General features: G+C 37.7%; 12 protein-coding genes, 2 long non-coding RNA genes and 1 pseudogene across 18 annotated transcripts in view; 6 read left to right on the forward strand and 9 right to left on the reverse strand.

The window, feature by feature from the left end:
* The window catches only part of stx1b (syntaxin 1B), a 46710-nt gene extending 44289 nt beyond the window's left edge, over window positions 1–2421 (reverse strand). The window contains exon 1 of the mRNA XM_048203064.1: window positions 2104–2421. Within this exon, the coding sequence (XP_048059021.1) occupies window positions 2104–2133 (30 nt within the window). The 5' untranslated portion in view covers window positions 2134–2421. The remainder of the gene's footprint in view (window positions 1–2103) is intronic.
* si:dkeyp-113d7.10 (myoneurin) overlaps window positions 1–34414 on the forward strand; it is an 83863-nt gene extending 49449 nt beyond the window's left edge. Inside the window, exons 1-4 of one of the 2 annotated variants that reach the window (XM_048203033.1) lie at window positions 22561–23068; window positions 31850–32161; window positions 33242–33559; window positions 33644–34414. In XM_048203033.1, coding sequence (XP_048058990.1) covers window positions 22735–23068; window positions 31850–32161; window positions 33242–33559; window positions 33644–34083 — 1404 coding nt within the window. In that variant the 5' untranslated portion in view covers window positions 22561–22734 and the 3' untranslated portion in view covers window positions 34084–34414. Of the gene's footprint in view, window positions 1–22560; window positions 23069–31849; window positions 32162–33241; window positions 33560–33643 lie in introns of those variants that run through there. The other variant, XM_048203034.1, reaches the window with a different exon arrangement.
* prf1.3 (perforin 1.3) lies at window positions 5555–8965 on the reverse strand. The gene is made up of 4 exons (XM_048203027.1): window positions 8900–8965; window positions 7757–8271; window positions 6399–7268; window positions 5555–6218 (listed from the first exon to the last, which is right to left on the reverse strand). The coding sequence occupies exons 2-4, from the start codon at window positions 8257–8259 to the stop codon at window positions 5924–5926; spliced, it is 1668 nt and encodes a 555-aa protein (XP_048058984.1). The 5' UTR covers window positions 8260–8271; window positions 8900–8965; the 3' UTR covers window positions 5555–5923.
* An 8233-nt stretch (window positions 34415–42647) lies between the features above and the next one.
* On the forward strand, window positions 42648–48245 carry si:dkeyp-113d7.1 (uncharacterized protein LOC407709 homolog). The gene is made up of 2 exons (XM_048203031.1): window positions 42648–43092; window positions 46214–48245. The coding sequence occupies exon 2, from the start codon at window positions 46371–46373 to the stop codon at window positions 47859–47861; it is 1491 nt and encodes a 496-aa protein (XP_048058988.1). The 5' UTR covers window positions 42648–43092; window positions 46214–46370; the 3' UTR covers window positions 47862–48245.
* A 3927-nt stretch (window positions 48246–52172) lies between these two features.
* LOC125275794 lies at window positions 52173–53286 on the forward strand. Its single transcript, XR_007186507.1, has 2 exons — window positions 52173–52233; window positions 53201–53286. It is a non-coding gene; the product is annotated as an uncharacterized LOC125275794 (long non-coding RNA).
* A 1304-nt stretch (window positions 53287–54590) lies between these two features.
* On the reverse strand, window positions 54591–58392 carry krt1-19d (keratin, type 1, gene 19d). The gene is made up of 8 exons (XM_048203045.1): window positions 57924–58392; window positions 57753–57835; window positions 57031–57187; window positions 56233–56394; window positions 56013–56138; window positions 55840–55914; window positions 55522–55664; window positions 54591–54783 (listed from the first exon to the last, which is right to left on the reverse strand). Exons 1-8 carry the CDS (start codon window positions 58338–58340, stop codon window positions 54660–54662), a joined length of 1287 nt encoding a protein of 428 aa, XP_048059002.1. The 5' UTR covers window positions 58341–58392; the 3' UTR covers window positions 54591–54659.
* Window positions 58258–60694, forward strand: LOC125275793. Its single transcript, XR_007186506.1, has 3 exons — window positions 58258–58376; window positions 59417–59511; window positions 60291–60694. It is a non-coding gene; the product is annotated as an uncharacterized LOC125275793 (long non-coding RNA).
* A 3793-nt stretch (window positions 60695–64487) lies between these two features.
* On the reverse strand, window positions 64488–73108 carry krtt1c19e (keratin type 1 c19e). Its single transcript, XM_048203032.1, has 8 exons — window positions 72473–73108; window positions 72270–72352; window positions 72017–72173; window positions 70767–70928; window positions 70381–70506; window positions 65350–65424; window positions 65069–65217; window positions 64488–64733 (listed from the first exon to the last, which is right to left on the reverse strand). The coding sequence occupies exons 1-8, from the start codon at window positions 72983–72985 to the stop codon at window positions 64592–64594; spliced, it is 1407 nt and encodes a 468-aa protein (XP_048058989.1). The 5' UTR covers window positions 72986–73108; the 3' UTR covers window positions 64488–64591.
* Window positions 73109–76602: 3494 nt separating this feature from the next.
* Window positions 76603–78718, reverse strand: LOC125275774 (keratin, type I cytoskeletal 13-like). Its single transcript, XM_048203037.1, has 7 exons — window positions 78220–78718; window positions 77977–78059; window positions 77733–77889; window positions 77489–77650; window positions 77269–77394; window positions 76975–77195; window positions 76603–76805 (listed from the first exon to the last, which is right to left on the reverse strand). The coding sequence occupies exons 1-7, from the start codon at window positions 78646–78648 to the stop codon at window positions 76661–76663; spliced, it is 1323 nt and encodes a 440-aa protein (XP_048058994.1). The 5' UTR covers window positions 78649–78718; the 3' UTR covers window positions 76603–76660.
* Window positions 78719–80394: 1676 nt separating this feature from the next.
* On the reverse strand, window positions 80395–82458 carry LOC125275775 (annotated as a pseudogene).
* Window positions 82459–87626: 5168 nt separating this feature from the next.
* LOC125275777 (keratin, type I cytoskeletal 13-like) lies at window positions 87627–91368 on the reverse strand. 2 transcript variants are annotated; one of them, XM_048203041.1, is made up of 8 exons: window positions 91149–91368; window positions 89255–89640; window positions 88988–89070; window positions 88745–88901; window positions 88501–88662; window positions 88282–88407; window positions 87988–88208; window positions 87627–87818 (listed from the first exon to the last, which is right to left on the reverse strand). In XM_048203041.1, exons 1-8 carry the CDS (start codon window positions 91330–91332, stop codon window positions 87686–87688), a joined length of 1452 nt encoding a protein of 483 aa, XP_048058998.1. In that variant the 5' UTR covers window positions 91333–91368; the 3' UTR covers window positions 87627–87685. The 2 variants fall into 2 exon arrangements, with proteins under 2 accessions (XP_048058998.1, XP_048058997.1); XM_048203040.1 differs by lacking the exon at window positions 91149–91368 and having other exon boundaries at window positions 89255–89699.
* A 5951-nt stretch (window positions 91369–97319) lies between these two features.
* LOC125275779 (keratin, type I cytoskeletal 13-like) lies at window positions 97320–99441 on the reverse strand. Its single transcript, XM_048203044.1, has 7 exons — window positions 98950–99441; window positions 98663–98745; window positions 98416–98572; window positions 98168–98329; window positions 97944–98069; window positions 97641–97861; window positions 97320–97510 (listed from the first exon to the last, which is right to left on the reverse strand). The coding sequence occupies exons 1-7, from the start codon at window positions 99373–99375 to the stop codon at window positions 97387–97389; spliced, it is 1299 nt and encodes a 432-aa protein (XP_048059001.1). The 5' UTR covers window positions 99376–99441; the 3' UTR covers window positions 97320–97386.
* A 6104-nt stretch (window positions 99442–105545) lies between these two features.
* On the reverse strand, window positions 105546–107764 carry krt91 (keratin 91). 2 transcript variants are annotated; one of them, XM_048203036.1, is made up of 7 exons: window positions 107199–107764; window positions 106878–106960; window positions 106638–106794; window positions 106387–106548; window positions 106174–106299; window positions 105869–106089; window positions 105546–105763 (listed from the first exon to the last, which is right to left on the reverse strand). In XM_048203036.1, exons 1-7 carry the CDS (start codon window positions 107700–107702, stop codon window positions 105637–105639), a joined length of 1380 nt encoding a protein of 459 aa, XP_048058993.1. In that variant the 5' UTR covers window positions 107703–107764; the 3' UTR covers window positions 105546–105636. The 2 variants fall into 2 exon arrangements, with proteins under 2 accessions (XP_048058993.1, XP_048058992.1); XM_048203035.1 differs by having other exon boundaries at window positions 105546–105766.
* Window positions 107765–128201: 20437 nt separating this feature from the next.
* On the forward strand, window positions 128202–130505 carry eif1 (eukaryotic translation initiation factor 1). The gene is made up of 4 exons (XM_048203071.1): window positions 128202–128450; window positions 129367–129530; window positions 129623–129724; window positions 129812–130505. Exons 1-4 carry the CDS (start codon window positions 128420–128422, stop codon window positions 129854–129856), a joined length of 342 nt encoding a protein of 113 aa, XP_048059028.1. The 5' UTR covers window positions 128202–128419; the 3' UTR covers window positions 129857–130505.
* Window positions 130506–135093: 4588 nt separating this feature from the next.
* jupb (junction plakoglobin b) overlaps window positions 135094–142645 on the forward strand; it is a 122645-nt gene continuing 115093 nt past the window's right edge. Inside the window, exons 1-2 of one of the 2 annotated variants that reach the window (XM_048203026.1) lie at window positions 135143–135221; window positions 140541–140681. The gene's annotated coding sequence lies outside the window, so the exon portion shown is untranslated. Of the gene's footprint in view, window positions 135222–140540; window positions 140682–142645 lie in introns of both variants that reach the window. The other variant, XM_048203023.1, reaches the window with a different exon arrangement.

Here is a 142645-nt window from a genome sequence, read left to right on the forward strand (position 1 = left end):
GTAAGACAGTTATGAAACACAAAACAATTAATGAAACATCAAAAGTGTAGAAGGTTAGTGTATAAAAATATCTTTTGGTCAAATATTGTGAATAATAAATTCTATTTTGAACGAGGTGTTTGAAACCACAACCACATTTGTCTAATTGAACTTTTGACTCAAAACCTTATAGTTACGGAGATATAGCCCTTGTGTCACCTTCCCCTGTGCGACAACCAGCCCAGATCCACAGACCTGTTATCTGAAACAAATGATCTGCCATTGATATTCCGTTCAATTTTCTGTATAGGTTCAGTGCAATCTCAATAAAATAAGTGTGCTATTTATCTGAACAAGGCGGTCATTGGAGTACCACTGAAAGTCATAAATCTATCGTTCTCATAATGTGTAATGCAATTTTTATTTTTTTTTTGAGCCAAAGGTTTGCTTTGGTCACTGTGGAACATAATGCTTTCCCAGCCTAATTTCATGAGAAATACTTCAGGCTGCAATTATCCCATTCAATCTTACTCATTCATTTAATGTCAGATCTCTCCCCTATACAAATGAAACCTAATATTGAAAGGGGCAAGGTCAATGAATTCTGTCTGATTTATCCTTGCTCGTCTCCACTATGCATAGACACGCTCGCCCTGCGCACGCCCACAGTCCAAGTAACCCGTACACTTCCCTCACCGCGCGACCAATACGTCACAGTGAGGTTGACGATTACATAAAATTCGATTATTGCCCAATCATGTCGCATCAGATTCGCGTTGAACCATTAACACCTTTAGAAGGTATACTAAGGATATATATGTTTAAAAGCACTGTGGCAGCGCAAAAGCGCAGCGAGTCTGCTCGGCTTTGGGGAGTCTGCACGCGCATCACGTATAATTGCGAATTCTGTAAATCCAATTATCTGTAGATTACATTTCTACGTTGCGTCTGATAAGCAAAGGCTGATATCAGATGCGCCGGGTCTCCGGGGGAATAAGGGAAGTCTTGGACTGATTCCGGTCGGGGTTTTGTACAAATGACTTTTTCATGATGAAGCAAGTGGCTCACTGAGAAAGATGCACGGCTGGGTTGTGAAGTTGCCGATATTTTTACAAACATGTTAATGTACATATCTCTCTTCCACCCCCCACCCCTTTCGCTCCCTCGCAAGCGCACTACACGCGCACACACTGATGAGTGCGGTGCACTGGGTTCAGGCGTTTCCTTTACGATATTCCATTGATCTCTAGCGACGGAAAATTCGTGGAGGTTGGGCGACGCATTAAAGCCTCAAGGCCCACCTTCGATATTACTGAAAATAAATAAATAAACGATTAAATCTCTATACCGTCGCGACTACAAATAGAAATACTTTGGCGGCCATGTTGTATTCGTTTAGCTCAATTGGGCGATACGTGAAACAATATTACACTCTTTCATATTTAATATGGGGCTAAGAACGGAACAATGCGCGCTGCAATAATCGCACATCCCATCCAATGATCCAAATGCATGTAGCCTACTACATGTAACCAGAATGGAGCTTTAGTACTCAAAATTCCCAGGTGCAGAAGGGAAAATCTAATGGAGTTAATAGGGTACGGAACAGGGGGAACCTGTTCGCATGCATGTTATTTTCGTTTGACAAAAAAAATAGCTATTAATAATTAATCATGGTGGTGATCATAGAATTAGATATTGGGATGGTGCGTATCAGTGTAAGGATACTGCCTAACTATCCGCAGCAGTCTATACCCTAGATCACACTCCTGGGCGACATGTATCAAAGTAGCATGTATGCATGCTAATGTGGGGGGACTCAATTCGCGAATTACGCCATATAACCCGATTTGATCGATAAATCGATCCATCGCACATGGAACAGTGCTCGCGTGAGAGCTGCTATTAAAAGCATAATATACGGGCGATGTGGTTGACTGTTACATTTGTAATTGCGTAAAGGAGAAAAAAATAGCGGAGATTTTATGAAAACCGTACCATGCCCATAAATGTTCAGCCGTGAGCGAGCAGCAGTGAGATGTCAGCTGCTGACGCCCGGTTGCGGTGAGGAGACGGAGAATATGGGAGGAGATGAACGATAAAGCATCAGAAATACAGACTTACACTTCGTAGTTCCTGCGTGCGATCCTTCATTTTTCCCCGCCGTGCTGGCCAAAAATATCGCTTGAGATGTCCGCTGCGTTCGTGTATTTATTATTGGCAAATGTCTGGCTCCTGTTTAATTTCCCACAGATTTCGGTGATTTCAAAAAAAGAGCGCCCTGTTCTTCCCCTCTGCACTATCTCACGCCTTTTTTCCTTTTCCCTGTTCCTGGTTCTGTGATGGTGTGTCCTCCGTGGCGGTGCAGTGATGCCCCGCAGCGCGCTCTGACTCCAGCACACGAATGCGATTCCGAACGCGGTACTGATGCTGCAAAAAAAGAGGTGGGGGGAGGGGAGCGATGCAGAGGGCTGGAGCGCTTCTGCGCATGCGCCGCCGCCGTCTCACTTTACCTGCCGCCCCTCCCCCATTCCGCTCGCTTGCTGTACTGCGCGTCTCCGCAGCGCGTAACTGCCCTACGTTACCCATTATAAGTAGGGAACTGTAGTTTGTTTTAGACGGAATACAAAACCAGGAGCCTCTTGTAGGCCTGACGAAATAATCGATGCGGGTCTGTTTCATTGTACTGGAGGGAAAATTGGGTAGGTCGCATTGAAACATCATACTACGTCAATGCATAGTAAACCTTTAAAATATATAGAATTGGTTTCATTCGCCATTATACGTGTGAGGTAACAGTTTAGCCTACATCAGATCTCAAATTTCACAGTTATGATGAGTACAAAGAGAAATGCACTCTAATAAAACACCTTAATATACAATGTAGGGAATATAACATATAAAGTGATCCAGGTGTTTTTAAAGTCAGAATTGCAACCTTATTTTCTTTTTGATCAAGTACCAAGGCAAATATTGTTGATGTTGATACCAGTACCAATAGATTTATTAAGACTTTTTATGTGATATCTGAAGATAAAAATAAGAAATTATAGCCAATTAATGTTTGAATGCCATTCTTTTTAACATTTAATATATAGCCCAAGCTGTAAATGATCAGATCTCTGATAAAATTGCATAACATTATCAAATTTTCAACAACTGTCTGGGACTGCTTGCGCCTTTCAGCATTGTCACACAAGCAGAAGAAAATAAAATTCTTTCAAGATTGTGATATGCACTTCTCATGTTATAGAAATGTCTTTTGTGATTTCTTATGTAATTTTCTATTTTAATTCTCTTGATAGAGCATCAGTATTAATAAAAATATTTTAGAAAAATAATTCAAGTCTTATAGGATTAGTTCACTTTAAAATGAAAATTACCCCAAGCTTTACTCACCCTCAAACCATGTATATGACTTTCTTCTTTCTGATGAACACAATCTGAGATATATTAATAAATATCCTGACGCAACCAAGCTTTATATTGTCAGAGAGCGATACCAATATGTATGAGCTGAAGAAAGTGTCTCCATCCACATCCATCCATCATAAACGTACTCCACACGGCTCCGGGGGCTTAATAAAGGCCTTCTGAAGTGAAGCAATGCATTTGTGTAAGAAAAATATCCATATTTAACAAGTTATAAAGTCAAATATCTAGCCTCCGCCAGGCCGCCTTCTGTATTCAACTTACGAAGAAAGGTCAGAACATTTACACTACGTCCTACACCTTCCGTATTCAACTTACGAAAAAAGCTTAACTGACGCAATGTCAGTTAAGCTTTTTTCGTAAGTTTAATACAGAAAGCGGTTTAGCAGAAGCTTGATATTTGACTTTATAACTTGTTAAATATGGATATTTTTCTTATACAAATGCATCGCTTCACTTCAGACGGCTTTTATTAACCCCCCGGAGCCGTGTGGAGTGCGTTTATGATGGATGGATGTGGATGGATGCACTTTCTTGAACTTCATACTTGTTGATCCCATTCACTGCCATTATAAAGCTTGGATGCGTCAGGATATTTATTAATATAACTCTGATTGTGTTCATCAGAAAGAAGAAAGTCATTTACATCTAGGATGGCTTGGGCTAATTTTCATTTTAAAGTGAACTAATCCTTTATGGCCATTATTGGTAACCATTAACCAATAATGGCAACTGTGAAAGGAAAGTAGTTTCATAGGAAGAACAAAGTATTACATTTTGATGAAAGATTACGAAGACCACAGGATCAGGGCAAGGAACATGCATTATAAAAGTAAATACGGTCAATTTGTATTTCTTTTCACTTTAAAGTCCTTTGAATATATGTATATGAATGTATACAGCTTTGGCAGTACAGTTGTCTGTTGGTCTTGGTTTGGATTGCTTGAAACATCTGCCAGAGGGAAACTTCTGGAACAAATGATCAGGGTGGGAGGGATCTTCAGTGCATCTTTGCGCTCCAGCCCAGTTCACTGTAATGGGCCTGCAGAGCTCAGATATGTGAACTGTGGGAACTGATTTAAAAGTATAAGTGTCAAGACTATAACACATTTATATAATATAACATTTTTGCTAATCCCAGTGCCATAAGTTTCAAATGGCTCCATTTTAGACAAAGATGTCCCAATCTAAGGGGAAGAGATATACAAAGCAGTTTTGTCCAAGTACAATTAAATTACTTTTTTTTTTTTTTTTTTTTTGCAAATATGTTCAAATGTTTCTGTAAGAAGAGATTTGTGCAGTATACACAAAATATTATTTTAATGTCATTGCAGTTTTAACCGCATTGAAGATGTTCGTCAGTCATCTGTGCGCCACCAGCGCTTTCAGTTCAATTGGTGGTTCAGAAATAGCATACTTACTTTTGACCACATGGCTTTTAATATAAAACCCTCTGAACACCAATATGCATATAAGTGAATTTTGTTAAATTTAGACTGATGTTTATAAGGCCTTTAACAATAGAAATGATCACAAACCAGCTTTAGGGAGGTTTGGGCCTAAATTATTGAGCTGAACACAGCAGAAGGCCTTTATGAGATACTTCTTGTGTAAAGCAGTAGCTTTTCTACAGGGGGCGCTGTTTGGTTCAGAAAGACTGCAGTCACAGGTCATTTTTCTTTTGTTTTGCTAAAAACATTTGTCATTTTAATTTGTATCAAAGGATGTATTTAAAATTTCTAGCAGTTTAATGTTTTCATTTTATAGATATCAAGGATTTTTACATCTAGTTTACTTATGATTTTCCATCCTCATCCACATTTAGAAAGGTGACAGATGCCACTACCTTCATGCTATATGCATCTTCCAAAATGCTTAGAATGTTATTCATTTTAATTAAAAACATCAAGGCATAATTGCTCTTTATTTGGTCATGTGTTTTTAATTTTTACATCAAACGTTTCTGATTAATCAGAACCGTTGTTTTATCTCTTCCCTGCCTTTCTGTGCAATTGTTATAATAGTTCACAAATCTAATTTCACCCACTATGGGTGAAATTAGCAGCCTAAAGTTTGACTGCAATGAACACTAGAGACAAAAATATAAATACATTTTTTTTCAAGAAAGTTTATTGCATCTGTCTGAAAGCATTCTTTTTTATTTAATATGCCAGTCATTGTAAAAGATACATATACAATTTTAAAACTAATTCATATATTGAGAATATATTTTTTTTAAGAATCAGACAAAATTATAACAAAAATAAAAATATTTCCGATGAAAGTTGATGAAAGATGAAAGAACTTAAGGTTCTTATTAGTTCTTAAAAGTGCTTATTAAAGATTTTGTAAATGTGTGTAAAAATAAGTCAATGGTATTTGATTTATAATAACTATTTCCAATGTGTATCAAATATCTCAAATAGCTTATGGCCATTTTTATACATGCATTAACTCAGAAGGACATTCTTCAATATTTACAGTAGAATCTTTACATTCTACTGTTGTATTATTACAGGAAAGACATATTTCCTGCAAAGGATTTTTTAAAAGCAATGGGTTGCTCTCTGCCAAATGACTGGTAATAGTTTAGAGCACCATCACCACCCGGTGTAGGAGCGTATTTCTCACAAACAAGCCCTGTAAGACTTGGGCCACATGTTGCAGTGTAGTAAATCAAAAGAGAGCCGTGCTTGAATCCAAACTGTTTCTGTATATTCTTGCCTTGTGTTGGGACAAGAGAACCCTTTCCCAATAGATCATCATCAAACACGTTATCACGGTCCCACACCTCAAATCTCAAGGTCCTGTAAGAAGAGGATGGACATGACATAAAGTACAAAAGTATTAATTTAATTTAAAATTTCGCAAAATTTTAATTCGGAAGTTTACAGACTTGTTTAGAGCATTATCACACGTTTTAAAGGCATCTACAGTATTGCTGACAGAAATTGAAACTATGATTTCGGAAACTGTGTTTTACTCACTTGCGTTCAGTCAGAACCACAGTTCCAATATTCCACTGGTAGTTCCACTGAGGAAAGTTGTTGTTCATAATCACATTGGTTGAAATCGATGAAGTGCCGTAAAACACTTTAACGTAACCATCAGTTTTAGAGAACACGTCTCCCCACAATCCCGCAGCACTCTTCACGATCACGCTCAACGTGGCCACTCCTGGCTGACTCGGACAGCAGTTACTATCAACTCTTTGATGACCGCTGCATTTGCATGCACAACTACTGTCACGCCGGCCCACTTTGCAACTGGAGGGGCAAGCGGTCGATACGGCGTTTTTTGTGATGTATTTGCTGATGGCAGCTTGGAGACTGCTTCGTCTAGCTGAGTCGTTTCGCACGAGCATATGCAATGAGCTCAAGGTGTAGGACACCACTCCAGGAATTTTCTTCAGTGAGGTGAGCCAAGCACCATAACCATTTTTGCTGCTTGGATCAAAGAGGATGTCTTGCTGCTCACCGTTGCCGCCCAATATTTCAGTGATGCGGTCAGAAAAGGAGGCACTGAAGGTGTTGCCCTTCTCCAGTTTCTGTTGCTTGGCTTTGCAGTAGCTTGCTTGCCCGCTCACCTTCACGCCCTTAATGACGCCGGACGCCTCCGCCGATAAGCAATTGCTCACGTCGTGTACCGTCAGACCCGTCATGGAAACCTGGCATGTCTTCACAGCGGTGGTTGACTGTACACGGCCGCCCAGGTCGACTCTCCTCAAGAAGTGTGTTCCATAGATAGAGATAAAATGGTTGTATGCAGCTTCTGAACTGCTGTCGTATTTAGCAGGAAGTGAATGGATGGAACCGGCAAATTCTTTGGTCAGTGGAGGACGAGCATGAAGACGAAATCTGACGAAAGGAGAGCAAAAAAGACTTCATTGCTTTATGTTATGTTTATGCTAGTAGTGTAATCTAATGTTAAATAGCTGTTGTTTGTTGTATTGATGTCTCGATTTGACTGTCACTCAACTGTACGGTGTCCTTGAGTGTTTTGAGTGTTATTATTAAATATTATTCGAAATTAGAATTAGTATGTCCCAAATCGACAAACATGGCGGATGTGCGAGTGCAACGGTTAAGTAGAGAGGTTCAGATAAAGGGGTTTGAGTGATTAATTATCAGTATCTAATCTGAAGAACATCATATATCATATTTAATCTGCAACAGCATTGTGAACTTTTGTAATGATATGTTTGGCTATTAACTTTTTTCTGTAAAGAACATTTAAAGAAACTTAAGTAACTTTTTTTTACTGTAAAGAATGGAACCAATTATGCCAATAAAGACCCTTTATTTTAAAGAGTGCACACACACACACACACACATATATGACTTACGAGTAATAGCGACAGGAGAAGGTGTGGCTGGTGTAGGAGAACTTGTCTTGACCGCTGTGGCTCTTGGCAAACCTGGCTGACTTTGAATGAGTGCCACCGACAGCCACACCAGCCACCATAGGCACACTCAGCCCAACCTTCCAGCTGGCACTGGCTGAAGTGGTGGTGTCCTTAAGAACCGAGCTGGACGTTTCATACACCTTGGCACTGAGGCTGCGACGACACTGCACCTTGATGCGCCAGTCGACCACAGAAGCTGGCAACTTCTGTTTCCCGTTGAGTAGTTTGTTATCGCACACAGTGCAGTTGCCATGCTCTCCTCCAACCATGTAGGTCCGCACATCCACCACAAAAGCTCCGGTGGTCTGCATCCGCACAATGTCAAAGCCCTCTCCCACCAAATTATGCCCCGGCACGAAAGGAATCTTCTCGCACTCGGTGCTGGGGACTGTTTCACAACAGAGGGCAAAAGGAAGAAAGAGGAGCAACAGAAGAGGAGCCATTTGTACTGCAGGCTGAAAGAGAAGAAAATGAGAAGAGAACTATTTCACATTATTCTAATTTAATAACTGATCAAGAAATATTTGGACATTTAACATGTAGAAATGTCTGAGTATCTTTACATTATATAACAAAATATCAAACCAAGTATATATATATATATATATATATTATGAAAAGGTTGCTGATGTTTGTCAGTTGATTGATAATTGCATTGATATTTGGACTGTAACAAATATATTACTCCTACATCATTGCAGTTTTACTAACCAACACTGAAAACAGTCTGTAATTGACCAATAAATATGTCTAATACCAGTTCTAGTGTTCTACTAACATAGATTGTTACTAAATTTTAAAGGGCTCTTTTTTTTTTTTTTTTTTTTTTTTACATGATTTTTGAAGTAAAGTAAAAGTATATAAGTAGAAAGCAATGTATGCTACTTTCAAGCTTTTTTGAGTTAGAGAAGCATTTAACATTAAAAATACCCACTAAATACATCCACTCTTTAGAAACCTTTCTACCTTTATTCTACACTGTACCAAAGACAAACATTTATGCACTGAAAGAAAGATAAATTGTAAGCTATTCATAATTCCTATACAAAATATGAAAATACCAAGCAAACAATTGACATTTACCTAGTTGAGATGTTTTCTTAACAGCCTTGGTAGGGCAGGGCGGACGATTCAGTTAAATAACCCTAATGTTAGAAAAAAAAAGGGGGGAACAAAAAAGAGCAGACTCAGAAACACCAGTTATGTTACCTTCACACTTTTTTCCACAACACCAACACAAAGACACGAGCACATATACACATACTTTTTTCATACTTTTTAGCCTTTTGTAACATCAATAAACAATTCTTCGCTCTCTTAAAGTTAAAAGAAATGAATTCTGAACAAATTTTAACACTTTTTTTTTGTAACCAACACGGCCTGTGAGGAATAGACTTATTTACACCCTTCTCAGGCCATCTATTAACATGCAATCAATGAAATCAATAACACTTCTGTAACTTCATTTCAGAAATACCACTGTATATAAATACCACTGGTTTTTCTTGATGGATGCTAAAACATCAAAATTATTTAAAAAAAAAAATGTTTTAATTTGAAATGCAATAAAACATAACAGCATCCTAGCTGTAACAGTAAGCAGGAGAACACTTTTAAAGCTAGGTTTTTATTGTAGCCTGTATTTCTCAGTGGCAATGTGGTGCACTTACTGCAAATGAATCATGACATATAGTCTTCTGCTAGTGCAGCTCACACTGCAGGGTCATACTAATCAAGATTTGATATCAGACTTGATTCAGGCTTCTCTCTGTCTGCTCTATTTAATGCATTAAATTGCAGACCGTTGACCTTCGCACTGGCTGCGATTGGCATCTCTGGATCTGTGCTCGATTGGCTCTTATCTTACTGAGATGAAAATTCCTACCACGACAATTTGAAAGGGTCAGTCTCGGCACTCTCAGAGATTTTAGAGGAATGACCCAACCACTTATATGATTTCACACATTTTTGGACCTCACGGTAAATGTGCAGGTTTACTAGTACACAACATTGAATCTATGTGAATAGGATCGATACGATCATTCTTGTGGAAACTTGGGCTTTGCTCTGCATTTATCTCACATGTAATGACTTTTATCACACCAAGATCTTTGTGAATTCTTGACCAACTTCATTTGGTGCAAGTATTCAACGTATCAGCGTTCATAAACGATGGGTGAATATCTGACTAAACATTTTTAGAGAGAAACAGTTCTTCACACCTCTCATCTGCAATGTCTGCAGAAATGGTGTGTAAACCGCTGTTGCTCTGTACCAATAATGTTAAAGCATTCAAAAACTATAGGCTTTGACTCTTTAGTTTCGACCGTTTCACATTTATCGAAACACATTTATTCAATTATACTGTTCATATATCTTATCATAGCAACCATTATAGTACTAACAAATTTATTAAGTTTTACCAAATTCTGATGGGTGCAATCAGAATTTGGTAAAACTGCTTTCAATTTTTATGCTTCATAGGCATGGAAGGAGCTGCAAAACACTATTTATTAATTAAAAAAAAAACTTTTGTGATGCTTTATGCATTTGCATGAGCCAAAACATAATGACCAGTCACAGGTGAAGCGAAAATCATTGATCATCTCCTAACAAGGCCATATTTTATATATATTGCTTTGGCATGCCAATAAAGCACAATTTGAATATTGAGATCTGGGTAGATTAGATGGTAAGCAAACAATCAGTTCTCGTAATCAACATGTTGGATGCAGGAGAAATGGGCAGGAATAAAGATCTGAGCCACTTTTGACAAGGGCCAAATTGTTATGGCATGGGTTGCTCTCAGTCAGCAGTGGTGAGAATTTACCAACAGTGGTCCATGAAGGGACAAACCAAGAACCGGCGACAGGGTGTTGGGTCCCCAAGGCTCATCGATGCATTAGGGCAACGAAGGCTATCCCGTCTGGTCGGAGACAACAGAAGGTCTACTGTGGCACAAATCACGCAAAATTTGAATTATGTTTTATTAACAAGGTTCGGGAGGAACACGTTCAAATGATCTATCCAATTGACACGTCATTCCAATCAGCATGAGTCGAGGCCTATATATATACGACTCACCTATGTTCCTCGACAGTTTTCAGCATCCCTCCACCACCCCGTCTCCTCACACTCGCCTGGTTACCATCTTAAACAGAGATATGGGGGGGTACTCTAGGTTCGGGACAAAATACCAAGATCGGAGCCTCTTCTCGGACAGCACTCCAAATACACATACTACTTTCTATCTGATTATTTGTAAGGGTGAACTCGTGAAATGATGGTTATGGGAAGAACACACACTGCATCACACTCTGCTGTGTATGACGCTGTGTATCCACAGACCAACCAGAGTGATAACCCCTGTCCACCGACGAAAGCGGCGACAATGGGAAGCCGATGGAGGGAGTGTGATGCTCTGGGCAATGTTCTGCTGGGAAACCCTCGGTCCGGCCATTCGTGTGGACGTAAATTTGACATGTGCCACATTGTTGCAGACCAGGTACACCAGGATAATGCAGCAGGATAATGCACACTGCCACACTGCACACATTGTTCAGGAATGGTTTTAGGAACATGATGAAGAGTTCTGAGCTCCAGATTCCCCAGATCTCAATCCAATTGAGCATCTGTGGGATGTGCTGGGCCAACAAGTTGCTCCACCTCGTAACCTACAGGACTTGAATGATCTGCTAACGTCAAGGTGCCAGATACCACAGGACACCTTCAGGGCTCTAGTGGAGTCCATGCCTCAGCGGGTCAGCTCTGGTTTTGCAGCACACGAAGGACCAACAGCATGTTAGAAAGGTGGTCATAATGTTTTGACTCATCTGTGTGTGTCAAACTGCAATCAGGCCATACGTTTTTGTGCATTGTATATGTTTTAATGAGTGAAATTGTTGTTGACTCTCTGGAAGATCTTGTATCTCAATGCAACACATTTATGTCAAAGCGCAGTCCGATACAAAGTGCAATCAGGTCGCCTGCCAAAGTGGCTAGCAAATATCTGCCAGGTGTTTGATTCCAGCATGACTGAGATTTTTCACCTGGTAGATTTAAAAAGGTCACTTAAGGTGACAATAATAATACATTGACTCTGCAGATTGATTATGTAGCTGATGTTTTTTTTATGGGATGAAGAACATGCTGACTCCTCCTGAGAGACTTATCTTACTGCTCTGGTGGATTATTACTTTATCTCCTCAGAACATCTACCTGAAGATCAATGTAGGTCAGAAGAGACCAAACCACTCTGAGGGGAATTTCAATGTTTATTCTTTCAGATATCATGACATTATGATGTATTCAGCCCTTTTCTCCTATACGACAGAATTTCATGTAAGCTAGAAACTTGAGCTAGCAACTATGGCCAATATTTTTTAACTAAGACCTGAGAAGCCAAACAATAGCTTGATTTATTCAAAATGAAACTAATTAGGATTAAATAAGATTAAGATTTTAAATAATTAAATTTTAATTTTAATTTAATTAATATAATTAAACAATGAGTTATGTTAAATGCAAATTAATTTGAATAGTAAGAAAGAAAGCTCTGACAAACTAAAAAAAAAAAAGTTACCAGACAAGACATTTTTTCATCCTATCCTCAAGAACAATAAGTTCTCTTTTCTTTCTGCCATTGATCATAGCAATGAAAACTCTTTATGTGTTTAGATTCATTTATTCTGAAGCTTGCTTTCGGTTTGCCAAGGGCCACTTTCTGTTTAGCACTAAATGTTTTTCGTTATTTTTTGTTTTGTTCATCCAAGCAGCTATCAGAACGGTACCCCTGGCGCACCAGAAATCGACTTTGCATTAGTACCCAGTCGTAGTTGACCAATTTAAAATCAACAAACTTTGTTAAAGGCTCAAATAGCAATTTGAGTTCAAATTATAACTTGTAACCTCAGTTACCAGTGCCACGCAGCATCAGATCATGGTTTAGTCCTGATTGTGATCTAGGCCATGAAGGCTTGCTGTGGAATGTGGGTTAACCCATTTACACCAACAGCGTAGCCGAGTCCGACCCAGATGTTACATCAGTTGTAAAGTCCTTCGGTCTGACAGGCCTGTGATCTGAAAACAAGCTTTACTGTGCAATGCAAGATGTGGTAATAGATAAAATCTGTCATGTACATTTTATCATTCCAAACTTGTATCATCTGCTCATCACACAAAGGAAGAAAAAATGAGTGAATGGAACATTGGTATGTTGGTATGTGTTCCACAGATCATATAGGATAACATGAGGGTGAGCAAATGATGACAGATGTTTCATTTTTGGCTGAACTATTTCTTTAACACACCATTGAATTGATTGCTAGGCTGTGTTGAGCGCACTGCTGCAGAAGGGTTTGTTGTTTTGCATTCTGTGCTGCAATTTATGACCCACGTACAGGTCACTGAGTGCAGCGGCAGCGAAGGGAGAAACTTGCAGTGTATCTTAAATGCCTGCCAAGCTGCATCTCAGTGCTACAGCAGTCCCTGTGCCGAAGTTGTGCCGAATTTTAACTCCCTGCCAAATTATTACCCTCGTTGAGGCCGCTACCTGGTTGCCTAATCCTAACACACACACCTAATTCTAAGGCTACCTATACTAGGGTAATAATCTGGCGGGGTCAGAATTTGGCACAACAAAAGGAAGAGGTGACAGAGGAACCCATGGGTTTAAAGTGAAAAGCACACACATAGACTAAAAAAATATGGACGACTCACCTTCACTCTCTTCTATTGTAGAGAACTGAAGCCGCCAATGTCCAAATATGGCACTGACATCTTGGAGTCAGTAGTGAGCATGAAGTGGAGCCGCGGTATCAAGGCCCCACATACACTTGTGCAGAATCGGTTAGTACAGATTACGTCAGAACAACACATTATGTCAGTGTGAAATAAACAGTTATGGAAATGTAGAAACTAAAGTTGAAGCTCCAATCTCTTCCTGAAAATCCTGAAAAAAGTCAGTTGGTGCCTCAGTGAGTACTTTGCTGAGAAAAGCTGTCAATTATGACAACACACTGCTGTTTTTATAGCATTAAATAATTAACTAAAACCAAACTTATTTAAAAAATGAACATTTAAAGGTGCCATCGAACGTTTATTTTACAAGATGTAATATAAGTCTAAGGTATCCCCTGAATGTGTCTGTGAAGTTTCAGCTCAAAATACCCCATAGATTTTTTTTTAATTAATTTTTTTAACTGCCTATTTTGGGGCATCATTAAATATGAGCCGATTTATGCTGTGCGGCCCCTTTAAATCTCGTGCTCTCCGCCCACGGAGCTCGTGCTTGCCTTAAACAGTGCATAAACAAAGTTCACACAGCTAATATAACCCTCAAATGGATCTTTACAAAGTGTTCGTCATGCATGCGTCGGATTATGTGAGTATTGTATACTGTTATATTGTTTACATTTGATTCTGAATGAATTTGAGGCTGTGATTCGTGGCTAACGGCTAATGCTACACTGTTGGAGAGATTTATAAAGAATTAAGTTGTGTTTATGAATTATACAGACTGCAAGTGTTTAAAAATGAAAATAGCGACGGCTCTTGTCTCCGTGAATTCAGTAAGAAACAATGGTAACTGTAACCACATTTAACAGTACATTAGCAACATGCTAACGAAACATTTAGAAAGACAGTTTACAAATATCACTAAAAATATCATGATATCAGAATCAGAATCAGAATCAGAATCAGAAAGAGCTTTATTGCCAGGTATGTTGTTTACACATACTAGGAATTTGTTTTAGTGACAGAAGCTCCACAGTGCAACAGAGTAACAGCGACAAGACAAGACACATAATAAAAAGAATAAAATAATAATATACAAATTTACAAGATAGACAAAGTGCAAAAAAAGCAAAAGACAATATATATTATAGACAATTGTATGTACAATTATGTGTGCAAATTGAGATATAAATAAGTGTTTTAAGTAAATAATATGTAATAGTGTTGTGTGTTCCGTGTTTGTCAAGTGTTCATGAGATGGATTGCTTGAGGGAAGAAACTGTTCCTGTGTCTGGTCGTTCTGGTGCTCAGGGCTCTGTAGCGTCGACCGGATGGCAACAGTTCAAAGAGGGCGTGTGCTGGATGTGAGGGGTCCAGAGTGATCTTCTTTGCCCTTTTTCTCACTCTGGATAAGTACAGTTCTTGGAGAGTGGGGAGGGTTGTGCCAATGATTCGCTCAGCAGACCGGACTACCCTCTGTAGTCTTCTGAGGTCAGATTTGGTAGCTGAGCTGAACCAGACGGTAATTGAAGTGCAGAGGATGGATTCGATAATGGCAGAGTAGAACTGTTTCAGCAGCTCCTGTGGTAGGTTGAACTTCCTCAGCTGGCGAAGGAAGTACAACCTCTGCTGGGCCTTTTTCACAATGGACTCGATGTGGTTGTCCCACTTCAGGTCCTGGGAGATGGTGGTGCCCAGGAACCTGAATGACTCCACTGCAGTCACAGTGCTGTTCATGATGGTGAGTGGGGGAGAGCAGGTGGGTTTTTCCTGAAGTCCACGATCATCTCCACTGTCTTGAGCGTGTTGAGCTCCAGGTTGTTAAGACTGCACCAGACAGCCAGCTGTTCAACCTCCAGTCTGTAAGCAGACTCGTCACCGTCCTGGATGAGGCCGATCAGTGTGGTGTCATCCGCAAACTTCAGGAGCTTGACAGAGGGGTCTTTAGAGGTGCAGTCGTTGGTGTAGAGGGAGAAGAGCAGTGGGGAGAGCACACAGCCCTGAGGGGCGCCGGTGCTGATGGTGAGGGTGCTGGATGAGAATTTTCCCAGCCTCACTAGCTGCTGCCTGTCTGTCAGGAAGCTGGTGATCCACTGACAGACAGAGGTGGGCACGGAGAGCTGAGTTAGTTTAGGCTGGAGGAGTGATGGGACAATGGTGTTAAAAGCAGAGCTGAAGTCCACAAACAGGATCCTCACATAAGACCCTGGTCTGTCCAGATGCTGGAGAACATAATGCAGTCCCATATTGACTGCATCATCCACAGACCTGTTTGCTCGATAAGCAAACTGCAGGGGGTCCAGTAAGGGTCCAGTGATGTCCTTCAGAAAAGCCAGAACCAGTCTTTCAAATGACTTCATGGCCACAGACGTTAGAGCCACAGGTCTGTAGTCATTTAGTCCAGTAATTTTGGGTTTCTTTGGGACAGGGATGATGGTGGAGCGTTTGAAGCATGAGGGGACTTCGCACAGCTCCAGTGATCTGTTGAAGATCTGTGTGAAGATGGGGGCCAGCTGGTCAGCGCAGGTTTTCAGACAGGCTGGTGAAACGCTGTCTGGGCCTGGTGCCTTTCTTCTCTTGTTCTTTCTGAAGACCTGGCGCACGTCATCTTCACTGAACTGAATTGCAGGTGTGGGGGAGAGTGGGGTTGATGGAGGTGTGAATGGTGATTTTTCAAACCTGCAATAAAACCCATTCAGATCGTCTGCCAGTCGTTGATTCTCCACAGAGCTGGGGGATGGTGTCTTGTAGTTGGTAATGTCTTTCAGACCTTTCCACACTGAAGCTGTGTCATTAGAAGAGAACTGATTCCGAAGTTTATCAGAATAATTCCTCTTTGCCACTCTGATCTCCTTTTCCAGTGTGTATTTGGCCTGTTTGTACAAGACTCTGTCCCCTTTTCTGCGAGCATCTTCTTTGGCCTGACGGAGCTGGCTGAGTTTTGCAGTGAACCAGGGTTTGTCATTGTTGTAAGATAAATGAGTCTTTGTAGGAATGCACAGATCCTCACAGAAACTGATATATGATGTAACAGTCTCTGTGAGCTCGTCCAGATCGGTGGCAGCAACTTCAAAAACACTCCAATCAGTCCATTCGAAACAGGCTTGTAAAGCCCGCTCTGTTTCGGTGGTCCATCTCTTTACAGTCTTTGCTACAGGTTTAGCTGATTTCAGTTTCTGCCTGTAGGTTGGTATGAGATGAACTAAACAGTGATCAGAGAGCCCCAAAGCTGCCCGTGGGACAGAGTGATATGCATCCTTTATTGCTGTGTAACAATGGTCGAGTATATTACTGTCTCTGGTGGGACAAGTAACATGCTGTCTGTATTTGGGCAGTTCACGTGAGAGAATCGCTTTATTAAAGTCCCCGAGAATGATAAGAACAGAGTCCGGGTGTTGTTGCTCGCTCTCTGTGATCATATCAGCGAGTAACTGTAAAGCCGAGCTCACGTGCGCTTGCGGAGGAATGTAGACGCTCACCAGAATGAACGAGCAAAACTCCCGCGGCGAATAGAACGGTTTGCAGTTAATGAAGAGTGTTTCAAGATCTGGACAGCACATCTTCTTTAACACCATTACATCTGAACACCACCTTTCGTTGATGTAAAAGCACGTCCCGCCGCCGCGCGATTTCCCCGTTGATTCTGCGTCGCGATCTGATCTAAACAGCTGAAAGCCCGGCAGACATAACACGCTGTCCGGAATGGCGTCGTTCAGCCAGGTTTCCGTGAAGCACAGAGCAGCCGAGTTCGAGAAATCCTTATTTGTCCGGGAGAGCAGAAGGAGTTCGTCCGTTTTGTTGGGCAGAGAGCGGAGATTCGCCAGATGGATGCTAGGCAGCGGCGTTCTTAATCCGCGCTGTCTGAGCTTCACGAGGGCGCCGGCGCGCTTTCCCCGTCTGCGCGTCCTGAAGCGTCTAAACAGCGCTGCCGCTCCGCCGACTACAACATTCAACAAAACGTCTGAATAATCGAAATCCGGTAAAAGATTTTGTGGTGTGAACTGCCGAATGTTCAGCAGTTCATCCCTGGTAAAACTGATGGTGTTTGAAAAACAGAAAACAGGAAAAACTAACAAAAACAGAACAAACACTGAAGAGCTAAGCACTGTGGCTGCCATGCGCGGCGCCATCTTGATCTTGAAGTCATGGATCATGTCAGTTATTATTGCTCCATCTGCCATTTTTTGCTATTGTCCTTGCTTGCTTACCTAGTCTGATGATTCAGCTGTGCACATCCAGACGTTCTGCCCTTGTCTAATACCTTTCATAATGTTGGGAACATGGGCTGGCATATGCAAATATTGGGGGCGTACACCCCGACTGTTACGTAACAGTTGGTGTTATGTTGAGATTCGCCTGTTCTTCTGAGGTCTTTTAAACAAATGAGATTTATATAAGAGGGAGGAAACAATGGAGTTTTAGACTCACTGTATGTCATTTCCATATACTGAACTCTTGTTATTTAACTATGCCAAGATAAATTCAATTTTTAATTCGAGGGCACCTTTAAACTTGTGAAAATGACCTAAAATGATAGAAACCATCTCTGGAATTTTTTTTTAAATCAAGCGTTAATCAAGCACCTGACTCCCAGGTGACTCACGTCTACCTATAGGAATACAACGCCTATCACAAAATCCATATACAAGTTCCTCTGTATTATCAGCAGCTATTGCATTTCTCAGGAGCTAATTACCCTCCTCCATCCCCAGCTCCTCCTTTCTTCAGTCAGGATTGGCCTTATGATTCTCCTGAATCAGACTAATTCTTGAAATATATGTACATGTTAAAATTATTGACATTAATGATATCTGCATATGTTGGTTCTGTTCTGTTTACCCTAAGGGCGGTTATTGCTGCTCTCCCTGCTCCTATTCATGCTAGGTTGCATGGACGCACAGGGAGTTCTTGCCCAGAACAGAACCATACTGCCAATACAAACTCTATGCCATTATCAATCATATTTGATGATAGTGTTCCTGGCAGAAGTGTAATTTGATTGTTTAGTTTGTCTCACGTCCCATTAGATTACATGGAGAGGGTGGGGTTTATGAGCTATACTGCATCCAGCCACCTGGGGGTGATCTAAACGTTTTGGCTTCACCCGAGGAGAGATTGGGGGTTAGGTGCCTTGCTCAAGGGCACCTCAGTTGTGGGTAATAAGAGTGGAAGAATGTGCTGTTCTTTCACTCCCCCACCTACATTTCCTGCCTTCATTCCGCCTTGTTACCTGCCATTAATTCACCACTGCAATGGGATTCCCAAGTGCATAAATGAGGTGTGCTCAATGTTTTGCTGCCTCTCAGAAAACAACCACATAAAACCTCTGCTATATGACGAATAAACATTAATAAAATAAACAGAAGGTACAGGTACAGGTCCGGAACAGTGGACCATGGCCCATTTTTATTTGGGGGTCCTTCGATTTTTTTGTATTAGATTAAAACATTTTTTTGGTTGTGTCACCCACCATAACTAATATTAACAAAGTTTTAATGCCAGGCTACTATATATACAGTATAATGTACATTTTTCAAAAAGTATAGCTGTCTTGAGGCTGTTTTGCAGTTCTGACAGGTACAAAATGAAATCATCTAAACATCTGCACATTAAGTTACAAAGCTTAAAACTTAGAAAGCAAGGTATCAGCACTACTGAAAAAGTTTTTTTTTTTTTTTTTTTTTTTGACATTCTGCATACTTAATTTGTTTTTTTGGGTTCTTGTCATTTCAGTGAACGGCTGTAAGAACTATTCAAGGTAAAATTAATATATATCAACTTGATCCATCCTCAAGCTGGTGCCTGCTAGTGTGGTAGAATAGCAGACCAAACCAACCAACTGGCATAAAACTTTACTGCTTTGCATTGAAATAGTAAAATAAATTATTTGTATTTGTTTTAAATGATTTTAAGGTCCTGGCAGACCATGAGGACCTGACTGACCTATCAATTGTCACCTTGTGCTTATTGGAGGTCTTGACCTAAAACACCTAAAACAGTCTTTTTACTTAAATATAAACATTATTGTTTATAAAATCCTTAATCCCGTTACTTTTTAATTAAACAAGGCATTTTGTTCTGTTGTTCTCCACTGAAAAATTTGAATGCAATTAGTTCAGCCATCATGCCAAAAAGGATGACCTCAAGAGTTAAAATAGCGTTTTATTTGATACAGTTATCATACTGCACCCCCTGGTGTTTGAAAACTGTGCTGTTTGTGGAGCATATTATACAGCTATTATATTAGCTGTATAGGCCTATATGCGTTGCAAGAAACATATGTGGCAGACTTTGAGACAGAGTGTTATTTAAATAGAGTGAAATACATATATATTATCATGGTGAAATGTGGCCCCCACATGCTATCATATAGTAGATGTCTGCTTATCTGCCATGCTTATCATTGAACATATGTTATTCACAGTACATTGTAACAAGCCCTGGTCTTTTACATGGTTTTTCTTCAGTATTGCTTGAGCTACATCACAAAACATGCACAACAAGAATACCCTTATTTTATAAATTACTAGGTCTATCCTTCATTTGTCAATTTTAAATGATTTTTAGAAATATTCTCAAATCAATCGATTGTTTTATTCATTTTAAAGTTGTTAAGTGTTTCGAATGCTTCAAAAACTTTCCTAATAGAAATTGACAAAAAAAAAAATATTGGTTGAAATGTATTTTCAAACATAGTCTTGGCTTTCAAACTGCATTATTTCGAATGTAATACAGCTGGCAATTCTTGTTCAAATGAATAACTTTTTTGTGCTGTCATTTGCACTACTAAACACGCTTTAAAGTTTTCAAGAACACAAAGTTGTCAGTGAATTCCGTGAATTAAAGTTTAATGGTTGAATACTGCATGAATGTGACTTCACCTGCTAACCAAATAAAATAAAAAAAATAAAAATGTGAAAAATTAACTCTTCAAAAGTAAAAGGTAAACTCTCTCAAATTGCAACACAGTGAAGCAGCAGAATTAAAAAAAAGAATACTGAATTATAGAAAATTGTGTCCTCCATGGAGGGGCGGTTTTCTCAAAAGCTCACTCGAGATAATAGCATCTGGAAAAAAAGAGACACATGAACAAGATGTACAAAAGGAATGAATCATTGAGTAATGATTATGACCTTGAACTTTATAACAATCAGCTAAGATCTTACAGGAGCTGCACATTATCTACGGAAAATACCTCAAATTAATTGTATGTCTCTCTTTGACCCATTAAACTACCAGACATAGTTTAGTAACACTGTGTTGGTGTGAGTCCCGCAGTCTTCTTCCTCTGTTGCTATAGGAAGAGGAACCAGGGCTGTGGCATATTTGTGACCACAGATCGCATACACGACAAGGGAGTTCTTTTCCTGCCATTTTATGTCTTCAAAAACTCATTTGAAATGAACCAAACTTCTAAAAATTACATTCACAGGAGATGAAGGCTGCAGTCATATTAGTAGTGTAATAAAAGTTTTTTTGTGTTTGTTTGTTTGTTTGTTTGTTGTTGTTATTTAACATGAAGCGGGTTGCCTCAATGGGGCAGACATTTGTTTGCTGAAGAAATGAGCAACTGAAAACTTAGCAGATTCAGTCATATGCTTTTGTTCACTGTAGTTTAAAGGGTTAGTTCACCCAAAAATAATGTCATTAATTACTCACCCTCATGCCGTTCCACACCCGTAAGGCCTTCGTTCATCTTCGGAACACAAATTAAGATATTTTTGTTGAAATCCAATTACTCAGTGAGGCCTGCATAGCCAGCAATGACACTTCCTCTCTCAAGATCCATAAAAACATATTTAAATCAGTTCATGTGAGTACAGTGGTTCAATATTAACATTATAAAGCGACAAGAATATTTTTAGTGATGGCCGATTTCAAAACACTGCTTCAGGAAGCTTCTGAGTGTTATGAATCTTTTGTGTCGAATCAGTGGTTCGGAGCGCCAAAGTCACGTGATTTCAGCAGTTTGGCGGTTTGACGCGATCCGAATCATGATTCGACACAAAAGATTCATAACGCTCCGAAGCTTCATGAAGCAGTGTTTTGAAATCGGCCATCACTAAATAAGTCTTTATTTTGTTTTTTTGGCGCACCAAAAATATTCTTGTCGCTTTATAATATTAATATTGAACCACTGTACTCGCATGAACTGATTTAAATATGTTTTTAGTACATTAATGGATCTTGAGAGAGGCCTCACTGAGTCATCGGATTTCAACAAAAATATCTTAATTTGTGTTCCGAAGGTCTTACGGGTGTGGAACGACATGAGGGTGAGTAATTAATGACATTATTTTCATTTTTGGGTGAACTAACCCTTTAAGTCCAGCATCCTACTGCACCTTAAAGACATCCTGAGCTTTTCTATTATCACAAATATTTGTGGGCGTGGTCAATAAAATGAATAATTACATTTAAAATAGATTTCTTTTATCAAATCATTTTACATGTTTCTTACGCAATAAACACTATAATTATCTTGGGAAAATATATGCTGGCTTGGCACTGGCAGCTCAATTTCAAAGCACCGTACATGCGTTTGAATCTGTAATCTAGCATGATACTCGCCCCACCTTCCTTCTAAATCATGCAGCGGCTGTTTTACCGTATTCAAAGTAGAGGAGCGCACTCAAAACGTTTGTAAGCAGTGGGAGTCAATGAAGGAAAATCACAATAGCATGCGCGACAAAAGTAGTGGATATAATAGGCAATAACTGAGTATCTATAATCTATTAAACGTTAAAGAGTTTTAAATTAATCATTAAATGAATCACCCCCCTCCCTCAGTCCAAAACTACAAAACGTCGGATGCACAAACCTGCTAACAAATTAAAATTAAAATTAGGCTAAACTACTTTTATTGAAAACGGCGTTTTGCCCTGGCTTGTTTCTGGGTTATGTGCGCAATACGTTTTAAATTTGGGGCAAAATGGCGTAGTGGTCGTCTGAGGGAAGATCCTCAAATGTGCTTATGGACTACTTTGAATCCCTGTGCGACTTCACGGTACAGTACGGTACAGCATACTAAGGGGTGTATACATCCACGATGTGTTTCGCGAGAAAGGGGTAACTGTTCGTTTCTAGGCAGTTGTTCTGGGGCACTTCTGTATATTTAACACTATTTTGGGGGGTATGAAGAAGAAGAATGACAGAGGTCTTCCAACAGAGCGGTTGTAAACATGAACGGTGCCCTGTACATTTCGTTTTTCCAAGGTCAGCTGGAGTCCGCACTGGAGCAGGTAGTGCAGCTCGCCGTTCAGGAAATCACCAAGACTGTTGGGGCCACTTTGAATTCAATGCTATTGGAAACAGCCACCAAAGAGCAGGAAAATCAGCGTTTAAGGGCAACTCTTCAGTCTCGACAGCAAGAATACGGAGGGAACGGGAAAAGCAATGCGTCTAAAAGAAAAACAGACGCGAACGATGAAACAAAGCAACACACCCCCAGTCAGAGCCCTGACTGTGGCGTTCAGTCTGAAACGCTCAGACGTGAACAGAAAGGGCGAGCAGTCGGTAAGCCTATTTGTGTGCAAACTGTGTTTTTACTGAATGGAAATGAGCTAAATGTCTCTAATATCGTGTACAATAATCCGTGTTGTTAAAGCGCTCGTGTATACAATGCAAATCTGACTCGATGGCTTGGTGCGCAGTGACGAGGTTTTTAAAAACAAGGGTAAACACCATTTTGAACGGAAGGAGGAAGTCATTGTAAACTTAGGCTCTGTTTTTGCACCCATGCATTTCAATTCCCTAATTGTGGTTAAACGCCCCTACATTTCAGAAACGTGGCACGAATGACCCTGTTGGTAAATCCAAACCATGCCCTGGTGGAAAATCCAGCTTTAGATGTTAGATGTGTTTTGGAACATGGTAGTTGGTTTCTTGGCTGGCCATTAGCTGTTTTAACAGACATTATGTTACAAAAATCAGTTTTCTTTCTGGTCCAAGATTGTCTACTAGCTTGCAACATGACCAGCCAGACACCAGCTACCCTGATCTAAAAACAACTACTAGCAAAAGCTAAATTTCAGTCTTATTTGTTTATTTTCTTGGTAAAGTTCAGATAGCAATCAAGATAAAATCCATAAGTTAAGGGACTATTGTTGGTAAAACCAATTGTTTACTCTATTAGAGGAAGTGTCCAAGTCTGCATAATTGTTCTAAGTAGACTGTAGAGAAACAACGCATTGTTTTAGACTGAATGTTTTGTCTTTGTTGAGTGGAATCGTATCATTGAAGGAAGTTTCTGATGTCTGGTCTTTGAAATGAATCCTGGTTAGCAGTCCTCAGGCCTGTGTGGGCATGTATACATGGACAGTTTGATGTTTGGAGTGTGGCTGACTTGTTATGACTGCTGCCAATGGCTGGATTGGGTGATGACGCTTCTGTCGTTGAGCTGCTCCTTAGCGCTGCTTTTCATACTGCGGTGACGGTAGCCATGGGGAGGGTGTCTTTGCCTTGCATTTTAGCCAATGGAGGTGGTTAGAAGGAGCCACACCTACCGGACCCTGCGGAGGGTATCCATGGTTGGGGTTTGGGGGGGGGAGTATCATGAGAGTCTTCATTCTGCATAAGCAGGGACTGCAGCCAAATTACAAAGGAGCCCAATGATCTTCTTTGCATGTCAACATGCTCTTGTAATACGTTTTTTTCAACAGTGCTCCAATTTAATTTCTTTGATATAGATCAAATGAATAGTCAAATGAATCAAGATCAGACATTCCCATTTACCTTGCATACTGTTCAAAATTTGCATTTGAATAGGTAAATCTTTATTTTCCATTGCAGCTTTCTTAAAGTCAACATCAGGCCTACTAACCCAGGGCTAGTGTGAGATAGTTCCGGGCCATTTGAAACCACTGCTGTGTTGCCACTGAAAAACTTTTAATTCCTTGCAGACTTAAAGGGTTATTTCACCCAAAAATTAAAATTCTGTCATTAATTACTCACCCACTTCATGTCGTTCTACACCCGTAAGACCTTTGTTCATTTTCGGAACACAAATTAAGATATTTTTGATAAAATCCGATGGCTCAGTGAGGCCTGCATTGTCAGCAAGACAATTAACACTTTCAATGCCCAGAAAGCTACTAAAGATGTATTTAAAACAGTTAATGTAAATACAGTGGTTCAACCTTAATGTTATGAAGCAACGAGAATACTTTTTGTGTGCCAAAAAAACAAAATAACGGCATTATTCAATAGGGCTGGGTAAAAAATATCGATTTCTCGATTTTAATCGATTCTCATTTTTACGAACCGATATCGATTCTTGGGATTTAAGAATTGATATCGGTTCATAAAAATGAGAATCGATTAAAAATGAGAAACCGATTTCAGTTGATGAACGAGTAGAATATGTAGCGCCTCCCATCCAATAAATCACAATAATCTTTGTGTTTTGTTAATTTTGATATGAAGCAAAGTCTCAGATTTCAAATGACGTCCATCTTATTATGAGATTCAAAAAATAAATACCGTTTTGGCGCTGTTTAATGTGACGTGACGTCTCAGATCGCTTTAACTGAGGCACTAAAGCGGCAGCACGGAGCGCACGTGAACATCCTCTCCTCCGCTTTAATACCAGTTACAGCGCAAAATAAACACGAATAAACATCTGAAGGTATGTTACAATATACAGTACAACTTACCGAAAGTATCATGTCTCGTGTAATCGCTCAATCAGTGTTTCAACCGCGGAAAGACGTCAATAAAACAGCTTGTAAACAATGTCACGTAACGTCACATTTACCTCAGAAAAATATATTCAGTGACCATAAACTCAGTAGTCAGCTAGAAAAGTGTACTCTAGAAAGCAACATTCTGATATAGCTATGCACCGTTACATATTCATTATAATATATAATGTTCTCCAATATTTAATGTATGTTTGAATAAATCAGTTATGACAGCCATTTAAATGTTTATATTTAAAAAAAACGAATTGGAGTAGAAATACGATTATGTAATTCTAAACTTTATTTATAATAAAAAACAAATTGAGTGTAATTTAAGTGTGTGTGTATATAAATAAGTTAATTTAACCTTCTATATTATTATAGTAGTACCAACTGACTTACATGTGTAGTTTACAGCATTAGTTGATTTTTTTTTTTTTTTCCTCTAGAAAATTTGCCATGTACTATAACTGAAATACTACATCCAAAATAATTGAAATCGAATCGAATTGAAAGCATGTGAATAGTAATCGAATCGAATCGTGAAAATTGTGTCAATACCCAGCCCTATTATTCAGCAATATCTAGTGATGGGCGATTTCAAAACACTGTTTCATGAAACTTCGAAGTTTTACGAATCTTTTGTTTCGAATCAGTGTTTGGGAGCGTGTAACAAACTGCCAAGATGAACGAAGGTCTTACGGGTGTGGAACGACATGAGGGTGAGTAATTAATGACTGAATTTTCATTTTTGGGTGAACTAACCCTTTAATCTGGTGCTTTTTGTGATTGTTGCAAATTCAAAATATTGCTGGCTAATGTAGCTGAGCAGACAACGCAAGAATGACTGGTGAATGTTTCGAGAGCGTCAGAAAAGAAATGTGTTGAAAACTACAAACCAATTAGTAATGGTTTGCAGTGTATGCTATCATTTTCCTTCAAAATTAATTTATGGAGTTACATTATAGCTTTGTACTTTGCAGCCGGTTTTATAATCTTATTGTAAAGAAACAAATATATTTGTGAAGAGAAAAACTGAAAACTGTTAAGAAAATGTGTAACATTTAATGAAAAAAAAAAAAAGTATTTCTAGCAAATATAAAATACTTTGCTAAAATGAAAATGTATCTTTTTTCTTCTTTTTTTAGAAATATATTTTTAGATTCGCTAGTAATAATATTGTTTTAAATATCTTAAATTGTAAATACTTTTTTTTTGGTCATATTTTTGTGATTGGGCCCAAAAAAATCCATAATTGTTGAGCCCTGAAAATGAAATCAAAATGGATTTTTAATGCATTATTAATGGTTGTGAAAGATACATTAGTTTGCCTTATTCCAAAGAAATAAAAGCCTCTGAAACTACTTTTTCTTTTTGATTGACATCACAGAGCCCTCTTACTTTTCAGCCTCGCTCCTGTCATATAGGCCATTTACACCTGGTATTAAGAAGCATTTTCATCAGTCCGATCACTAGTGGACGACACTAAATAAAGGTGTAAACGGGGTCTAAAATATCCTGAGTTTGTCCACTTTAGACCATTTCCAGAGGTAGTCGAAAATGCATTCTACCTGATTGCTTTCGTAGTGTAGATGGTCATGTGGTCGAATGTGTTCGAACAGCCACAAAAGACGTCTACTCTCTGTCTACTAATCTAATGGGTAAACATTATGAGAAGCATGCTAGCCAGACAGGATTTAAACTTTGTTGGCTGAAGACCAAAGTTTAAGATCACTTACAGAAGTAGTCAGAGACGCTCATGAGGTCAAATGCGTCCAACCACAAAATGTTGAATGCCAAACAACCACAAAAGGCTGCCTGCTCTCTGTCCACTGACCTAACACGTAAACATTATGGAAAGCGCGCTAGCCAGATGGGTTTTAAACTTTGTCTGCTGAAGACCTAAGTTTGGTTTGAAGACTTAAACGTATAATGCATAATGTTCTCTCCCTATTCCTGACACACACAGCGTTCTGCCGGTCTTGCGGCTGTCAGAGCAGAAACAAAAGCTGCTTCTCTGTATGTTTTTCCATTGTCTCTTTTCACGTTCATATGTAAATTGCGTGAGTTTATTTCATCCATTAGATTGAAAGATCTGAAAAAGCTTGTACATTTACTCGCCCCTCGAAGAAATCAGGACAGAAGTGGTCGAAAGTGGATAAAAGAAACGTATTAAAACACCAGGTGTAAACGGGTATATGTGTGTCCCTCATCTACTTGTGATCTGATCGACCAAAACACATCTTAATACCATATATAAACAGGGCCTATAAACCATTTTGCATGCATCCATTCAGTTGCCAGTGGATCAAGTCAAGTCATGCACTACATTTCATTTTCTTGAATATCCTGTTTCATTCTGCAGTGCATCACATTTCAGAAGTATACTGGGTTTTGAATGGCCTTTCATGTTGTCTAGAATGTGTTGCACATTTTCATCATTAGTATGAGCTGGGGTGTCAAATTACATGGAGTTTAAGAATTAAATAAATCGTCTTAGCCAACATAGTTTGATATTGACAGCTAATGATTTAGAATTTACAGCTTTCCCTATCCGATCTTTTTTTTAATCCTCATCTCAAGAAATATCTGCATACACACGAAACCACTGAAACCGACTCAAAACAATGTAGTATACATGCCAGATCAGTATGTGGCGCTGTAATTCTGCCACAGAAATACACTAAAAAGGAAAATAAGACTTGGAGCATGCGCAAAAACCTTGGACGAAACGCCGATTCGATACAAAAAATTTTTATGTGTACTACACGTGTCTGTATAGTTTAATGACCAAACATGTATGTATTCTATGTTGTCAGTCACTAGTTTTGTTATTTTATTTTCGTGGTTTTTGTGATTGTCTGTGTTTCTATGTTGCTGAAGTTTCAATTGGACTACCTGATAATTATCACATACAATTAAAGGCAGGGTAGGTAAAAAATTCATTAAAAATTTTTTTTTCAAAATTTGTTTAAACTTTAATTATATATCAATACATATTTAAAATGTAAGTACTCTGAAAAAGAAAGTATAAAAATCGAGTGTCTGTAGACCTCTCACGACTGTTTTAAAGACAGCTCATTATTTCCATTCACTCCACCCCCTCCCTTCTGGGCTCCTTCCAAAGCCATGCCCCCAAAACGCATGAACGTGCGACTCCGACCACTGAGCTGGAAGACGCATTATTTACCTGAGACGAGCGGAGAGGAAGGAGCACAGTGCATGCAGTGACATCATGTCAGAATCACATGTAATAAAAATAACTTTATAATTATGAAGATAAACATAATTTAATTCGCTAACGAGTTAGTTATCTATAAGGCAAAGCTAAAAACAGGTTGCATGATACACGTTTTTCCATTACCATCATTTACACTGTGATGAAGATGAATTTCGTGTAAGATTCATAACATATACGTTGTTCTACAGATAAACAGAGTAACATACACTCAAATATCAACTCACAACTGCATTGCAGACACAAAATAATAACACACACATACAACAAAGTGTGTACGACACACACAGATAAAGACATCAGTAAACATAGGTAGAGAATATAAAAACAAAACAAAGGCGAAAAAAACGTGCAGGTAAACTTACAGGTGAACATGGTAAAAGAGTTAGACAGAGGGTAAATATAGTTCTAAGAAAAGTTCCTAGATGCGGAGTAACGTTAGGCCTACTATCTGTTAAACATGTATTTAGTTATCTAAAGCAAAATTATGCACAATTCAACATTATAGCTATCATCTTGAGCTAGGCCTATAGATTATTTATCGTCTCTACTACGGCTCGCTAAGTAATGTTATGTTAGCTATATTACGCAGCTACGTGTGCTAATGACACATGCTTCATGAAAAAATAAACAAAAAAATATGTATGATCAAAATACAAAAAGAAAGATTTACCTGTCCAGCAGAAATAAAGCCATCAAGGAGTCACTTTTCAGCCCCTTGAGTTCCCTCAGTTCTCGCCATCGCTGGAGAGCCACGCCGATATTAACTCGCGTTTTATTTCTTTGTTTATCCAAAGATTTTTTGTTCATTGCCTTTTCTTGTACTGTTACTGTCTTCCTTTTTTGCCTGGTTTGCCTTCACTAACTGCATAGGCCGGTACTGTGAATTTTGCTTGCTGTTTCTCTGCCATTGTTTTGGTATTCCTAGGATCCATGCCTCTTGAATTCCCCAAATCAAACGTGCGCGCGCAAGTGGGCAGGTCATGTGTGGCAAAAGGGTGGTTGCCATGGTTGCGAGAGAGTGACAGCCGCCTAAGCCAATCCTATGTTTCGTCCCGGATGGAAATAATGAGCTGTGTTTAATACAGATTAAACGGTCTAGAGTCACTCGATTTTTATACTCTTTTTATCAGAGTTCTTACATTTTAATTATGCATTGATATATATAGAAAGTTTAAACAAATTTGGAACAAAATTTCTTACCTACCCTGCCTTTAACCTGCACTGCACTGCAGCGCTGAAGAATGAAAAATTAAAAAAAAAAAATTATGGTACGTTTACACGTTTTCCTTTGTGTTTTTTGCATACAGACGACAAAGTTGTCAAAAGGACCCCCGTTCACACTGATCCGTGAAACGATTGTATTATACATGCCAGACCAGTAGTTGGCGACGTCACTTTGTAAAGAAACACTACATGCCTATAAACTGAACACGTAATACGCATGCACATGACGTCACCGTTTTCATAAATTCACGTTTTTGTAGTTTACACAGGGACAATACCGTTATTTTCAACAGTTTGCTTTTCAGGCCCCAAAAACTGTTGTCGTGTAAATGAATGGCCAAAACGCATAAAAAGTTTGCCGTTTTTAGTTGAAAATGGTGTAGTGCAAAAGCAACCCAAAACACTGCCTCAAGCATTTGTATTGTTTGATAACAGAAGAAAAGATATTAATTTCCACTGAAATCGATACATTTCTGTATGTATTTATTGTAATATAACTTTAATGTGACCACTTTGACATGTTAGTATATTTTTATATATATTTGGCAATATGTTAATAATATTATGTTCATATTTTAATTATGCTCACACAGTAAAATATGAAGTGGTATTTGGGGACTTTTTGATGTGGCTTTTCAGTGATCTGATCAAAATGGACACCATACAGTCAGTGAGGAATGCATGCTGTGCATTGCTGCAGGGAGGTTAATTTCATACAAGTTACAAGATAGCGCCCAACTCAAAAATCAGACCTGCAGCATTTCCTTCCCATTTCATTTCAAGCCACCAACGTCACATGAGTATAAGAAGTGCTAAGGTAATTACATAGAGGTTACATATGATTCCTCTTCTGTCCTGAAATACAGAGTTTTGGAGACACCTAAATCTTTTAATATCTGAACCTGAAATGTTCAGTATTATTACTCCAGTCTTCAGTTCAGTGTCACATGATCCTTCAGAAATCTTTCTAATATGCTGATTTGCTGCTAAAGAAACGATCCCAAATATATTATAACTGTTGAAACCTGTTTATTCAGGATTCTTTGATGAATAGAAAGTTAAAAAACAGCATTTATCTGAAATAGAAAGCTTTTTTTAAGATTATACACTACCGTTCAAAAATGAATACTTTAGAAATAATCAAAGAATCCTGAAAAAAAAATTGTACACAAATGTTATCAACATTGATAATATTAAGAAATGTTTCTTGAGCAGCAGCTCAGCATATTAGAATTATTTCTGAAGGGTCATGTGACACTGAACACTGGAGTAATGATGCTGAAAATTCAGCTTTGATCACTGGAATAAATTATATTTTAAAATATATTAAAATAGAGAACGGTTATTTTTAAATTGTAATAATATTTCACATTAAAAATTTTATTTTTAATCAAATAAATGCAGATTTGGTAAGCCTAAGAGATTTTGCATTGTACGTATATTTAAAAAAAAAAAAACCTCTGTTAATAGTTTCTGTAATTAAATCTATAGTTACACTCCTGACCCATCCCATTCCCCTTAACCTTAAACCTACTCGTACCACCGAACCTGTCCTAACTTTACACATATTCCACCTCAATAGCAGCAAAAGTGTTTTGCAAGACAACATGAACACAATAAGTAAATTGTTTGCATCTAACAATTTGATTTTCGTAGAACGTAGTAGTTGAAGTCTTCTAATATAATTTGGGACCATATGTATATTTAATTGGTTTTGCAGTGTTAGCTTTCTAATGTAACCATCATACTTTATTATGGTACTATACAAATGTTATTATACACCAGATTTAAAAATACCACTCAGTTTTATACACTATGTAACAGAGATCCCTGCTCCATCTCTGCATCTCCATCATGAGAAACGCTTTCGTAGTGACATTCTTCTTAGATTGCTTTGAATCTTGACAGCGTAATTGAGGCTTTAAATCTGAACTTTTGCTTGCTGAAAGTAAGGAGTGAAGCAAATTGGTGTGATTCTCGTAAATGTCAGCCAGCGGTCTTATTTGGTGCAGTGTGTGGATGGTGCAGAGAGAGATTGGATGATTTATATGCAGTGATTTAATACCTGTTTGTGTCATAAGATTCTCACCATATAGATTTTTTCCTATGTAAATATATCATAATGTCCCCCATTTTTGTCTCCATTTCAAGGTCAGTTAAAATCTGTTATGGAACACGTGCTGGAATTCGCCGTTTGCGAGCTGACCAAAATTGTGGAAGACAGCTTTGATGACCTGCTCTTGGAGTTCACCAAGAAGGAGGGGGAAAACCAGATACTGAAAGAGCAGCTACAGGAAAAGAAGATTGTGGAAACCAATGACGTGGTTGCTGTGGTACCAGAAGACTGCGAAAACGACTCTGCCTCTCCTAGCAGTTCCAAAGTAGAAAAGCAAGAGTCGAAAGGCCTGCAGGACCAATCACCCAAAAAAGGGTGGGAAAAGGAACAAACTGAATCCACCAATGGTACAAAGTTCAAAAGGACATCATTTATTTGAAATAGACATGATAAATGTCTAATTGAATGCTTTCTTGCTAATTAAAAGTATTTATTTTTACATACAGAAGTGTAAAGTTGGATAGAACTGCTTCCTATTTGTGGGCAGAATTTAATCCAAATGAATTGTGCCTGCTGGTAACATTATTTGCATAAGCTGTCTGCGTTGTTTTAGCACTATGCTCACTAAAAGAATTATGAAAACCAGGTTACTGTACAAATGCAACTGGTTTGTTGCAGTTCACTATCTTTCAGATCAGTTCTGAGTGCTAAATTGCGGAGGATTTAGCAGAATATCCTGACAGTAATACTTCACTGTAACTAAACGTCAATCCAGATATCAGGCTGGATATGCAGCTGTTTGCCGTCATTTTCTTGTGATTTGATGAAGTATAGCTCCCACAATCAATAGAAAAATGTACTTAAACACCTCTTTTAAATATAATATGCCCATTGTTCAAAAACAGCATTACAACAAAACTGAATTTCCCCTGTTATTAACACATGATTTTGGCACGCCTCAGTTTATTGTTCAACAGTTGACAGACCAGAGACAAAAATACTTTCTTGTTTTGCCATCTGTTCTTTGGGTTTCATTCAGAAGTCTATTTTTAAGCTCTTATGTAAAAACAAAGCAAACCTGGCCAACAATTCGTCCCAAGATTGCCTACTTTAAACATCTTCAGACAGATGTCGCCTGGATTGCGGATAATTAATGAATAAGACCCAAGTGCCTGTGCTGAAACGTGATTTTGTTTGTCCGTTTTTCTAACAATTTAATTTCATTCTAACTTGTATGTTGTTGCTTTCAAATGAATAATCACTTAGCCAAATGTCCCAGGTATTCAAAAGCAAATTCTACATTATTTACAAATAAAATGTAACCAAACTCCTCTGAATCCTCGATTGCTAAATCAGCAAGCAATGTTCATTTGGATTTCCAGTTTAGTTCAGTGTATAACCCTAATTATGAACTTATGAAGTCAATGAAGCCTTAAAAAAAGTAATTGTTCTTAATTTCCTCCTTAATTATGTTTTTTCCTCAACAGAACCAGACAAGCAGACTGTCATTGCAGTGTCTCAAGACTGGGTGCCCATCCTGGACAAAGTATTTGGGCAGAAGTGGTGCAATGACTTCTGGCAAATCAAAGAGGTCACCACCAGTAAGGAGGAGCGCAACGAGCTGAACTCTGCCTCAGTGACTGACATGGACAGCCTAATTCGAGAGACGCTCATGCCGTCTTGCCTGGCCAGTCAAAGGAAACTGGAGCTTGAGGTGGGGCAGCCGCCCTGGTTGCAGGTAGACGATATGGAGGTTGTTTCTCTATCCTCGGACACACAAGGCGTTCCAGTCGTCAGCTCCACAGGTAGGCTGCGCTGTGCTGATGAATTAGTATGGTTATGATTTAAAAGCATACTATCGTTTCAAGTCGCTTTGTTTTTATATACAGGCGACAACTCTCAAATCAGATCCCCGTCTATGTTGCAAAGACTCCTGACCCTTCCATCCCAGCTGCTCGAGGATGACGATGAGTCCATGGATGCCGTTCCCACTCTGGAAGTGTTCATGGACAAAGCTGATTCACAAGTCTGCAATGATTCAAAGAGTAACCAGGCAAATAAGAAAAAGGAAGAGGAGGTTGAAGTCGAGGAGGATGACGAAGGTGACGACGAGATGATGAGCAGGTGTGAGTCCTCGAAACCCAAAGGTAGGAGGAAATCCCATGCTTGCAAAGAGTGCGGCAGAAAGTTCAGCCGAGCTCATCTACTCAGAGCTCACCGGCAAACGCACGAGGAGACGCCCAACCGATGCCCGCAATGTGGAAAGAGTTTCTCCCAGTCTTCAAGGCTCCAGGCTCACTTACGGACGCACACGGACAAAACAATATGAGAGCGTGTAGATGAAGCAAATTCAGGAGAAATTTAGCAAATGAAAAGGGATGTTTTTCTAATATTTGTTGCTTTTCAGAGTGAGTCAGACTTTCAAATTCATTTCAAATAGGGATGCTCCGATCAGGATTTTCGCATTGGCCGATATCGATCCCGATCATTTAAGCTTTAAAGAAGTGATATGTAGTTGACTGTCATTGTTAACTTTTTTTTCTGATGAAATAATACCACAGATGCTGCCTTGGTTATATTATTCACAGTAATGTTGTACAACCCCAATTCCAGAAAAGTTGGGACATTTTGTAAAATGTAATAAAATCAAGAATTTGTGATTTTGTCTATTCTGTTCAACATTTATTTAACTGACAAAAGTACAAAGAGAAACTTTCCAATGTTTTCACTGGCCAAATTAATTGTATTTTGTAAATATAAACACATTTTGATTTTGATGGTTGCAACACCATCCAAAAAAGTTGAGACAGAGGCAAAATAGAAGTGAAAAATGTATGGAATATCCTAGTTAAACTGTTTTGAAACAGTCCACAGTTAGAAGGTGAATTGGTAATAGGTGAGGGTATCGTGATTGGGTATTAAAGGAGCATCCAAGCAAACATGGGTCATGGCTCACCACTGTGTACTGAATTTCATGAGAGAATTGTCAAACAATTCAAAAATCACATTTCTCAATGCAATATTTGAAACTATTTAGGACTTTCAGCATCTAGCATTCATAATATTGTGAAAAGATTCAGGGAATCCAGAGAAATCTCAGTCTGTATAGGGCAAGGCAGGAGACCTCCGTTTAATGTGTGTGACCTTCAAGCCTTCAGACAACATTACATGAGAAACCATCATGCTGCTGTGTTAAATATAGCCACATGGGCTCCGGAGAAACCCGTTGTCACTCAACACAGTCTGCCACTGCATCAAGAAACGCAACTTGAATCGCTGTTACGCAAGGAGAAAAATATACATCTGTTCTCTGGGACCGTGCTTATCTCAGATGGTCCAGAAGACAGTGCAAATGTGAGCTGTGGTAAGATGAGTGCACGTTTCAGCATGTTTTTGGGAAAAACTTGCATCGAGTTTTCAGTCCCAAAGACGAAAGGGAAGGGAAGTCCAGACTTTCATCAGCGACAGGTGCAAAAGCAAACATCTGTCATGGTATGGAGGTGTATCAGTGCAAACGGCATGGGCGACTTGCATATGTGTGACAGTACCATTGATGTGGAGCTGTATACTGGGATTGTACAAAGACACATGAAGTTGCCAACAAGATGATCTTTCCTGGGAAGCAAGACAATTCCTCATTCTGCATGTGTTACACCAGAGTGGTTTCTTAGACACTCTATACCATAGAGTGGATGTACTTGACATGGCCTGTCTGCAGTCCAGATCTGTCTTTTATTCAAAATGTATGGCCAATCATGAAAAGGAGAATCAGACAACGACGGCCACAGACTGTTGAGCAGCTGTCTTGTATCGGGCGAGAATGGGCAAAAATTCCATTTGCAAAAATGCAACAATATTGTCAATTAAAAAGTGTAATTAATAGGAAAGGTGATGTGACACAGTGGTAAACATGCCTCTGTCCCAACTTTATTGGAGTGTGTTGCAGCCATCAAAATCAAAATTTGTTTATATATACAAAATTATATTTAAGTTGGTCAGTGAAAACTGAAAATCTTTTCTTTGTACTTTTATCAGTTAAATAAAGGTTAAAGAGAATCAACAAATCATAGATTATTTATTAAATTTTTTAAAAACATCCCAACTTTTCTGGATTTGGGGTTGTATTTGTTTTAATTGAGAAATAACTAGCACAACAAATATTTTTTAATAGGCCTTTTTTTTTAAAAACGGAGCTTACGCAAAACACTGTCCATATTAGGATACTTTGGCTTAAAGAGCCAACAAGAATTTATAACTGAACGTAATTGCAAGCTGTCAGTCAGTGCAGTTACATTGTTACACCAGTAGTTGGCAGCAAGCTACTGTCTCTTGAGTGATGCGTCACCGTCACTGAAGCTGATGTTTCTCTTCAATAGCATTAATTCAGTGTATTGAACAGAGCTGACTCCAGTCATGGTAAATCCCCTTAAATGTTGTAAGAATACTATGACAAAGATATGGCCTTCATCTTCTGACAGCTGATGGCAAACAAAAAAATGTTATGAATATATGACTTGACCTGAAGAAGGACAGACGCAGGTAATCACACATGCTCAGTTTCCCTGTCGCTGAGGCAGCGAATCAGGTTCATTGTATAGACCTTATTCACAACATCTTTAATTTTTAATAGGAATGAAAGCGAGGCTGTGAGGGATAGACAAATCTCAACAGTGGGTTGTACTACTGTGTTTTTGGATTGTTCTGCTGGTGAAACTGCAAAAATATCTTTCCAAGAAATTTCATTAGACAAAAAACTCCCGACAATATGAGCTGTGGAAAATTAAAAGTGATCTAGGAGCTTTATACAGCTTTTTACAGCGGATGCTATTGAAAACAAGTCTATCCCTTACAGTCTTACTTTTGTACCTGTCAGGGCACTGCTCTGAATAAGGTCTATTAAATCCCTTTAGCCAGTGTTCCTCCACATTATGTTTCTTTAGAACATGACAGGTGACTATGACGTTTTTTTGCGTCATCAAATTGGGATCAGTTCGTGAGATCAGCCAAATTTAGCGACGACCAATCGAGTCATAGAATGTGATTATTGGCCGATACCGAACTATGGCCAATCAGTCGGAGCATCCCTAATTTCAAGTACTGAAGGAAGTACAAAAAACTCAGTCTTTTTTGCTAGTTTGAAGGTACTTTGACGTAAAAGGATTTGTCATCCAATATGATTTAAAATGTTTTTTACCTTAATTTTGGTTCCCTAATTTTAGGGAAAATTTGAAGAAACAAAAATCAGTAACAACAAGCTGTACACGCAGTGTAAATATCAGAGTAGGGCTATATAGACACAATATCACAATAAGGACTGATGAATTTCCTTTTTCCATTGGGTGTGATTTTTTTTTTTTTTTTTTTTCATAAGTTTTGAAAGATCTTAAACTTTGTAAATATTTCACACATTACATGAACCTATTGTGGAAAAGGAAAGGAGAGCAGTTGCTATGGCCCTTGCAGCGTGATGGTCTTGATTTTTTTTTTTTTTTTTTTTTACAAACCTTTTGAATGTGATCAGATGAGCAAGATATATTGTAACGCGTCTCCTGCGATCAAATCAACCATCTTTTCCTTGCTGACTTAGTACTCAACATGAAATACCTCTTATGTTCAGATGTCATACTGGATTTTTTTTATATAACTAATGTTTTGACTTGTATGTCCAATTCTAAACGTTTTCATCAACCTTTCCCCGTGGATAGAGGATGGCTTACAGTTTTCGACTTGAACTTGCACAATTGTCATTGCATGACGTGCACAACCAAGGAGCTGTCTTCAAGAGGCAAGGAGTCAAGGACGGAGTTGGCGTTGGGTCAAGAAAATTGCATTGAAATGGTTATTGGAAAGAAACTTGAAGTTCCTAACTCTTCATATTCTCGCTTCATTGACTTTATAAGTGGATCTGACTTATCCTCAACTAGAGTAGTGTCTTCCTGTACTGATTGCGTTGTAGTGTTTGCATTGCTCTTGAACTTGGAGAAATGCTCAGTTGTTGGTTGTGAGATTTGGTTTTCCCAGCATCGGTGGCATTTATCTGAATATGGAGTCTTCCTTATGGAAGCTGTTTTCTACAGTTTTCAGAGAGGCAGACAAACCCTGCACTTACGATTTATGCCCTATATCGAAGGGAATGCTAACAGCGAAGTCCTACTTGTTACGCACATTCCCTGAATTTTTACAATATCATCTTTGTCAGTAATAAGCATGATGGGAAATAAGTACAAGGTGTTACTGTTACTTCTTGGATCAATACCTCATCGATGGGACCATATCTTTTAGGACTTCTGCAATGTCAGGAGTTAAGGTCCTGTTCAAAAGAAACGTTTACAAATGGAACGGGACTGGCTGTTGGCCTACTTATTTGATTGTGCATTTAAAAATGTGGCTTATTTTGTTTAACGCTACCTAATATCGCCCTGTAGGAAGGTACCTAGAACTTGTGACCCAAAGATTACAATGAAGGGAATTCATTCGACCATACATACACTTATGAGATTGTAATTTTTTTTTGTGTGTTTTTCATTATGGCCCATTACATGTTAGATTATGAACCCTTAGGCCCTGTCCTAAATGGCACACCTCTCATGCACTTGTGGACTTACAATGGCCACCGCATATGCATGTCCATGAAGTCCATTAAGACCGTAGGGCACCCCATTTGTCATGTATGGTTTCGAAAGGGTGCTCGTGAGTGCCCCCCCTTTGCGGCCAATATACGCCCTTAATGTGCACTTTTGGTGAACCACTCTGAAGCAAGCTTCGCAGCAAAGAGGCATTATGTCATGAAAGTGTGGATTTGGAGTAAGATTTCCATTTGGGACAGGGCCTAAGTTAATTTTCAAATGTGTTGAGTATCTTAACTTCATTTGTAGACTATAATGAAGTACATCATCTGTTGCTAGTGCCTAGATTTAACCGTTCAATAAGCTGATTAATTCATTGTTTAGCACCCTGCTTAAAAAAAACAAAACTTAGCAGAACTACTACTTTCTTGTGTTTAGTACTTTCAGCTGAACAGTCAACTATAGATATTGTACCAGTTCTCTTTATCCATGTTACTGCTAGTCAGATCTTACTCCTGTGTAATTAGAAATGTTAAAATAACTCAGTATGTTCCATTGATGCAGACTACTGGGAAGGATACTGGAAAGGGACATTTCAACCAAAAATAAAAACACTCAAGACATTTCTCAAAATAGTGATATTCCACAGTAGAAAGTAAGTCATACAGGTTTGGAACCACATGAGTGTAAGTAAATGATGACAAAATTTTCATTTTTTTGACAAAAAATCATTTTTGAAAATTGAAAAATGAAAATTCTGTCATTAATTACTTACCCTTATGTCGTTCCACACCCGTAAGACCTTTGAGATATTTTTGATAAAATCTGATGGCTCAGTGAGGCCTCTATTGCCAGCAAGACAATTAACATTTTCAATACCCAGAAAGCTACTAAAGACATATTTAAAACAGTTCATGTGACTACAGTGGTTTGTAAAGCTTTGAAGCTTTAGCTTCATAACATTAAGGTTGAATCACTGTAGTCACATGAACTGTTTTAAATATATCTTTAGTAACTTTCTGGGCATCTGAAAGTGTTAATTATCATGCTGGCAATAGAGGCCTCACTGAGCCATCGGATTTTATCAAAAATGTCTTAATTTGAGTTCCGAAGATGAACGAAGGTCTTACGGGTGTGGGACGACACGAGGGTGAGTAATTAATGACAGAATTTTCATTTTTGGGTGAACTAACCCTTTAAGCTAATTACAGTTGATTGATTCAAATGACTGAACGGGATTATTGGTAAGATTAAAGATATAATGGTATATTTCCATTTTGTTCTGGGTTATAATAAGCAATTTAATTAATATTGAAGGACTTGAATTTTGCATTTGATTGAATCCAGTGCAGCAACCCCATGTATGAAATAAAGAAACTCCGCATGTAAAATGTCTTTAGGGCGCAGCTGTTTATTCAGTTAGTAATGGCGAATGTGTGATGCAGTCTCTTGTATTTAGTGCCTGAAATAGTTTGTGTGCGTGTCTGCAGTCACTGACTTTCCGTGAAGTTGATCACTGATAACGGACTGGCATTGATATTCTGTAAGAATGGTTTTACCTATTAATTTTTTGAAACTTTTTTATGAAGCAAAATCAATAACCTTCTGCCAAACAGTCTAAAAAATGACTTCAGAGAGCTTTGCCGTCATTCATTCTCCCAGAGAACTGCATTATTCTTACAAACTACTTGAGCATTTTGGTGTTTTGTTTGTTTTACCTTTTGCATGATGACTCCTTTTATCGGTTTTGCTACTTTTTAAGAATCCGTATTGCATTTTATTGAAAAGAACACTTCTTGTTGTAACAGACCAATTGGATCAACTCTTTTCCATGGATTAAGGTTTGTAGTTTTTTATGTTAGAGCATCTGAATAGTTTATAGAGGATCAGCATTTGACCAATAAATGCCAAGTATTACTTTTGTACCATTTTCTTTTCCTTTTTTTTTTTTCCTTTGTTTACTCCAGTATATATTTTGCACTGTTACTCCACACATCCATACCTCAGTTTTGTTGGTAGCCTGAAAGCTTTGCATAGAAATCAGATCATTGTTTGTTTGCTCAGTTCATTACCTCAGGACTCATTCACATAGTTGCATGGTGAAAACAGACAATTACCAGTGCTCCGTTAAATTTTCAGCAACGCCTTTGGGTTTAATTTCAGTAATAATTTTGTTGAAATAAACCTCTCTAAATTGGGAAAAACGTTAGGGTGATTAATGAAAACCCTCTACTTAATTCATATTTGTTAATTTACAGAAAATCATTGTTATGATCCAGGTAATTATGAACCACATACGCAGAAAATCAATACTAAATCTTCTTTTCAATGTTGCACAAAATTTGGTCATTGATCAGAAATTGTTACTATAGGGAAGTTGGGTGTATTTTTGATTTTTTTTTTCTTATCTTAAGAATGCCTGTTGTAACCAGCATTTCATTTCTAAATTTTTCCAAAAAAGAGAGATTTTTTTCTATCACTGAAATGTCTTTTAATGTGACTTGAAGTAATTGTACATTTGAATTATGGCAATACATTAAAAGGTGTAAAATTGCATCCATTACATCCTGTGTCATTTTTCATTCTGAGTCTTGAATTGTATCTTGTCATCCATAAAATCTGTTTCCTTCATTTGTACCAGTGCAACTTTAGAGTTGTGAGTTTCTGAACTCTATGGACAACAGCTGGGATCATGAGAGATGTTTTTCTGAAGCCTGGATGCACAGACGGATGAAAGGCAACCAATTAAATATCCCTAAGGGTGTTTTTAGCTTTCTAATAAATTCTACAGTAAAGTCCTCCAGCTAGATGCAACTTGAAAAGGGCTTCCTGTTTGATGCTATTGTGATGTTCTAAGCAGTAACAGCTGTGTGACGCTTGCAATTTGATTCATATCAGTTGTGGAAATTGCTGCATGCTGCAGCGTATAAGGTGAAACTTATTTCTAAAAGCAAGTGACACAGATATCCAATTGTACTTTTCAAGTAAGCACATACAGGATGACTATACAGTGTCTATAAAGTTCTCAACATATTTTTGAATGATAAAGCTTGAATTGAATGAGGAACACATCAGTTTTCTACAGAAATCATTTAGTGGTAAAGCGAGATGCTGAAACTCATACTTAAATTTATATTTAAACATTTTTACAGGTTGACAGGTTTACAGGTTTAACCTAGTTTAACAATGCAATCTTTTTAATTATTCATTATGTATTTTATTTGATTCATTTTTACTGCTTACTCTTAAAGGGTTAGTTCACCCAAAAATGAAAATTATGTAATTTATTACTCACCCTCATGTTGTTCCACACCTGTAAGACCTGGAACACAAATTAAGATATTTTTGATCAAATCTGATAGAAACTTTTTTGATAAACTCAGTAAGGCCTGCATCGCCAGCAATAACATCCCTTTTTCAGCGCCCAGAAATGTACTAAAAACATATTTAAAACAGTTCATATGACTACGGTGGTTCAACCTTAATATTATAAAGCGATGAGAATACTTTTTGTGCGTCAAAAAATAACAAAATGATGACTTTATTCCACAATATCTAGTGATGGCCGATTTCAAAACAGTGCTTCATGAAGCTTCGAAGCTTTACAAATCATTTGTTTCGAATCAGTGGTTCAGAGCGCCGAAATCACATGATTTCAGTAAACGAGGCTTTGTTACGTCATAAGTGTTTTGAAATTCACGCTCCGAACCACTGATTCGAAACAAAAGAATCATAAAGCTTCATGAAGCAGTGTTTTGAAATCACCCATCACTAGATATTGTTGAATAAAGTCGCTATTTTGTTATTTTTGGCACACAAAAAGTATTCTCATTGCTTTATAATATTAAGGTTGAACCACGGTAGTCACATGAACTGTCTTTTGGCATCTGAAAAAGGAATGTTATTGCTGGAGATGCAGGCCTCACTGAGCCATCAGATTTTATCAAAAATATCTTAATTTGTGTTCCGAAGATGAATGAAGGTCTTACGGTTGTGAAACAACACAAAGGGTGAGTAATTAATGACAGAATCTTCATTTTTGGGTGAACTAACCCTTTAATATTTTGTAGGCTACAGCAATTTATATTTTGTGCATAAAATAAACATATATTTCAGGCATTTCATGCACAAAGACAATCAAATACTATTTTAACTTATTATTAACAGCCTACTTGCCCTTCGCAATGGAATGCAGGTGTCATAATTTACATATCATTGTTTGATGATAATAATGCAATATCTATCCACTTCATAACAACTCTGGAGCGTCCAAGCATGTGATGTCTCTCTAGCACTGAGCTTTTGTCATGAGGAGTAACTGCTGATGTGTATCTTCCTTCAGATGATGCATGATGTTGATAGCATTAAACGAGCCAGACAATGAAAAACACATCTGGTTGCACAAAACACTATTTGCTTAGTACGTACAGATGTTTATTTCATTTCCCTCGGCCGTGCGTCCTTTTATAATACACCCGAAAACGAGCATTTGTCGGAAGTAAACAAATTAGCTGCTCAGTAAACGGTACTGCTGCGCGCGCATTTACATTTTTACGACGGAAGTACAACGGCTGAAACCCGGAGGAAAGCGACAACGGGAGTGAAAACGAAGCGGAATTAGTCAATGAGAGGGAGGAGAGAGAGGGAAAGAAGGAGTGTGTGCGACAGGGAGGCTGCTGGACGCTGGGGCCGAGGTGGACGTGGCGGGTCCGGCAGGGGTTTGATGTGGGTTCCGCTTCGGCGCGTTGACGGCCGAAAAAAAGCATGAACAGGTAAAAAAAAAAGCGCCGAGGCGTCCTCGCAAGCGTTTTTATTAGCGTTCTGCTGTTTTCATCCTTTTTTTCCTCCTCCTGTCTCTCCTGATAGGTTGTGATGAGAGTGTGCATGAACCGCGCAAGTCATGCAACTCCCCACATACGCTCTTCTATAGCAGCGAGCGTTTTGCATTGTTATGCAAAGGTGAACGAATCGATGTTTGCGTTCAAAAGTTGCAGCTGGCTCAACTTTCCCTCAGCGGATCGTTCAGTTGGCAGATGCAGCGACGTTCAGCTACAAACAAGATGGCCACTGGCTCGCGCATGCTGAAGCTGTGGCATTTTCACCCTCTTGCCTTTGTATGTTCTTCATCACCACCGCTGGAAACACCGAATCGCGCCCTGCATGCCGATATACCCACTATTCGCTAGCCGTTCAGTGCTTGTATCGCACGTTCGACGTTCCCAGGCGTCGTGGATTAAACGGTTCTCTTCTTGGAGAAAATGCAAAAGATTTATTGTGTGCAAAAACGCCGCCAGATTCAAGAAAGGCAGCAGAAAAGTGCATGATGCGTGGCGAACTAGCGAAGCTGTCTTGACTAGTTGCTTAGTGATTCTCGGTAAAATGGACGAGCCTTTTTGCGCGTTTTTACACGGCACATCTACGTCAAGTTTTTAATCTTTTTATTTTTGTTCGTTCTTCCTATTTTTCGCCGGCCTAAAAAGCGTACTACTTTGAGACAGTCGGCACACACAATTACACAAATGACGCGACGTTGTAATTATACATTTATCATCTTGAATCTCCCCTTTTGTTTTATTTCCGCACAAATTTGCTTAGTTTTTATATTTTATGTGACTATTTCATAATCAATCTAGATGTAAACACCTGATTGTAATGCTTCTCCAATGTGTCAGATTGACTTTGACATCTGTAGATGCTTGTCATATTTATTAGGTCAATGTTTGTCATAATTAAATGGTTAATCATTAATCATTTCATTCATATATGATGCTATAATCATTTATTAGTGTATTGCAGAGCAAAAATACACCAGAGGTGTCAACTAATTTTGTTTTGCATGAACAGGTTTGTCACATGCATTCAAGAAACAGCCATTTTGAAATGACTTGAAGTGCATGCAAAATATCAAATGATGTGAATTGGTGTTTGATCGAGGATTATTTGAGTGCCTTTTCTGTAACTTTTGCCCTTAGTTTTGATTGAATTTTGACAGCTAAAGTCCTGCACATGGTGCTTTCAAGTCATGTCTGAATAATTGTATTGTGTTCAGTCCAAATGAATGCCATCAAATAAAAAAAACTTCATGATGGAGTCAAATTCAATAATGGCAGAAGCAAATAGCTTGAAGTCATAAGATGTAATTGTGAATGTTCATGGTACAATGTAGTTTGTATAAAGTAATTGAGTTTTTGAAAAATAGCAATAGAGCTAGTCAGTTACCTGCTCTATGATGGAACTTGTGTGACTAAACTATATTTCCCATCATTCTGCATATAATAAAATACACTAATAAAGCATCAAGTACACACCTAATGTACATCCTTTTCATGTGTTTGTTTGGAAATGAAAAAGACTGTAATATGAAATTCTCCACCGAGTCTCAACTCAACCTTTATTTATAAAAAACTTTCAAAACTACTAAGGTTAGACCAAAGTGCTCTACAGAAAAAAATACATAAAACATTACATAGAAAGGCCATACTAAAAACAACCTTTCTAAATCATAATGCCTAAAATTACAAACGTATTTAAACGGCAATGAAAATAAGACTTATTTGAGCGTCTTATGTTTGCTTTTAAAGACATCAATAGAGTCGTGGATTTAATCTTTAATGTCAAATCGTTCCACAAAGCACCAACAACTGTTGCTAGATGCGTGTTGGTTCTCCTCCATCTTTTGTAATGCGTTTTCCTGTGGAATGCAGCACCAAAAAATAAATTGATGTTGACATGGGTTCAATTGCTTTTTTTACAGGATATGAAATTTTGGTTCCATTGTGCGTATACTAAGTCTGTACTAGGGATGGCACAGTTGAGATTTTTCACGGTTCGGTTTGTATCACGGTTTTAGGGTCACGGTTTCGGTACAGTTCGGTATGTGCGGTGTTCAGTAAAAAATAGGACAGTTGTCAAATAAAGATAAAGAAAATAAAAACAAATAACAAAAAACGGCAAAAATGAATACATGAGAGCTAAGATACAAATAAAATAAACAATGCTTTACTGGTTTTTCAGGTATCTAACAACTTTCAGGAACAGAAATTGAATAAAGTAATCAAATATAAAATAACACTGCATATAAACTTCTTTGAATTGTTAAATAAACATTATTGAAGCTATTCAATCAAGAGTAATTTCTTCATGCTTTGTCGTTCGATTAACATTAAAACACAGAGAGCAGGAATATTAGACTGCTGTCCCTTTAAGACATTATTCAAAGATCCAATTCACTGACACTGATTCACATGTTTGTTAGGATACTCGCTAAGATGGGCATGTTGACATAATTTTTGTGTGAATTTGTCCATTAAGGTGCAAGACTTGAAATAGAATTTGCACAAGAGTATTTGCACGCTGTGACGCGGCTCTCCATGAGTACACACAAATCCTCACAGCGTGCGTGAGTTCTCTTTCCCGTCTTGGTTTAAATGAGTTTAGTTTAAACACAGATAGCAATGTGAGATGTTCAGGTCTCACCCGTATACTCGGCGTAAATGGCTGGTCTTAGAGTTTTCGGCACATAATTGAACATTTGTTTACAACAAGTGACTGTTTTGTCGACGTTCTTTTGGTCATCGCTGTTGTAACGTATTGGGAAACTAGAATGCGTGTCCATCGACTGAAACATACATTAGCCAAATCCGTCTGTCTGTTTTGCACGTTGTTTTCAACAAATCATATTATAGATGCGTCGTCAGGTTTGGAATGAACCACGGTGCAAGCGCGTGCCGGTGGAGAACCGAACGGTTTGATTTTTTTTTTTTTTTTTTTTTTTTTTTTTTTTTTTTCTTACAGCGAACCGTCCCACCCCTAGTCTATACTAATAAAGGGACTTTCATTTGCTGTTTAAATGCTGTACATTTCATTTTTTTTGTTTGTTTCCTCCCCATCCAGGAGCCAGGGGAATCACGGTTGTTCCTAACCCCGGTCAGAGGTTGCCGCGGCAGCAGTGACAATCCCCGCTCAGGAATCCCACTTTTATCTCTTTGAAAGTAAGGTATATTACTCATAACGGAAGCTTCGGTCAGGCGGTGGACTAGCTTCCACCAGGATGGCAGAGTTGGAGACAGAATGCATCACTTTAGGACTAAATAATTTGGTGTCGGAATGCGACACTCCGCCACTTGACTCTTTGCGAGCGGAGTGCACCACTCCGACCCTGACCATGCTCTCGTCGGAATGTAGCACGCCCACGCTCAGCTCGCTGGCGTCCGAGATCGTGGAGCCCATGGCCATGCTGCCCTGCATCAAAAGCGAGCCCGACCTCGACCCCATCCGCACGGTGGACCTCTCCGTGATTCAGCCCCTGAGCACGGCAGAGCTGGGCTCCGAGCAGATCAAGATGGAGATCAGCGGCCTGGACTACATCAAATCGGAGCACCACAGCGACCTCCATTCCTTCCACAGCACGGAGCTGGACTCCTACAAGTCACACTATGAACCCAGCCTGGTGTTCGACTACATCACCCACGTCTCGGACAGCCTGGAGTACATCAAGTCGGAGCAGCATTCTGACCTGCACAGCTACTACGCCAGCGAGCTTGGCGCCATCAAGACCGAGTACGAACCCATCCTCATGTCCAGCCACATCAAGACCGAGATGAACGGTCTGGAGTCCATTCACATGGCGGAGCTGCGCACCGAGCTCAACAAGCTCCGGCCCGATACCGTCATCGACGGCATGGGGAAAATAGACTCGGATTTCCCCTCTGGAAACCTTTACGAACTGACGTCCGTCCAGGCCAGCAAAGCGCCTGCCGCGCACAATCAAACCAGCACAAAAGGCCACGGGCCACGCAAACCTCGCAACCTCACAGGTGAGAAGCCGTTCTCTTGCACTCAGTGCGGGAAGAACTTCAGCACCCTGGGTAACCTGAAGACTCACCAACGCATCCACACCGGCGAGAGGCCTTACACTTGCTCCCAGTGCGGGAAGAGCTTCGGGCAGGCCGGTAACTTGAAAAGGCACCAGCTCATCCACACGGGGCAAAAACCTTACACCTGCGCTCACTGCCCGAAGGGTTTCACCAAAGCGGACGACCTCCGCTCGCACCAGCGGCTGCACACGGGCGAGAAGCCGTTCAGTTGCGCGGAGTGCGGGAAGTGCTTCAGTCAAACGAAGGAACTCAAAGCCCACCAGTTGAGCCACACGGGAGAGCGGCCCTTCTGCTGTTCGCTGTGCGGCAAGAGCTTCACTAAAGAGACGAGCTACCGCAATCACCAGCAAATCCACACGGGCGAGAAGCCGTACAGCTGCTCCCAGTGTGGCAAATCTTTCAGCAATTCAGGGGTCCTCAGAACGCACGAGAAGATTCACTCCGGGGAAAGACCGTTCGGCTGCACCCAGTGCGGCAAAAGTTTCGGTCGCTTGGGACATCTTAAAGCACACCAGCAAATTCACACGGGCGAACGGCCGTACACCTGCCAGCAGTGCGGGAAGAATTTCAGCCAATCAGGTCATCTCAAAGCACACGAGCAGATTCACAAAAGAGAACGGCCCGATCTTAGCAGTGGCAGCAGTCTCAGTAACGATAGTAGCTGAAATAAAACCTCATTACATCTCAAAAAGTATTACTCTTGCTTTTCGTTTTTTTTTTTTTTCTTTCATTTTTAAAAAAAAGCTACAATATATATAAATATATTATAAAATATATATGTTTCATTATGTTTTCATACCTTACGTCTCTTCTTTTCTTATTATCTTCATTTGGTTACAGACGTGACTGATTTTCTCTTATGAAACTGTCTATGTTTGGGATCGGTGAGCTTACAGAGAGTCTTTGTATCTTGTCTGATCTGTGTCGTAGTGAGTGCCATTCTAGTTTCTTTCCTCCAGTAAAATACTCAGTGTACACGTTTATTGATAATATGTAATTCTTAAACCATGTACTGGAATGAATTATTAAAGAAACTAATGTTAAAACAAGTAAAACATCTGCTGTTATTTTTGAAACTGAGTTGTGTGCTTGAAAAGGTTTCTCACCTATCCCTTTATTTACAGCAGTGGTTGATAAATGCAAATGCTAAGCGGTTGATACAATTTTGTTTTACTTGTGCATCTAATAATGAAATTTAAGGAAGACGGGAAGTTAAAGGGTCAGTTCACCCAAAAATGAAAATTCTGTCATTAATTACTCACCCTCATGTCCTTCCAAACCCACAAGACCTTCGTTCATCTTCAGGACACAAATTAAGAAATTTTTTGATGAAATTTGAAATTATCTCCCATAGGAAGCAATGAAATTACCATATTCAAGGCCCAGAAAAGCAGTAAAGACATTGTTAAATTAGTCAACGTGACTACAGTGGTTCAACCTTAATGTTATGAAGCGACGAGAATACTTTTTGTGCGCAAAAACCAAACAAAAGTAATGACTTTCAACAATTTCCTCTCTACCCTGTCATTCTCCTAAGCAGTTTACGTTGAAGACACATTGCAGAGCTTCCAGGGTCTTCGTCAGAACGCCGGCTCAGAATTGACCGGCTCCTGCGTTAGAATCGCACGCATGCATCGTGGTGCTCACGTAAACGGTGTCAGCCAATACTGAGTCGGCGTTCTGACGTAAACACGGAAGTGCTGACCTGCATTCACTGCGTCAACTGTGTAGGAGACTGACAGGGTAGAGAAGAAATCCTTGAATAAAGTCGTTACTTTTGTTTTTGCGCACAAAATGTATTCTCGTCACTTCATAATTTTAACAATGTCTTTACTACTTCTCTGGACCTTGAATGTATTAATTTCATTCTATGGGAGATAAAAAACCTTGAATTTCATCAAAATTATCTTATTTTGTATTCTGAAAAGGAACGAGGGTTTGGAACGACATGATGGTGAGTAATTAATGAGAGATTTTTCATTTTTGGGTGAACTATCCCTTTAAGGCTGGTGTGAGTAGTTTTATGAATAACTTTATGATTGTTTGAATGTGGCTATTTTGGGATATTTTGAAAATATCATCTGTAACACTTGCATTAATTGTATCAATGAAACCATAAGTTAAACAATTTCTGCACCTGTAGGTTTTGGTCTACTTCAAATCCAGGGTTTAATGTCAATCGCTGTAGATGAATGTAAGTGGTAGAAGAACAAGTTCTTATAAGAATCTGAAACTAGACTTAGCTGCTTTTTCATTTCATATTTGTTCTCAGTTGCTGTTTAAAATGTTCTGTGATTTGTTATATTTACATGTCATTCTTATGAGTCATAAAGTGTTTAGGACTATTTGTTGACTGTAGCTCAATCTCTGTGGAATTTCTCACACAGAGGTGTTTGTTAGAGAGAAAGAGGGAGTGCACATATGTTTTCAATCAAATCTGGTTTTAAAAATAGTTAATCAGCAAAGTAAAGTTTAGCCATAAAAAAAGTCCATTTCTAAACTGTGGAGTTATTCACAGCTGGATGTATTTCAGACCAAAAAAATGGTGATTTGGATTTTGGGGTAAATAAAAGCAAACGTTATGCATGTGCATTCATCCCGGAAGTTAAAAATGTAATCTTTCTCTCCCCATACATATTAATTTGTGGAGTTGATATGTGTGTGTGTTAATTTTAATGCAATTCTATGGGCCAGTCTGTTCATGTTTTATCTATGGCGCTAATGATATGTGCAAGTCCTGTGAGAATCACTGAACTTGTTTTGTTTGACTCCAAATAGATATTATGGATGTTTATCACCTAATTGGTGTCCCAAAAGTCTCATCATTCACAAGGGAGCCGGTCTAAAGTAGGCTAAAGTAAACTTGCATGAACTGAAAAGATCTGGATTTTTTTCTTTTTTTTTTTCAGCTGCACGTGGGTTAAAATGACACATTACGGCAACAACCATCTTTAAGTCAACATATGGTTATTTTTTATTTTACACAATGTTTTTATTGTCTGTGTATGGCTTATATAACTACTAGAGCTGCATTAAGTAATGTGAAATTAACAAGTGTAGGGAACAGTGAAAGTAGTTGACAGTAGTTTTATGTTTAAGGATGTTGACTGATAATACAACGCTTAATTCCCAGCTGCTCCAGACTAATTATTCATGCAGTTAGTGAACTAAATGCATCTTTGAGGAGTTGTTGTGTACTAACCACAATGACTTGAGGCTGTGCTTTGCCTAGCGTGGTCTTCTGAGTCAGATCTGTATTCTCGCTGCTGGCTGTTGTTCTACTGGCGTTTTGCAACATTGGAAAATACAAAGATGACTGGGTAGTAACTGAATACATGTAATCAGATTCCAAAAATTAAGTATGTGTAATTAGATACCCGACTACAGTTGCTTTTTTATTGATTACATGTTATCCTCACAATGGCAGTAAATTATTCATAATCCATTGATTCTCCCTACTAGTACTATCTTTTAAATTTTCCTCTCTAAAAAAGCCTACTACATTCAGAAGGTCATCCAGGTTTGTGGAATTGCACACAGACCAACTGCTAGACTTGTGACGATCACTGAAAAACAGACCCACACAATGTTTGATCACTGCATTTACAGAAATCATTAGAAATCATTGGTTAATGGTCACATGACATACAGGTAAAAAAATAATTAACCATTTTTTTAGTTTCATTCAGATTATTTTTATTTAAAAATTTTATGATGTAATTACTTAATAGCTTTTCATTAAACTCACGAACCGCCGTCTATGAAATCCTAACGTAACGTAATATTTAAAGGGTTGGTTCACCCAAAAATGACATTTCTGTCTTTAATTACTCACCCACGTCGCTGAGAATATTTTTTGTGTGCAAAAAAAACTTTATTCAACAATTTCATCTATCCCCTGTCATACTCCTACACTGTTTACGGACAGAACCCCGGCTCAGTATTGGCTGATGCTGTTCACGTGAGCACCACAACGCATGCATGTGATGCTGCCGCAGGGGCCATAGATGTATCCTTTGCTACCTTTGATATCCCACAATCCTGTGTGTTCCATTCTGTGACAGTTGAGCAAGAAAAATAAAGATGGCATCAGAAAGTTGCATTTACTGGTCAGTTTGTGTGTAAATGTAGGTTTTGGACCAACATTTTCCATTTTTGATGTCATTTCTAGCGAGAAATTACTACTGTAGTAATTAAATTAGTTTAGTTCTCACCAAAGCTCTGTTTGAAATCAGTTCTGTGAGGTGCCTTCATGCACAAACGCTGACTTACAAGTCACTGCCTAATAAGGCAGTGAGGCAAAAAGTCAGCTTCCTAGGTTTTCGGATGCAGCCAGTGAGTCTCATTCTGACGCAGAACCTGAAAGCACTGAACGTAAACAAAGTAGCAGAATGACAGGTGAGAGACGAAATTGTTGAATAAAGTCGTTATTTTTGTTAAAAAGTATTCTCATTGCTTCATAACATTAAAGGGTTAGTTCACCCACATTTATCACTTACCCTCATGCCGTTCCACACCCTTCCGTTTATTATAAAGCGACGAGAATATTTTTGTGCACCAAAAACAAAAACAAAATAGCCACTTATTTAGTGATGGCCGATTTCAAAACACTGCTTCATGAAGCATCGGAGCACAAATGAATCAGTGTGTCGAATTATGATTCAGATCGCGTGTCAAACGGTCAACGGCTGAAATCACGTGACTTTGGCGCTCCGAACAGAAGATTCGACACACTGATTCATAACGCTCTGAAGCTTCATGAAGCAATGTTTTGAAATCGCCCATCACTATACAAGTAGTTATTTTGGATTTTTTGGCGCACCAAAAATATTCTCGTCGCTTTATAATATTAATATTGAGCCACTGTACTCACATGAACTGATTTAAATATGTTTTTAGAACCTTTATGGATCTTGAGAGAGGAAGTGTCATTGCTCCCTATGGAGGCCTCACGGAGCCATCGGATTTCAACTAAAGTATCTTAATTTGTGTTCCGAAGATTTTCGAAGGTCTTAACGGGTGTGGAACGACATGAGGGTGAGTAATAAATGACAGAATTTTCATTTTTGTGTGAACTAAGCCTTTAAGGTTGAACCACTGTAGTCACATTGACTATTTTTACTACTTTTCTGGGACCTTGAATGCGGTAATTATGTTGCTTTATATAGGGCATAATAAAAATCAGATTTCATCAAAAATATTGGTAACACTTTACAAAAAATTTCATTAGTTAAACATTAGTTAATGTTTTAACTAACATGAACTAACCACGAGCAATACATCTGTTACTGTATTTACTAATCTTCATTAATGTTAGTTAATGAAATTATACAGTTCATTTTTCATTGTTTGTTCATGTTAGTTCACCGTGCATTAACTGTTAAGATTTTAATAATGTATTAGTAAATGTTGAAATTAACATTAACAAAGATTAATAAATGCTTTTTAAGTGCCGTTCATTATTAGTTCATGTTAACTAATGTAGTTAACTAATGACCCTTATAGTAAAGTGTTACCAAAAGATCTTAATTTGTGTTCTGAAGATGAATGAAGGTCTTACGGATGTTTAAAGACATAAGGTTAAGTAATTATAATGACATAAATTTCATTTTTGGGTGAACTAACCCTTTAATGCACTTCTTGTTAAAAACAAAGAATGGAATATATTTTCTTTCTTTCTTTGTATTGTTATATCAATATGGTGTAAAATTACCCTATTCAAATTAATGTGATAAACGAGTTAGGTCAAAAGTAGGCCTAATCTAAAAATGCTCAAAAAGTAGTCAGATTATATTACGTTAAAGTAATGGATTATGTTACTTCAATTTTTTGTCATCTAATTTTAAAATCGGTAACCGACTACAATTTGTAATACTTAGCACTGAAGATTAGCTACATAGTGTGAGGTTTTTAATCCAGAAGCTGCCGTTAAAATGATTAATATGGAATTAAAGTGATGTTTGATTTCCAAAATAGGATAATTCTGACTTAATTTCTTTTGTAGGATGCTGAACTCTTGATTTCATCTTCAGGATTCCCAGGTCAGCCACCAGAGGTCACCTCATCATCAAGTAAAAAGTAGCCTGAAAACTGAAAGAGCCAAATCTTATTGGACATTCAGGAGCGCCACCTGCTGTTTGTGGACTTTAGGTCTTTTTTCTTTCATTAAAAATATTCAAACTGAAAATGAGCTTGTCTAGTGGATTAGGAGCTGATGGCACAGAAAGAAACCCAACATGAAATGAAATCATGACAAGAATCATGTAGAACCAATAAATTCCATTGCTGTTTGCAGATATAGACCTATTAAGGTACATATAAAAGTCAGTGTTTTTTTTTAAAACTAAAGGTTCCTAAAGTTTTTTTTCCCCCAACAGTGTGCTATATAAGAACCATTGTTGGTTCCTTGAACCTTGAACAGTTCTCAAAAAAAAAAAAAAAAAAAAAAAAGTTTTCTTAGTAGGATGAATATTTTAAAGGGTTAGTTCACCCAAAAATGAAAATTCTGTCATTTATTACTCACCCTCATGCCGTTCCACACCCGTAAGACCTTTGTTAATCTTCGGAACACAAATTAAGATATTTTAGTTGAAATCTAATGGCTCCGTGAGGCCTCCATAGGGAGCGATGACATTTCCTCTCTCAAGATCCATAAAGGTACTAAAACATATTTAAATCAGTTCATGTGAGTACAGTGGTTCAATATTAATATTATAAAGCGACGAGAATATTTTTGGTGTGCCAAAAAAAATAAATAAATAACGACTTATTTAGTGATGGCCGATTTCAAAACAATGCTTCATGAAGCATCGGGGTACAGATGAATCAGTGTATCGAATCATGATTCAGATCGCGTGTCAAACGGCTGAAATCACGTGACTGGCGCTCCGAACAGCCGATTCGACACACTGATTCATTTGTGCTCCCGTTATTTTGTTTTTTTTGGCGCTCCAAAAATAATCTCGACGCTTTATAATATTAATAACCACTGCACTCACATGAACTGATTTAAATATGTTTTTAGTACCTTTATGAATCTTGAGAGAGGAAATGTTATTGCTCCCTATGGAGGCCTCACGGAGCCATCAGATTTCAACTAAAATATCTTAATTTGTGTTCCGAAGATTAACGAAGGATTTACGGGTGTGGAATGGCATGAGGGTGAGTAATAAATGACAGAATTTTCATTTTTGGGTGAACTAACCCTTTAATAATCTAACAAACCCTTTTCCACTATAAAGAACCTTTTGTGCAATGGAAAGTTGTAGGTTAAAAGTCCTTCATAGAACCATTGATTCCAATATTCCAATTCATTTGTTTAATTTTATTATTATTATTATTCAAATTGTAATCTCACTTTTAAGAGTAGGCTAAGTAATTCTACTGACAATGTATCATCACCAAAATTCTGTTTTATTTGGTTTCCAGTTTTGTGCGTACAGCAACACAAACAGGCATTTCAATCAAATTATGCGACTGTCAGACATGGTTGAAGACGTGGAGGAGGAAACCACTTTTCCATCTACAACCTCTTCCACAACTGTGATGACTTTAGTCCTCGAGGTGGAACTGGAAGTAGTTTTGACACTGTGGAAGAAAAACAACAGTTATTGGGACTTTCATTTTATACTCAATATGATGCACGATTAATCGGTTAAAGATCGCAATCTCTATTCAAGCACCCATATGATCTTCCTAAATTACAGCGAATCGGCCATGATGACTATTAAACCTTTGGCAAGTAAGATCACAGTGAAACACTGTGTGGGCACTGTGTTCTGTGTCACAATAATTCAAATGATCACAGAAGTACTGGGATAAAAGTTTATACTTCAGATATAAACACTAGTGTGGTAGCGATCAAAATAAAGTAAAACACCTTCAACACTTCAAATAAAGACTGTATTAGTTACATTGTTACACCAGATGGCGACAAGTGACCTAAAAATGTATTTGTCATTGAATCATTCATTCAAGAGATTTGTTCAAAAATGCTGATTCATCCAGTAATGAAACAAGTGAAGTCTTTATGAGTGAGTCATTGAATCATTCATTCAATCTTTTTTTTAGTGTGCAGCAATTAACATTTTGTTAGAACATCTACTAAATTACATAATTTTGTTTAGTTGTCTCTTCAAAATTGTGGGAGAACTGTGATCTTTATTTTAAACAAAATAATTGTCATTCTTAATTAATTCACAATAGTGCAGCTCTACAATATAATAATAATAACAATAATAATAGTATGTTCCTGAGAGTGCTTTTTCAATGATTTGGGGCTGAATGACTGAGAATTATGTGAAAGAAATCAACAGCTAAACTCACGTGGCTTCTCCATCCAGAAGTCTCCTGTACTCTGCGATCTCCATCTCCAGTCTGGTCTTGATGTCCAGGAGTATCTGGTACTCATGACGCTGCCTCTCCAGATCAGCCCGGAGCTGCACGATCTGCTCTTCCAGGACGGTGACCTAGAAGCACAAAAAATGAGTGGTTTTGTTCATCTTCAGATCTTACACTCTTTAGATGTACTGAATAATGTATTTTGTGTTCAACAGCGCACAGCAAGTCAGGTTTGGAGTGACATGAGGGTGAGTAAATGATGATTTTTGTATGAACTATACCTTTCAGTGCAAATCTACTCACCTGATGTTGGTAGCCTGACAACTTCATGGAGTAACGATTCTTTGTTTCAGACAGTGTGGCCTCCATAGATGCTTTCTAAATTGACGAGAACATGCACATTCAGAATAAAGTAATACTAAAATACTAATATAATGAATTAGTGCCACAAAAACTGCCAGTTGCATATCACTGACCATGGCTAGCAGGGACTGGAGTTCGATTTCCAACGATTGCAGTCTGGATTTGACCGTATTGACTTCAGAGCGAGTCGTTTTCAAGTCTGTTGTACTGATGACAACTTCTTGTTTCAGAGTTTCTGTCTAAAATAAGAAGTAGAGGGATGTTATATGTGTTGAAATGAGCAGAAAAGCACATTAAAAGACTTTTGTCCTTGTATGTTTTGATAAATCTCACCTTTGTCTTGAACCAGTGCTCAAGATCTCTTTGGTTCTTCGCTGTGACTGCTTCATAGTGCTCACGGATTTCTGCAAGGATCTTGGTGAGATCTTGCTGTGGAGCCGCATCGACCTCGACGTGAACCTGTCCGCTCATTTGTGTGCGTGCAGCCAAGAGATCCTGAGAACATGTATGAATCCATATTCAATTCTCAAGTAACCTCATTGATAAACAACACTTTATTTAACAACACTTAAGCACACATATTTATTACAAATCATAAAAAATGATTTGAGATTTACATTTTACATTCAAAATCTATCTATCTATCTATCTATCTATCTATCTATCTATCTATCTATCTATCTATCTATCTAATCACTTTCACACATGAATTGGCACCTCTGAGTCCAGACATTAAATTCATTGAAAGTCTTTGGGATGTGCTGGAGCAGACTTTACAGAGTGCTTGACTCTTGCATTGTCAATACAAGATCTTGACCAAAAATGATGCACCTCTTGATGAAAATAAATGTTGTGATGGTATTTCCATCAAGAGAAGTATCAATTTTGGGTCAAGATCTTGTATTGATGATGCAAGAGTCGAGCACTCTGTAAAGTCTGCTCCAGCACATCCCAAAGACTTTTTGAGCCTGATGAATCTTGGCTTTGTCATCCTGCAATATGGCCATGATGTGTCTTCCTACATTGTTGTTTAAGAAATGAAAAGCTACACACTCCATCAATTAGGGTTAAAAGAACTGCCTGGAATCAATCTATCTATCTATCTGTCTGTAACACAGAAGCATTATATACCTCCGCATGATTCTTCTTCAAAAAGACCAGCTCCTCCTTCAGGCCTTCGATCTGCACGGTGAGGTCTTTTCTGCTGATGTTGAGGTCATCAAGCACCCTCTTCAGCCCATTAATGTCTGCTTCCACAGACTGACGCATGGCATGCTCGGTTTCATATCTGTCATGCAGAAACATTTTTTTTTTTTAGAAACACTCAACCAGACATTAGACAATTTACTGCAAGAAGTCAACCTCTAAACTGAGGTATACTCTTGAAAATAAAGGTTCCTAAAGGGAGTTTTCACAATGATGCCATAGAAGAACCATTTTGGTTCCTCAAACAAACCTTTCAGTGAACAGTTCTTAAAAGAACCATGTTTTTCTTTGTGTGAAGAACAATTTAATAATCTAAAGAACCCTTTTCCACTTTAAAGAACCTTTTGTCCAATAGAAAGTTTCCATGGATGTTAAAGATTCTTCATGGAACCCTCAATGTCAATAAAGAACCTTTATTTTTAAGAGTGTAAAACTAATTTAATGTGTTTTATACTTTCTTAAACAATATTAATAATTGATATGGTCACAGAGATAACATTATTTGTGCAAGTTTGGGTCCAAAATATGTGTGAAAATGCTACTATTTTGCATTTTTCAAAAAATTTTTTTGAACAATATGAAATATTTAATTTTGTTTTAATTCAAACTTTTAAGTTTATTTCCTGGTAAATGATAAAAAGACTCACTTCATTCTGAAATCATTCATGGCCAGGCTGGTGTTGTCAATGCTGAGATGGACTCCACCCTTCAAATGAATGGCTGCCATGATCTGGACATAAAAATGAATATACATGATTTACTTTTTCCCCAATATTTAGGATATTTCATAGCATGTAAGCCTGAAAACTGTAACATACCTTAGCCTGAAGATCCTGAATGGTGACATGGTATGCACTGTAGTCACGAGCAGCAGGAGAGGTTTTGCCATCTAGAAACTGGCGGATCTTCAGCTCCAGATCAGCGTTGGCCTTCTCCAGTGAGCGGACCTTGATCAGGTAAGCAGCCAGACGGTCATTGAGGCTCTGCATGGTGAATTTCTCATTGCCAATGATGCTGCTGTCTGCCAACCCTGACATGCCAAATCCTCCTACAGAAAGAGAGGACTTGGAGATCCGGACCCCTGAACCTCCTGCGCCGCCGTACACGCTGCCAGACCTCACGCTGCCAGACCTCACGCTGCTTATACGGGCACTTTTTTCACTTGCCATGGATACACGCATGGATGAGCCGCTGGAGGACATGTAGCTGCTGCGGGAGGAGTAGGATGAAGCCATGTTAACCGAGACTTTCTGTCTGTGTCTGTCTGACAGGTCAGTAAATGAAGGAAGGGGAACTCCAGCTTCTTTTATAGAGTGAATCTGAACACATACACAATAACTGGAATTCCATACATGTCATCACCACATTTTCTGGAACATATCCAACAACCTTAAAGGTCACACCTAAGGTGAATTGTAGGATAAAGGACACTGCTTAACAAATCTCTTTGCTTCTATTTGAAGAATTGTGGGTGCATTAGTGGCATGAAAAACATGCACAAAAAAAAAAAAAAAAAAAAATTCCAGTAAAAATATATAAACTTCCTTAAAACAAGATAAATGTATTTTTTGAGTAGAACATATTAACACTTGTTTCAGACTTTATTCTTTATATGTTTATTTCTTGCTGTAAGCATGCATAATCTCCACAAAATGTTTATGCTTATATTATCATTTATAAGGATACAAAACATTTCTATGCTGTTCTTTTGAACTGTATATTCATCAAAGAATCCTTTAAAAAAACTATCATGGTTTGCACAAAAGTATTAAGCAGCAAAACTGTTTTCAACAATGATAATAATAAGAAATATTTCTTCAGCAAATCAGCATATTAGAATGATTTCTGAAGGATCATGTGACTCTTAAGACTGGTGTAATGATGCTGAAATTTCAGCTTTTGCATCAAAGGAATAAATTACATTTTTAAATATATTCACATAAAAAACAGGTATTTTATATTGTAATAATATTTTTGGATAAATAATTGCAGCCTTGGTGAGCAGACTTCAGACTTCTTTCAAAAACATTATAAAATCTTACTAACCTCAAGCTTTTGAACGAGAGTGTGTATGTAGTGTATATAATATATATATATATATATATATATATATATATATATATATTAAACAGCCTGTGTAATATCTTACACAAGTAAATGTATCTTGTTTTAAAGATGTTAGATACATTTACTTGAAAACAAGACAAAAATACTGTAAAAAAACGATGGTTTTGCTATCCACTTCTAGTGTAATTTTGCTGTTTTGTTTTCTGTAAATGTTTTTCTTGATTATTTTGTCGTTTTTTCAAAGGCTGCCAAAATTCTAAGTAAACAATTTTAGAAAAACATCCTGTGAAGAGAATCCGGTAGCACAGCAATCATCATGAAGAGAGATGCTATAAACATGTGAGTTTAAAGACTGGTTCCGCCAGTAACAATTATTAAAAAAAAAAAAAACAACAACAAAAAAACCTTTAATTGACAGGCGTGTTACCATAAAAATGAATTCTGCTTACTGACCAAACCACGTTTCTTTTATGGGCTGGGCTGGGCTTGGCTGGGCTAGGCTGCAGATGATGTGCTTGACATTTGTGGTTTTTGTGTGTAAAGCAGCATTATGATGGAAAGGTGAGGTTTATGCAAAACATGTTCATCAGAACAATAACCAGATTTGTTTGTTTGACGCTTGGCATTTTATCAGCAAAAGAAACATCTTTCATTTCAGTTTGACCTTTTAAGTGCTTTACAAAATTGAGATTTGTCAAGATTGTGCAATGCTAACTGCTTTATTGCACTCAATGACCCAATACTAACCCTTTACTGTAACTTATCTTATCTTATGCATGTTTACTTTCACCATTGTTTTTTTTTTTTTCACATTCATATGTATTCATTCAGCAGATGCAGTCATCCGAAGACTGTTGACCTAGAGTATAATGTTTGTCTAGTATGTCTGATTTTAAAACTATTTGACAGAGTGAAGACAGTCAGCTTTATTTGAGAAGCAGTGATTTTAAAACATTATACTGTTTTTAATAGGATGCAAATTATTTCTTAACTGGATTTAATTGCACGATCTGCTGTTCCAGGACAGTGACCTAGAAGCACAAAAAATGAGTGGTTTTGTTCAACTTCAGATCTTACACTCTTAAGATGTGCTGAATAATGTATTTTGTGTTCAACAGCACACAGCAAGTCAGGTTTGGAGTGACATGAGGGTGAGTAAATAATGATTTTTGTATGAACTATACCTTTCAGTGCAAATCTACTCATTTGACGTTGGTAGCCTGACAACTTCATGGAGTAACGATTCTTTGTTTCAGACAGTGTGGCCTCCATAGATGTTGTTGACCTAGAGTATAATGTTTGTCTAGTATGTGTGATTTTAAAACTATTTGACAGAGTGAAGACAGTCAGCTTTATTTGAGAAGCAGTGATTTGAAAACATTATACTGTTTTTAATAGGATGCAAATTATTTCCTACCTGGATTTAATTGAGGATGTTGTTGGATTAGGATTGGATATGTTTAATTATATGCATGAAAATGAAAATTATCCCATGATTTACTCACCCTCAAGCCATCCTAGGTGTTTATGACTATCTTCTTTCAGCCAAACAGTCAGAGTTATATTTTAAAATATCTTGACTCTTCCAAGCTTTATAATGGCAGTGAATGTACCCAAGATCATGAAGCCCAAAAAAGCACATCCATTCATCATAAAAGTAATCCATATGGATTACTCTAGGGCAGTGGTCACCAACCTTTTTAAGCCCAAGATTCCTGACCTTGACCTTTATGAAAGACAAGATCTACCTATTGAAGATTTGAAAAGACAGCCCAGATTGTATTTAGTATTTTTTCATGGCCAGTTCAGATCCTGATTTATTTATTTATATATTTTTACAAGCAAATTGGCTGATTCCAATACTGGTTGCAGATGATATTATTAGGGGCCAAGCACCGAAGGTGCTTAGGCACCTATTGTTATTGTTGGCGTTCCGTACGCTTATTATTATTCTTCCGCTTCTTCTTCCGCTCTTGAAGTCTATGGCAGCCCATAGAACCGCTTGCGGGAAAGTTGTGAAATTTGGCACACAGTTAGAGGACAGTCTGACCTTTGTCCATAGCAAATTTGGAGTCTCTAACTCAATCCCTCTAGCGCCACCAGCTGTCCAAAGTTGCACTTATGTTTATGCTAATAACTTTTGAACCATAAGGGCTAGAAACAAAATTCCACCATTTAGAATTTTATGAAAAACCTACTTTTTCGAACTCCTTCTAGGCCGTTACTCTGATTTTCACGAAAATTGAATCAGGTCATCTTCAGACCATGACGACAAAAAGTTATGGAATTCAAGTCGATTCCTCAAAGCGTTTTCGAAAAACACGCGAACGAATTGTACGTAGTGCTTGCGAAAATAGACATAAGGCTGTATCTCCGCAACGCTTTATCGTATTCAGACCAAACTTGGTACCTGTCATCACAAGCATGACCTGAGGCAACATGCAGTGTTTCGGTGCAGCGCCACCTACTGGTGCGGAGATATGAAAAATGGTTATTTTTACTTATAACTTCTGATGGGTTTGTCCAAAAATCATAAATTTGGTCTCGTTGGATTCGGGGAATCATGCCGAGTCGAATGATATCCAATTTTCCCATATTGGCCATTTTGGCCGTCGGCCATTTTGAATTTTGTGCTAAAATGCTGTATTTTACGAACGCATTAGCGTAGCATTATGAAACTCGGTATGGGTCATCAGCACAATGCTCTGAAGGAGCCTGAGAAGTTTCGGACCAGCGCCTCCTTGTGGTCAAAAGTTATAACAAAATTTACAAAAATACTAATAACTTTTGTCCATATTAACCAATTGCAATAAAACTAGTTTCTGTAGATTCCTTGGGTTATGCTGAGAAAATAGATATCAAATTTGCCATAGTCAGCTAAACGTCCTGTCCGCCATATTGTTTTTCTTTAAAAACCTACTTTTTCGAACTCCTCCTAGACCGTTGCTCCGATTTTCAACAAAATTGAACCGTGTCATCTTCAGACCATGCCGACAAAAACGTATGGATTTCAAGTCGATATGTAAAACCGTTTTCGTATACCAGAGCAAAGAATTTGAGGCATGATGCAAAAACGACTCTTGAAGCTGTATCTCTGCAATGCTTTGACATATTTACACCAAACTTTACAAGTGTCATTGTCACCTCACTCTGACCATACCACAACAATTTGGACACAGCGCCACCTATTGGTCGAAAGTGATGAACCAGTAAATCCTAATTTTTGATCATTTTACAGCTCTTTTACCTAAAATGATCTTAATAGGTCTTTAATTGATCACTGCTGAAGTTAGCCTGATGCTCCCAGTCGTGTTGGCTTGCTTCTTGTGCCGTTTTTGTGCTTGGCCCCATAATTGCTGCTTGCAGCTATATTTATTATTATTATTATTATTATTATTATAAACAAAAATATCTAGCTATTTCAAATTAGAGGTAACCACTGCATTTTAATCTCGATCCAAACAAAGATGCTACACACATTTCATGATCATGAGCAGTTGTTTTTTATTTGAATTACATTTAATTTCTAGATTTAAAGCAATAACAGAACGGTCTGACTTTATCTTTGTGAAATTATAGGCTACAAACAAAAAAAGCATGAAACAAAAGCAGCAGACAGGCTGAATGAGATGCAAATTCACTCTCTGACAGCAGGTGGAGCTTATGGAAGAGCAGTGATACAGCGTCACCTTGGTTACCGCTGTAAACAAAGCAGCTTATAAATAAAAAAAAAAGCTTATTGCTTATAAATAGCTACTTTATTCGCAGGTAAGAGCATTGTTGCCAAGTCCGCGATTTTCCTGTGGAATTGACCCTTCGCAAAGACCCGCCCCCCTTAGTTACTGTTGCTTTGTCCGACAAGCCGTGGCGCTGTCACGCCCCACGCAGTGAAAAATACATCGCGGAGCAAAGAAGAAACTGACAACACGATGACAGACAAGACAAACCAGGTTACTTATGATATTAAACAAAGTCCCAGCTTTCAAACTGTGTAGTTTTAAAGAAATTCAAACAATAAAAACCGTTTTATGGCTCTTTAATATGTCGTGACCATGGTTGCTGTAACGCCTCAACTCAAGAGGCTCGTTAACCGATCATCTCTTCCTACTAGTCCATTTCTAGCGTCAAATAAACATGAATGAACATAAGAATGGATGTTGTTTCAAACGCGTAGAGAAGTCAATATACACAATTTTTCAAGTTTAACTCCACCGAGGTTAATCTTCTAACTACTGGCTACTTTGTTGGACAAAATGGCGGATGCGGCGTTCTGATTGGTTAGATCGCTTGTCAATCAAACTCCCGGCGAAGGGTCAATTGGGCTACTTTTGTACTGTTGCTGCAGGTTGTTTTTTTCTCCTCTTCGCGTCCATCTTCAGTGTCTCTGGCCTTTTGTTAATGGCCGTTTACAGACTCAGGCATGATGTGGGCTATTTACCTTTATCACTGTCCCAATAGCTCCCGAAAATAACAGAGAAATAAATACAAAAATACAGTACAGGCACTGGAGAAATGTAATGTATTTTTGTACTCATATTTCTATTATTTTCTATTATTAGCTACTGGGACAGTGATAAAGATCTACCAGTCGATCACGATTGGGGGTTAATAAAGGCCTTCTAAAGTGAAGCGATGCATTTTTTTCTAAGAAAAATATTCATATTTATAACTTTATAAACTATAATCACTGGCTTTCGGCAACAGCCATATGAGAGTCAAGTTCCGGCTGAAGAATGACCTCCGACCCGATGCATGACATATTGACGAACGCGGAATTGCAGAGGATAGAGCAAAACAAATCACCCGTCATGAATTAGAAGTCTAAAACGAGAAATGTCAGTGGATTTCGATATAAGAGAAGAGGAGCTTGAGATTGTTGCCCAGCCCTATTTTTTTGAACTGTGAGAGGCGTCTAAGCTTAGGATACTCCTACATTCTACCCGACATTATGGTTTATAAAGTTATAAATATGGATATTTTTTCTTACAAAAATGCATCGCTTCACTTCAGAAGGCCTTTGTTAACCCGATGGAGCCATATGGATTCCTCTTATGATGGATGGATGGATGCACTTTTTTGGGCTTCAAAATCCATTACCATTATAAAGCGTGGAAGAGCCAGAATATTTTTTAATATAACTGTGACTGTGACTGAAAGAAGAAAGTCGTATACACCTAGGATGGCTTGAGGGTGAGTAAATTATGGAATCATTTTCAGTTGTGGGTGAACTAACACTTTAAAATGCTGTGCTCTCTTTGCATTTGTTTTGGTCACTTTCTAAATTGCACCTATATACAATAGATGACATAACCACACACATTTTGTTTATTTTTATTGTTGTAAATGCTCACAAACCATCACCACATTTTGACAGCTTGATAGGAGGTATATTCTCCAACCGACATGAGTCTGGTGTGCTTCACTTAACAAGGGATGTTGAAGAGGAAGAAATTACTGTCCCACCATCAACCACCTCTTCCACAACAGTGATCACTGCTGTTTTGGTGGTAGTGATGGAGTTGGAGGAGGAGCTGGAGCCGGAGTTGACTGAGATGGCCAGGCTGTTTGGAAACAAAAAAAAAGCAACTAGTTAAACCTGAAATTTGTACTACAGATGTAGTATTTCAAGCATAGCTTGCTTTCTTTCTTTCTTTCTTTCTATCTATCTATCTATCTATCTATCTATCTATCTATCTATCTATCTATCTATCTATCTATCGTCCAATGAATAAAGAATTAACAAGTTCATTAAATTGTTTTTTTGTTGTTTTAGTTGTTGTAGAGAATAGCAGGAAAAGAATGTATGTTTCTCAGTCTGCATGTTATGCAAGAATATTCCAATATGGAGCAGAGCATGTACTTGTTGATGTCTATATAAACATGTTCTGTGATTTACCTGCCGCTGGCCTCTGCATCCAGCAGTCTTCTGTACTCTGCAATCTCCAGTTCTAGTCTGGTCTTGATGTCCAGAAGCATCTGGTACTCTTGACTTTGGCGCTCCAGATCGCTGCGGAGCTGCACCAGTTGGCCCTCCATTCCACTCACCTACAAGCCCGAGGGGAGAAGACAGAACTTTTAACCCCAACACAGGTCATTTTAAAGCCTTATTAATGAGCTGCCTACAGTGAGAGTTCTGTCTGTAAGATTTATGAGATTCTTAGCTTTAGGAGCTCTCACCTGTGCCTGGTAGCCAGACAGCTGCATCGAGTAGCGATTCTGAGTCTCACTCAGGGTGCTTTCCATGGATGATTTCTGTGAGGTAGGGATAATGAGAAAAACACATGTTTGCAATGGCCAAAATTGTATATTTTCTATAAAGTTTGATAACCAGAAAGTGTCAAAATACCTTCTATCTTACTTTTCAATGGTTTTATCATTTAGACATAATACATTTATTTTATGTGAAATAATGCTTAAAGGATTAGTTCACTTTAATCAATTGAAGGTATATTAATAAATATCCTGATGCATCCAAGCTTTATAATGGCAGTGAACGGGACCAATGAGTATGAAGCTCAAGAAAGTGCATCCATCCATCATAAACGTACTCCACATGGCTCCGGGTTAATAAAGGCCTTCTGAAGTGAAGCAATGCATTTGTGTAAAAAAAAAAAAAAAAATCCATATGTAATTCAAGCTGCAAGCAGCGATGAAAGGGCCCTCGCACCCGGGCTCACCGCCACCCTTTGGCCTCAGGAAAACAGTGAACAGTGGGCAACATGCATGTAAGCAAGTGAATACAGGAGAATTATGCCAAAGTCATTTCGAAATGCCACACTTCCTGCTGTCAACAGATGGCGCTTTGACCGTAACTGAATATTGCTATGTTGATGTCTTCAGGCCAGGACTTTTATCGAACATGTGAAGTTTGGAGCAGATTGGACATTGTATGCCTGAGTTACAACAACTTCCTGTTTCTTTAGTGGCGTTAATCGCATAAATTAGCACTCAGCCAAGTGCTGCATGATTTAACGTGTTTCTAGCATGTTTGGTACTTCGTGGCATAATGAAATGTGAATCTGGTAGTGAATTACAGTGTAAAGCATGCTATTTCCTGTTGCCAGCAGGTGGCGCTATGGCTAACTAAATTTTGGCATATAGATGTCTTTAGGCCAGGACTCTTATCACACATGTGAAGTTTGGAGCAGATCAGACATAGTATGCCTGAGTTACAACCAAGGTTATAATCGTTAACGAAAACGAACGAAAAAACGAAAACTAGGTGGGAAAAAACATTGTCGTTAACTGAAATAAAATAAAAACGAGGCATTACAAAAAAACGATAACTAACTAAAACTGCAATGTGTGTTTGGCAAAACTAACTAAAATAAAATAAAATTATAGATGTCCTTAGTTTTCGTCTTTATCAATGTTGTTCATAGAGCAAATAACGTTCAGCTGCATTTCCTTTCCCTGCGTCTCTCACATACACGCGCGCGCGCGCACATACACAGCCCCTCCCGTCAGTGCACGCCGCGTCTCCATAACGAGTGTTCGACTTTGAAAGCAAGTTCGCTAAAGGTTGGTATCTCGTGAACACCTTTACACAAACGCACATTAAAAAGTGGTATAAAAATATTTTTAATTCTGAATATAACTTTGTCAGCGTGTTAATGTCGACGCGAGAAGCGATTGCTACTATAGCAAGTTAACTAGTCGCAAGTTTGAGGTAAAATGCACTTGGGTTGTCGATGTCAAAACACTATATAAGCTGTGATTCAAATATTAAATAATGTAATTTGTTTACTCTTACACTGAATGTTTGCTGCTTCAATCCAAATGTGTTTGCATAGTTCACCCAAAATGAAAATTACTGTGAGGAAAAAAAATCAAGTTTACAGAGTTTTAGTGTCACTGAAGGTAAACCTGCGTTGCTCATGGTGGTTAACGTTACCTCTCTTAACGTGCTCTTGCTGAATGGCAAGGATTGCACTATGGACTATTGTACCTTTTGTATGTTTTCATTTTTTTTAACTGTATTTTATTTTTTATAACGAAGCTGCAGTGTCACATTTCCGCTGCTCTGTTGTGTGTGCGTGAGGCGCGGGCGCGATCAAACAAGCTGTCTTTGCAGGGGACTTGCCTCATCGTCATGGCAACGGTTCGTAGTCAGGTCAGATTAGGTCAGAGTTGGTTGCCGTTTGTTGGATGCTCAGACTACCAAACTAACGCCGATTAAACATGTTCAGTCTGGTGAAAACCGACTCAGACCAACGTCGGGTATCAGGGTTATCACACCGATCCAACAAACTCCAACAGACGAGTTTGTTGGCTTTTGTCGGTGCGGTGTGAATTTGCCTTTACACTGAATGTTTGCTGCTTCAATCCAGACGAGTAGGCTTTTGTAAATTTAGTAACTGTTATAGGGTGTGAAAATTGTACAGCTGTGGTACTTGTATAGGGTGTGAATTCTGTATAGAAGATGTGTAGATTTTTGGTAGATTTTTTGGCAATTTTCTGAAGGTGTCACACACACACTAAAAAAATTGAAAAGCTGTATTTAAAGGTTTTTTTTTTTTTTTTTGTTATTTGTCATGTTCTTTTGTCAGATTGAGCTCCCTGACAATCTGACAGAAATGTCTTGTTGTGGCTTAAAAATGGGTTGAATACATGCGGTTCATGTATGTCTTCTTTAGTCTGTTGGCTCTTTAGGTTTTTTACTGGTACACGTCACTTACACATTTTGCACTTACTGCGGAGTGTTGAGACTGTTTACATATTTGTGCCCATATGTACATTTTATGTACTGGTTTTATTTTTGAATGAATATTTTCTAAAATTGCATGATGTTTTTGTTGAGTTATTATTACACAATACTTTTTCTGACCTTTTTGAATCTTGCCCCTGACAAATAACCCAAATTACAAAAAAAGACTAAAACTAACACTAAAACTAATAAAAACTAAACTAAAACTAAGCATTTTCAAAAAATAAAAACTAAACTAAACTAGCAAACCCACTTTAAAAACTAATTAAAACTAAACTGAATTTGAAAACAAAAAGTCAAAACGAAATAAAAATAAAAACTAATGAAAAATGCAAAACTATAATAACCTTGGTTACAACAGCTTCCTCTTTCATGGCGAAACATCAGACTTTGTCAGGCCACCACGGACACGCCCTTCAACGAAAACTCAAGATCTTTGATATTTATCATTGCTAAGGTCTTAAGATTAGACATTTGATGTTGATCTGGTTAAATCTCTATGAGGAGTTAATCCCAGTGTAAAACATGTCATTTCCTGTTGCCTGCAGGTGGCGCTATGATTGTAACTGAATATTGTTATGAAGATGTCTTCAGGCCAGGACTCTAATAAAACATGTGAAGTTTGGGGCAGATCAGACATTGTATGCCCGAGTTACAACAACTTCCTGTTTCATGGCAAAACATCGAACTTTGCCAGGCCGCCACGGACACGCCTTTCAGCGAAAACTCTAGATCTTCGCAATTTAACGTCACAATGGCCTTTAGATTAGACTGACCAAATATGATGTTGATCTGATTAAAGCTCTAGGAGGAGTTCATTAAAGTACAACGTCTGGAAATGGCAAAAACTGCACAAATTTTGCAAAGAAAATTCAAAATATCTGACTTCCTGTTGGTTTTCAGATTTCACTCCAAGACACTTTTTTGTAGGTATTGGGCTGTTAGATGTGTGTACCAAATTACATACCTGTACGTGAAACGTAGTGTCAGGGGCACTTCGTTGAACTTTTTTAGGTGGCGCTATGGAGCCATTTTGCCACTCTTAATTCTGAAACCCATATCAGACGTAAATTTTCACCACTTCTGACACATCTGCAAAGTTTCATGAGTTTTTGAGTATGTTTCGGCCCTCAAAAAAGTGATTCACCTTACATGGCGAAACATCAGACTTTGTCGGTCACCACGGACATGCCCTTCAACAAAAACTCAAGATCTTTGCAATTTAACATCTCAAAGGCCTTAAGATTAGACTGGCCATATATGATGTTGATCTGGTTTAATCTCTATGAGGAGTTAATCACAGTGTAAAACATGTCATTTCCTGTTGCCCCCAGGTGGCGCTATGACTGTAACTGAATATTGTCATATAGATGTCTTCAGGTCAGGACTCTAATAAAACATGTGAAGTTTGGGGCAGATCAGACATTGTATGCCCGAGTTACAACAAGTTTCTGTTTCATGGCGAAACATCGAACTTTGCCAGGCCGCCACGAACACGCCTTTCAGCGAAAACTCTAGATCTTCGCAATTTAACGTCTCAAAGGCCTTTAGATTAGACTGACCAAATATGATGTTGATCTGATTAAAGCTCTAGGAGGAGTTCGTTAAGTACAACATGTGGAAATGGCAAAAACTGCCAAAATTTTGTAGCTATCGAGCCATATTGCCACACCTAATTCTGAAACCCATATCAGATGTAAATTTTCACCACTTCTGACGCGTGTGCAAAGTTGCATGAGTTTTTGAGAATGTTTAGGCCCTCAAAAATGCGATTCATTTTGGAGAAGAAGAAGAATTGGCTGAGCAATTCCAATAGGGTCCTCACACCATCGGTGCTCGGGCCCTAAATATCTAGCTTCCGTCAGACCGCCTTCCATATTCAACTTACGTATAAAGCGTCACATTTGAATACAGAAGTCGTTAGACGTAGCATAAGCATTTTGAACTGTGAGACTTTTACACTTCCTTCGTAAGTTGAATTGGAAGCTAGATATTTTACTTTATTAACCCCCCTGGGCCGTGTGGAGTAAGTTTATGATGGTTGGATGCACATTTTCTAGCTTCATACTCGTTGGTCCATTCACTGCCATTATAAAGCTTGGATGCGTCAGGATATTTATTAATATAACTCCGATTGTGTTCATCAGAAAGAAATCATATACAGGATGGCTTGACGGTGAGTAAAGCTTGGGATAATTTTCATTTTAAAGTGAACTAATCCTTTAAGTAAATGGCAGCACTTGGTTTTGAGAATTTTATATCTAATGCACTGACATTCATACACTATGTAATATTGACAGCTAGAGGTTGAACTAGGTACTGCAGTCTAAAATCGAAATATTGGACTCGATGCTCATGCAGGTTGCCAGATTGAGGACACACAACAAGAAACAACAGTAATTGACAATGGAAAGCGACGAGCCTTACAGTATAATTTGATCAGTTAATGTATGAGTTTGTAATGTTTTTACAAACATTTCATTTCTTCTACAAATACTCACCATGGCAAGGAGGGACTGAAGCTCAATCTCCAGTGACTGAACTGTGCTCTTCACTGTGTTGACCTCGGTTTTCGAAGTTTGCAAGGTCTCTGTGCTTGTTACAACCTCTTGTTTCAAGGTCTCAGACTGCAAAATAGTTTTTAAAAAAAGTAGTTTTTAAAAAAATGTTTAATTTAATGCTTGTATAAACCCAACATAGAGGTAGCTGTGCTAATGTTTTTGTCTTTGCAAGATCTGATCAGTTATCAAAATGTTGTTTTAATTTCAGTATAGATGTTTTGCTTTTCTTTCATTAACTATTATTTGGACCAGCTTTATTATTTTATTTCCAACATTTTTGAGCTGGCCACCTAGACTGCATGAGTCAGGTTCTGGACTGAACCAACCTTCTGCTGGAACCAGCCTTCAAGGTCTCTCTGGCTCTTGGCTACGACGGTCTCATAGTGCTCACGCATCTCAGCTAGAATTTTGATGAGGTCTTCCTGTGGTGCGGCATCAACTTCCACGCTGACCTGTCCGCTCATCTGATCATGTGTGGTCAAGAGGTCCTGAAGATAGATCATATATAATTTTTAGATGTCCATTGTAAAATATCTTCCCATCATCACCTGTTTATTCTTGACTTCAAATGTCTTGGTATTGTGATGGAATTTTTGAACTAATTAATAATGAACTAACATTTCTTTTCTTCTACAGGCCTAATAATAACAATAATCTAACTTAGAAATAGAGAAACAGTCATTAGGACTGAGTGTTGTGATTCAGAAACATTCTGCTGTGCTGGCTAGACAGCATCCTTCTGGGGATAAAAAATAGTCTTTGAGAGGTTGTCTTAACCTATTGAGTAATCTGAACTATTAACCCTGAGACATTTTTTGATGATCTTGTGATTCAGTTGTTCTAATCTAAATTTACTCCGGCAGTAAGCGGGACAGAGGAACTGAGATGTTTTTCTTAAATCTAAACTAATCATATTGAGACTGATGATAATGAGTAATAGATCATGCCATGCTGACTATGAAATCCTATAAAACCTGTTGTATTCCTTTGTTCGGAGAGAGATTCTCTGGAATGATGAGAACTCTCCCGGCCGTGATTAAAGCATATTCTGAGGCATAGACTGGAGTCTGTTTGGTTTTTAGGCTGCAGCAAACCTAAGCACTAGAGATCTTTTTCTATACTATAGTGATAGTGTTTAGTGGTGAGGAGCACTAAAGAGCTTATTATCAGGTGATAGTGCCGGTGGGGAGCACTAAAGAGCTTAATATCAGGTGATAGGCCCCCAAAACAGGCCGAGACGTCGGCCGACTCGAACAGGTACTGAAGTACGCTCAGTAGAGTATAAATTTATTGGTCTTATGGTGTCAGGGACACCCAGGTTTATTGGTTGATGGTGTCAGGGACACCCAGGTTTATTTGTTTATGGTGTCAGGGACACCCAGGTTTAACTAAGTCAGGTGCGTAGGGAAAAATCTACCACAGTATGAAAATATGTTACAAAACAGTGACATCTTGAGCTCAGGTCTGTCTAAAAAGTTTAACTGGAACAGTTTTAGCATAAATCTTGTGGTTTGCTCTGCTCCATTATGAACAGCTTCGAAATGATTTCGAATATAACAGCTTTGAAATAATTTACCTCCTTGTGATTCTTCTTCATGTAGACCAGCTCCTCATTGAGCCCTTCAATCTGCAGATTGAGGTCTTTATTGTTCATGATGAGCTCACTAAGAACACTCTTTAACCCTGAGATGTCGGCCTCCACAGACTGACGCATTGCCAGCTCGTTCTCATATCTGTCAAATAAAAAGGAACAAATGTACATTTAGACAGCACATATTTGATAAAATGTATTTATTTAATGAAAAATAAAACAAAATAAATATAATTACTTCATTCTGAAATCATCTGCAGCCAAGCTGGCATTGTCAATGCTGAGGTGGACTGTGTTCTTTACCTGCATGGCACCCAAGATCTGAGAAGAAAACCCCCAAAAAGTTTGTTTGTTTACATGTTATATAGTGAATAAAGATTATTAGGTTATGCAATTTTCCTATAACAGTAGCCACAAAGAATCTACCTATACTATACTTACTTTAGCCTGGATGTCACTGATAGTAGCCTGGAAGGCTGAGCAGTCACGAGCACCACCTGTAGGAGAGATTTTGCTCTCAAGGAATTGGCGTATCTTCAACTCAAGGTCAGCATTGGCCTTTTCAAGGGAGTGGACTTTCCCTAGGTAAGTAGCCAGACGGTCGTTGAGATTCTGCATGGTGAACTTCTCATTGCCAATGACACTGTCATCTGCTCCTCCAGAGACACTGAATCCTCCACCTGATGCAGCTCCAAATCCCCCACCGAATCCTCCACCAGCCCCTCCTGCAGCACCAAATCCACCTCCAAAGCCAAAGCCACCACCTGACCCTGCTGCGGACATGGAGCGAGAAGCACTGGAGATACGGACCCCTGAACCTCCTGCACCCCCGTACACGCTGCCAGCCCTAATGGCGCTGATTCGGCCACCTCCTCCACCTGAAGCAGAGAATCGTGAGGAGCCCATTGAGGACCTGCTGGAAACAAAGCTGCCGCTGGAGAAGGTGGTAGCCATGTGGACGGTGGTTTGTGGTCTTACTCTGCTCTGCCTGGAGAGTGAGTACAGTGGAGAAACTCAGGGTCCTTTTATGTGCTGGTGAAGCTGACAAGAAAAGACATTGTAACCTTATTTCCATCAAACATTTGCTGACAGCAAGAAACTCTGTCAGCTTAAATCATCTTAAGTGAAAAGAGACGCTAGACATAAAGTTTGCTGATTGATCACCCCCTCAAGTAAGATAGAAGCTTGCATACCCCCTCTAAACTTTTCTCAGATGAGAGCTCTGTACATGTTCAGACATTTGTGGACGTTTCTTGTTTTTCACTGCTGGTTTCACAGTAAAGCCCCTTATGCTCTAAAACCCTTGAATATTCTAGACCACCCTTAAAGGGATAGTTCACCTCAAAAATGGAAATTCTGTCAAAATTTACTCACCCTCAAGTTGTTTCTTTCTTCTGCAAAACACAAAAGAAGTTATTTTGAAGAACATGGGTAACCAAACAGTTGATGGCCCCATTGACTTCCATAGTATCAACTTTTTGGTTTCCGACATTCTTCAAAATATCATCTTTTGTGTTCAGCAGAAGAAAGAAATTCATACAGGTTTGGAAGTTGAGGGTGAGTAAATTATGACAGAATTTTCATTTTTGGGCAAACTAACTCTCATTTAAATTTTTACTGCTTGTTACTCTAAAATCTGAGCCACGAAAAGCTCACTGCAGAATTTGAACACAAGCTGCATCGTACAAGTAATCTAGCCATGAAAGAAGAAGCAAGTGTGACTTCAGAATAACTATCAAAGTGTAAAAAGATGTAACTGGGTAAGATGTGAAGCTTCACAGAACTATGCTGATCTCATTGACATTTGAAGATTTGCCTACAGCAACTTATTATGTAAGAATTTTACTATAAAGGGGCACTAAGAGGTAAAAGTGGATTGTTTTAAACTTTTCATGTTTGTGCATGTACCTTTGTGCACTAGACAGAGCAGCAGGATGTTTCCCGCAGGTTTAGCTTAACATATCAAATTCCTCCCTTAGGCTGTTGAGCTGAGGATAGACATCTGCGTAAAAAGAGATTCATGATACATTTTATCATTTATTTTTTGTTTGCCTTTAGTTCTCACATTGTTATATTGAGAATTTGATATGAGCTTTGTACAAATATTACTTTACAATAAGATTGGGCTAATAATTCTATTTAATATGTATAACTATGTTTAATATAAATGTGTGTGTACCGTTTATGTTTTAAAACTCAAAATCAGATTATAAAGATAAATTAATATCCTATTCTCATTTACCAAATTTTCTGTTCATTAATGGACATGGTAAGTGTGTTCCTTTCAAAAGTTAAGAGTTTAGCATGCTTGAGCTGCAGGAATTTACTGTGGTATTTGACCTCTCCCTAATTTGCATATATTCAGCAAGCAAAAAAATGTTTCTCTGCTGCCAACAATGTTCACTCTCAAAATGCTATAGGCTACTACCCCATAATAAAGTTTACTTTTTTAATGTAATTCAAAGTTTTAAATAATGGTAGTCTAACAACATTTTCATAAGTCACCAATTGATTGAAGATTAAAAAGAAAAATTGTTCATCACCATTGTCATTAATGCACCACAGCAACAGGTTTCTGAATAATACTGATGCCATCTTTCTTAAAAAGAGGGGGAAATGAGATTCTTTATATTTACATGACCCTCAGTTGTACAAAAACTTGTAATCTAACAGTGTTAAAATAAAAATATGTGGCAACACTTTAGAATACTGATCCTTCATTAATGAATAACTACACAGGAACAAATGAATAATGCATTATTAACACTCTAGTAACTACTATTAACTAACAATAAACTCTGATGAATGAATTAGTAAGTAGGTAATAGTGCTCAGTTGAAGGTGGTAGTTCAGTTGCTATTAGCTAATCAGTAACTACTGTTTTTTCATACCTACCAGAGAACTACTAAGAACTACTAAAACAGCTAGCGTAACTCTGTGGTTGAATGTGATTGAAAAATCCGTCACTTTTCTCACTTTGGTGGTGCGTCGCCCTATTGCCCTAATGAAGAAACCGCCCCTGTATGAAAAAACAGTTACTGATTAGCTAATATTGAACTACTATCTTCAACTGAGCACTATAACGTACTAATTCATTAATCAGAGTTTATTGTTAGTTAATAGTAGTTACTAGACTGTTAATAATGCATTATTCATTTGTTCCTGTGTAGTTATTCATTAATGAAGGATCAGTATTCTAAAGTGTTACCATTTATGTTTGTCGACACAGTTAGCCTATCTAAAGCAAACGAGTCACCTTAACAAGAAATTCGCTTCTCTGAATCCCAGAAATATCCGTTTTATGGCAATATTTAGTCAAATTCCTTAGAAAAGTAAATTTGATGTACAAACACTGGCTGTTTGTTTGGTAGCGTCGATTGCGTGCTCGACCACAAGAGCGCGCGAGCGTGACAAGAATGGCGCGGTTTTCTGAGGGAGAGAGGTGAGACACTTTACTTCACCACAATTTATAACATTTTGTCAAGATATTGCGATATCATCATATTAATGGAGTTAAAATCTATAATTGAAAACACGTATGACTAGAGTAAGCCTACTAGAAATCTTTCCCAGGTTTAACTTGGAAGAGCTGACTCCAAACTTTGGACGCGATGAAGTTAAAATAATTTTGGGTAACAGCAGTTCCACAATGATTGAATACTCGAACAAAAATCCAGATGAAGACAGTGGTTTCGGATAAAGTGTGTAGAGATGTTCTACAGAGTTTGAGACTGCTGCGGAGAAAAAGATTCCTTAACATTCAGATTTGCAGTATGACAAGGCTGTGTAGAAATGTGTCTGCGTTGTGACATTCACAATACTTGAATACTTTAACACTAAAGTACTTTATTTATTTATGCCGCAGGCGAGATAATAGGCTATATTTGAAATAACAATCAGTCAACTTTGTGTTGTTACCTCACCCTTTAAACTAAAGTCATGAGGCAAATAACTCTGCACATCTCAAAAGAGCGCCCAAGGAAGTGTCAGTAAGGTCAAGAATGAAAAGTGACTGGTGTTTTGAAGGGGTAAAGAGTTGTCTGTCAGGTTGTACGTGAACAGACACATAGTGTAATGTGTATTTGCTTTGCTACTTGGCCCCCATGGTGTAATAAAGTGTGAATGACCTAATAATATAATGTCAAATAATGTTTTAGCCTAGATGTAGGCTACCAGCCTCTTTTAAATGCATTCAAATGGTTGTATGCGTGCCATAGAGAGATTTATTTAATTATTTTAATAGCTGGTTGTATAGGATAAATATTTTGCTTATATTTGTAAATGGATATATTCATTAAAAATGAACTTTAACCTGCTTTAATGTATTTAATTTATTGGAACGGCAGTGTTTTGTCATTTCAGTTTTTGTGAGAACAGCCATGCATTTGGGTCTCTCAGTTAGCTGTTATACCATTTTTCTAATTCTAATGTTTTATACCACAACTAGGCTAATACCAGCTGTTTTTTTTTTTTTTTTTTTGTTTTTTTTAAATTTGCCTTTTGTCTACATTTTCACATTTTGACAAAATATATTAAAACAAAACAGAATAAAATAAGACAAACACAAGAAATTCAGAGTTAGACCAGTTTATTGGTATTTTTTAATCACTCTGAGGTAGATTTTTCTGCTCAAGAGGTCTTTTGTTCAGACACGGTCTGGCTTGTAGCCTGCGAAGATGAGCTGACCACTTTGCCGTCCACCACCTCTTCAACAATGGTTACCACTTTGCGTGTAGTTGTGCTTGTGCTTGAGCTTTTGCTTGTGCTTGAGAGGCTGCAGAAGTAGAAACATAAAATTACATTACAGAAATGCCAGACAGATATTTCCATCCCACTTTAATTTTGTTTGTTGCAATAATTCATGGCTGCTCACTGAGAAATTTTGACATTACTGTTTAATCTAAATGCTGTTCTTTAGAGATTTTGAGTTGTAGTTGTCATACCTAGCAGTCTCTCCATCCAGAAGTCTTCTGTACTCTGCAATCTCCATCTCCAGTCTGGTCTTGATGTCCAGAAGGATCTGATACTCATGACCTTGACGCTCCAGATCGGCACGAAGTTGCACCAGTTGCTGTTCCAGGCTGGTCACCTGGAACTGGTAGCCGGACAACATGGCGGAATAGCGGGCCTGTGTGTCTGCCAAAGTGCCTTCCAACGACACTTTCTGTTTGGGTGAGGAAATTATTTATTCTGTGTTTTTTACGCAATGTAATGACAAAACATTAATACTCTCTTACCATACTGAGTTGTGACTGTAGCTCGATTTCAAGACCCTGGAGCGTGCGTTTAACCTCTGTGATTTCAGATCTGGATGTTTGAAGTGTTTCTGTGCTGACAGCAACTTCCTTGTTAAGGGCTTCGCTCTATAAAAGACAATCCATAGCAAATCAGTCAGGTAAGTCTTTTGTTGGCTTTGATTATAAGGTTGCACTTTCTTTAAAAACATCTGATTTTTACCTTGGACTGGAACCAAGCCTCAAGATCCTTGCGATTCTTATTAGCAATGGCCTCATAATGCTCACGGATTTCAGCCATGATCTTTGTCAGGTCTTCCTGTGGTGCTGCGTCAACCTCTACATTGACCTGTCCGCTCATCTGGGCACGTGCTGCCAAGAGTTCCTAAAGATGCAATAACAAACCACTGAGCATTTGCTTCATTTAGAGGAATTACTTGTTTATTGATGAGTGTGAACCAACTTACCTCCTCATGATTCTTCTTGAGGAAGATCAGCTCTTCTCTCAGACCCTCAATCTGCAACTCCAGATCAGATCTTGTCATTGTCAGCTCATCCAGCACCCTTCTCAGCCCAGCAATGTCTGCCTCTACAGACTGCCTCATGCTCAGCTCATTCTCATATCTGCACAAAAAAAAGAAACTGATATAAATGCTTTTGAGCTTTTTATAGTTGTTGGAAGTGCTGTTTGTTATTTTGCTAGTCACTTACTTGACTCTGAAGTCATCTGCAGCCAGCTTGGCATTGTCAATGCTCAAGTAGATGCCTCCGTTTACACCAGTAGCATGCAGAATCTTCAAGAGGAAAATGAATAAATAAAAAAAGTTACATGCTTGAGAAATTTGGCATTTTTTTACATGCTTTCAATATATGCTTTGCAAATGAAGAAACATGGGATATTGAAAACTGGATAATTTTGACTTGAATAATATGTTCTATAGTTACGTCTCGTACCTTGGCCTGGAGGTCAGTGATAGTGACGAAATAGGCGCTGTAATCACGAGCAGAGGGGCCCGCCTTGCTGTCCAGGAACTGGCGGATCTTCAGCTCAAGATCAGCATTAGCCTTCTCCAGGGAGCGCACCTTCTCCAGGTAGGAGGCCAGACGGTCATTGAGGTTTTGCATGGTGGCTTTCTCATTTGCAGACACGTCAATGGCATCAGCCAGGTTGAAACCAGCACCACCTCCAAAGCCAGCACCTCCAGCAGAGAAGGAACGAGAAGCAGAAGCACTGGAGATACGGACACCGGTTCCTCCTGCTCCCCCATACACGCTACCAGCACGCATGGCTGAGACACGACCACCTCCACCACCAGAGACAGATAAGCGAGAAGATCCTCCTGAGGACATGTAGGTGCGGGTGGAAGAAGAAGAAGACATCATTTTGAAGGAGTCTTGCTGTCGTTCTCTACTCTGGCTGGAGAATGAGCGAGTGGATGAGTGAGGAGAAGACGACCCTTGTTCCTTTTATGTGGACAAATGAGGGTGGGACTTGATGGGTGAATTGGCTAAGGTGGGGGGGCGTGAAACTATTTGCCCATTCCCCGAGGTAGCAGGCGTGGCTGAAGACAGGTTTTTACATGGTGTGTTAACATTTAACAGTTTCACTTAAATTCCTCAAAAACCCCTTAAATTTTGACTCAAGCATAAATCATGGATTTTTTTTTTTGAGTTTCTTTAAATTAATTAATTTCTTTCTCTTCAATTAAACTTTAGATGTTTGCATTAGGAATGCACAGTATAGTGGCTCTATCAGTCTGATAAATAAAATATAAAAATATATTTAAATATTTTCAAGAAAAAATAGCCAAATGATCATGGGACCCCACTTTATATGTAGTTGGCCTATTGTTATAAAAATAAAATATTTACTCAAAGCATCCAAGATTTTTTTTGTGTGTGGGACACAGGCATTTTATATCTTGATTTTTTGTTATATTATTCTTTGCTGTACATATATCTGTCATTTCTTATTTCCAGTGGTTCATAATAGGCCAGTTTATAAATGACTGTGGGGTAGAAGTTTTATTTACTTTAAAATATTTTCCACTGCACATATTGGTTGGTGTCATTTGAAGCATGTACAGATGTGGACTTCCAAGGTATATTTTGTAATTTCACAAAATGTAGATTAAATAAAATCAGCAAATATATTAATAATATAAATGGTCAGTTATCATATTGACATAAATTCCATTACCTAGTTTGTATATGTTTTATATTTTTAAAATTATTATTATTATTATTATTATTATTTAAAAATCATACATTTAAACAATGCAATTCTTACTGCATTGGTGAATAAGTGAGCTAGATTAAAAACCAAATGATTAAAAGCAGTTTTAGCTTGTCTGAATTGGGTTTTGGGTGACCTGATATTAATCAGATTTATTGTGAGGGATTGGATTTTATTTAAATTGAAAGTTTTAATTTTGCATGTAACTAAGTTGTGTTGAGCAACTTTTAAATGTTTGGAATGTGGAGTGAATATAATACTGTACAGCTAAACATGTTTAGTATCTAATATTGTTTCATTCTAAAAAATAATAATAATGATTTTATAAATTCCTAATATAGTAGAACTAATTCTCAAGTGATGATTATTAGATTTTGCTCTGAGTTCTGAGTGTCTCTTATTATGTTATAGGTGCAGAGTTAACCCCACTTTACACCTTTTGACCAACAGGAGGCAATGTCCAGAAACTATGCAGGTATGCTGCTGTAGGGACAGTGACTGTCCCTACAGCAGCATACCTGCATAGTTTTCCAACTCCAGTTCTGGAGGCACATTTTTTAATCGGGTTTGTTTAATTAGGAAAATTTCAAAAGTGTTGTTGGTGCTGGCCTAGCTACCTGGGGTTATGTCCTTTGCTCAAGGTCACACAGGTGATGACCCTTTAGGGTTTGACCCTGCAAACTTTACAAGCTTATGTCAATTCAATGTAATTGGGTCTTTGAGTTAGCTGTTATTCCTTTTTTCTTATTCTAATGTTTTAAACCACAACTAAGCTAATACTGGCTGATCTGTTTTTTAATTTGAATGCCTTTTGTATACATTTTCACATTCTGAAAAAATATGATATCAAAACAAAAAAGAAGAAGAAGAAAATAAGACAAACACAAGAAATGCAGAGTTAGACCAGTTTATTGGTATTTTTTAATCACTCTGAGGTAGATTTTTGCTGCTCAAGAGGTCTTTTGGTCAGACACGATCTGGCTTGTAGCCTGCGAAGATGAGCTGACCACTTTGCCGTCCACCATCTCTTCAACAATGGTTACCACTTTGCGTGTAGTTGTGCTTGTGCTTGAGCTTGAGAGGCTGCAGAAGTAGAAACACAAAATTACATTACAGAAATGCCAGACAGATATTTCCATCCCACTTTAATTTTGTTTGTTGCAATAATTCATGGCTGCTCACTGAGAAATTTTGACACTACTGTTTAATCTAAATGCTGTTCTTTAGAGATTTTGAGTTGTAGTTGTCATACCTAGCAGTCTCTCCATCCAGAAGTCTTCTGTACTCTGCGATCTCCATCTCAAGTCTGGTCTTGATGTCCAGTAGGATCTGATACTCATGCCTTTGACGTTCCAGATCGGCACGAAGTTGCACCAGTTGCTGTTCCAGGCTGGTCACCTGGAACTGGTAGCCGGACAACATGGCGGAATAGCGGGCCTGTGTGTCTGCCAAAGTGCCTTCCAACGACGCTTTCTGTTTGGGTGAGGAAATTATTTATTCTGTGTTTTTTACGCAATGTAATGACAAAACATTAATACTCTCTTACCATACTGAGTTGTGACTGTAGCTCGATTTCAAGACCCTGGAGCGTGCGTTTAACCTCTGTGATTTCAGATCTGGATATTTGAAGGGTTTCTGTGCTGACAGCAACTTCCTTGTTAAGGGCTTCAGTCTATAAAAGACAATCCATAGCAAAGCAGTTGTGTAAGTCTTTTTTGGTTTTGATTATAATGCTGCTCTTTCTTTAAAAACATCTGATTTTTACCTTGGACTGGAACCAAGCCTCAAGATCCTTGCGATTCTTATTAGCAACAGCCTCATAATGCTCACGGATTTCAGCCATGATCTTTGTCAGGTCTTCCTGTGGTGCTGCGTCAACCTCTACATTGACCTGTCCGCTCATCTGGGCACGGATTGCCAAGAGTTCCTAAAGATGCAATAACAAACCACTGAGCATTTGCTTCATTTAGAGGAATTACTTGTTTATTGAAGAGTGTGAACCAACTTACCTCCTCATGATTCTTCTTGAGGAAGATCAGCTCTTCTCTCAGACCCTCAATCTGCAACTCCAGATCAGATCTGGTCATTGTCAGCTCATCCAGCACCCTTCTCAGCCCAGCAATGTCTGCCTCTACAGACTGCCTCATGCTCAGCTCATTCTCATATCTGCACAAAAAAAGAAACTGATATAAATGCTTTTGAGATTTTTATAGATGTTGGAAGTGCTGTTTGTTATTTTGCTAGTCACTTACTTGACTCTGAAGTCATCTGCAGCCAGCTTGGCATTGTCAATGCTCAAGTAGATGCCTCCGTTTACACCAGTAGCATGCAGAATCTTCAAGAGGAAAATGAATAAAAATAGACAAATTTTAGATATCTCCTGAAGTTACATACTTGAGAAATATTGTATTTCACATTATTTGAATATATGCTTTGCAAATGAGGAAACTGGATAATTTTTATCTGAAGGTGGTTTAATGATTGACTTGAATGATAGTTATGTCTCGTACCTTGGCCTGGAGGTCACTGATAGTGACGAAATAGGCGCTGTAATCATGAGCAGAGGGGCCCGCCTTCTTGTCCAGGAACTGGCGGATCTTCAGCTCAAGATCAGCATTAGCCTTCTCAAGGGAGCGCACCTTCTCCAGGTAGGAGGCCAGACGGTCATTGAGGTTTTGCATGGTGGCTTTCTCATTTGCAGACACGTCAATGGCATCAGCCAGGTTGAAACCAGCACCACCTCCAAAGCCAGCCACCTCCAGCAGAGAAGGAACGAGAAGCAGAGGCACTGGAGATACGGACACCGGTTCCTCCTGCTCCCCCATACACGCTACCAGCACGCATGGCTGAGACACGACCAGCTCCTGCCACCGGAAGACAGATAAGCGAGAAGATCCTCCTGAGGACATGTAGGTGCGGGTGGAAGAAGAAGAAGACATCATTTTGAAGGAGTCTTGCTGTCGTTCTCTACTCTGGCCTGGAGAATGAGTGAGTGGATGAGTGAGGAGAAGACGACCCTTGTTCCTTTTATGTGGATAAATGGGGGTGGGACTAGATGGATGAATTGCCTAAGGTGGGGGGGCGTGAAACTATTTGCCCATTCCCAGAGGTAGCAGGCGTGGCTGAAGACAGGTTTTTGCATGGTGTGTTAACATTTAACAGTTTCACTTAAATTCCTCAAAAACCCCATAAATTTTGACTCGAGCATAAAATCATGGATTTTTTTTTTTTTTTTTTTTTTTTTTGAGTTTCTTCAACTAATTTCTTTCTCTTCAATTAAACTTTTAGATGTTTGCATTAGGAATGCACAGTATAGTGGCTCTATCAGTCTGATAAATAAAATATAAAAATATTTTCAAGAAATAATAGCAAAATGATCATGTAGTTCATTTTTTCACTATATATATGTAGTTGGCTTATTGTTATAAAAATAAAATATTTACTCAAAGCATCCAAGATATATGTTTTTTTTTTGTGTGTGTGTGGGGGACACAGGCGTTTTATTTCTTGATTTTTTGTTATATTATTCTTTGCTGTACATATATCTGTCATTTCTTATTTCCAGTGGTTCATAATAGGCCAGTTTATAAATGACTGTGGGGTAAAAGTTTTATTTACTTTAAAATAAAATATTTTCCAATGCACATAGTTGTGGACTTCCAGGGTGAGTATATTTTGTAATTTCACAAAATGTAGATTAAATAAAATCAGCAAATATATTAATAATATAAATGGACAGTTATCGAGATTTGACATAAATTCCATTACCTAGTTTGCATATGTTTACAAATCATACATTTAAACAATGCAATTCTTACTGCATTGGTGAATAAGTGAGTGTGGCGACCAGGGCGGGCAAGAGCCATGAGGGAACGGCGCGAGAGTTAATGAGCTTCACCTGGGAGGGGCACCGACCTTGAGTCTCTCATGGAGGAGATTAAAGGTGCCCTAGATTATGTTTTTCAAAGATGTAATATAAGTCTAAGGTGTCCCCTGAATGTGTCTGTGAAGTTTCAGATCAAAATACCCCATAGATTTTTTTTTATTATTATTTTTTAACTGCCTATTTTGGGGCATCATTATAAACGCACCGATTTTATGCTGCGGCCCCTTTAAATCCCGTGGTCCACGCCCACAGAGCTCGCGCTTGCCTTGAACAGTGCCTTAACAAAGTTCACACAGCTAATATAACCCTCAAAATGGATCTTTACAAAGTGTTCGTCATGCATGCGGCATGCATGCGTCGGATTATGTGAGTATTGTATACTGTTATATTGTTTACTTCTGATTTTGAATGAGTTTGATAGTGCTCTGTGGCTAACAGCTAATGCTACTCTGTTGGAGAGATTTATAAAGAATGAAGTTGTGTTTATGCATTATACAGACTGCAAGTGTTTAAAAATGAAAATAGCGACGGCTCTCTTGTCTCCGCGAATACAGTAATAACCGATGGTAACTTTAACCACATTTAACAGTACATTAGCAACATGCTAACGAAACATTTAGAAAGACAGTTTACAAATATCACTAAAAATATCATGTTATCATGGATCATGTCAGTTATTATTGCTCCATCTGCCATTTTTCGCTATTGTTCTTGCTTGCTTACCTAGTCTGTTGATTCAGCTGTGCACAGATCCAGACTTTAATACTGGCTGCCCTTGTGTAATGCCTTGAACATGAGCTGGCATATGCAAATATTGGGGTCATACATATTAATGATCCCAACTGTTACGTAACAGTCGGTGTTATGTTGAGATTCGCCTGTTCTTCGGAGGTCTTTTAAACAAATGAGATTTATATAAAAAGGAGGAAACAATGGAGTTTGAGACTCACTGTATGTCATTTCCATGTACTGAACTCTTGTTATTTAACAATGCCAAGATAAATTCAATTTTTCATTCGAGGGCACCTTTAAAAACCAAATGAGTAAAAGCTGTTTTAGCTTGTCTGAATTGGGTTTTGGGTGACCTGATATTAATCAGGGGCCGTATTCACAAAACATCTTAAGGCTAAAAGTAGCTCCTAACTTGCCGATTTAGGAGAAACTCTTAAAAATAATGGGCGTGTCAGTCCTAATTTTAGGACTCCTAAATTTTTGCCCTAAGAGTATTTCACAAAGCATTTTAGCGCTAAATCTAGCTCCTAAGTCTGTGAAACGTTAGGAGTAGTCAAGAGGACTCCTAAGTCACTAAGACCAAATCACACCTAATCCATCCAAAGACACTGTACACCATTGAGGCAATAGCAATAGAGCCTTGGGTGCTAAACCTTTTCTTCATAAATGCAATACATTTTGATTTATAGATTTGAATCTACAATGAGACGCCAAAAATAAATCTTTAACAAATAAATAAATATTGTTTGATTACCTGTGGCAATGGTTTGCATGAGTTCACACTTACAAATGATTGAATAGAGTAAAAAATATATATGTAATAAGCGTATTTGGTGTGCTGTCCAAGGGGATCGAGGGCTCCGAGCTTGGAATTTAGCCCAAACCCAAAGTTCTCCCCGTATCCCCAGCCGAGAGTGAGGAGCGGGTTGGCGGAGGGACACAGAAAACTGTTTAAGTAACTATAGGCGAGTCGGCTCTCGTCTGTGTATATATTCCTCCTCTCGAGCTGATTAGAAAGAATGTTTGAATGTGTTTCTCCCAAACTTTGTTTATAAAACATATTTTGTCGCTTGAATTCTGCATTCTCTTGAGATGCAGACATCCAAGAGGTGGACAATTAACCATATATACTAGTTTAATTAGTGACACTTAGCCTACATTTTAAAACCTTTATGGCTACAATATGGCAACATTTTATTTTGACTATGGCAACATTTTTATTAAAAAATATTTATTTGAATAATGCAACATTTGTATTTTAAAACCTTTTTTTATTAAAAAATATTACAATATTTGATTAAATCGCTAATGCAACATTTGTATACTCCATAGCAACAAGGTCAACCCCACCCTTAAGGCCTTTGCACACTGAGTCCGAAAGTTTCGCATGCGAATTTCGGACTCAGTTTGCAATGACCTTTACTCTTAGCTTAAGACTTCAGTCTATTCCTTAGTAAAAGTTTGTCTCAGCAGCTTTGTGAATAGGTTTTAAGAGAAAACTCTTAGCTAAGAACCTTTACCTCATTCAGATTTACAATATTTCTATGATTAAAACTGGAAAATTGAAAGTTTTAATTTTGCATGTAACTTAGTTGTGTTGAGCAACTTTTAAATGTTTGGAATGTGGAGTGAATATAATACTGTACAGCTAAACATGGTTAGTATCTAATATTGTTTAATTCTAAAAAATGTAGCAAATTAGCTCAAAATAAATATGAATAATTAATCATAACTAGTTATAATTAATTATTAATATTTTAATCAGTTAATAAAATTAACTTAATGTAATAAAATTAATATTACAATCAATTACCTGTTGTTCAATGAACACACAGTGTTAATTGTTTATTAATTCTAAGAAATGTTCATTTCCAGGTTATGGGAAATAACAATCTTATTCTACTAAAAGCCTGTAGTCAGGACCGACATGAATAGGGACTCCCGTATATGAGCGCAAAACACAGACAACCTTACGTGTGACATGAACAAGACTTTATTAACTAGACTAAACACTTAAACTACTCTAACATTCACACACATACTGCATCAGTTTACCAAGAGAGAGAGAGAGAGAGAGAGAGAGAGAGAGCTAAAGCAGAGTAGGTTACAGCATTGTTGTACATTTCAGCAGATCAACAGCCTTGAGCAAACCATCAGTTTAGTTTAACAGGCCCTTCTCAAAGGGGTAAGGATACTCAAGTATCCGATAATGAGACTAAGTTTGAACTTGCAGTCTCTCCAAGTTGAATTAAAACTGTCCTGAGCAATTTGTGGAGGCTCCCGTTGAACTTTCTGATATTGCTTGATGAAAAGAACCAGTTGGATTCAGAGGACTTTGGTGAATGGAAGGCTAGGCCGAGGCCTGGCACAAGCTTGGGTTCCTTAGAGCTTCTACTCTTACAGCGTCATCTTGACGTCAGCATTTGTCATAAAAAAAAAGAAGAAGAGGAGGAAGAGCAGGAAGAGAAGGTTTTATCTTGTGATGTGAATTAAGGGGTGAAGTGTCACACCCTCTTAAGGTGTCTATCCAATAAGGAGTTGCCCCCCGGAGGGAAGTTTTAGAGTCTTTGTTCTTAGCAAGATATTAGCATAAGACACTGGATTGGATGTTTGAGAGAAGAACCCTCTAGATTCTTATAATACTAATGTTCACAGAGTTAGTAACATGTAACATAAAACAAATGAAATGAAAGTTGGAGTCCGTAGATACCAAGATGCTGCCAATGTGTTCAGTTACTATACATTTGCAACATGAACATTAACAAAATAGTTCAAAAGAGAGAATTAATACATGTAAAGCCTTAAAAGGAAAGCATGAGATGGGAAAATTGGAACATGTTTATACATTTAGTGGTTAATAGAGAATACATAGGATTGGAGTTTATTTGTCCTTCTCAGGAAGAATGAGTCACTAGTCTCTACAGAATTCTTCTGATCATAAAATACCAATACTGTAACAGGACACTTAGGTTGGCCTGTGTGCTAAACATTGGGATGCTGTTACAGTTTTAGGGGTATCAGAGAACTTTGATAGTAATAGTTTTGGGTAATTCATAAATCAATGAATAATTGTGTGGCTGATTGGTCCAGTCGCTACAAAAATAATAATAATTTTGCTGCAGGGACAGTAACCTAGAGTGTTTCCCAACTCCAGTTCTGGAGGCACATTTTTTAATCAGGTTTGTTTAATTAGGAAAATTTCAAAAGTGTTGTTGGTGCTGGCCTAGCTACCTGGGGTTATGTCCTTTGCTCAAGGTCACACAGGTGATGACCCTTTAGGGTTTGACCCTGCAAACTTTACAAGCTTATGTCAATTCAATGTAATTGGGTCTTTGAGTTAGCTGTTATTCCTTTTTTCTTATTCTAATGTTTTATACCACAACTAAGCTAATACTAGCTGATCTGTTTTTTTTATTTATTTGAATGCCTTTTGTATACATTTTCACATTATGAAAAAATATGATATCAAAACAAAAAAGAAGAAGAAAATAAGACAAACACAAGAAATTCACAGTTATACCAGTTTATTGGTATTTTTTAATCACTCTGAGGTAGATTTTTGCTGCTCAAGAGGTCTTTTGTTCAGACACGATCTGGCTTGTAGCCTGCGAAGATGAGCTGACCACTTTGCTGTCCACCACCTCTTCAACAACGGTTACCACTTTGCGTGTAGTTGTGCTTGTGCTTGAGCTTGAGAGGCTGCAGAAGTAGAAACACAAAATTACATTACAGAAATGCCAGACAGATATTTCCATCCCACTTTAATTTTGTTTGTTGCAATAATTCATGGCTGCTCACTGAGAAATTTTGACACTACTGTTTAATCTAAATGCTGTTCTTTAGAGATTTTGAGTTGTAGTTGTCATACCTAGCAGTCTCTCCATCCAGAAGTCTTCTGTACTCTGCAATCTCCATCTCCAGTCTGGTCTTGATGTCCAGAAGGATCTGATACTCATGACCTTGACGCTCCAGATCGGCACGAAGTTGCACCAGTTGCTGTTCTAGGCTGGTCACCTGGAACTGGTAGCCGGACAACATGGCGGAATAGCGGGCCTGTGTGTCTGCCAAAGTGCCTTCCAACGACACTTTCTGTTTGGGTGAGGAAATTATTTATTCTGTGTTTTTTACGCAATGTAATGACAAAACATTAATACTCTCTTACCATACTGAGTTGTGACTGTAGCTCGATTTCAAGACCCTGGAGCGTGCGTTTAACCTCTGTGATTTCAGATCTGGATGTTTGAAGGGTTTCTGTGCTGACAACCACTTCCTTGTTAAGGGCTTCACTCTATAAAAGACAATCCATAGCAAAGCAGTTGTGTAAGTCTTTTTTGGTTTTGATTATAATGCTGCTCTTTCTTTAAAAACATCTGATTTTTACCTTGGACTGGAACCAAGCCTCAAGATCCTTGCGATTCTTATTAGCAACGGCCTCATAATGCTCACGGATTTCAGCCATGATCTTTGTCAGGTCTTCCTGTGGTGCTGCGTCAACCTCTACATTGACCTGTCCACTCATCTGGGCACGGATTGCCAAGAGTTCCTAAAGATGCAATAACAAACCACTGAGCATTTGCTTCATTTAGAGGAATTACTTGTTTATTGATGAGTGTGAACCAACTTACCTCCTCATGATTCTTCTTGAGGAAGATCAGCTCTTCTCTCAGACCCTCAATCTGCAACTCCAGATCAGATCTGGTCATTGTCAGCTCATCCAGCACCCTTCTCAGCCCAGCAATGTCTGCCTCTACAGACTGCCTCATGCTCAGCTCATTCTCATATCTGCACAAAAAAAGAAACTGATATAAATGCTTTTGAGATTTTTATAGATGTTGGAAGTGCTGTTTGTTATTTTGCTAGTCACTTACTTGACTCTGAAGTCATCTGCAGCCAGCTTGGCATTGTCAATGCTCAAGTAGATGCCTCCGTTTACACCAGTAGCATGCAGAATCTTCAAGAGGAAAATGAATTTTTAAAAAATAGACACATTTTAGATATCTCCTGAAGTCACACACTTGAGAATTATGGTATTTTTTTCACATTATTCGAATATATGCTTTGCAAATGAGGAAACTGTATAATTTTTATCTGAAGGTGGTTTAATGATTGACTTGAATAATAGTTATGTCTCATACCTTGGCCTGGAGGTCACTGATAGTGACGAAATAGGCGCTGTAGTCACGAGCAGAGGGGCCCGCCTTGCTGTCCAGGAACTGGCGGATCTTCAGCTCAAGATCAGCATTAGCCTTCTCCAGGGAGCGCACCGTCTCCAGGTAGGAGGCCAGACGGTCATTGAGGTTTTGCATGGTGGCTTTCTCATTTGCAGACACGTCAACGGCATCAGCCAAGTTGAAACCAGCACCACCTCCAAAGCCAGCACCTCCAGCAGAGAAGGAACGAGAAGCAGAGGCACTGGAGATACGGACACCGGTTCCTCCTGCTCCCCCATACACGCTACCGGCACGCATGGCTGAGACACGACCAGCTCCACCACCGGAGACAGATAAGCGAGAAGATCCTCCTGAGGTCATGTAGGTGCGGGTGGAAGAAGAAGACATCATTTTGAAGGAGTCTTATTGTCGTTCTCTACTCTGGCTGGAGAATGAGCGAGTGGATGAGTGAGGAGAAGACGACCCTTGTTCCTTTTATGTGGACAAATGGGGGTGGGACTAGATGGATGAATTGCCTAAGGTGGGGGAGCGTCAAACTATTTGCCCATTCCCCGAGGTAGCAGGCATGGCTGAAGACAGGTTTTTACATGGTGTGTTAACATTTAACAGTTTCACTTAAATTCCTCAAAAACCCCTTTAAGTTTCTTTAAATTAACTAATTTCAATGAAACTTTTGATGTTTGTATTAGGAATGCACAGTATAGTGGCCCTATCAGTCTGATAAGTAAAATATAATTGTAACACTTTACAATAAGATTCATTAGTTAACGTGTGCTCATGTATTGCTCATGGTTAGTTCATGTTAGTTAATACATTAATACATTAATACATAATACAGTGCTCAGCGTAAATGAGTACACCACTCTTTGAAAAGTAACATTTTAAACAATATCTCAATGAACACAAAAACAATTTCCAAAATGTTGACAAGACTAAGTTTTATATAACATCTGTTTAACTTATAACATGAAAGTAAGGTTAATAATATTTTCAGTTTTACTCAATTTAATTAGGGTGATGCAAAAATGAGTACACCCCACTGAAAGACTCTGGAGCAAAGCTAAATTTTAGACTATAAATGTCTAATTTAAAAAGAATTCAACCACAGGTGAGTCTAATTATTCATTACACAGGTGTCCAGCAGACAGTTGACTATAAAAGGGTGTTAAAACCCCTTCCCATTTCATGCTATCAGCAATGGCACCACATGGAAGAGAAATGTCACAAAACCTGAGAAAGAAAATTATTTCTTTACATCAGAAAGGTGAAGGCTACGAGAAGATCAGCAAAGCTTTACTTATCAGTCAGAATACTGTACGTACGGCATACACTGCAGAGAAATGGCATGCATGGGTGCTGTCCACGAAAGAAGCCTTTCCTAAAGCCCAGGCACAAAAAAAGCCCACATAGAGTTTGCCAGGGCCCATACTGACAAAGATGAAGACTACTGGGACTCTATACTCTGGAGTGATGAGACCAAGATAAATGTTTTTTGAACTGATGGCTTCAAAACTGTATGGCATTGCAAAGGTGAGGAATACAAAGAAAAATGCATGGTGCCTACAGTGAATCATGGTGGTGGCAGTGTGCTTATGTGGAGCTGCATGAGTGCTGCTGGTGTCGAGAGCTGCATTTCATTGAAGGCATCATGAGCGCACCTTCTCCAGGTAGGAGGCCAGACGGTCATTGAGGTTTTGCATGGTGGCTTTCTCATTTGCAGACACGTCAACGGCATCAGCCAGGTTGAAACCAGCACCACCTCCAAAGCCAGCCCCTCCAGCAGAGAAGGAACGAGAAGCAGAGGTACTGGAGATACGGACACCGGTTCCTCCTGCTCCCCCATACACGCCACCGGCACGCATGGCTGAGACACGACCAGCTCCGCCACCGAAGACAGATAAGCGAGAAGATCCTCCTGAGGACATGTAGGTGCTGGTGGAAGAAGAAGACATCACAGTGAAACATGGTGGTGGCAGTGTCCTTATATGGGGCTGCATGAGTGCTGCTGGTGTCGGGGAGCTGCATTTCATTGAAGGCATCATGAATTCACAGATGTACTGCTCTACACTGAGAGAAGATGCTACCATCACTCCATGCCCTTGGTCGTCATGCACTTTTCCAACATGACAATGATCCTAAACACACATCTAAGGCCACTGTTGGATTTCTGAAGAAGAACAGGGTGAAAGTGATTCAGTGGCTCCTGATCTGAACCCAATCGAACGCCTATGGGGAATTCTAAAGAGACAAGTTGAGCATCACTCTCCATCCAGCATCCAGTCTCTAAAAGAGGTCATTCTTGAAGAATGGAAAAAGATAGATGTTGTAAAATGTCGCCAACTTGTTCATTCCATGCCTAGAAGACTTGGTGCTGTCATTAAAAATCATGGAGGCCATACAAAGTACTAGATGTAGTAGTTTTTGTTGTGGGGTGTACTCATTTTTGCATCACCCTAATTTGAGTAAAACTGAAAAATGTGTAATCTAAGTTATATTATTAACCTTACTTTCATGTTATAAGTTAAACAGATGTTATATAAAACTTAGTCTTGTCAAGCATTTTGGAAATTATTTTTGTGTTCATTGAGATATTGTTTAAAATGTTACTTTTCAAAAGGGGTGTAATCATTTACACTGAGCGCTGTTTCACAAAATGTTGATTCATTAAAAATCAGCAAACATATTAATAATATAAATGATCAGTTATCAGGATTGATAAATTCCATTACCTAGTTTGCATATGTTTTATATTATTTTTTTTATTTTTTTTTTCAGATCATACATTTAAACAAAGTTGTTTAATGTCCTTACTGTTGCATTAAAATGAGCTAGATTAAAAAACAACTGATTAAAAGCAGTTTTAGCTTGTCTGAATTGGGTTTCGGGTGACCTGATATTAATCAGATGTAAGGGATTGGAATGTTTTATTTAAATGGCAAATTGAAAGTTTTAATTAAATTAAAGTTGTGTTGAGCAAATTTAAACGTTTGGAATGTGGAGAGAATATAATACTGTAGAGCTAAACATGGTTAGTATTTAATATTGTTTCATTCAGAAAACTGAATAATTATATAATTTCCTAATATAGTAGAACTAATTCTCAAGTGATGATTTTGCTCTGAGTTCTGAGTGACCCATATTATGTTATAGGTAGAGAATTAACCCTACTTTACACCTTTTGGAGGCAACAGGAGGCAATGTCCAGAAACTATGCAGGGTCCCACCCAGCATGCAAGTATGTAGTTATGTAACAAAAAGGAATTTACTGCACTGCAATTGCTGCAGGGACAGTGACCTAGAGTGTTTCCCAACCCTGCTCTGCACATTGTTTAATTAGGAATATTTCAAAAATATTTTTTGATGCTGGCCTGACCTGGGGTTATGTCCTCAAGGCCACACAGGTGATGACCCTTTATGGTTTGACCCTGCAACCTTTTCCAGCTTGTGTCAATTCAGTGGTATTGCCGACAATGTCCTCAATGCGGTGTAACTGGTTCGACTTGTAGTGAACGGACCGAGGGGAATGGACCATGCTTGGGACAGCCCTGATTGCTGACATTCTTTTGGTGCTTTTATTAGCAAACCATTTTAAAAACAGTTCATTTTAATCCATCCTGACTTTGGTCAGGAATGGTCTGTTGATTACCTGATGTAATTTGGTGAGCATCAGAGAAACTTTGTAGTAGGAATTAACAAAAAACATTTGTTTGTGATACATTTCAAGATAGATGATGGACAACACAATAATCAACAGTGGAACAATTGTAATAACTGAACTGCATGCTTCAGGGAATCTAGGGCAGAAGCATGATTTAGAGTAGACGCCCAGAGCATGGGGACAAAGACATATATACAAGTTTGCTAAGATGCAGCCTCAGGCCCTATAAGATTTTTGTCATCAAATTTATTACTTGATATACACTTAAGTGTTCGTACGTTCATGAAAAACAGAGAAAAGTCATGGAATTTTATAACAATTTCCAGGCCTGGAGCAATATTGGAAATACAAGTCTTGGAAATTTGTTTAATCAGGGCCTAAATTTTGGCATGAGTATGGTGCATAGTTTTACTCATTCCAGTTTCCGGTTTTGTGCTTATAATGCAGGAAATTCCCAAAAACATTTATTCACTATAGCATGCAGTATTGGATCTGTGCATTGGATCTTAAGGCAGGAACACACCAAGGCTCACGTCGGCAACGTCTGGGTCCAAAGTTGGCCTGACACACCAAACCGACGCGTGACAGCCGATGGCCAAGTACCACGTCCGTTCCGCACCTGCGTAAGATTAAATGCCTTTCCGTACCAGCAGGTGGCAGTAGCTGAACAGCCAGTCAGAATTTTCAGATGGCTCCGACATCGATTCAACATGTCGAATCGGCTGAAAAAAAGCTGACAAGGACCAACGGTGCTGAACACACTGTGTTCCTGCCTTTAAAGGATTAGTTCACTTTTAAACAAACTTTTGCTGATAAATTACTCACTCCCATGTCATCCAAGATGTCTATGTCCTTCTTTCTTCAGTCGAAAAGAAATTAAGGATTTTTCTCCATATAATGGACTTCAATGGGCACCAAACGGTTCAAGGTCCAAATGACAGTTTCAGTGCAGCTTCAAAGGGCTTTAAATGATACCAGACAATGAATACGGGTCTTATCTAGTGAAACGATTTTTAAATAAATAAATAAAAAAGTTTAAATTTTATAAGCACAAATGCTCGCCTTGCTCTGTTCTGCGATGTGCGTTTGTGACGTCACGTAATACGCAATTACATTGAAAAGGTCATGCTTGACGTAGGCGGAAGTACCGAGTCAGTGTTTACACGATGAATGTGCAAATACTAAGTCAAACGCCGTTTACAAAAAAAGGTAAAACAAATAATGGTTCTTCCATCCTGTGCTGTCAGTGCCATCAGACTGTCATACCCTTCTCCATCAGAACAAAAACACCTCTAAAATGCTGTTGCTCAGTAACGGTGGAAATACATTTTGTCCAGTAATGCAGCGAGATGGAAACAGGGACTCACCAGCTGTGTCTCATTTCAAAGGTTGCATACGTCATTGAGGCTGTATCGTTTCAGAAAAACAAGTAGGACTCTCCGAACGTGACCTTGGAATGTGTCCTTCTTTCACAGGAATTCGGAGGATACATGAGGTGTATCCTTCGCTGCTGCAGATAGCCCACAATTCTTTGCGCCGCTGTTAACAAGAGTCATTTATTTGAAAAAAAATTAAAAATGTAAAAAATGTTTAAATGTAAGTAGTTTCATGCTTGTTTTTGTTTTAAACTTTGTTCTTCCTAATATCCTCCTTTTGTCTCTGTAACAGATATCTGTTGTACATAAACCAGCTCCTCAAGCATTAACCAAAATAAAACAAGTAAATACATTTTCTTTTCAAATTACATACAAATGTATTAATAATCTTCGTTCATTTGCTGAGAGCACAACAAGGCTGTCATGAACGCGTTGTCATAGCAACGATATACTTCCTGTTTCCTTTCCTGCCTGATTGTCCTACGAAGGACGTCTCGTTTAATTCTGGCTAAGGACACTCCATATACCGCATCCTTCACAGGATTCGTCCTCTTGAGGATGCAGCCTTCTAAATGAAATGAAATGAGATACAGCTACTAACTGATTAACCCTTTAACACGTAAGATCACACCGGTGTGATCAGTCTTGGCTGGCACCAGAAGCGTAGCCTACGATCACACCGGTGTGATTAGAACGTTCAGTGCATTACGTGATCAACTGCCAAATTCAAATGTGCGTGCGCGCTTTAACTGGCGCTAAACCAGAGACGGACGCACGCAGCGCTTTTCATATATCACATATATGCAGTGTTTTCAACCAAATAATGTTAATTTCAGGTTTCAGACATTTAAATACACATAAGTACTAACAAAACAATATATTTAGAGTTTGTAAAATACACAATGATGTCTATAGAAGCGGAAATAACAACCCTTTCCATTATAACTTGACCACACCTTTAATTCATATCAGATACACATTGTGAAAGTAACTTAAAAGCTTACTCTATTCTTCCCCAGTTCACCGGCACACTTACTTTCATGTATTTCGGGAGAAGTGGAAAAATTCACGGGTTGTAAATCCAACAGATCCGATTCTCTGTGCGGTGCAAACTAACATGGCGGCGCCCATTGCTCATATGGCTCAACTAACGCGATCGTTATAAAGGTGCTTAAACAGCAAAACACATCCACTTGCACATATTTGTCAATCTGAATATTAGATATTTCATGCTATAGTTAACAAATTTGTGAATATTTTGAATAAAAAAAGGAAAAATGAAATGAAAGCAGATCATCATTCATACAGTGCTGCGGTGTGTCATGTAACAAGCAATGACGCGTCACCATGGAAACCATAAAGTGATACGTTCTAAATAACGGTCGCCTTAAAAAACTAACGCTGGGGGGTCAGCCAGAATATTTGAAACTTACGTTCGAAAGGGTTAACTACTGACTCGGTACTTCCGACCTTTTCAACGTAATTGCGTATTACGTGACGTCACGAACGCACATCGCAGAACAGAGCAAGGCGAGCATTTGTGTTTATTATTTTTTTAAATGACTGATCGTTTCACTAGATAAGACCCTTATTCATCGTCCAGTATCATTTAAAGCCCTTTGAAGCTGCACTGAAACTGTAATTTGGACCTTCAACCGTTTGGTGCCCATTGAAGTCCATTATATGGAGAAAAATCCTGGAATGTTTTCATCAAAAAACCTTAATTTCTTTTCGACTGAAGAAAGAAAGGCATGGACATCTTGGATGACATTCGAGTGAGTAAATTATCAGCAAAAGTTTATTTAAAAGTGAACTAATCCTTTAAAGTGGCAGAAGCCTAAACCAGCTGCTGTCTATGTCATTAATGTTAATCAAACAACACAAAGAGAACATCTCTCACTGCTTATGACTGAATCACTTTTGTAACTTTTATTTTAAGGATTAGAATTTACAGTTAAGACTATCCAGTGTTACTTTATTTAATGTCTGTAGTATTTCTGAATAGGCCTACTGTTAGACCTACCTAAAAAACTTTAATTTGTATATTTTTTCCATTGTATTTATTTGTGCTGCTGCTTGTAATTTATTTGTTCTTATTTTACTGACTCTTTACGGAAATTGATTCAAAAATCAAGCTTCCTTGTGCTGGAGTAAGCTACTGCACAAAAAATAAAACACAAATAGGTTGAGTAAATATTTAGGATTTAGGTGAGATAATTGTATTGCTCTCGACCAACATATGAGACATAAGAGTTGCCTAAGGGGGAAAAGCATTTGGGCATAGGAGTGTCATACCGGACTATTGATATTTGCAGTATCGCAATGCGAAGAGTAAGGTAATTTTTATTATATAAGGTGTGCCTCATTTGGACAAAAGTTGTAGAAGGATTATTAATAAACTCAATCTTACATATATTTAGCTTACACGTTACCACTCTCACTTTCTATTTAAAAGCTATTATTCATGTCATTATAAGATAAACATGAGAGAAAAGTAAAGTGATGTTTATTAGAATGGACACCAAGTCTGAACAGGGTAGAATAATGCATTGATGTGGCTTCTTTAAAGTACTTAAACATCTTAATGAACTGTAATCCAATAAGTCAGAGGCAGAACTACTAAAAACATTTATTCATTTTGAAAAAAAGAAAAAGAAATGAAATGCATGCAATGTGTTTGGGTCTCTGAATAAGCAGCCTAATTCTAATGTTTTATATACTAGCAGTTTTACTACGGCTGGTAATTTTAATTTTAACTGATTTTAATTTAAAAGACTTCATGCCTAATTATTATGTTTGACTATGGGATTTGATTACGAAAGGTGCAAATGAATTTTAAAACAGTCCTGAGCAGTAACTGGGTCTTTTCTCTCTCTTTCTCTCTTTTTTAATCATGCTAGCTAATGTTTTAAATGACAACTTTTCATATTTGTTAAATGTAAGAGTTGATTTCATGCAAGGGGCAAATGACACCAGAACAAGACAAACAACTATGCACAGTTAGACCAGTTTATTGGCTTTTTTATCACTCTGATGTAGACAGCTTTTGCTCAAGAGTGCTTTTATGACAAGGTCTGGCTTGTAGACTGGGAAGATGAAGATGAGCTGACCACTTTGCCATCCACCACCTCTTCCACAATGGTTACCACTTTGCGTGTAGTTGAGGTTTTGGTTGTGCTTGAGGCACTGCAGAGAGAGAAAATGAACATTAAATTAACAGTTACATATTACTCATTAAAGTTATTATAATTATTAAAAATTAGAACATTATTGTTTTTTTTTATATACATATATTTTGTTTGCAGTTGTGTCTCACCTAGCAGTCTCTCCATCCAGAAGTCTTCTGTACTCTGCAATCTCCAATTCCAGTCTTGTTTTGATGTCCAGAAGAATCTGATACTCATGCCTTTGACGCTCCAGATCGGCACGAAGTTGCGCCAGTTGGTCTTCCAGGCTGGTCACCTGGAACTGGTAGCCGGACAACATGGCGGAATAGCGGGCCTGTGTGTCTGCCAAAGTGCCTTCCAACGACGCTTTCTGTTTGGCAGAAAGTCATTATTGTATACATTGTGGTGACAACAAAACGCTTTACAGGATTCCTCTGTTTGTGCTTGCTTACCATACTGAGTTGTGATTGTAGCTCGATCTGAAGACTTTGGAATGTGCGTTTAAGCTCAGTGATTTCTGATCTGGATGTTTGGAGAGTTTCTGTGCTTACAACAACTCCTTGGTTGATGGTTTCACACTGAGAGGCAGTTCATAGGAATGCAGTCAGATATGTCTTTTGTTGGTTTTGATTACAATCCTTCTTTGCATATTTTTACAGATTGAATCTGATTTTACCTTGGACTGGAACCAAGCCTCAAGTTCTTTGCGGTTCTTGACAGCAACTGCCTCATAGTGTTCACGGATTTCAGCCATGATCTTTGACAGGTCTTCCTGTGGCGCTGCGTCAACCTCTACATTGACCTGTCCGCTCATCTGGGCACGGATTGCCAAGAGTTCCTGAAGATGCAATAACAAACCACTGAGCATTTGCCTGACCCACATATCAAGAGGAACTATTAAGCGTCAACCAAGCACCAAATTACCTCCTCGTGGTTCTTCTTGAGGAAGATCAGCTCTTCTCTCAGACCCTCAATCTGCATCTCCAGATCAGATCTGGACATTGTCAGCTCATCCAGCACCCTTCTCAGCCCAGCAATGTCTGCCTCTACAGACTGCCTCAGGCTCAGCTCATTCTCATACCTGCACAGTTATATCAATATAAATGTTTTGGATCTTTTATAGATGTTTGAAGTGCTTTTTATAGTACAATTCTTTAAGTAATAGACTTACTTGACTCTGAAGTCATCTGCAGCCAGCTTGGCATTGTCAGTGCTGAGGTAGAGGCCTCCATTTACACCAGTAGCATGCAGAATCTTCAGGAGCATGGATGGAGATGCATAAAAGGTCAAATTTAGATCACTTTTACTTGAGCACTTGAGAAATGCAATGTTTTTCACATGCTTTGAATGTATTCTTTGCAGACAAAGAATGGTGGGATAATGGCAATTGGTTAATTTTTGTCTTAAGTTGGTTTAAAGATTGGCTTAAATAATATGTTCTATAGTTACGTCTCGTACCTTGGCCTGGAGGTCAGTGATAGTGACGAAATAGGCGCTGTAGTCACGAGCAGAGGGGCCCGCCTTCTTGTCCAGGAACTGGCGGATCTTCAGCTCAAGATCAGCATTAGCCTTCTCGAGGGAGCGCACCTTCTCCAGGTAGGAGGCCAGACGGTCATTGAGGTTTTGCATGGTGGCTTTCTCATTTGCAGACACGTCAACGGCATCAGCCAGGTTGAAACCAGCACCACCTCCAAAGCCAGCCCCTCCAGCAGAGAAGGAACGAGAAGCAGAGGCACTGGAGATACGGACCCCGCTTCCTCCTGCTCCCCCATACATGCTACCGGCACGCATGGCTGAGACACGACTTGATCCGCCGGAGACAGATAAGCGAGAAGATCCTGCTGAGGACATGTAGCTGCGGATGGAGGAAGAAGAAGACATCATTTTGAAGGAGTCTTGCTGTCGTTTTCTGCTCTGACTGGAGAATGAGCGAGTGGATGAGTGAGGAGAAGACGACACTTGTTCCTTTTATGTGGATAAATGTGGGAGGGAAGATTGCCCTAGGTGGTAGAGAGTGAAACCATTTCCCAGTCCCCGAGGCAGCAGGCGTGGCTGATAACAGGTTTGAATGGTATGTTATCATTTAGAGTTTCACAATTCCTTAGAAGAAATTAGGATATTATGTGAGTTTCAGCTGTCAGTCTTTGTCAATCTTTACACTCCTGTGCTTGCATAGTCCGTTTCTTCTCGTCTCTTCCAAATATATTTTAACTTGTTGCTTAATAGGCACTGGTGTTAGCACTCAAATACATTTTAGGTAGATATTTGCACTGTAAAATGGAAGAGTGAAATTAATTAAATAAAATTAGTTTGTTTCACTCAAATAATAATTAAAGTTCATTGTACTTAATAGAAAAAAGTTGCATGAACTCAAAATTTGATTTTAGTAGGCTGAACTTAATATCATTAAGTTAAAAGTAAATACTTAAATGTTTTGAGTATTCTGAACATAATGAGTTTTACAGTGCTCCTGTTGTCATCATTGCTTTGTACCAGTGTTTTCTTATGTAACTTTATTACTTTGAGTTTGATTAACTTAAACCATTTAAGGCAATTGGTTTCCTCAAACTGTTTAAGTAGCTATACAGTTGTTAAAACTTTGTTAGATTTGTTACCTGAATTCAAACTGAATAAACTGGCCCGGTTTCACAGACAGGGCTTAGCCTAAGCCAGGATTAGGCCTTAGTTCAATTAGGATATTTAAGTAGCTTTTATAAATGTATTCTAGAAAAAAACATTGCTGGTGTGCATATTGAGACAAAATGGCACTGACATATTTTAAGATATGTCAGTGCAAGTTGCTTTCAGTTCAAACAGCACAAACATGCATTTTAGTCTACTAGCTTAAGCCAATTGTCTGTGAAACTGGGTGAAAATCTTTGAGTTAAGTTTACTCTAATGATGGACTTAAACCAACACTAAAGTATAAGTGAATTTAACTTAATGTATATGAGTTTACAGTTCTCATACTTATTTGTTTTAAAACTTAAATGGTTTAAGGCAATCGTTTTCCTCGAATGATTTGAGTTACCATAACTTATTGGGTTTTACAGTGTGTTTTTTTTAAATTATGAATTCAAGAGATAATAAAATTAATGGATTGTTAGATTTATTAGATGCACCTTTTTTAAAATTAAATTTTACATTCAGTTTAGAACCTTAGAAAATATTTGTCAACCGCACACCACACACATTCTCAGTATTTGTCACACATAAAACACACACTAAAACCTTGCTTATCTCAGCAACATTTCAACCCTTCATCCAGATCACCCAGAACCCACCTCAGGCAAGATAAACCTGTTTTATCAACTGAATGTGTCAGGTCTCAACATTAAACTGGCCGGTTTTCAAACTTCAAAGAGTGAACATTGTGAAGCCCTTTCTGAGATTCTGAAATTATCAGCTCTCAGATTTGTCCGGTTCAGAGCAGTTCAATTATATAGGTAGTTATCTGTACATGAGGTACGATGAGAGTACAACGAACCATTTTCATGTGAAGTTCATTAGATTAATTACGAAGTGGACCTCTGTAGCTTCTATCGCTGATCTTCCATAATGCATTGATTAGATTAGATTTAATGTTTCACTTTTTATCCAAAGATTTTTTGAAGAAATCTCACCCTTCAGCTTATAAACCCACTAGGCAAATAACTCTGACCAACTTAATGATAGAAGCAGACAAGGAAGTGTTTGTGTTGGTTATCAGGTTGAAAGTGACAGGTAATGGAACAGCTTTTAAATTATGCAAAAATTGTACTTGCGCAAAAAAATTCTTGCAAGGCATGCTCCCTGTGCAAACAGGGGGTCACAGGCGCTGCGTAATATCGTTGCGCCTGCTGCACCCATATGAGAGCAAAGTTCCTTGATTATTACGCCGGAATGAGAGTATAGTTCCTAGCCATATCGGCCTAGAAAATCGCAACTTTTCATTTTCCGACAGTCTTAGTACACGATATAACTACAGAAGAGTCAAGTTTTAAATAGGAAAAATATCGAAACTCTTTGGTCATTTTTGAGCAAGATGCTAACGGTCTAATCAGATTCAATGAACTATGCTAAGCTATGCTAAAAGTGGTACCGCCAGACCCGGAGATCGGCTGAATGGATTCGAAAACGGTAAAACTCAACTGTTTAACTCTAGGGGAGTTGGAAAATGAGTCTATTTTCAAAAAAGTGGAGTGTTCCTTTAATGTTTAGTTAGCATTTACTGAATTATCTAGTTAAAGCTAGCCAAGTTTCCACTACTAAAAATATTTAAGTTGAGATTACATGATTTTAAGTTAAATGTATGGTTAGCTTACTCAGATATTTCAAGTTAACAGCAATTAAAATGTATGAGTACAAAATAAAAATCTGCCAGTTCGCTTACTTTAAACTTTGAATTTCTTTAACTTTATTTATTTATTTATTTATTTTGAGTTTTGCCAACTTATTTGGGTTTACAGTGCTTTATCTGAATTAAATGTTTAGTTTCTAAGTCAGATTTATTAGTGCTCCTATTTTTAACGATCAGAGAATAACTAAAATATATATATATTCTAAATAGGAACTCTTGTTATTTCAGCTTAGACTAGCAGAGGGTTAAAAACATTTGCATGTGTCATTAACTAAAGGATAAAATGTTGGTGGTATCAGGTTACAGCTGTCAAACCTGAAGAATACCATGCAGTTGCTAGTTTTACAAAGGCAGACCAGAACTGAACTTGTTAACCGATGATAAAGTCACGACAATGCAGCAAGCTCTTGCAAGTCTGTACAAGTATTGTTTCTCATGAATATTGTTGTATCTCTGACATGTTTTAAGTTACTAGTAGGATCAACTAGGTGTCTGGAAATTACCATGTGCAGCATTCTGTTCAAGGAACTAGTTTGTCATTGGACTATTTGTGTTGTAGCAATCACATTAAGAAAGCAAGCCTGCAGTATCATCACTCTGCTGCCAGGAGTCGCTGTGCTGAACTTGTTTATGATATGTTATTATTTCTACTGTGCTTAAATAGTTGAATTGAACTAAGGTGGTCTAAAAGCTGTCCTTTAGCATCTCAGTGACTGAAATGGCTGTGCAGCCCTGGAAGTACAGCATGGATGCTGTACTTATGTTCGTTTGGTCATTTTATTTCACCAGAATACAGTAAATTGCCTACAATGAAGAATCATGCCTACATAATGATGTAATTACAGTGTCTACCAACAGGGGCTAATTAACTTCCCCTCTGCTGGACAGAATATAAATGGGCTATATGTAGAATTCAGAAACACCGGTGATCGTTAAGTGAACAATAGCCAGCAACTTATAGCTCATGCTCGCACTCGTGCACATGTAAGGCACAAGAGACATGATTCAATGCCCCTATATACTCAATGTAAAGGTCTTTTTCAGTCTTTGCTTAGAAGTAAAAAGAAGTTGGAAATACCTTCAGCCATAAACTGTTAATGCACATCCAGACGCCAGCGCGACAGTTAGATCAATATGAAAATATGTACAACAACTGCCTCCTGCTCACTTCAACAAAAGTGACAGCGGTGAGAAAGCAGCAGTTAAGAAAGCATCTGACCATAGTGTTGTGTTGAGAAGCTGCAATGCTTTGTGTTAACTAACTCATATGCAATGTGAAACTGTACCACTAGAGGTCCCTAGAGGGTCCGTAAGAGATAAGAGAAAATGTGTATGAAAAAAATGGAGAGAGTAAATGTTCAAGTTGAGAGTTCAAACAGCCATCTCCTGTTCTTTATTGCGCCAGCAATGTGAATATGTTTGCACCAGTTCTGCAGTTCACCAGCATCATGTCGACAGATGAGGTTATTAAAATCACACTGTTATGATTATAAAGTATAATTGAAAATATATTGATCTGACTATGTGAGACTATAGTGTGAATTAATCCCTTTTCTTTGCATGACACATAGACATTACAGTACAGAATAACTCTTTCGGCATTATCCTTTTTATGCTTATTTTTTTATGCCCTTCCCTCGCTAAGATCCCTCAGCCTAGTTGACTCGGATGTACGTCATTGCTTACGTTGCACGAGTGCCCACTACTGGCGGAACTCGTGCAATGCGCTGAATTGGAACGTCCTAAGCCCTTGATCACTTGGAATCCGCTATGGAGTTTATTTATCATTTAATTTTTTCCCCTTACAAAATTGTTTAATGCAGCATTCTATATGTATATATGTGCTTTTTAAATATTAAAAAAATAATTATTATATCATAGAGTTGTTTGTGGTGGGTATATGCGGTGACGTCACAATCATGTTGCATTGTGGGTTATAGAGCTGCCTGAAGTGTACATATGAAGTAGGGTTTGTCCAAATAAACTTCCCTCGCCCACTTCATGAGGTGGAACACCCTTCAAAATGGCGGCAGGGATTCCCCCGGGGGGCAAGTGCTTAGGAAAGTTTGCGAGTGTGTGTCTAAAAGTTTTTATTTTTTTTTTTTTTATTTCGTGATGCAAAAGTATCTTTATTAGTGCACACCCATATAAAGGCTTTTGTTTTAGATACACTTTTGAGCAGCATTTTTACTAGTGCGTGTCTAAAAGTAGAGTGGAACGCAGCCCTTGTATTTGCATCATAGAACGGAAGAGAAGCTCTCAGGAGTGTGCATAAACACCACATCCTTTTGATTTTCCATGGCAAAACATCCTGAGCCCTTCACATTAAAAAGTCAGTCTACATGCTTACATAGAGAACCTAGGAAGTTGGGGAATGTCTCGTTTTTAAAGTTTTATTATAAGCTGTTCATACATTGGCAATAACAAGTGAATAGTACATTAAAATTCTTACATACAGCCCCTTTAAGTATAAAATTGTTTTTTATTTGCAAAATTGACATCTGAATGTCCTGCCACATCCACCCATATATCTAATCTTCTATAGCATCAGTCTGAACCCTGTATCAATCCCTGTACAAACTCTACAAAAGCATTCTCGAAATCATCAGACAGCTGTCCTAAGAAGATATTGAATAAATCAGTGGGGCTACAAAAAAGATAAACCTCATCTTTATAATAACAAAGGTTGTTTTTGTACTGACCCAATGGTTTGACTGAGGGCAAGCTATCTGGCATGCATTGATGCTGGTCATATCTATTGATTACTTGTAGGTCAGTATCTCATTGGATTGAAATGAAAATGTTTCAGTGTTCCATTGTTAAAACCCAATGATTTTCAGTAAAAGACCCACCTGCACTGAAAAAATTACAAAAGTTTTTATTTATTTATTTTTTTACTTTGTCTACCCCTGAAGGGGTACATAAAGTACATGGACATATTATTGTACAACCCTGTGTAGCCCTAAAGGCATAGTTTTTGCAAATATTTTTCTGACAGTGTGTACATTGATTATGTGAGTGGACATTCTGTTAAAATAATTGGTCAGTGTAGTATTTTTCACAGTTGTTTTTTAATATAAATTATTATTGATAGAGAGTTTATTAAAACAAAAACTGTAAAACTTATTTGTGTTGAAATTGGTAACTGTTTGGATTTGCAAACTTTTTTGTTGCAAATTTGTTACTCTACTGTTCAAAAGTTTTGGGTCTGTAAGAGTTTTCCCAAGGCTGCATTTATTTGATTAAACCCATCCTAAAACATTGATATTATGAAATATTATAATGACTATCTTATATGATGATTTGGTGCTCAAGAAACATTTCCTATTATTATCAATATTGAAAACAGTTGTGCTGCTTATAATATTTTTGTGGAATTACATGTTTTTTTTCAGGATTCTTTTATGAATTGAAAGCTCAAGAGAGCAGTATTTATTTTTATAATATAAATCTTTGTCTTTACTGTCACTTTTTATCAAATCGATGCATCCTTGCTGAATAAAAGTATTAATATCTTTCAAAATATTTATGAAAATAATTTTGAACAGTCCCAGACTTTTTAATGGTAGTGTATGCCTGTATGTTATGTATGTACATGTGTGTAAAAATGTAACAACAAAAAAGTTGCCCAACATTCCTCATTAAGTTTTTGTATAAGGCAAAAAAATTTTGATTTGTTTAAAATCTGAGCATAAAATAAGAGTCAAACACAAAATCACATTTAGACCAGTTTATTGATTTTCATCACTCTGAGTTAGGTTATTTTATCTCAAGAGTTCTTGTGCTGGTTGTTCTTGTTTGAGATCTCACTTGCTCTCGGTCACTGCCTGGGTGGAGGAGATCACTTTGCCGTCCTTAACCTCCTCTACAATGGTTACCACTTTGCGTGTAGTTGAAGTTGAGGTTTTGGCTGAGGACTGTACAGTTTGAATGCTTCTGAGGTTGAGGGGAAAAAATGGGGGGGGAAAATGATCAGAATCATCTCAATCTCATTCTGCTTCCTGTAAGTTACTGACAAATCAGGTTGTGAATTCTTACCCAGTAGCCTCTCCATCCAGAAGTCTTCTGTACTCTGCGATCTCCATCTCCAGTCTGGCCTTGATGTCCAGAAGCATCCTATACTCATGACCTTGACGCTCCAGATCAGCACGAAGTTGCACCAGCTGCTCTTCCATGCTGCTTACTTGTGTTTGGTAGCCGGACAACATGGAGCCGTAGCGTGATTGTGTTTCATGCAAAGTGCCTTCCAGTGACGCTTTCTGTTGAGGGAAAAGTTATTATTCTAAAGGCTATGTGATGTATCAAAACCGCAAATTTCAAGACTGACCTGGTCCTCTACTTACCATACTGAGTTGTGACTGTAGTTCGATTTCAAGACCCTGGAGTGTGCGTTTAAGCTCATTGATTTCAGTTCTGGATGTTTGAAGGGTTTCTGTTTTTTCAACAACTTCTTTGTTGATTTGTTCACTCTATGAAAGACAATCCATTGCAGAGCAGTTAGATAAGATCTTTGGTTTTGATGTATTCTGAAAAAATATAAATCATTTTGATTTTACCTGGGTCTGGAACCAGGCATCGAGTTCTCTGCGGTTTTTGGCAGCAACACCCTCGTAGTGTTCACGGATTTCAGCCATGACCTTTGACAGGTCTTCCTGTGGCGCTGCATCAACCTCTACATTGACCTGTCCGCTCATCTGGGCACGGATTGCCAAGAGTTCCTGAAGATGCAATAACAAACCACTGAGAATTTGCTTCATCAGGATGAATAACTTATTTATTTAAGAGTGTGAGCCAATCACCAACTTACCTCCTCGTGGTTCTTCTTGAGGAAGATCAGCTCTTCTCTCAGACCCTCAATCTGCATCTCCAGATCAGATCTGGCCATTGTCAGCTCATCCAGCACCCTTCTCAGCCCAGCAATGTCTGCCTCTACAGACTGCCTCATGCTCAGCTCATTCTCATATCTGCAAAGAAAATAAACCATTTTAGATCACTTGAACCCATTTGAGATGCTGATAGCTTTTCTATTAGTTATGTGTGGACTTACTTGACTCTGAAGTCATCTGCAGCCAGCTTGGCATTGTCAATGCTGAGGTAGATGCCTCCATTAACACGAGTGGCATCCTGGATCTTCAGGGAACAATTATTTGAGATTAGTGTTGAGAATATATCTTATATATATATATCATAACTACATCAATATCCATATGCCTATCTTTACATTTAAAATATCAAAGTTCTCAAAGATTCTCATAAAATGCATATAATATTCTTTATTTTAGTGCATTATTGGTATACAGGTATGTTAACAAAAGACAAGTAGATAATTGACAATACTAGTTACTAGTTAACTGACAATACCACATACTTTGTTCTGGAGGTCATTGATAGTAGCATAATAGGCACTGTAGTCACGAGCAGAGGGGGCCGTCTTGCTCTCAAGGAACTGGCGGATCTTCAGCTCAAGATCAGCATTAGCTTTCTCGAGAGAGCGCACCTTCTCCAGGTAAGTGGCCAGACGGTCATTGAGGTTTTGCATGGTGGCTTTCTCATTTGCAGACACATCAACGGCATCAGTAAGGTTGAAGCCACCACCAAAACCACCACCACCACCAGCACCACCACCGAACCCAGCGCCACCTCCATAGCCTCCACCACCTCCAGCAGAGAATGAACGAGAAGCAGAGGCACTTGAGATACGTGTCCCAGATCCTCCAGCTCCCCCGTACATGCTGCCGGCACGCATGCTAGACACACGACCGCCACCTCCTCCTCCTCCGGACATGGAGAAGCGGGATCCTCCCATAGATCCTCCTCCCCCCATAGATCCTGCTGAGGAGGACATGTAACTGCGTGCGTATGAAGCAGACATGACTGCAGAAGAGGTTTGCTGTTCTGTTCTTTGATTGAAGAGAGTGTGAGAAGTGAGGAAAGGATGACCCCATGATCTTCTTTTATTTGGAAAAACGAGGGAGGCAACTATCAGGGTGGGCGTTGTGGATTAGCCAAGGAGGTGGAGTGAGAAACCATTGCCTCACTCTCCAAAACAAACACAGGGGCACATACGCACTTACACAGCATTCAGCCAACTGCATGGTTTGAATGTGTTTAAGATCAAGTCCAGATTTGCTGTAGTTGGATTATATAGGAAGGCATTTTACCATAGTGAAGTCAGTGGCAAAATAGTATGCATAAGTTTTTGATTTGAACTGCACTGTTCTTAGTCGAGTAGTTTAGTTGAAAGAACTGTTGTGCACTCAAAAATCAGTAGATTTAAAAGGAAAAACATTATATGGTCTATGGTACATAATGGACTATATGGAGTGTGTGTATATACATGCAAATCTGGACTGTTATTTCTACCGAGACGAAAATACATATATCCAACCTTAACAATACCCGCTGAAGCACATCTGATTTTAATATATTTATGCAGTATATCATGAGTATATGTTTTTTAGAAAATCACAAAATTCAACGTTACATTTTACAACAGTGCTGCAAATACAAGAACTATAAAAGTGAGAGTTTCTGTCCTCAGGGTGCCAATACTGAGCCACACCCAAAGAACAAGCTCCTGCAAAGCCACAGTTACTGTGTCAGTTATTTATATAATAGAATATAGAATGGTTCATATCATTTTATTTGAAAATGTGTTTTTATCACATGTGTGTACAAGAATATGTCTTTTTATTAAGAAAAAAGCATTCAGAATCTCAAGTGATGCATTTTGTTTGGATTAAATCATTCTTTACACTATCCTTGTGAAATCCTTCCAAAAATATGTAGATAAGCCTTAATGTTGTTGCCGTGGTGACAAGAACAAAGTACAAAAACAAATAACAAGCAACCAGAACAAAAGCGTTGAGACCGTAAATTTGATGGCCTGATATGAGAACAAGAAAGCCCTTTAATAAGTAAGCTTCGGTTGGTGGCAGGGAGTGTTTTATAGTGAGGAAATAAAAGGTGGATATGAAACACTATAAAAACTTAGAAGAGACTGTGAGTGACAAGATTTATTATTATTCAACATGGTTGTTGACGCATTAATGATAATGACATTTTTTTCTTAAACAAAACGCTGCATTTCTAGCAAATGGATCTTGTCTAAGTTCAGCTGTTTTACAAATTTTGTAATGTGGGTGAGAGTTCTTGGGCTGTCTTAGAGTGCCTTAGTTGGACCTCATGCTTTCCACACATTTTGGCTCATATTATTTGCCAAAAACAAGTTTCATACATTGCTGCAGGAGTATTTATATTTTACATAGACTTGCTTACTGTAAACAAGCAATGTGTTTATGACCAAGGTTGTGTCCCTATGGAGGTGTAACTTCACAGAAAGTATGAACAAACTGAACCTGACAGTATTGTGACCAACAATTTATAAGTTGTCAAAAAGGGTGGTTCTCTTTCTGAAGTTTTAGGTGCTTAGTGTCAATAAAGTTCAGGGAAGTGTCAGAGAAAAAGTCAAACATTTGATGATATATCGTTTAATGGAAGTCAAACATAATTTGCTCAGCTAGTATGACAAATAGAGGAGTGAGACAAAGTCTAACAAGTGAAGTATGACAAATAATGTCTGATGTCTAACGCCTGTGCAAAATAGTAATTATGTGCAAAATAACAGTTTAGTAATTTGTTGTTCCTGTGTGAATTATTCAAAGCCGGTTATGTGCAGCTGGTAAATAGGGCTTGTGTCTTTGTAGTTGTTCTCTACAATTAAATATTTATGTTAACATAATTTACTAATAATAATCATAATGCACAGGAGAAACACCTGTGAAATTCTATTCATTTGCAAGTTGTTGTAATATATATTGCACTTTGTGAGTCATATTTGCATTTAGCTGATCCAATAAAAACATTAAGGATTTTCTTTTATTAAATAATCCAGATGTGATTCACCAAATCAACTGACAAAGAAAAAGTTTTCTAGTTTAGTAGCAAATGAAATTTTCTTAATTGCTTTTGTATCTCTCTTTGCAGCATTTGTTTTTCTTTTTTGTGTTTTTGTGCTGTTTCTTGCAGTGAATGTGACCCTTTATGAGCCTAGCATTTGAGTACAAAGGGTGTGTCAGATCAATACAAAGCGCAGGTTAGGTAACAACTAGAGACTAACAAGGGGACAAATTCTTCTGTTTTTTCTCCCTTAGGGTTTGACAAGTATACGCAAGTACGAGTCTAGGGAAACTGTGTTAGCAGTGCCCTCCGCCCTCAGATGTGATCTTGAGCAATTTTTTTATTCTTCTGATGATTGCAATTAAATAATAACTTGGGGGAAGTTTTGTAAGTGCAGATGTCTTCCAACTATTTGGTCCAAAAGTGTTTATCTTTGCTTCAAGCAGAATATATTTCAGTTTTACTGTCAGTTCTATCAATGTCTATAATATAAGGGTTATTTAAGATTAATATTTTTTTTTCGTATATTATAATATCTATGCGCAGACACAGACACATGTAATTTGATATGCAGAGTGGCATGCTAAACTTCATCTAAGGTTTTCATTTAGCAATCCATTTATTGACCTCACATAGATTTGAGAGGCTAAAGGCCATTCACACCAAGTATAACGATAAAGATATGGGTCATTCCACAGAATGGGTGACACTTGCTTGTTGCTTTTTTTTTTTTTCAACATTGAATACACATATTTAACTATTCAAAATGTGTATTGGTTAATCTCAGGCAACTTTATTTAATTTTTTACAAGCTTTCTAAGCAGAAGATGGATGCATGTTTTTTCAGTCCTGTTACCAAAACTCATGTGCCATTTAAAAAGCATGTTTAAAAGCATGTCAATTAATTCCTTTGTATTCACTTCAAGAAAGTGTTTTTTTTTTTTTTTTTTTCAAATAATTGATATTTGTGACTAAAAAAATCACTTTATAGTAAGGCAAAGTGTATTTTAATAAAAATAGAAGTAAAACCATTTTTTTTTCATTTAAAAGAAGATAGAAGACTCAAGTTTTTTAACTTTAAAAAAAATTAGTAACAGGTATGAACACGGTAACAGGAAATGAGTGTCCATATGAGTGTACATGTGTGTGTGTACATGGCTGTGTGTGCATGTGTGTGTGTGTGTGTGAGATTTCTGCGTTGAAGGGATATACTATGTGCTAGTAGTACTTCACAGCAAAGGAAGTGGAAAGACAAAGAAGGAGAAAGAGGAAATGAGAGAGGGAGGGAGGGAGAGAGAAGGAAGGAAAGACAAAAAGGGAGGAAAGAGAGGGTTGCGGATGTGTTTCACTCTTTCCCTTGCAGCTTGCCATGGGTGGGTGTTTCTGGCAACTATAGGTTCTCTCCATCTTCTACAAAAGATAAGAAAGACAAAGACATGAAATCACTTAGTGGTGGACTGGCTCCCTGCAAGTATGGTATTCACATTGTAAAACTAAAATCTACAATTTAAGTCATTTCAACTGTAAAACTCATAAAGCATTATATCATTATATTAACTAATATTCACACTGTTAAATCTAAAACAAAACCGAAGATTCTACTCATTCCTGTTACTTTCACTCACTCCTGTTATTTTTCATATGAGTAACAGGATGGAAGTAACAGGATTGAGTTTTTAAACAAAAAATTATCAAATACATGAAGTGTGGTCATGTGGCGTACATGCTAATAGCATGAGGACACTAAGCAAATTCTAGTGACTTACCTAAAGTTAATATTTTTTAAATAAACAAATAATCTAAGAAACATCTAAGAAATAATTAAGGTAACAGGACAGTATGTTGAGATTGACCTTCTCAGTCATAGTTGCTATTTCATCAAATATACAGAAATTAAAATAAGAGGACTCACTTTTGGTCTTCTCATGGCCTTCAGAAGACCCAGATGATGCAACTTCCTGTTGAAAATGTGTCATGTTCCAAATTTTTTAGAAGGGGCAATGTGTGAGGGTAACAGGACTGAGTGGATACCTGGGGGACATGACGAAAATGTGTATTTTATTTAACATATTATGGATTTCTTATTAAATTTCTTTTTGTTTAGCATAGACGGTATATAGAGTCACAATAATGCAAAAAAAAAAAAAAAAAATTGATTTCTGAAAGATTTTAATGATTATATTTCATGATAAAGTTAATAGTATTGTCAGTAGTTTTTAATAATGTTTTAAATTATATATTTTACATTTAAAGTTAGATTAATGTTCAGGACACTTTGCTTAATAATAAAATGTATTTTATAGTTGATTTTCATGCATATTTATAATGTCTTGGGAACAGAAATGACACCCATTGGTGGAATGGCTCATATAGTTCTAAAAATCGTTTTAAGTACAGTACAGATGAATAGCAGAGTCCACACACAACTATAATGGTAACAGCACAGAGAAACAATAAATCACTGGAATCACTTTCAGGACGATTTTTTTTTTCTTAGCTGATGAATGATAAAGCAATGACAGCCAATCAGAACCCATGGTCTATGGTTTTACATATCAGGAAATAAAAAAATGCTCCAGGCAGGTCTTAAAATTATGGAAATACAACATCCTAAACGTGCCCGAAAACTCGGAAACTTTGCACACACGTCAGAAGTGGTGAAAATTTACGTCTGATATGAGTTTCAGAATAAGGTGTGGCAAAATGGCTCAATAGCACCGCCTATAAAAAATTACAGTTAAGGAGCCTTTGCACTGTTTCATGTAAAAGTATGAAATTCAGTAGACACATGTAACAGCCCAATACCAACAAAAAATGTCCCTAGGAGAAAAAAAACAAAAAGAAAACCCAACATTTTTTCTGTAAAATTTTGGCTTTTTTTTTTTGCGATTTCCAGACGTTGTACTTTAAAAAACTCCTCCTAGAGCTTTAATCAGATCAACATTATATTTGGTCAGTCTAATCTAAAGGCCTTTGCGACATTAAATTGAGAAAATCTTGAGTTTTCGCTGAAGGGCGTGTCCGTGGCGGCCTGAGAAAATTCAATATTTCACCATGAAACAGCAAGTTGTTGTAACTCGGGCATACAATGTCAGATCTGCCCCAAACTTCACATGTGTTGTCCTGGCCTGAAGACATCTACATGGCAATATTCAGTTACAGTCATATCACCACTTGCAGGCAACAGGAAATGTCATGTTTTACACTGTGATTAACTCCTCATAGAGATTTAATCAGATTAGCATCATATTTGTTCAGTATAATCTTAAAGGATTAGTTCACTTTCAAAAAAAAAAATTCCTGATAATTTACTCACCCCTATGTCATCCAAGATGTCCATGTCCTTTTTTCTTCAGTTTAAAATAAATGAAGGTTTTTGATGAAAACATTCCAGGATTATTCTCCTTATAGTGGACTTCAATGGCCTCCAAACGGTTGAAGGTCAAATTACAGTTTCAGTGCAGCTTCAAAGAGCTTTAAACGATACCAGATGAGGAATGAGGGTTTTATCTAGCGATACGATCGGTCATTTTCTAAAAAAATATAAAAATGTTTATGCTTTATAAACATAAATGATTGCCTCGCAAGTGCTTCCACCAGACCGCCTTCCGTATTCTTCAGAAAGCTTACGCTGTATGTCCTACACCTTCCCTATTCATCTTACGGAATGAACACATCGCCAGTTCTGTTTTTTTTTTTTAAATTTGAATAGGGAAGGCATAGGCGATCATTTGTGTTTGTAAAGCATATGCATTTTTTTTTTTTTAGAAAATGCCCAATCGTTTCACTAGATAAGACCCTTATTCTTCGTCTGGTATCGTTTAAAGCCCTTTGAAGCTGCAAGGAATTCTTGCATCTTACATCTTTGAAGGACATGGACATCTTGGATGACATAGGGGTGAGTAAATTATCAGGACATTTTTATTTGAAAGTGAACTAATCCTTTAAAGCCTTAGCAAAGATCTTGAGTTTTCGTTGAAGAGCATGTCCGTGGTGGCTTGACAAATTCTAATGTTTTGATATGAAACAGGCAGCTGTTGTAACTCAGGCATACAATGTCCAATCTGCTCCAAACTTCGCGTTTCAGAAGAGTCCTGCCCTGATCACATCTACATGCCAATATTTAGTTATAGTAGTAGCGCCACCCACTGGCAACAGGAAGTGACGTGTTTAACACTGTGATGCACTACTACCAACATACTAAAATATGCAATTGAGTACTAAACATGCTAGAAACATTCTAAAACATGCTAGCAACACTTAGCTGCGTGCTAAAGCATGCTATTATCGTCATGAAACAGGAAGTTGTTGTAACTCAAGCATTCAATGTCCAATCTGCTTCAAACTTCACATGTTTGATAAGTGCCCTGAAGACATCTACATGCCAAAATGTAGTTATAGTCAAAGCGCCACCAACTGGTAGCAGGAAGTGTGACACATCAAAATGACTTTGCCATAATTGTAATATATTTGTCACCCACTGTTCACTGTTTTCCGAAGCCCACTGGGTGGCGGTGGCCCCGGGTGCAAGGGCCCTTTCAACGCTGCTTGCAGCTTTAATCTGAGGTGGTATTAACCTCATTTTAAGACCTACTAAAGATGTTCTGATACGTAAAACCATAGAAAGGGTGTATTCAAAAGAGTGTACTTTCTTTTTCACATTACTGAACATTTTCTTATACATTTAAGCCTAAAATCATTGTTGAAACATTTTTGTCAGTGTGTCTTAACTATGAGTTACTGAAGATACATTTCAGGAATGTGCAAACAAAGGCTTGTATGGGCTTGTCAATCGTCTGCTAGCCCTCAACCAATGAAGAGCTTTCCTTTTCACCTGATCCTTCTGACCACATTAAATATTTTATGTGGTTTGCAAAGATTTATTGCAATGTTGAATTGAAAAGATATATGCTTATCAAGAAGTTCATTAACACTCATGCATGCAAGTAAACACGTAAAAAGAGGTTTGGGTGTGTTTCTGTGACAAAAGTGGGCCTTCCAATAACATTATTCTTAAAGAAGTCTTGCTCACATAAAGCTAGTAAGAATGTGGCTGTGGCAACAAGGATTTAGCTTTATGTCTTTCCCCATGACGTCTGACTTTAAGGAGGAAAAACATTGAAATTGATTTTTAATCTGAAGTATAAAGATCTGTTCATCTGTAACCCATTACATAAGTCTTCAAGAATTGAGAGTACAGGGCATTTTAAACCAAGGTTTCAGATTGCTTTAGTTTTATTGGACCACCCGAACTCCACCCCACTCCACCCATCGAGGCTCAGGTTACTGCAGCGTACAAGCTAAAATCTGCAGTTTAACACTCACTGCGTCTTTGTTATTTTACATAGACTTCATTACTATCAATTACTAAACAATCAAACTGATAATGAACAAAGCTGTGTCCCTGTGCTAATGTGAAAAAGGGTTAAATCGCCATTCTGAGCCAAATTACCTTGTTTGTGATGGTATTGAACAGGACATTATAAGATTTGCCTAATCACAGCCATTCAGTTTGGAAAAAAAGGCTAATAACACTGGTTAGTTTTCTTATTCATATTCACATTATTCTTATGTTTCCAAGACCTATTTTTGTTCGTTTGAGGATACCAAATGTAAAAAAAGAAAAAAAAAAGAAAAAAGGTATCTCAGATATTCATCTGTTGTTTTATTGTACCTGAATTGGCTGTAAATGCATTACAAAAACATAACTGATAACTGATATTGCTAATAATGGGACGCCTACACAATATTCAAAGATTACAATTGCGGAGAATACAATGAGCAGAATGAATCAGAGTTACTTCTCTACAGCTGGAAACCAGATTTAAAAAAAATACAAATCTGAAAAGACACTAGTGAGAACCTGTCCATTCTTGGTATTCGTACATAAAGTAACTCTTTTAAAGTTATGAGTCATAACTGAATCATCTGTTTACTGTAATGGGATAATGTTGAAACAAAGTCTGTTTGTACAAGTGGTAACCTTTGTGAATCTCTGCATATACCAACTTTTTGTCTAACCATGCAGTTTGCAGCATTTATATAGCTGGCAATTATCCTTTGGGCAGTACAATGCTCACATTGTCCTGCTGGGATTTTTTATTTTTTTTTGTCATGAATGTGGCCCATGAACATCAGGTGAGCGTTTTGAGGACAGAGGGTGTGTCAGATTGGTTCGGAGCGCAGGTTGGGTAACACCCAGAGACTAGGGGACATATTCTTTCATTCCTTCTCCCTCAGGGTTTGGCAAGTAAACACAACCATGACAGCAGAAAAACTGCTATCTGTGACCTACGCCCTCCCATCAATCACTCGCCCTGTTCATTCACACACTCTGCATACAAACATTCTTGCGAAATATTTTTGTGGTTGAATTAAAGCTTTGGAAAGCTTTTCAGGTTGATGTGGTTTTGCATGAACTATGATTCTGCTTCCCAGATGTGATAGATAAAGGCATAGGATTATATAGTTTTTGCCATTTCTTTTTTGTGCTTGTGTCTCATATAAAGGTGTGTAGTTGAAATTTAAAGTGTACATGAACTATACTGGTAATGTTTTCCTATGCTGACATCTTTAGACTATATTTGCTCCCCAGATTAGTCTGATATCCTAAAATATACTGAAGTAATATTCTTAGAGCTTGTGTCAGCTTGTCTGCAGTAGCTAGTTGTCCTTTTAAGGTCTGTTGTTGGAATCGTTCTGCGAGTGCCGTCCAACAGAGGAACGTGGGCCAATTTCTCACACATGTGTCTAATATTTTTCTCCATAAACCATCCAACTGCATACTGTTGGGCTTCCATTTAATTAGAATGATCTGTGGAATAAAAGACGTGACTTTTCCACTGCTGTTGCTCAGGAGGGAATGTAACTGTTTCTTAAACTTTCTAAATGTTAACTTGTTTATATTGCGTACATATATATCCAAATACGTTTTTGGCCCCACTTAACATTTGTTCTGCTGGTTTAAGGGAAAGTCCATGAATATTTCCCTATAAGGTGCTGTATAATCTCAGGGTTGCAGAAACCTGCCCTTGTCACAGTACAATTGATGTAAAGAGCTAAAGGCAAAAAACTCAGTGAACCAGAGGAATGTGTGAACAAAAGCTTACTAAAATAGAGATAATACCAAAAACGTACATTTAATCCTTTATTGCATACATACTCTTATGAAATAAATTGAAATAATCGGTTTCTTGCATAATCCACTGTATAACTATGGAATAAAATGAATCAAATACTGATGTCAGAATACTAAAAAGTAACTGCAGCATGACAGGATCAAAAGAATTGTCTTCTCGGTTCACTTTTTATTTACATTTTACATAAAAGGTATATTTTATATGCGTCCTGTTATATGCAAAAAAATTATAAAGGTTATTAAATATGTGAGTACATGTTGCATTGAGGTGATTTGAATATAAGGTAATGTATACATCACTTGTTCAGACAGAACTGTGGGCTGCAAAAAGCTTTTCAACACATTCTCTTGTAACTAAATGACACCCCACAAGCGCCTGTACAAACAAAGGAGCTTATGTGAGGAATCATTTTAGGGGGCGTTTACACAAAACCAACTTCACCAAACTTTTATGCATTCTGGCCATTCATTTACACAACAACAGCGCTTTGGGGGCCTGAAAACGCAAACTTTTGAAAACGGGTTTCAAAGTGCAAGTTTTTGAAAACAATACCATTATTGTCTCAGTGTAAACTACAACCCGAATTCCGGAAATGTTAGGACGTTTTTTAAATTTGAATAAAATGAAAACTAAAAGACTTTCAAAGTACATGAGCCAATATTTTATTCACAATAGAACATAGATAACATAACAAATGTTTAAACAGAGATTTTACAATTTTATCCACTAAATGAGCTTATTTCAAATTTGATGCCTGCTACAGGTCTCAAAAAAGTTGGCACGGGGTCAACAAATGGCTGAAAAAGCAAGACATTTTGAAAAGGTTCAGCTGGGAGAACATCTAGCAACTAATTAAGTTAATTGATATCAGGTCTGTAACATGATTAGCTATAAAAGGGATGTCTTAGAGAGGCAGAGTCTCTCAGAAGTAAAGATGGGCAGAGCTGTGAAACAATGTGTAAAAACATTGTGGAATACTTTAAAAACAATGTTCCTCAACGTCAAATTGCAAAGGCTTTGCAAATCTCATCACCTACAGTGCATAACATCATCAAAAGTTTCAGAGAAACTGGAGAAATCTCTGTGTGTAAGGGAAAAGGCCAAAGACCTTTATTGGTTGCCCGTGGACTTCGGGCCCTCAGACGGCACTGCATCACTCATCGGCATGATTGTGTCAATGACATTACTAAATGGGCCCTGGAATACTTCCAGAAACCACTATCAGTTAACACAATCCGCCGTGCCATCTGCAGATGCCAACTAAAGCTCTATCATGCAAAAAGGAAGCCATATGTGAACATGGTCCAGAAGCGATCTTTACACAAATATGTGTGAAGATTAATTAAAAACTGCCACTTTATTCAAGTAAACCCTGCTGTTGGCGTATATTCTGGTGGATGTTGACAGATTAATTGCTGCTTTGAATAGGAATGTGGCATGAATATAAAGTATATACACTGTCATTACCTTAAGTGTGCTTATTATCTTTTCAGATCCGCTCTTCAGAGTGATGGAGATAACATTGGAATCAATGGGGCTTAGTTGTGTTAACCAGACAGAAAACATGATCCCAATGTTATGCATTTGGCATTTCAGAAACACAGATGACTATCTTGCTTGAGTCAGGATGATTTAAATTAACTCAACAGAAAGAATCAAATTTGAAATGCAAGAACATTTAAAATTCAGACCACAATGCTTAGATGGTACATTTTTAATAATCAAGATAAATAATCTCTTGGACCACAGACTTCAAGTTTGGTGTTGCTATGCTGTTGCACATGTTTGGTTGGGTGATGTAGCCAGTGGCAATGCTCCCAGTTGCACCAGGATTTGTTTTACAAATGACATGCTTGTTATTTTTAAGATTATCTGAGAGAAACAACATACTGTTTGCTGTTAAAGAAACTGTATTCATGTGCTAACACTGTCAGAAACCACAAACAACCAACCAAGGGGAATTGTGCTTGGAGTATTTGAAGATAATTGGGGAGTAGAATGGAATTGTACTTAAAACAAACACTGAGATCAAGCCCAAGTTGCAACCTGCAGTGACAGCATTTAATTACTGATGAAGAACATTCAGTTGAAGCTGAAAACTCAAATCATTTAGCTAAAACAACGTTTTTAATTCACAAACAAATATGTTGGAGATTTTTTTCCCAGTGTGTTTGTGGTCTACTTCAGTGTACATGATAGTAATGTACGTTTGCCCTTGTGTAAATGCTTTTAAATCCACTCAGGTATGATTCAGCAAGAAAGCGTCACTGAAATCTTCTCGAAAAAAGCTCACCCTGGGCTGACGGCTGTGGTTACAGCATATCAAATCTCAAATGCAAGCCAGCTGGATTTAATTATGCAATAAAGCATCTGCAACATATTTCAAGTCAATGATGAGGGAAATATTTCATGATATGCACCAAAAAAAGTTTAAGGGCACGTTTACAAAGTGACATCACCAACTACTGGCCTGGCATGAACAATACAGAGTTTTTAATAGTTTTGTACTGATCTGTGTGATCTGGGATCATTTTAACGACATTGACATCTGTATATGCGAAATCCGCAAAAGAAAAACTTTTCCGTTTTTAGTCCATTGTTGCTGTGTAAACGTACCCTTAGTCTTTGGTGCATGTCATGAAATATTTCCCTCATCATTGACTTGAAATATGTTGCAGTTGCTTTATTGCATGATTTTGTAAATGAAATCTGTGCTCTAGCTGGCTTGCATTTAAGAAATTTGATATGCTGTAACCACAGCCGTCAGCCCAGGGTGAGCTTTTTTCTAGAAGATTTCAGTGACGTTCTTTCTTGCTGAATCATACTTGAGTGGATTTAAAAGCATTTACACAAGGATAAACGTTTGTGAATTAAAAATGTTGCTTCAACATTGACTTTATGTTCTTCATCAGTAATTAAATGCAGTCAGTGCAGGTTGCAACTTGGGCTTGATTTCAGATGCAAACTCAGTGTGTTTCCAGAATCTAATAAGCACAATAAATCTTTTTCCAAGCATTTTCCATTCTACTCCCCAATTATCTTCAAAAACTTCAAGCACAATTCCCTGTTTGTGACTTCTGAATATGTTAGCACATGAATGTTTCTTTAACAGCACACAGTGTGTTGTTTCTCTCAGATAATCCTGAAAATAACAGGCATCTCATTAGTAAAACAAATGCTGGTGCAACTGAGAGCATTGCCACCGGCTAGATCACCCACCCAGAAACATTTGCAACAGCATTTCTAGCAACACCAAACTTGAAGATTTCAGTATGTGGTCTGAGAGGAGAAATCTTGTTTATTAAAAATGTTCCATCTAAGCATTTTTGTCTGAATTTTAAATGTGTTCTTGCATTTCAAATTTGACTGTCTCTGTTGAGTTCATTTAAATCCTCCTGACTCAAGCATGAATGTCATCAGTGTTTCTGAAATTATCCATATCATGCTTTGTCTAATGAGTGCAGATAATTGAGTGACCCTGTGATCCTTCTTATCCTTCCTAAACAATAGCTATTGATTTGTTAATGACGCAGAAACTCCTGTTGTGACCCTTAAGTGCCAAAAATGCATGGGATCATGTTTTCTGTCTGGTTAACACAACTAAGCCCCAATGTTATCTCCATCACTCTGAAGAGCGGATCTGAAAAGATAATAAGCACACTTAAGGCAATGATAGTTTATAAACTTTATATTCATGCCAAATTCCAATTCAAAGAAGCAATTAATCTTTCAACATCCACCGGAATATACGCCAACAGCAGGGTTTACTTGAATAAAGTGGCGGTTTTTAATGAATCTTCACGCATATGCGTGAAAAGATCTCCACAACAGCAGGCATGTAGTTGTTGTCTTGCTGTGTAAATAATTGGGCTCTCATTGAAACTCATAAGCAAACACACTTAAATCTGCACCGACCAGTTCTACCCGTTACCTGTGCTGTCCATTCAGTTGCCTTCCTCCCAGTTTGCAGTTAGAAGGTGTCTGAAGTGGAAATATATTTACAAATCTTACTAAACTTTTGTCACTCATCAAAAAAAAGAAAAAAAGAAAGAAAGAATGTGATACCTGATACTCAAACCACACCTTTAATTGAAATGTTACGGATTAGAACATTTTTTGGTGTGTGTCATCTCAATCCACCATGTTTTCATAAGGTCACATTCCCTCATTACAGTGCTTTGACTAAACACTGTATACTTTAAAAGGGATAAAACTCAATTTTCAAAAGTGAATTTTGTCATTATATATTCTCCCCCATGTTGTTCCTAACCTTAATTATGCTTTTATATAGAATTCAAAAGATGATATTTTGAAAACCTGTTTCTACTGTCTTTGAAAGTCAGTGGGATCCAAAGCAACATTGACTTTATCTTCAAAATAACAATCCCTTTTAACTATACTTCATTAATATAAAGCTAAGCTATAGCTTACCTCTTTTCACCGTCCTCACTACTTCGTGCGTTTCAGAACACCCCACTGTGTAATGCAATAAATGAGTGTTAATGAACGTTAACACAGTCAAAATCTAATATTTTACTTCGTTTATTAAAGACAGCTTACCTGACACGGTTTTTGCCGTCTTCACCACTTCAAAATGGCTGCGCTTCATTTTTTGGCTGTATAGAATATTTGCATATCAAGCAGCTCAGAATTCAGGTTGATTGGGACATTTTTCCCATTCATCTCAATGGCAAAAAGTGTCCCAATCAACCTGAATTCACCCTACGTCAAATTTTATGTTAGGTTTACATAATTTTAACCTAGTTGTAATTGCTAGTTCACATGACTTAAGTTTTTTCATTCACTTTATGCATACACTTATGTTCACCTTTTAACTTATATTTTTGTGTTGCACACATTAAAGCTGCAGTCCGCAACTTTTTTGAGTTAAAAATGTACAAAAATGATATAATGAGAATATGCAACATGAATCCATTTTCCAAACCGTGTTTTTGTCTTATCCTGAATCATTATGGTACTCTTATAATAAGTGTTTATATTCGGACTATTTCAGACCAGACTGCTAGGACTCGCCGCAGAGTATCACAGTAACTGCGTGACTCGCCATAGACATACACGGAGAAAAGTAGCTCCGGCTACAATGTTCCTCCGCAAGACGCGTGCAGTTCTGTTTATTAATCGCTAGAGGGCCAAAAATCGCGGACAGCAGCTTTAAGTAGTGCTTGAAATTCTATGACATGTACGTTTTTTTAGTTTAATCTATACAAGTAATGGTTGTTGAGCCAAGTAATCTTTTTTTTTTCAGTGCACAAACAGTCCTGTGCAAAGCTGCCTGTGTGAGTTAGGCTATATTATATGCATTACTTAAATCTCTTGTAAAGATTGTGATAAGACAGTTTTTTTAAGCTGAGGTAAAATTACAGAGATGTAAAACGCTTTTACAATATGCATAAAATATCTAAGCTAGTGTGTAAGGCAAGCCAAGCCCTGTCAGAGTAAACATGGTCCAACATAAGTGTATGATTTATTAATTCATTAAGTAAAGACAGGTCATTTTATTTGTATAGCGCTTTTCACGATGCATGTTGTTTCCAAGTAGCTTTACAGAAAATCTGGCCTTAAAGTCTTTAATATCTCAGCAAACAAGCCAAAGGTGAATGTGGCAAGGAAGTAAATCTCCTGGCTAAACCCCATTGCATTTAAAGCATTTGGCAGTCTGATTGATTTTAGAAAATGCTTTAGCTTTACATGTGAACGCAGTTCCTAAATCATGTAGTTTTCCCGATTTGCAAATTCTACTTTTGTATTTGTCTGCTAAGAAAAACAATGTTTATATTAAATAGAGAGTGTCTTCTGAGTCAGGGCTTTGACATTGCCATTGTAGGACATTCTCCTTTTCATCTGGAGCCATTCCAATGAAAACCTGGCCTTGGTTTTTTTTTTTTTTTTTTTTTTTTTTTTTGGGATCATTTTCCTAATGGGTGTATTTTTTTAGCAGAGAAAACCTTGAGCAACATTTTCCAACATCCACTCATGTATTTTAACAAGACTGCCTGTCGCTTTTAGTACAAACAGCTCCACTGCATAAAGAGTTTTGCCTCAAAATCTTTTCTTACTGGATTGCTGTAAATGTTGTCAAAATCCACAGGCAACTTTAATCTTTTTTTTTTTTTTGTATATAACTGAGCTATATTCACTCTTTCACTCCCTAACTCCTTCAAAAGATTGGGTTCTTTCGCAAGTGTTCTTGCTCACAAAGAAAGAGACAGGCGTTTCAAGGGAGTGTCTTTGATACAGCTTCCGCTTGATCAATACCAGTATTTCTCAATCCTTCTTTTTTCGATGTCTCTCTTATCTAAGTCCTGATTTATCTCATAGCTTGTTAGTATTGTGCTGCTCCATGACCTGAACTGGGTGTGTCAGATTGAGACACCTTAAATGTGCAGTGCTGGAGGGAGCAGGATTTAGAAACACTGATCGAATGATTGGAATAATGTTAAGTACCTTTTAACTAATTTATTTAGCTATTTATTTCTATAATACATGCATGTAAATATGAACTTTAAAAAAAAAAAAAAAAAAAAAAAAAAAACAGAAAAGATATACTGTTATTTTTTCGGCCAGGACATCCGTAAATGCAGTGTGCAATTCAAAATATGGGTAAAACAGCTGTAAAAATCAATATTGAAAATTCCTTTGTATTAACACATTAGGCTCTATTTTTACTGACTTTTCTGTGCTTCGCTGAGAGAAATAGCTTTAGCCATTCACTGGCAAATGAAAGATCACAAAGTTGCCATAGATGAATAGGTCTGCTGATAGAACTGCAGCAGAAGCAATAAATATGACTTTGAAGCATAAATTGATTCAGTGTTTTAAGAGATGAATACTCAATGGAAAAATCTTTAAAAAAAATCTAATGACAGTCTTGTGACTATCTTGTAGGATACTGTGTCCCATAAGTAAAGTGCACCACCTAGAGACCAAAACAAAATAAAAACTATTTACTGGACCACATACTCTGTACATGCAGTTTTTCTTTTGTTTATATTTTTTACATGAACTGAAAATCTAGGAATTCCTCATTAAGGTCATGATCGATTGATTTCACATTCAGTTTGGTATATTTTATTTTAAAAGTGTATTTAAATGCCTAAACCAAGTTGTTTCACATAGTTTGACAAGACAAACAATTAATTCAATCACTCCATAAAGGCTAAACAAAGTTTGTTAAGTATTCTTACTTTGGCTTTTCAAAAAACGACCCTTGCTATTTTACTACCAAGAGATAATCTAGTCTTAGTAACAATTGCAGGCTGCCATCTACTGTCTGAAAGTGCTAAACAAGTATAGGCGTCGTTTTGAATCAAATAATGCAGTTGCTCCCCCTGCTGTTTTCATAGTGCATTTCTCTCTCTCCCTCTCTATACTCAATGAACTGGTTGCATCAAGATTGTTTGGTTGGTTAGCATGGCTTTATTGGCCTCTGCTGGTAGATAACATAACTACACAATCTGCTTCTAACTTAAAGGTGCCATCGAATGAAAAATTAAATTTACCTCGGCATAGATGAATAACAAGAGTTCAGTACATGGAAATGACATACAGTGAGTCCCAAACACCATTGTTTCCTCCTTCTTATGTAAATCTCATTTGTTTAAAAGACCTCCGAAAAACAGGCAAATCTCAACATAACACCGACTGTTACGTAACAATTGGGATCATTAATATGTACGCCCCCAATATTTGCATATGCCAGCTCATGATCAAGGCATTAGACAAGGGCAGGACGTCTGGATCTGTGCACAGCTGAATCATCAGACTAGGTAAGCAAACAAGAACAATAGCGAAAAATGGCAGATGGAGAAATAATAACTGACATGATCCATGATATCATGATATTTTTAGTGATATTTGTAAATTGTCTTTCTAAATGTTTCGTTAGCATGTTGCTAATGTACTGTTAAATGTGGTTAAAGTTACCATCGTTTCTTACTGTATTCAAAGAGACAAAAGAGCCATCGCTATTTTCATTTTTAAACACTTGCAGTCTGTATAATGCATAAACACAACTTCATTCTTTATAAATCTCTCCAACAGTGTAGCATTAGCCGTTAGCCACAGAGCATAGCCTCAAACTCATTCAGAATCAAATGTAAACATCCAAATAAATACTAGACTCACATGATCCAGTGCATGCCTGTAGCATGCATGACGAACACTTTGTAAAGATCCATTTTGAGGGTTATGTGAATTAGCTGTGTGAACTTTGTTTATGCTGGTTAAGGCAGTTGAGAGCTCGGGGGTGGGGGAGCGCAAGATTTAAAGGGTCCGCGCACTGAATCGGTGCATATATAATTATGGCTCAAAATAGGCAGTTAAAAAAATCTATTAAAAAAAATCTATGGGGTATTTTGAGCTGAAACTTCATAGACACATTCAGGGGACAACTTAGACTTATATTACATCTTGTTAAAACTGGTTCTAGGGCACCTTTAATCAGTGCTGGGAAGATACTGATTACATGTACGTAATTAGATTTAAAAAATAAGTACTTGTAATTAAATTATAAATTAAATTATAACATTTAAATATTACATTTTAAAATACTAATTAGATTACAGTACTTTTCTGTTGATTACATGATTACGTTATTCTCACAATAGCAGTAAATTATTCATAATTCATTGATTTTTTATATTTTAAATTTTCCTTTTTCTATAAAAGTCCGCTAATATAGTATGTTCAGAAGGTCTTGTGGAATTGCACAGACCAGCCACTAGTCATTTGCTGTTCACTGAAAACTGAGACCCACACTGCATTTGATCAATGAATTTACATAAAAAAACAACATTTTCAACATTGAAACACTTCATTTAAACAAACACGTTAATTATTATTTGAATTATCACACAGTGAGTCATTTAACCATGTCCTATTACTTTTGTAGACTTTTGTCTTCCAGACACATTAAAAATTCACATCATTACATATTTACATTACATGCATTGCAGGGATTCCCCAACTTTTTGTCAGCTGAACCTCTTTGCCTTAATATATTTACTTGAAGTAAGCCCTTAGATTTTAAGTTAAGTTAGGTCAATAATAAGATCAAGTCAATAATAATACTTTTTTTTTTTTAGGTATTTGTTTTATTTTGATATTTATTTTAAAATAATTTATTTTAATTTTCAATTTTTATGATTTAATTACTTAATAGCTTTTCATTAAACTCACAAACCCCTGCAGTTCCATCATGAACCCCACTCTGGGAAACCCTGACATAATATAACATTTAATGCACATGTTGTTGATAACAAAGGATGGAATACTTTTTTTTGTCTTTGTATTTTTATATCGAAGGGGGGTGGATTCTGGAAACCATTGCCGCTTCAATATATATCTTTTAAGTTTAAATCAACATTTATCTTTCTGTTAAATTATTTGAATAACTTCTTCAATGTATGTTAAAGCATTTATTTTCCTTTTCAAACACTAGAAAATAATTTTGAATATTGTCTGTACCTCTCACTGAGAGAAAATAACATGCTATCGTTATGTTTTGGGGAAGTTTCCTGCTCAGAGCAGAGCTCAGATCAACTTCAACCTTGACAAAGCTGTGAATCATGTGTATGTGTGCTAAGTGTTCTGTGCAGGTCCTTTGTACTGGTGGACAACTGGCACTCTGCTAAAGACCAGCAGACACCATGTCATGACCCCAAAATGACATCCAGTACCTAAATCCAGAGTCCCCTCGTCAGCATCCCGACGAATGGAGATATGCTTCTGACTATCTGTCCATGTGTGGAAGATTACCAAATTTGTCTATATTTGTTAGCCAATCAGAATCATTCAACCTGAAGTAGTTAGTAGACTCTGTTAGAGTATAATTGTTTTGGAAATGTGAATGTACACAGAGCGGCCTATGAATTCCTTGTGAGACTTGAAGCTGGCTTCTGCTGATGAAACTGCAAACTATTCTTCAGTAAAATTTTCTTCAATTTATTTTTTTTTTTAAACTCTGACCCCGGGTCTTTATTCATCATATCTGGTTTTTTGGGTCTTTAACTGAAAATTTCCCTACAGTATCAATATGGTACAATATTATCCTATTCAAATCAATGTGATAAACAAGTTATGTCAAAAGTAATCTAAAACGTAATCAAAAAGTAGTCAGAATACATTACCTAAAATGAGTAATCTAGATTACATTACTAACCACAATTGTGACCCAGGTCCACAAAACCAGTCATAAGGGTCAATTTTATGAAACTGAGATTTATGCATCATCTAAAAGCTGAGTAAATAAGCTTTCCTTTGATGTATGGTTTGTTAGGATAGGACAATATCTGTCCGAGACACAACTATTTGAAAATCTAGAATCTGAGGGTGCAAAATGTTTTTTTTTTTTTTTAAGAAAATCACCTTTAAAGTTGTCCAAATGAAGTCCTTAGCAATGCATATCCACTCACAAAAATAATTTTTTGACATATGTACACTAGGAAATTTACAAAATATCTTCATGGAACATGATCTTTACTTAATAGGCTATCCTAATGATTTTTGGCATAAAATCGATGATTTTGACCCATACAATGTAGGCTTGTTGGCTAATACCTGTGCAACTTATGACTGGTTTCGTGGTCCAGGGTCACATTTTTGGTCAATTTGGAATCAGTAACTGACTACAATTTGTGAGAAATCAACCCAGCACTTACTTTAATATAGCCTATGTGTGATTCATCGTCTGGATTCTTTGAGTGAGTGAAAAAAAAAAAAAAAAAAAAAAAAAAAAATCGCCTTTAAAGTTGTCCAAATGAAGTCCTTAGCAATGCATATCCATTCACAAAAATACATTTTTGATATATTTACACTAGGGAATTTACAAAATATCTTCATGGAACATGATCTTTACTTAATATCCTAATAATTTTTGGCATAAAAGTCAAAATCGATGATTTTGACCCATACATTATGAGTTGCACATGTATAAAGGCCTACTTTATTTTTCTCAAAAGAAAACGAGGCAGTGAGGGATAGATTTATTCAGTGGGTGAACTGTTCATTTAACATACAAAAAAATAAATAAAAATAAAAAAAAAACTTTTAAACGTGTATTGTTAGGATTACATGCGATAGGAGCACAAACTATTGAACGTAACGTTACTGTGTATCCCTCACAGCCTTTTAAGAGCTTTCTAAACTCTTTGATACCCCTAGATTTAAAAAAAAAAAAAAATGTTATGTGTTTACCGTAATTAAATGTTTCATCGTAATCTGGAAATTTGATGTAATTTAACACCGTTTATAATGTCCATATTTGACCTAAAAATACCGAAACATTTCCCGTAACGGTTACGTTAGACAGCAGACGTCTTGCGTTTGGGTGACGTCATGTCCTCGGTCGGGGGCGGGGCTTAACAGAGCTGTTTTCAAGTGCCTCAAACCTATTGTCGCCATTTTGTAAGCTCGGCAAACGCTGAAGAAGCACCGAGTCAGAGAAATCCCCTCAATAATCAATCCAGATTCCCGAGAAATCAGAACCGCAAGATCACCCGTTGTCGTCCGAAAGGAAAGGGAATCTTATCGTATGTCCGCTATCCAGAACCTCCAAACTTTTGGTAAGACCTGAGATCTCTAAAAACGTATTATTTTATTGTGTGGGGGGAAGGGCGAACAGAAAACGACAGGGTGACGTTGATGTTTAGAAAATAAATACTAGTACGCCTTTTTTAAAATACAATGTATTTGTAACAAATCCATTTTCCGAGTCATTTAAACTTGTGTCGTGTTTTTGAATAATGTTTTTTGTCGTCGAAAAATCCCTGTCAGAAACAGCTAGGCAGGCCCCAGTTTTTATTCTTGTTTGGTTCGCTCCTAGTATCGATCATTCGCCTAATTAAAAGAACATATCCGTGTTAAATATGTCTTTAAGCATTTTTCATTTGGTTATCGTCGAGTTTTACGAGTTAATCTCGAATTAAATCGAGATTTGGCTCAAAGATTGTGCTCTGCCTCGATTTTGAACGCCAGCTTGTTTTTCTGGACGAGATACAAAATGGAAGACGCGACTGGGTGACGGCTTATTTTTAGACTTTGCGCGATCTTCTAGAAACCTCTCGAGCCCTCTGTGTGTGTATTGATGTCAGATTAAAGATAATTACCATGTAAAAAAAAAAAGAGTTTAGGCTGTCGCCCAATAGAAATGAAGTCTTTTGATATAATGAACTGATCCGGTACACAGACGGTTAATGAACAGCCAGATCAGACCTGAACTCTACCCTGTTGTTAAAGGAGATGGTTTGCTTTGTTTCAACATGCTCGTGATAAGTACTTACAGATCCCAATTTTACATGCGAAAATTTTTGGGGAGATGCCATTAATTAGGTTAGTTATCCTTCAGTCAGTTTCTAAAGTACATTAGGTGCCCTAGTTTAAAGATTAACTTTGACCCAAATCACACTTTACAAGAACAGGCAAAGCTGGAAATCTGATGCCGCTGACATTGCTTAATGCCTGTTGTTTATCTTTCCGAAGACCCCTTTGCTGATGCAACTAAGGGTGATGATCGGCTCCCAGCTGGGACAGAGGACTACATCCACATAAGAATTCAACAGCGGAACGGGCGGAAGACTCTGACCACGGTTCAGGGCATAGCCGATGACTATGATAAAAAGAAGCTAGTCAAGGCCTTCAAGAAGGTTGTCATTTAATTCGCTATAAAATAATTTGCGCTCTTAATTGGTTTATGGTTGCATGGGTTGTTTAACATTTCCTTTATTTGCATTTTCAGAAATTTGCCTGCAATGGGACTGTGATTGAGCACCCTGAGTATGGTGAAGTAATTCAGCTGCAAGGTGATCAGCGGAAGAACATTTGCCAGTTTCTTACTGATGTAAGTAAGAGCTCAATGACTTGACGTATAATCTGTTGGCGTTTTGATAGTAGCTGATTTAATCAAGCCTTTCCCTTCATCTTACAGATTGAACTGGCCAAAGAGGAGCAGCTCAAGGTCCACGGGTTCTAGAAGCTGATGTGAACTGACCCCTCCCCTCCCCCAACACTTAACCCAGCCTACCCTGTTGTTGTGCTGCTGTCACCCCCAGCAGCCCCCCTCAAGGAAAAAAAGCTGAAAATGATTACCTCTGATTTGAGACTTTTTAGTATGGCATCCTTATCAAAACGACCAGTCCTGTTCACACATGGACAGACGACAAGGCAAATAATGCGGGATAAATGATTTTTGTTCCTTGTCCCCTCCTTTAGTCCTTTATTTTTTTTTAGTTAATCCTGTGCTGCTCTTAAGCACAAATTCCATGTAACTTTTTCTCTTTGTTTTGTACCAGGTGTTTCAATAAAACCTTCAGATGCCACGTTTTGCACAATCCTTAAGTTGACGGGGCGGGTGTGGGTGGGGCAGTTTATGTATAAATTTTTTGGTTCATATTTAAATACCACCATAAAGAATCTGCATTTTTAGTTATGATGTGGGCCAGCCTGCTTCAGGGTTACATTGGAGTGCTGTTCGAGCACAAAGCACGGCAACCCCATCTTTTCTCATTATGCATCTCTTAACTGCCTTTTTTACCCTTGTTTTTCACAATATGCATAATTTCAATTTTCTAAACTTGTAATACCATATTTTGTTTTTGGTCTGGAATAAACAATATCCCATACTTTTGATCTTCTAATTTTTTAAACAATGAAAGATTCTTTAGTGAGTGCAGTGCTTTTTCTGTTTGTAGTGGCTGCCAATTAAAGGAAGCAGTAATGGACTTCAACAAACATTGCTGTAGGTTTTGTTTGTGGATAACTGGTTTGAACAAGTCATTTTATCTTTGCTTTTCATTGATTTGCGTCCATTATTTCAGTTTATATATGTAATATATTACAACACGTAGGACTTTGCAGGCAAGTTGTGTCCTTTTTTTCTACATACAAAAAAATTGTGGATGACACATCTTTGATGAAAAATTCTTCCAGTGAGACAACACCCCAAATTACTGGTAAGCCTGCTGAAAGTTGAATTACAGGCAATTATGTGAATGAGTATGGTGTTTATACTATAAACAAAAGAGTTGTTTATATCAGGGGTGCCCAATCCTGTTCCTGGGGCCAGTTGTTCAAAAAGTTTAATCTGGATCAGAATGATCTGGATTTGGAAATCCTATGTTTTGCTATCTAGGATCAGGTAATCCATCTTACTTTTGTGCTGTTTTTTCAAAGCATAATAGGATTGGATCACCTTGATCCAGATACACACTTTTTCATATTACCAGATCTGGATCACTGGTGCTCTACAGAGCCCCTAAAGGGACAAAAAAAAAAAAACATTTCAATGCTTTTGCATTCTCAGAAAAGTTCTGCGTAGCATTCATCTAAGAAACTGCGTTAGCTCACAAAGAACATTTGACTGGTTCATCTCTTCTGATTCTGCCAATGTAGTTTACAAACATTATTAAATATAGTATTTTTGTTTGATATTTGCTGCTGTCAATTGCACCAAAATCTCTTTTTTTACTTTACCGAATGGCTAAAAATGGAGCCTAATGTATACTTCTAATTGATCACTTTAACAGTTAAACTAATCAAGAGCAAAATTAAAAATGTGTATGTGTATATTACGTGATAAAAATTTATTTTTTGACCAGTTTTAACGTTTTATTACATTTTTGTTCATGAAATCCACCCAAATGATGGGTATCAAGAAAGGTACCCCAATCTTACTAAAAAGTTTTGAACAACATAAACTGATGATTTTATCCAGATGTAAACCAAGATTGGATTTTGTGATCTAATCTGATTTCAGAATCCTTTTGTTCTTTTGAACAACCCATTTTCAAGATTTGATCCAGTCCGATAGCCGAAATCCAATCAGATAACTTTAGAACAACTGGCCCCTGGAGATGTACCTTCCTGTAAAGTTCAGCTCCAACCCTGATCAAAAACAACTGAACTGTGTAATTAACGCTGACTTCATGTGCTCTCGGAATTATGGTAAATACGAGTTTCCTAGGTAAAAATTGGCACATGAACACCCTCCCATTTTGAAACTTGAATGCGATGAGTTCGTAATCATGACTTCAGAAGTGGGAATTATCAAATTTCCAAAAGCATGTGAAGGCAGCATAAGATCTGCAGGAGCACTTGATAATTACAGACAGGTGTGTTAGATCTGAACTGTCCAGGTAGGTAGATCTCCAGGAACAGGATTGGGCACCCTGACTTGTTATGCTGACCATTATTTACATTTAAAGACATTGTTAAGCAACCTGGAAAAGGTTTAATATTCAAAATACCTTATTATTGTATATTGTAGGGGCGTAAATGTTAATGCCTCTTTCCAGTTGAAACTTTGAGTGTGTGGTAGCTTAAAATATGTCAGTGCCATTGTTTTGTCTCAAGATGCACACCCATAATGTTTTTTCTAGGGCACGTTTAAAGCTAATTAAATGTCCTAAATGAACTAAGGCCTAATCCTGGCTTAATCTAGGCCCTATCTGTGAAACCAGGCCTTGTTGTTTTTTAAATAGTGATCTCTTTTTGCCAGTGCTCCTTTCAAAGAAATCAGTCAATCACTTCAGATTCAATGAGACCAATGTAAAGGCTTATCTTAGTGGAAGATCATTTTACCCCACTCCCTCGACTAACAAATATACAAGAACCACAACTACCATTTGTAAGCTGTTTAAACATGTGGTTGTTCTCTTTTTTCCACAGCAGAGGGCACAATGATAGTAAATATTACACTGTGGTGACATTCAGTTATTTTGAAACACAAGTCCTAAATTATGATTTACTTAGAGGCCTATGCATATTTGTAGCCCAGCAAAGGGCTGGATCTTTAAAAGATGCATATTTTCGTTGTGTGTTCCTTCATGACAGCAAGTAAAAATAACTACAGGTGGCATGCAAATCTATTTGAAAACTATTTGCAGTGTACTATTTCTATATGTTAATTAATAAAGCACCAATCCTAAGGAATCTATGTCACATCCATGCTGAGTTGACTGGTGTTAAAATACCCGTTTTGCAGATTCCAGTGGAGCACTCAGACTAATGACTAGAGTTAACCGTATGTTACAACTGGAACACCAAAGTAAATCAAACTTAGTACCCATATATCCATCCATCTATCCGTTTTCCAAACCACTTGTCCTACATATGAGACTGCTGGATCCTATCCCAGTATAGGCCAAAGGCAGGAAAACAACTGGGATGAATGGCCAGTCCATCACAATCAATAGATTCCAGTGATAAATACAGGATAAGAAGATGAACCGAGTAATGTTAAAATGTGGAGCTAAAATGTTGAACAAGTGTAGAGCTAATTGCATTTGTTAATTAGAAATAGTCAAGAAATGAAAGTTAGTAAGAGTTTGTTTATTAGCCTATTTAACAATTCAGTTAAGCTCTTGAGGGTCATTCTGTAGCATGTACTACAAAACCTGTGCTATAAAAACCAATAGAGCGACATACTCACCATATTATATTATATTATATTATATTATATTATATTATATTATATTATATTATATTATATTATATTATATTATAATGAGACTACAAGAACCATTTTTATTAACCAATCATAATAAAATGTAGACTATATTTCAACACTCATTTCCCTTATTTCAAAAAGATTTATTTCACTAACAAAACATTTTAGTTTTCTAGGTTTAGTAATCAAGGTCACTGATGGAACAAAAAATAGCCTATTGAACTGAGATATTGACATGGTGGTTAAATCAGGTAGCCTTGTCCAGTCACTTGTGTGGGTTTGATCAGTAGCCTGCTATAAAAACTCACTGTGAATAACCACCAGAAGTCATTATAATCATTATTTATAATCAAACAGCAAATTATTTGATATTATTATATAATTATATGAGTCTGGATGGGTTAAAAATCAGATTGCTTTGTATGAAATTGTCTAGCCTGAGGAGGTGGACTTCCTCAGTGGAGTGTTGGTTCCTCCCAAGGTTTGTCATCAACGTAAACATCAGGGAGTTTTCCGTTGCCATTGTCGCCTTCGGCTTGATCAATGGGAGTGTGAGGCACTGTTTGTTGTAAAGCTGTTTTGAGACAATAGGCATTGTAGAAAGCTCTGAATTACATGTTATTCACATAACCTTTTCAAGTGCAATTTTGCAATGAAAAAGGGATTTTAGTGGTCTCATAAGGAAAGGTAAAACTATAGGACAAAATAAAAAAGGTATTTGTAAACAGTTTGGCTTCCATTCTGTGAATGTCCTTCAAATATCATTGCAAGGGCACAATATTGAGTGCACAATAAAAACTGAGAAAGGGTTGTAATAATATTATTTATTTCATGGTACACTGTATTAAATTAATACAGCAATATTTTAAAGCAGTATTTTAACGTTCAACCAACTGTATGCAAACCAATTGACATCCTACTCACTGACGCTACATTTATGTCTCTTCTTGTATCATTCCGTGGTCTCTCTTAAAGGGTTAGTTCACCCAAAAATGAAAATTCTGTCATTTAATACTTAACCTCATGCCGTTCCACACCCATAAGACCTTTGTTAATCTTCGGAACACAAATTAAGATATTTTAGTTGAAATCCGATGGCTCTGTGAGGCCTTTATAGGGAGCAATAACACTTCCTCTCTCAAGATCCATTAATGTACTAAAAACATATTTAAATCAGTTCATGTGAGTACAGTGGCTCAATATTAATATTATAAAGCGATGAGAATATTTTTGGTGCGCCAAAAAACAAAATAGCGACTTATATAGTGATGGCCGATTTCAAAACAATGCTTCAGGAAGCATCAGAGCATAATGAATCAGCGTGTCGAATCTTCTGTTCGGAGCGCCAAAGTCACATGATTTCAGCCGTTTGGCAGTTTGACACGCGATCCGAATCATGATTATCTACATTGATTCATTGTGCTCCGATGCTTCATGAAGCAGTGTTTTGAAATTGGCCATCACTATATAAGTCGTTATTTTGGTTTTTTTTGGCGCACCAAAAATATTCTCGTCGCTTTATAATATTAATATTGAACTACTGTACTCACATGAACTGATTTAGATGTGTTTTTAGTACCTTTATGGATCTTGAGAGAGGAAATGTCATTGCTGTGAAGCAGGCCTCTCTGAGCCACCGGATTTCAACAAAAATATTTGTGTTCTGAAGATGAATGAATGTCGTACGGGTGTGGAACGGCATGAGGGTGAGTAATAAATGACATTATTTTTGGGTGAACTAACAAAATCCTAAATTAAAAATTGCGCCATCTAGCGCTATAAACAAAAACGCGTCGAACGGGGTTAATGGCGTCGATACTTTAGTGGTGAACTTAAAACATTTTATGGCCCAGGAATCTCCAGTTAAAGCTCGGAAGAACAGGAAGTGGAGGTGGGTGAGAAAAAAAAAACTTTAATAACTTGAATTGCAGGTTGTTAATAGATTAATATTGTAAATTGTTGTTGACCACCTATTTTTGGACTATTTTTTTCTCGGCGGAAGCTTAGGCCAGAGCGTGCGGGAAATTGTTTTGCACTGAAGAGGTTTATGTAGCCTACATCTAGCGTTGTTTGTTTGAATTGCTTTTAAATGAACTTTCTTATGCTCACCAAGGCTTCATTTAATCACTAAGATGGTGGTGTGGATATGTGAAATACTGTTACAATTTAAAAGAACTGCTAAGCCTATTTTAAATGTAATTTATTCCAGTGACGCAAAGCTGAATTGTCAACAGCTACTCCAATCAACTTTTGACCAATTTAACGTGACTTTGCTGAGTATAAATGTCTTTTAAAAAGTCTAACTTCAAACATTTGAATGGTTGTGTAAATTTAAGAAGTTATACAATTATATAAGATTTTCTTACAACCTCATAAATCTAAGATGTTAGATATTTTTTAACAGGAAAACAAAAATGAAATGTATTTCTTGTGGTGCATGAAGTGTGATACTCTTTCACTAATAAAATGCAACATTATATTTGTTAGCAGAACATTTTTTACCCCTTAGAGAATTGCCATAATCTGTAAATTGATCCTGCACAATAGAGAGCTGCCTCTTAGTTGCCAGTGTGTGAATTGCTGTGTTGGTGTACTCTTTTCAGGAATCACGATTACAGTATAATGACAGCTATCAACATGGTGCAATTAAACATTTTCAAATTCTTGGATCAAAAGAGAGAAGCTTCTCTTGAAGTCTATCTGATTCCTTTCCGTTATACATGAAGTGATGAGGCGGGCCTTTCATGTTCACATTGCCTAGTCTCTGAAAATTAAACGGATGTCAGTGAAATAAAATGGCTCGAGTGTGGGGAACATCTTGAGTTAATTTTTGTTGCTTTCAAGCCGTGCTGTGTTTAGGACAACATCCAGGAAGCTCCTGTATAATTTTGTCATTGTTCTGAAGCTCCCTCCCAGCCGGAGAGCTGGTGCTCGGCCCAGATGTCGGATCCATTTTGAATGTTAAAACCACCAGAGGAAAGCCTCTTAGTATGGTTTGTGGTTTGTGTTGGTTTCAAGATGCAAGGGGCTTTGTTACCATGAAGAGTCATTTTTCCTCCAGCATCATGTGATTGTGCTATGCTGAGTAATTTTTTAGCTCACATGCCAAAAGTTTGCACAAAATTTGGTGTGGATGGTTTAAGGATGAATGTTGCTTGGAAAGCTGAGATGTTTTGAATTCAGCATTCAGTTGTGAAAAGGTTTGCAGATGAATTTAGACATGCTGCTGAATAGTTTGTGGTTGTTGATGATGTGCTCTGTGCAAATGATGCACATTGTATCCTTTCAGAAGCCTCTATAGAGCCATATCTTATTTGACATATATATAAAGGAGTGACATATTCCAGCATATAAACTGTAGTTTTGGATGGAGATTCTTACAGTCTAATTTATTCCCTTGGGTAGTTATTAAAATTTCTGTCTCCCATAACTCCCTTGCAAACACAATGATGCACAAGAAGAGAAAGACAACTCTCATCCTTGACAGTCGGGGCCTCTAAAAGACAGTCAATTTAGCGCATTTCAGAACAGCATATTCATTCAAGCTGTACATTGTAGTTATGATTATGAAAACATTTCACGTAAAAGCAATAAACCTTAGATAACAGCAACTCTTGGACCATGTCTTGTATGGATATAGTTAGCTGTCACTGAATCTTGCAGTTGGTAGAAGTAGTGAAAAAGTGCCTTTGAAAAGTTAGGAAGTTTGTAGTTTTGACATTGTCTTTGCATGAAGCCTTTTCCCTGTGGGAAGAGTGAATTTTAAACAGGGAACCTGGGGCTAGTTGTCACATAAAAGGACTTTATCTCCCTAACTATAAATGTGTCTTTCTCTATGTTTTAAGCACTTTTAAATTAGTGTATATATATTATATATACATGTATCATCACTATAATCATATTTGAATATGTCTGTGCTATTTAATGAAATATTTTGTTTCATAATTGGCTTCCTGTATAATATTTGTGAAAAACTAGGTTGTTTAATAGCAGGTCATTGTGACAACTTACCCCATATAGTGTGACACACTGGGGCATGTTGTCACAAAGGTCACTGTTAAAGGGATAGTTCAACAAAAAATGAAAATCCTGTCATCATTTACTCCCCGTCAAGTTGTTCCAAACAGGTATAAATTTCTTTGTTCTGCTGTACACAAAGGAAGATATTTGGTAAATGTTTGTAGTATTTTTTCCCTGCTATGGTAGTCAGTGGGGGGGTGAGATCTGCTTAGAAACATTCTTCCTAATATCTTCCTTCGTGTTCAGCAGAACAAAGAAATTTATAGTGGTTTGGAACAACTTGAGGGGGAGTAAATGATGACAGAATTTTTGTTGAACTATCCCATTAAATGAACAGTATATTTTTTGCTGGAACAATTATATACATGTAGCTTCTTTTTGTTGTTGTTGTTATTGTTATTGCAAAGACTTTCACATATATGAAAATATGTATATAAAAAAAACAACTAGCCAATGTCTCAACTATATAGTGTGCGGCATGCATTAATGAAAACATTTATTGCATTGAAAATGAGTTGATGCATTGTTTTTCATGCTGTGTACGTATGTGTTAGAGAGTGAATGAGAGAAATCCATATAAAATGACATTTTATTTTCTCCCAAAGCAAAAGAGCCAAAGTACTTGTTTTCTGACAGCATCATTTGTCATAAACCTTCCCCCCTGCAGGGTTAGAAGAAGATCTCAAACATTTTGTAAAATGGCCTTTCTTTGTGCACTCATCGCAGTCATATGAGAACCTCCCCTCCCCAGAATAGCAGTTTAAATGTACAAACAACTTTCACATGCCTCCATAATATTCACACCACAGCGTGACACTGTACTGTAAGTGTAGGTGAAATCTCCCCAGCTTCAAAGCTTTTATTATTGCAGTGTCAACCAATCACAAGTAAGCACCACTAACAGAGCCAATTATAGCAAACAGAGTTTGAGTGTTCACCTCAATTAATGGAGAAGCACGATTCTGTTAAGGGCAGAGACCTTTAGTACTTTGATCAGTGTTCTTTACAGTGTCTAGTCAGATAATTGCAATGCAGATATGAGTGAATCAGAAACGGACCTAAATAGTTAGTATATGGTAAAGTGCAACTTTTCTGTTGAACAAATAAGATTTACAACCTGTCACCACTATTACACTCTTAAAAATACTCTAAAATATAGGTTCCAATATTTTTTATTTATTTATTTTTTTGCAACAGCAGTATAGAAGAGCCATTTTTGGTTCTCCAAAGAACCTTTCAGTGAACCTTATAGGTTAGTTCACCCAAAAATTAAAAATGTCATATTTTACTTACCCTCATGGCGTTTCACACCCGTAAGACCTTCGTTCATCTTCATAATTAACACTTTCAATGCCCAGAAAGCTACTAAAGACGTATTTAAAACAGTTCATGTGACTACAGAAGCGACGAGAATACTTTTTGTGTGCCAAAAAAACTTTATTCAACAATATCTAGTGATGGGTGATTTCAAAACACTGCTTCATGAAGCTTCTAAGCTTTATGAATCTTTTGTTTTGAATCAGTGGTTCGGAGCCCGTATCAAACTGCCAAAGTCACATGATTTCAGTGAACAAGGCTTTGTTATGTCAAAAGTGTTTCGAAATTTCAATAGTTCACCACTGGGGGGCGTGACTTTGGCAGTTTGATACACGCTCTGAAACACTGATTCGAAACAAAAGATTCGTAAAGCTTCGAAGCTTCATGAAGCAGTGAATAAAGAATAAAGTTGCATACAAAAAGTATTCTCGTCACTTCATAACATTAAAGTTGAACCACTGTAGTCACATGAACTGTTTTAAATACGTCTTTAGTAGCTTTCTGGGCGTTGAAAGTATTAAATATCTTGCTGGCAATGGAGGCCTCTCTGAGCCATCTGATTTTATCAAAAATATCTTAATTTGTGTTCTGAAGATGAACGGAGGTCTTACGGAGTAATTAATGACAGAATTTTCATTTTTGGGTGAACTAACCCTTTAAAACAACAATTTTTCTTCATGTGAGAACATTTTAATAATCTAAAGAACCTTTTTCCACTATAAAGAAACTTTTGTGAATTGGAAAGGTTCCATTGACATTAAAGGTTCTCCATAGATGCCAGTAAAGAACCTTTATTTTTAAGAGTGTAGTTTATAGTGAAATAGGTGAATAAAATCGTAGGTAAAGAGTGTTGGAATATCTAGCTTTTGAGTAGCTGTGTTTTGGAACATGGTGACTTTTCTTGCTTGTCTTTAGATGGTAAAAGCTGGTCATTTGCTAGTCATTAGCTGGTACAAGTTGATCATTAGTTAGTCAAAGCTAGTCATTACCTGATTGACCAGTCATCATTTTCTAAAATCCAGTTGGACAAAGCTGGCAAGACTAACTAGTAACTGGTTTGTTGCTGCTCCAAGATGGTCTTTTATAGCTTGCACCAGCTAATGACCAACTTTGACCAAATAAAGACCAGCTAGAAACCAGCAACTTGTTTAATGGATTGGTACTGGTTGGCCAAACAGATAGTTTCACCTCAAACTCACTTTAGTTTCCCCTGCACTTTAAATTCAGATAGTATCAAAGATCAAGTTAACATACTTGTGGCCAGATTTACTAACAGCTTGCGTCAGCACAAACCCTCTTTTTGCGTTAAAATCTGTCAGGATTTACTAAAGTTATTTTTATGACTGACCTTATTGCATGTGCATTTGTAGGAGTTTCCCTCTCAGATGCAAAATTTATGGGAGGAGAGTATTTAAATGAATCATGCAAGATGATTTACTAAGGTTTGCGCTAGTCAATTTACTGGTATTTGCGCCATTATTTACCGCTCCCCCTCAAAAAAGCATGTCTTAAACCAGAAGCTAATTTGCACTGCTCTTGGTAGATTGCGTTGATCATAATGAAAATGATCCAGCTGCGTCTGTGTTTCTTTAATTTGCGTGTCGTCAGTAGATCCCTCGCAAAACTTTCCACTCCCATCGGCGCTTTTTTTGGAATTGGGCTCTCGCTTATTTGCCCTGTTTAGTAAATCTGGCCCAAAGTGAGAAAGTTAAAAACTAGTTTCTGTTACTTTTTGTACTCTTGAGGTGTTGGTCATTGGACTGGAAACTTTCAGCTGAAATGTAATGTACAGACTTCAGCAGGCACACACTTAACAAATAGTCATGCAGCAAACGTGAAAGTGTTAACCTGGCATATACCTTCCTGTCAGCAGCTCCATCTTCACCCAGAAGAGTGCCTGAGGCTCAGTGAATGCAGCACATCCTTGTATCCATATCAACACTGCACGATGGTAGCTGAATAATTAAGGGTCTGGGGGGTAATACTCAACCTGGAGACTTGATCACATTTAGAGGTGAGCTGATGTCACCATAGTGTCCACTTTACCTTATCATGCAGTTTCTGCAATATTGCAGTATCACACTTTTGACTAAAATGGACGCTCCTCCTAACACAGTCTGTGTAATTTATGCACCACTAGTGGCAGCAAACAGAACTGTAGTTGATTATTTGATTGTTTTCTGACAAGTTTCAGACATTCCCATTGTCTGGCATTTGTTAACAAACAGGTAGGGGATATTTTTAACATGAAACGCAATTAACATGGCCAAAAATTTTGGGTCAGTATATGTTTTAATGTTTTTGAAAGAAGTCTCTCATCAAGGATGCATTTATCAAAAAAAAAAAAAAAAAAAAGAAAAAAAAAAATATATATATATATATATATATAATAGAAAGTTGTAAAGAACAGCATTTGTTTGAAATAGAAAGCTTTTATAGCAATGTAAAAGTCTTCACTGTAAGTAATTATATTATATATGTAAATATTTTTTTTAATCAATTTAATGCATCCATGCTGAATAAAAGTATTCATTTCTTGACAAAACAAAAAACAAAAAAAACAAAAAAACACTTACTGACCCCAAACTTTAACAGTAGTGTACATCAAGATGCTTTACATGACTTTATGTACAGGTAGTACAACAGTGGCCTTGGACGATCACATGTATTTTTTGCAAACTATTGATCACAAATATCTGCAGACAGACAGATGAGCCCAGAATCTAAACACAAAGCACAAAAGTTTGAGTTGAGCTTTTTCTTTAGAGCGGTTTGTTGTGCTCTTTGCTTTTATGTTCTGAGATCAACTCTGTCTGTGGACTAAATTTTTCATTAAAACTGTGAAAAATAAATTTGGTCTGCCAAGACTACTGTCTTAAAGGCAGGGTAGGTAAGAAATTTTGTTCCAAATTTGTTTAAACTTTCTATATATATACATGCATAATTAAAATGTAAGAACTCTGATAAAAAGAGTATAAAAATCGAGTGACTCTAGACCGTTTAATCTGTATTAAACACAGCTCATTATTTCCATCCGGGACGAAACATAGGATTGGCTTAGGTGGCTGTCACTCTCTCGCAACCATGGCAACCACCCTTTTGCCACACATGACCTGCCCACTTGCGCGCGCACGTTTGATTTGGGGAATCCAAGAGGCATGGATCCTAGGAATACCAAAACAATGGCAGAGAAACAGCAAGCTAAATTCACAGTACCGGCCTATGCAGTTAGTGAAGGCAAACCAGGCAAAAAAAGGAAGACAGTAACAGTACAAGAAAAGGCAATGAACAAAAAGTCTTTGGATAAACAAAGAAATAAAACGCGAGTTAATATCGGCGTGGCTTTCCAGCGATGGCGAGAACTGAGGGAACTCAAGGGGCTGAAAAGTGACTCCTTGATGGCTTTATTTCTGCTGGACAGGTAAATCTTTCTTTTTGTATTTTGATCATACATATTTTTTTGTTTATTTTTTCATGAAGCATGTGTCATTAGCACACGTAGCTGCGTAATATAGCTAACATAACATTACTTAGCGAGCCGTAGTAGAGACGATAAATAATGATAGCTATAGTGTTGAATTGTGCATAATTTTACCCTCTGTCTAAGTCTTTTACCATGTTCACCTGTAAGTTTACCTGCACGTTTTTTTCGCCTTTGTTTTGTTTTTATATTCTCTACCTATGTTTACTGATGTCTTTATCTTGTATCTGTGTGTGTCGTACACACTTTGTTGTATGTGTGTGTTATTATTTTGTGTCTGCAATGCAGTTGTGAGTTGATATTTGAGTGTATGTTACTCTGTTGATCTGTAGAACAACGTATATGTTATGAATCTTACACGAAATTCATCTTCATCACAGTGTAAATGATGGTAATGGAAAAACGTGTATCATGCAACCTGTTTTTAGCTTTGCCTTATAGATAACTAGCTCGTTAGCGATTCAAAAAATATATATTTTAAACTTTACCAATATCAA

Source organism: Megalobrama amblycephala, linkage group LG9, assembly GCF_018812025.1.
Source record: "Megalobrama amblycephala isolate DHTTF-2021 linkage group LG9, ASM1881202v1, whole genome shotgun sequence".
Classification (NCBI taxonomy): Eukaryota; Metazoa; Chordata; class Actinopteri; order Cypriniformes; family Xenocyprididae; genus Megalobrama; species Megalobrama amblycephala.

Coding starts and splice junctions, on each gene's coding strand:
- prf1.3 (XM_048203027.1), bottom strand. CDS start 8,259: ATGGCTCCTCTTCTGTTGCTCCTCTTTCTTCCTTTTGCCCTCTGTTGT. Junction 7,269..7,756: donor TTCTCCTGTCGCTATTACTC/GTAAGTCATATA, acceptor TCCTTTCGTCAG/ATTTCGTCTTCATGCTCGTC. Junction 6,219..6,398: donor GTGGTTCTGACTGAACGCAA/GTGAGTAAAACA, acceptor CTCTTCTTACAG/GACCTTGAGATTTGAGGTGT.
- si:dkeyp-113d7.1 (XM_048203031.1), top strand. CDS start 46,371: ATGGCAGAGTTGGAGACAGAATGCATCACTTTAGGACTAAATAATTTG.
- krt1-19d (XM_048203045.1), bottom strand. CDS start 58,340: ATGGCTTCATCCTACTCCTCCCGCAGCAGCTACATGTCCTCCAGCGGC. Junction 55,665..55,839: donor TGTCAGGCTACCAACATCAG/GTGAGTAGATTT, acceptor TTGTGCTTCTAG/GTCACCGTCCTGGAAGAGCA. Junction 54,784..55,521: donor CTTCTGGATGGAGAAGCCAC/GTGAGTTTAGCT, acceptor TTTCTTCCACAG/TGTCAAAACTACTTCCAGTT.
- krtt1c19e (XM_048203032.1), bottom strand. CDS start 72,985: ATGGCTACCACCTTCTCCAGCGGCAGCTTTGTTTCCAGCAGGTCCTCA. Junction 65,218..65,349: donor TGTCTGGCTACCAGGCACAG/GTGAGAGCTCCT, acceptor TCGGGCTTGTAG/GTGAGTGGAATGGAGGGCCA. Junction 64,734..65,068: donor GATGCAGAGGCCAGCGGCAG/GTAAATCACAGA, acceptor GTTTCCAAACAG/CCTGGCCATCTCAGTCAACT.
- LOC125275774 (XM_048203037.1), bottom strand. CDS start 78,648: ATGATGTCTTCTTCTTCTTCCACCCGCACCTACATGTCCTCAGGAGGA. Junction 77,651..77,732: donor TCAAGAAGAATCATGAGGAG/GTAAGTTGGTTC, acceptor TTGCATCTTTAG/GAACTCTTGGCAGCACGTGC. Junction 77,196..77,268: donor TACAGTCACAACTCAGTATG/GTAAGAGAGTAT, acceptor TCACCCAAACAG/AAAGTGTCGTTGGAAGGCAC.
- LOC125275777 (XM_048203041.1), bottom strand. CDS start 91,332: ATGATGCCTTCAATGAAATGCAGCTCCCCGACACCAGCAGCACTCATG. Junction 88,663..88,744: donor TCAAGAAGAATCATGAGGAG/GTAAGTTGGTTC, acceptor TTGCATCTTTAG/GAACTCTTGGCAATCCGTGC. Junction 88,209..88,281: donor TACAGTCACAACTCAGTATG/GTAAGAGAGTAT, acceptor TCACCCAAACAG/AAAGTGTCGTTGGAAGGCAC.
- LOC125275779 (XM_048203044.1), bottom strand. CDS start 99,375: ATGATGTCTTCTTCTTCCTCCATCCGCAGCTACATGTCCTCAGCAGGA. Junction 98,330..98,415: donor TCAAGAAGAACCACGAGGAG/GTAATTTGGTGC, acceptor TTGCATCTTCAG/GAACTCTTGGCAATCCGTGC. Junction 97,511..97,640: donor CTGGATGGAGAGACTGCTAG/GTGAGACACAAC, acceptor CTCTCTCTGCAG/TGCCTCAAGCACAACCAAAA.
- krt91 (XM_048203035.1), bottom strand. CDS start 107,702: ATGTCTGCTTCATACGCACGCAGTTACATGTCCTCCTCAGCAGGATCT. Junction 106,795..106,877: donor GCAGATGACTTCAGAGTCAA/GTAAGTCCACAC, acceptor TTTTCTTTGCAG/ATATGAGAATGAGCTGAGCA. Junction 105,767..105,868: donor CTGGATGGAGAGGCTACTGG/GTAAGAATTCAC, acceptor CCTCAACCTCAG/AAGCATTCAAACTGTACAGT.
- eif1 (XM_048203071.1), top strand. CDS start 128,420: ATGTCCGCTATCCAGAACCTCCAAACTTTTG. Junction 128,451..129,366: donor CCAGAACCTCCAAACTTTTG/GTAAGACCTGAG, acceptor ATCTTTCCGAAG/ACCCCTTTGCTGATGCAACT. Junction 129,531..129,622: donor TAGTCAAGGCCTTCAAGAAG/GTTGTCATTTAA, acceptor TTGCATTTTCAG/AAATTTGCCTGCAATGGGAC.